The sequence below is a fragment of the Psittacula echo genome, assembly GCF_963264785.1.
Source record: "Psittacula echo genome assembly, chromosome: 3".
NCBI lineage: Eukaryota > Metazoa > Chordata > Aves > Psittaciformes > Psittacidae > Psittacula > Psittacula echo.
Genome location: NC_137736.1, coordinates 29,703,492 through 29,847,670, shown reverse-complemented (window position 1 = coordinate 29,847,670; position 144,179 = coordinate 29,703,492). Strand labels below are relative to the sequence as shown.

Here is a 144,179-nt window from a genome sequence, read left to right as displayed (position 1 = left end):
GGACAGTAAACTTTAGCTAAAGGAGTCATCTTTAAACAGAGCTTGCCAAGTAAAAATGTCAGGGGCTGTTGCCTCTCAAAAGATGATAATCTAAGACAATATAAACCAACTTAAAGAGATTTATATGAATATAGCTATGTATATACTTCCCAGGAAATAATTTGAAAGAAATAACAAATGTGAACACCATCCTACACTTCTTCTCCAATCCCCAGAATTTACTGGTTTTGAGACAATTCTTACTACTGCATTGGGATCCATCCATGCCAAGTTAATAGGAAAAAGAAGAGATTTCATCCTAGAAAGAAAAAAACCTTCAACAAAACATTAAATTTATATGAAGGAATGAAATGGAAAAGTTGTTTTCATATTAATAACTGAGTTGATGAAGGCTGCATGAAGTTCAAAGTATCGATATGACATTAGAGTAGCAACAGCACTAAGAGTCTCCACACTTGTTACCTGTAATTGTAATAAAGTATCATGCTTAGTCTTGAGATGTTTTTCAGGACTTTTTAGTGATTTTACTCTCAACAAACTACATGAATAAAATCCCATGTTTTTAAAATGTTTGTATTTGTTTACTGTGGTTTCTTAATTCTGTAAAATGAATGGTTCTCCAGAACTGATCAGCTGTTGCCCTCTGACTTCCCTGAGTAAAGCACAGAGGTGATGTCCCTTTAGATAGGAAGCTTCCTGCTCTGTGAAGATCCACTTGCTCTAAGGAACACATTAGTTTTCACATCCTCAGTCTGTATTTGAGCACTTTATTTTTTGTCCTGGGTGGATTTATACCAGAAGCCTGGTAGGCAGGAGGGTTATTAGGAGTGCTGAGGGGAAAACTAGCCTGCTGATCAAAATTGTTATTAAGCTGGGTATTAATGCTGGAAGCACAGCTGGGATCCAATAAACAGTAATAGACCTGAGTCTGTTACTCTAAGTGTGTAAAAATGGGCACATCCAGTAAAAATGACACTTAATGTAAGAACAAGCGTCAAGCCTTTGCCTCCAGTGCTCGCTGCTCGATGTGGAGCAGAATGGATATGGGTATGGATATGTGGTAGGAGCAGACAGAGATCAGAAGAGATGATGATTGCCAGAGGCTCTGCTTCACTGAATGCTTCGCACCTCTTTCCTCTGCCTGCGCTTTCAAAGCCTGATTACACAAAGTTAAACGAAAGCCCTTTCGCCTTCTGTAAAAGGGTAAGGATTAAGTGGAAGATTGCTGGTACTGAGTTCATTCATCCTCACTCGCCTCATATGATACACAGCCCTGACTGATGTCTGAACAAATTTTTCTCTAGGGCTGGGGTATTAAAGGCTCTACTGTAAGGCTTCTTTCCTTTATTTTGTGTAAGGAGCTATCCTTTTCACAGGATGGTGCCTTGTTTTGTGATGGTCAGTGAGTATGGGAAAAAGGGAAAAGCAATTAATCCGGAGGATCCTAAATAGGGACGTTTTACATAGGAAACAAGAGGCACTTCTAGGAAGAAATAAATGTGCCATTCCTACCTTGGGTAATGAGATAAAGGTGTGACACAAAGGGAAGGACATGCTACAGAAATCCTGCATGATACTTGGTGCAAGTGTACTGCATCAACATTTAAAAATGATTAGACGCTGATCAGCAGTAAAGATACAATCATTTCCAGTGTTGCACTTCAAACACAGAAATGTCCTAAAAGGAAACTCAGATCAGCAGTAATGAGATTTATTACTCTAGAGGTGAATTTAGGGCACTTTAGGAAAATTGAGAAAGGATGAGCAGAGATGGTCTCAAAAAAAATGTCAGGCAAATGTATGTAAGACTGACACAGTTTTGGTCTTTAAGCCTGTTTTTGATCAGATTTTTTTGTAAGGGATTTTAATGGGAAGGAAAACTATTTGCTTTCTCCTACCACCCCTGTCTCTGAGGGGCCATGAATTTTCCCATGAGCATATGGTCAAAATGCAGTCAAGAATATCTTGCTTTTGCTTAAGCCAACTTCTTAACTCCCACTGAAACCACTGAGTCTTAAGCACTTTCTTCTTTGTTTTCCTCACCAAGACATAACACCCTTCCATTGCATCTTTAATATAAATCCAGCTTTTATTTACATTCCATGTTACTTTCAAGTATACAAACCAAGCCAGCATCTTCCCTGAAGGTCTTTAGTTCCCTGTCTTAGGAGAGCAACTCCAAAGGCTTCAGCAAAGAGAAAGGTAACAGGATTCCCTCCTTCCTACCCTCCCATAACAAACACCTTTCCCCAGACCTAATATGTAAGCTGCTCCCTGTTCTTAGGGAAAAACAAGGAAGGAAAAGATACATGATCAGCAATGAAGCCCAGTGGTCAACATGATGGCACACCTGAGTGGTTTAAAACAGGGTACCAAGGTTCCACCAGGCACTCTGCCCTCAGCTGTGGAAATGGCAGCTGGGCACATGGAGACAGATTGTTCAGGAACCCCTGGCAGCATTTAGCTCAAAACAGGCACATCAATCCCAGGTAAGGCACCCCTGCCAGAGCCGGGACAGCTACAGACACCAGTGGCTCAGTAGCCTGTGCCCAAAGCTCCCAGGAGTGCATCAGCAGTGGTTACCCGTCCCCCATCACTCTTCCTCCATGCCCAGCGAGGCTCTGGCAGGGATCTGCCCCGCGGGAGGCCAGCAGTCGCCCTGGGCTCCTCGAGCAGCCGTTCTCATTGACAGAGGCCCCTCCAGTGCCTCCCAGTTTGTGAGGACAGAGAGCTGGGTCCCAGAGCTGCCTGCAGCAGGAACTGGAGCTGCTTGGGGACCGCAGCAGGGGCAGAAGGGAAACCCCAGGCACAATCAGACGGAGGAAAACTCCAGCTATCTCTGGTTTCTACCAGCCATCTATGTGCGCCCCTGGTCCAGGGGCTGAGCTGGAGGACAGCCGCGCTGCTAGATCTGTGCTGCTGCTGCGAGTCTTCCTCCCTCCCTCCGGCTGTGACGCATGGCCTGGGGCAGGCATGCTACGAATTCACATTCTCCACAGCCTGCGGGGTTTTTGCACGGTGAATGATCCAGCAGCGCTGCTGCCCAAGGTTAGCTGCCTCAAATGGCTCATTAAGCTGGAGAGATGAAATCTGTAACACAGCCAGATCAACACCGGGCAGGGAGAGCTCCTCTCCCTGGAGGAGGTTAGAGGTGGGGGGCAGGTCGTTATCTCGACAGCTTGGTCCCACTCCCGCCGCAGCGCCCGGGCAGGGGCACGAAGGACCCCGCTCCCGCTGTGCCCCAGACTCGCCAAGCCGCCAGGCGGCGCTCGCCTTTCTCGGGGCTGGCAGCGCGCGGGCGGGAGCTGGGCTGCGGGCGCCCCATGTCGGCACGCGCGGGAGAAAGCTGAGAGCCCACAGCGTCCCGAAACAACTGCCGGCAGGAAAGGCAACAGCGCCCCCAGGTGGCTGCCGCCCGCTACTTTACAGCACAGGCAACAGACACAGACACACAGACACAGACACACGGACACACAGACACACACAGACACAGACACAGACACATAAACACAGACACAGACACAGACACACAGACACATAAACACAGACACAGACACAGACACAGACACACAGACACAGACAGACACAGACACACAGACACAGACACACGGACACACAGACACACAGACACAGACACAGACACACAGACACATAAACACAGACACAGACACAGACACAGACACACAGACACAGACAGACACAGACACACAGACACAGACACACAGGCACACAGACACACAGACACAGACGCAGACACACAGACACAGACAGACATACAGACACACAGACACAGACACACGGACACACAGACACACAGACACACACAGACACAGACACATAAACACAGACACAGACACACAGACACAGACACACAGACACAGACACACGGACACACAGACACACAGGCACACACAGACACACAGACACAGACACAGACACACACAGACACACAAACACAGACACACAGACAGACACACGGACACACAGACACACAGACACATAGACACAGGCACACAGACACACAAACTCATACACGCAGACACACAAACAGACACACAGACACACAGAGTCACAAACATGCAGTCTGTCCCTCTGAAAACAGCAGCCTGGCTGCTTTTGGCAAACCAAACTTTCCCATTGCTTTCCCCTGCCCGCTCAGCTTTGCTCTCACATCTGTGTTTTGTTTACATAAAACATAAATCCCTCCTACAGCACTGGAAATCCCTCTTCTGACATTAGTTCCTTAATTTGCTGCTCAGATCTTCCCAATGTCTGCCACTAGCAGGTTTTTCAAACCCCACACATGATTTTAGACTAAATATAAGAAAGAAGTTCTTCACTGTGAGGGGGTGATGCTTTGGCACAGGTTGCCCTGTGAAGCTGTCGCTGCCCCATCCCTGGCAGTGTTCAAGGCCAAGCTGGACAGGGCTTTGGGCAACCTGGTCTAGTGGAAGGTGTCCCTGCCCATGGCAGGTGGCTGGAACTTTACCATCCCTTCCAGTCCAAACCATCCTGTGATGATATGATTCTATGACTAGGCAGCATTTTACAGAGAGGCACAAGCTCCCACTGCCCTCACTTTGAGACAGTGAAACAAAAGCCAGCCTCAAGCTGGAATTTGGCAGCACACTTTCTGCCCTATGTCCCCCTCTTCCCACCTCATGTCCCCCTGTGGATGATTTTCTGGCAAAGAACGGCCATGTACCCAGATCAGCAAGTGCCTGTGTGGAGCTCAACATGGGTTCAGGGTCATCCAAGAGTGAAGGAGGACACGAATAAGGGAGTGAGAAAGCAAGATGAAGGAGATGGAATTTACTGCGTTGCTAAATTGTGGACTGTTGGCAAGCTTTGAAGGTCAGGTTCTCATATCTGTGCTTAACCAATTATATGCTAGTTGTTAAGGGCCTACAGTATATAAGGAGCTGATACTTTGAATTAGATGGCTTTTGTCTGATCACATTGATCTCCGACTGAGTCCATGCCGCGACATCCCCCAACACAGCATGGCACAGTGGCTGTGCAACCTCTCTGCAGCCTGAGGAGGATGGCAGAGATGGGCCTGCAACATGGGAGCTTCTCCTGCCCTGTCGGTGCTTTTAGACAGTGAAGATAAGCTGGCAGTGTGCTTCCCTAGAGAACAAACAGGCTGTGGATTATGAGACGTGGTTTGTTATTTGCTATTTTTATTGCTGTAGAATTGACTCAGAGGCTGCCTGAGGGAGTAGCTGGTGCACCAGAGGAAGAGGAATGAAAAGGAGAAGTTGGTGGGATGGGAAATTCAGCCTGTACCTCAAGCATACACTGGTGGTTTCATGGACCTGCCACAGGTTGCATCTCCCTGAGGAACAGCAGGGCCCAGTCCTTCTCCTCCCATCAGAAATCAGTGGCTCCAGTGACAGGTTCTTGTGATCAAAGGACATGGAGAAATGGCACAATTGGCCTGGCACATCACTGAACACCATCAGCCTTATCTTCTTAATGATCTCCAAGATGCATTCAGGGGGAAATGCATCCATGCTGCATTCAGAGGGAGATGGGAAGAGCTGAGCTTTACTGGGAATCTCCACCCAGACACAAAGCCGTGATCAGTAGAGCCACACGCCAGCCGAAATCTAGGCATAACAACCAAGCACCTGAATGGTGCCACACATGAAATCAGCCAGATGTTTTAGCTGTTAGCAGACGACTGTCTCCACAGCAAAGATTACATCCATAACTGACGGCACAGTTCCTCTAAATATTGTTGGACATGACTAACTCCAGGAAAACAAGAAAGTCATGACATATAGCTCCTAAACCAAATAATATTGCAGTCACTCTGTGTAATGTAAGGCCAGGCCTACATACCCCATATTAGTGCAGCAGAATAACGCCTGCTCATCATGGGTGAGGCCCATGCTGCTCAGGTTTTTCAAACAACATTAAAATAATCTATTTTTTTCTACTGCATGCAATGAGAAAATACAGGTAAGTACAGGATTATGCTCCTCCAAATCACCTGTTGGACTGGATGAAGTCAGTATGAGGTCTTCAAAGCAAGTGCTTTTAACAGGAACAGATTTATTTCTGTTGAGATCCTATTGTGCCATAAAATTGCTTGTACTGTACATAGAGCAGTAGGAGCAGACATGGCTACGCTTGAGAAAAAATACTATGTCAGGTGGGCTCCACATTTTGAGCTAGGCACATTAATTTGGCTTCCTTCTGAGAAGGAACGTAACCAAAGTTACATCCTCTAGAATAATCTGGTGATCAGTATGGCTAGCTTCTTTCCTTGTTTTCTATCAGGTTTCTCAAGCTTTAGATGGAGAGATAATCTCACTTCAGTGTACACAGTTCTTGGCCTGTAGGTTCAGATGAGCACTGGTTGCTGCCAAGTGTGGAAGTGAGGTTCTTTGGTGTTTGTTTAGAAATGCTATCTCTTGGCAACAGGACAAAACATCCAGTTTACTTTATGGATGATACTGAACAGTGACTACCAACCCTAACGGTTAACCCTAGGCAACTCAGAAGCAAGCATCAATTTATCACACTCAATCATCATTCAATTCACATGGTTTTAATACTGCTGTAACATGTATATATGTAACATGTTTATTCTCACTTTATGTCAGCATATGGGATATTATACTATGCCACACTGTGGCATATATACTCTGTTCCATAAAACCTGTCCACTCCTTAGCCCTTTGCCAAACCACTGCTTATTTTTATTCACCTGAGGCTGTAGAATTTCTGATGCATTATAGGGTTTCTCTTCACATTTACAGGAGAACAATGCTCAGGACAAGGGGAAAAAGCACCCCAATATCTAACCTTCGCATTCTTCCTGGAACTCAGAATAATTTCCTGATTCAAGAAACTATATATATATGTGCACATACGCACATACACAAAAGAGCTTAAGACGTGTATCTATTTTCCTTTAAAGACAAATGGCAAAAGGTGTCAATCATCTTATGCAAGTGCTTTTGTGGCTGTCCACTTTACACACAGATGGGAACATGTTACCATTTCCCATGATGACATACTGAGACATGTGGACATAAGCAGGAGCAGTGCTGGACAAAAGCCACTTGGCTTGCTTATGAGTCCATGAAACAGAGCTGAATCCAGGCAAGTCTCATATCCATCCCTCAGCCTGGCTCTGAACTTGTCAGAGATCCTGCAGTGTTGTGAGAGCTGAAATGACAGGGATGGGGCTGCCTAGCATATTGCAGAGTTCGGTCTTCAGGGAAGTAATTTACCAATTAAGAGAAAAAGAAATTTCCAGCTAATGGACTATGGTACTGAGGTAGCAATTCGGCTGAGCAGACAGCTGCCACAGGTAGAAAAGAGGGTACACTCCTACTGCAGTGACCCCACTAGATGCAGTGAGTCAGAGGGAAAAGGCTTAAGGAAGGCTAAAGAGTGGGCTGGATTTCAGCCATCATCTTGGCAAAGTCAAACCAGAAACTTGGCTTAGGAGCACAGGTGACAGAGCTGTTTGTTCTAGAAAAAGGAAGACTCAAAATGACCATTTAAAAATATATTTTTAAAATACGTGGTCCACTGAGAGTGAGAGGAAAACCAACTTACTTTATTTGCAGGTTATATACTCAGGAATGTTTTCTAATGCTAAGTTTGATTAAATACTGAAATGAGTTAAACAGGAAGGCATTGGGATGTTTTTCAGTGAAGATTTTAAAAGATGGTCTGAAGTTGCTTAGGGCATCTTCCAGCTTAGGGAATGGACTATAAAAGGCTTCAGACCTCTTCAAGCTCTGTCTTCCTGGGTTTTGGTGATTAATGCGTCCAGGAGAGTCAGCTAACTCACCCACAGCTAGAGCACAGCATTGTGGGCAGCCTCTGTGAGCAGGAAGCTACAACTGAAACAGTGAACTCTTCACCAGTTGGGGTTTTGTAGTTTTCACATAGTTCAGAGACTCAGTTGGAATAGTGAGACTTTTCCCTCATCTGGCCAGGAAAGGCTTGACAGCAAGGATTATACTTCAGACAGACAGGAAGGAAAAGGAGCTGTCATTTAAACGACAGAGCCCACTGGTTTCCCCTCTACCCTATGTGTGACTTCAGGAGCTCTGCTCCTGGCTCCCTGTTTCTTTCTGGACCCTTCCAGTCAGGGGCTTCTCTCGGTTTGTGCTGCAGCTTGTATATATAGCAGTATGATGTTAGGTGGGCCCAAAAGATGTTACTCCAGTTCATAAATTAATAACTGGTACTAGTAGATGCTGGAGACCCGGCTTGTGCCCACAGGCAGGCTGAGTGCCACAGGATGGCAGCCTTGCACTAAGCAGAACTGCAGACACACTCTCTCCACCTCCCTCTCCTCCTGCTAGATAAGCAGCGGGTAAAAGGGTCTTTTGAGGAAAAGCACGGACTTTGAAAGCTGCCTCCCCTGTGTAGCTACAGCCAGGTACTGAAATCTCACTTCATAGAAATTGTCAGCATGTTCAGCGTAGAGCTGAATCTACCAGTGTTGTCCAAATGCTTGAGTTTGAAAATTAACATTTCTAGAGCTGAAGCTATACAGCAACCTGAGGCAAACACTGTGCTGAGCTCAAAGACTGGGCTGAATAGTCCAATATCAAACAGACCAAACTGGCGGAATGAGCTGGTATGCTCAAGGGCAGGGTTGTCACTCAGAGGGACCTCAGCCCTGCACAAAAGAAAGATGAGCCAGCCTTTAAACCTAACATTTTCTTCTTTATTGCTTGTGCCAGATAATATTTTGCAAGAAAATATTACAGTCTGGTTAAGGAAGATGTGTTATTGGTTTACCTTTTTCTTATGTTTTGGACTATTAAATGACAATACTTGTTTTTGAGGATGTTTAGTCAGAGCTGCTCCGAACCTGCTGGTAACAGCTCCTTGGAGTGGAGGTGCATACAGATGTCAAACCCAGGTTCACTCAGTTTCCACAGCTGGACTACTGAGCCGGCTGCTGAGCCAGCTGCCAGACAGACGCTTTCTTAAATTACTTGACAACACCCAACAGACAAAAAGAAAAACTGAAATTACCAGAAATAAAGACATGTTAGGAAAATATAAAGCTAAGGATGGTTTGGAGCAAAGAGGGGATGATGGTCTTCCCCTAATAGATGCATCCAAGAAGGCTTAAAGTAGAGTTTATCCTGAAACAAACAGACTTTCTGCTTAGTGTATATAAATTCATCACTAACTTATGCATGATACAAGTAAGGCAAAGTATCTCTTATTGTGTAACATTAACAACAGAGAAGTACTCTAGCAAACAGATCCTGTGTGCTTCTCGTGTTTGCCTGATGCACAGCCCATGCATTTCTTACAAAACAGGGTTCCCAAGAGCACCTCTCTTTCAGGAGCTGAACAGGCATCTTAGGAATTCAGGCTTCTGAGTGAACTTCTGATGGGCAGAGAGAGAAATACTGCTCCTTCAGTTCTGAACAGGGGCAAGAGAGCTCTTCCAGGAAAAAGCGCAGTCACAAATCCCAAGTTCACAACCCAGACATCTTGCCTGAAATATTGATAGTACAATCAGTTGGATGCTTTCCTTTATATTTGCATAAGCAATAAGTCTCATAAATGAGTAGGTAGGGCTTCAATCACAGCAGCATTTTAGTGTCTAACTTCCATTGGTTTCAGCGACGATAAAATGCCCAAATCTGAACTGAACCTAAATGACACTAACTCCTGGCTTTGGCCAAATGCCCTTACTGAGGTGACAGAATCAGTAATTCCCAAAGGATCTTGGGCATGTAAAGGCCAGGCACTGTTTCTGATAAAGCAGAAAATATCTTTTCATTTGAATCACAGCAATTCTTACTTTTTAAGATGCTCCTACTGCATTTCCTTATGACTGGCCTGTCCTTACAAACAATCCCCCTGGTTATTCAGGCTTGCTGGTATCAGGCTAGCCACAGATATCGGGGCTTTCAGTAGGTACTCTTCTATGGTAATAGCATTGTAAAACATGTCACAAAGATGTTGTTTCCCATGCTGGGTCATAGAGAAGCATCTAGAGAGTTTAAGTTGTGGTTGAGAGCCGCATTGTGCCTCTGCTAAGTTGTGACTGAAAATTTCGAGTTACTCCTTCCAGTTGGGCAAGCAGCCTTTCCAACTGGACCTGGGGTTTTGCTGTTCTAAACCTACACACAAAGTCCTTGGAAAGTGGGCAGAGCAGAATATGTCCCAAGGGGACGGTCACGGGGCTCCCCAAGGGGAGGGCCAGCGCCGTGCTGGGAGGAGAGCACAGCACGCTAGAGGTCCCAACTCCCTCCCTGTGTGCGAGGCTGGCCACCTCCCTGCGAACACCAGCTCCCTCTGCTTGGATACATCCCAGCTCCCCTCCTAGAGCAAGCAGGGAGGCTGCCAGTCACCTCTATGCATTCTCAGGCGAGCCTTTTGTGTAGGACAGCACACCCGACGGCAAGGGAGCAGAGGTTACAGACAGGTGGGGATCCTGCTGCGATGGCATTCACGATAGGGGTAGACCTTGGACTGCTCTCCCGGTAGTCAGGGGAACGGCATGGGTTGCCAGCCAGAGAAAATATAAAAGAGCAGCAGCGAGTGGGAGAGCCGGCACTGCCGCCTGCCCCGCAGGCTGACCCTGCTCCCAGCCACAGCCGAGCATCCTTGCCTCAGCAAGCTCGGCCAAGCGGGAAGCCGGGCGGTGACAAACCCATCCACTGGCATCCAGAGAAAGAGTAAGTCACTGTCTTTGTTTCAGCTCTAAAAGGAGGGGGTAAATGACAGAGGAACGTTTAATAACTTGTATTATTACGAATATGGCCATTTCCTTTCCAGCACAATAATTTCTTTGCCAGTAACTCTGTCCTAGCAGGTTTTGGGGTTGTTTTTTTTTTTCAGATTTGTTGTTTTGTAATCACGGTGAAATAACAGATTCTGCAAAGTTTGTCTTTCATATGTTGCAACTGTTTATGCGCTGTATCTGTGTGCCTTAGGTAATAATTAATAGCTCTATGAATAATAACCATGAAGAACAGGTGAACGATTTTGTTCCATTTTGCTAATACTTCTTCAGGCACATCTTTAAAGGTGACAGGAGTATTGGCGGGAATTATTCCAGCTGACAGGAGTTGAGTCATTTTATGCAGTTAAACCTGGAGAAGAGCACTGGAATAGGAGGACTGGGGAAAGAGAAGCTAGGACCTGTGCTTAATTATGGCATTTAATTTATCTGTTGTTTAGACCTGTGTTTTATTCTGCCATTTAGTTTAGAAATAAAGCCAGTGATACAGTAAGGACAAAACAAAGGAAATACACCACCTCTATATAGCTCTGGAGTTGCAATGGCAATGACAACATCCACTGCGCAAGTGAGTGAATGTGAGCTGAGATAGCCAGCACCAAGAAGCCCTATTCCAGAGTCTCAGTCTCCAGCTGCTTAGTGACCATTAACATTTCATGACAGCTTTCTATCATGTAGCTTAATCCCCACAGATATTTTTTTCTTACTTTAGGTTTTGAACAATAGAAAATAAAGTGTTAAAATATGCATTTTATATCATTCTCATTCATGAAGTAAGCATTATGGTTTGGGCTTGGCAAATCTTTAATTTAGTCTAATGCTTAACTTGAACTTTTGTCCAGGTCAGGTTAGAAAGAGAAATAGTAACAAAAAGTTGCAGTCCAGCTTTCTTTCCTAAAGTTCACTCAGTGTCAATACCCTTGCTCCAGGGAGTAGCAGGTTTGACAGGAAAATATTAGAATTTTAAAAAGTGGATTTAAAATTAATCTTAGTTCCTTGTGTGTTCAAGTGCTCAGCTTGTGCCACCAAGGGTAACTCCAGTTTTCAGGCAGTGCTGACCACCCATCCTTGGGACACCTGATTTCCCAGAAGGTGTCCCTCTCCAAGGACAGATGAACAAACAGGGATTTGACTGTGCATACCTTAAAATTGCAAGCCTTACTTGCGATGCGCTAGTGCATTCATGAGCATACAAATTCACACTTTATACATGTGTATGCACTTTTTCTTTCTTTAGTACTCGGACTCTAAATCACAGGAAGCACAATCCCCATAAAACTCTAGCTTACATATATTCAGTGCATTCACAGTCAGCACTGGTACTGAAGGAAATTGTATTTGCTAAGGCTTCTGTTTTACAAAAATAAATAAAATGAGCCTAATGTAAGGCAAAAGGCTAGATCATTCAATAAGCAAACAAGAAATTTGTTGGAAAGTACTAATCTATCATTTAGAGTAGAAGTAAAATCTTTTTACTATGAATATATAACTGTGTACCTCAGGGTTTCTCTTTAACACAAAGCCAGGGCATGATTTTGTATTCCTGACACCTTTTGGTACAAGACTCTCTCATAAAGCATCAGGACAAGAGTTCAAGCCACTAGTGGCCCCATTATTTGAAAGCTGCAGAAGGCACTGCAGAGAAATATCAGTCAATAGACTGGAATAGCTGCCTAGTTAAATAGCAGCAGGAAGAAACTGTTTTTCTCTAGTGCCTTCCCTCTGAGAGTCTTAAAGCACTTCATAACCACTGAACAGAAAACTGGGTCTTGTAGTCGTAGGTTGTACTAGCAGGCAGGATGGAGACACACTGCCATAAGGGTACCACTACAAATAAAATTCTGATATTTCATTAGATCAGATTTATACCACTGGTTTCAACCCAGTTACACAGACATAATGACAAATCCTGTCATAGTGCTTGAGTGTGTAAGGCATGTTTGATATGCTGCTGCTTTGTAAAGCTGAGCAGAAGAGTGCTCTCCTCTCAAATTGTAAAGCTGTATACTACTTTCTTTTCACTTGTCACTTACGTAAATGCTTGTCCTGGTGCAATTCAAAGGTGAATATCCAGATCAGTGTGGGTCAGCCTTCCCGGACAGCATGTACTGTGCACGTCTCCAAGCTGGAATAGCTCCAGGCCTGTTCCAGCAAAGCAAATCCTGACACTCATCTTGGTCCCCTGCTCTTTATTAGGAAAAGTGCAGACTGCACATGTGAAGCAGGGCATGAAAATTAAGACCTTACGCATGCATCCTTTCTCCTCTCTCAAGATTTGGAATAATCAGGCTATGACCTGCCAAGGCCGAGCTTCATCCAGCATCAGGAGGGAGGTATAACCACTCCCAATTTTTTGGGAGGACAGGACTTTGCCCTTTCCCTTTCTTTTTCTTCTACTAATCTGCCTCCCTGCAGCTACATGTCACAACCTTCCCCATTGTAACATTTGCCTCTGGTACGGACAGAAGCTTTGCATGGGATAGACAGGCTTGACCATTCTGCAGAGATGTTTTTAGATCAACTCTCTGTCCCAGAGGCTGTGCTCACCTCAGTACCAAAATATCCACACAGGAACATTTTCGAGGTTCTGTGTGTTGTTAAAACTTAACACAACAGAACTGCTTGTTTTGTCTTCCATTTTTATCACTTCTGGGATGGAATTTGTTCTGCTACTCTTAACAGCATCACGACTACAGCACTGGCTGCTCAGCCTAATGATAGCAGCCCAGGCTTTTGCTGCACAAGCAAATGCAAATACAATTTTCAAGTTATTGACAACAAGAAGGGATCACGCTGCAGTCTGGAAGTCTGTAGAACATCAGTTTTTATCACCACATTGTTTTCCTGTATTTATCTGTGGAGTAACTAAATAAATATGGTAATTGTTTAAACAGATATTGAAAACAAAATACCTCTCTCTCTGCCATCAGCTCACTTAGGAAACTTCTAAAACTCCCACAGAGGAAAAAGGTCAAATCCAGGATTTTGTTTCCCTCAAGGCCTGAGCCTCCCCAGGGCTTTCTGGTCAGATACCTCTGCAGGGAAGACTCAGGCTGTGAAGGAACTGACTGCATTTTACCTAACCCTTTACATTTTCCTGTAATCTTGTGTTTTAGTACCCGTTTAGTTCAGTAGATGTTAAAAGCTGTCCTCACCCTTTCTCATGTGCATACCTGCTTGCATACCAGAGACGTTATTTCAGTTTACTCTTTCAAATGCTGAAGAAAGTACCCTTTAAGACCTTCAGTTAGTTACAATGAGAACACAGCACAGATACTCACCGGTAGCCCTGTGCAGTCTTCAAAAGCCCCTTCTTCAACAGGCATTTTACACATTAGACCAATATTAAACATCACCAAAAGAGTACACAGATGAAGGTAAGCCTGGGGCATGCTTTGCTCCTTAGAGTAACAGGAGCTTGTCTGCACTCCTCCCCCTGCCTTCTGGGGTTCCAGAGTGGCAGGTGAGTAACTGTACCTATGTCCTAGCTGACAACTTCACTCTGAAATGCAATCTACTTTTTTACACATCCCTCCCATACCTGCATAGAAAGAGGAAAAGAAAGTGGCAGTCTTCACAGTTCTTCTAAATGCTTTTGGCGTTGCCTAGCCTTTCATGCCGTTTTGATCTAAATTGGGTGGGTTTGGTACTCATTCTGTGTACATTACTCAAGCTGCACAAGATTATATGGATTTAAGCTCCTCTTTGCTTAATACAGCACTTTCACATAGGCACATGTTAACACAAGTGATCAATGACGGGGTTTAATTAGGTTTTTTTCTGAATAGAGAATGGAAGAAAGCACCCTGTGAAGAAATTAATTATATAGGCTTTGGACTTCCATTGAATAGGATTAACTTTCCTTGAGACAGTAGCATTCTCACACAACAGTCAAAGGCTTTTTATTGCTTTTTTGCAATTTTCTTAGTACACAGATCTGTAATTAGGAAAAAAAATAAAAATTAGTGGAAGGATCAAAGCAAATTCAGAAACCTGAAATGGCACTATTACTAAATAAGCTTTGAAAATCTCCTTTAGCTATTGAAACCTGTGAAGAAAAAGGAGCATGGCTGGAATGATGTGCTAGAAAACTTTGGGGATAAAATATAATAAAACAGGGGTTTCAGTGTTGGAAAGAGGATACACATCTAAAACCATGCATGGCTGAAGCAATCAAACTGGAACAATTTTCTGCTGGTTCCTATGTCTAGTGTGATTTCCACATGAAAAATCCCTCACTCAGGAAAGAAACGAACAAATGATTTGCTAGATTGAGATCACACAAAACTGTTTTTTCAGAAGCAGGTTATTCCTACTGGAAGCAAGGAAAATTTACCTAAAATCATTGGGATTTCTGTTTGCTGCTAGGCAGGGCATGTAGCGTCTCTTCTCCCCTTCCCATCACAGAGATCCCAGCTCCAAAGCAGTGGCTGCTTTACCCCTCCCCAGGCCAACATTGCAGGCTAGAAGGATGCCCAAGGCAGCTGATGCGATCTAGCTTTTATCCAGTTTTTGCAGGGAAGGAACAATTCATTACTGAACAACAAATACTGGACTGGATATAAACCACACAAATCAGAAGCCAAAGCAGAAGCAGATTGGGTGGCTCTCCTAGAGAAATGCTGTTCCTCTCTTTCACTTTCTGTCAAGACATGCTTGTAAAGTCATCAAAAAAACTGCCACAGAACCTCAGTTCACTTTTTCTGAATGTTCTGCCCTATTAAACAGCTTCCTGACTTGTTAAGAAAGGCTTCGTACTCCTTCCTCCTCTTCCATTCATCCCATCTCTAGGCTGCACTTGTCTCTCCTCCACTCAGCCCCTTATCACCGTCTTTTCCCCTTCTCTCTAGAGCTGCCTCCTTTGCCCACAGCTACCTCCCCATTCCACCATCAAGGCTGCTGCTGCTGTATCTTCCTCACTCACCTGTATCTGCTGAGTCTGTGCTCTGGGGCTTAGGTACCATGTCCAGGTACTTCTAGAAATGCTTTACTATAGACTTAGATGTTAGAGAGCTGGTAAGCTTTGGTGCTTAGAGATGACCTTTCTTCCCTGTTCTCCAAGTATTCAGCTGAACAGAGCTGGTTATAACAAAAAGTCCTCCAATTTGGGGTGATGCAAGAGCTTCCCCTCAATGTCAACAAAGACTTTTCTAAAGGAATCTACGAGGAAAACCGTTCTGAGGTGTTTTAATGCTGTAACTGGAATCTAGTCACTGGGGAAACAATGTCAGGTGTTTGGAGGAAAACTGCATCAACTATCAGTACTTCCCACGTGGGGGTGGTACTTTACCACTCCTCAGTGAAGCAGGGTGACTGCTTACCCAGGCGTAAGAAAAAGCAGGCATAAGAAAAGACCTCTGGGGCAATACTAGTTTTACTTGCCTCTTGTTTTTTTCCCACTTCTAATTCTAATTAACCCACGGTGGTATTACTTCTGCTGGAGGTCATCTTGCAGCCTGGCAGATTCTTTTACTCGAAAGTTTAAACCAAACTTTCAGCAATAGCACAAGACTCCTATAGTGCATACCACATTTAGGATATAGAGCCATTCTGTGTTTTAATCAAAATGTACTTAGAAGTCAGTTCACTGCAACTAGTTAATGAAGAAGTTCAATAATTTCTGGTATCATTCAAAAAGATACAACTCAGAATCATCAAGCTAGTGCAGCTCAGTTTTGTCCATGCTTTAGCTCATTTCTTCCTTGCAGGCAGCTCCCTCCACCCTCCAAAATTAAAGCCAACCTTTTCCAAGACTTAACCAGTGCAGACAGTGAAGTAATTTGATTAAGAGACACATAATGCTCATTCTTCTGTAGGCAATTAGCAACTTAAGTAAAGGTGCATTGCAGGTGACTTTGACACTTCACGGAGAAACAACATGCAACATATATTTCATTGCTGGCATATCACTCACCAAAGCCACCCAGAAACTAAATACTAAGAACTGAGTTTATAGGAATGTTCCTGCATTGCAGGGAGCAGAAGATAGCAAGTATTTCTGGAGATAACATTTCCTGGAATGCCAGTATTTAGAATTTTGTTTGGATCTTATGGATGAAACCCTAATGCTATCAGCTAAGCTAAACTTCAAAAGGCATTTTCTTTGGCTGGCTGCAAGATAATGGAGAACTGAAGGTTCTCTACTCTTCAGGTGCTGAAAGAAAGAAAAGGAATCATGAGTTAAAACTAATGAGGAAGCATCAAAGTATTTTATTCTAATGTTTTAATGACTATTAATTCTTCACATGTTATGTGGAAAAAGCAGTATCACCCCTTTTGATGCAGGTGGGAGTTTGAAATGAAGAAGTGTTGGGTCTTCAATTAAAATTTCTTTACTTTAGTTCAGACTCATATTGTTAACATAGTCTAGGTTCTTGCAAATATTACCTCCACACCAGATAAATCCAAATAATTTCACTGAGTTGTGTAAGAGTGGTGATATTGCAGATTTCTGATTTATCACAACTGTTAGCCACGGTTAAGGGCTGAGAAAATAAGCACAGTGTGGAGGTTTAGTAATAGGATTTTCATGGTGATGCATGATTAGATGCTTAGACACTGGAGGCCAAATTAATCTAGCAGTAATGATACCAGAACAGCTACAGCTTGGACGTGTCTGACCTTTGAAGTTAAACATTAGCTAAGAGTTGGACTGGTATTTCTGGTATGTTCCACAACATGGATTAAATATTTAAGCATTAAAATGTCTGTATCCTTCATTTAAGAAAACAACGTACCAAATTCAGGAGTACGTACAGAATTAAATCATGTTTGAGTCAGTTTGCTTACATTTACATTACATGGGTCTTGTATAAGAACAGTCATAATCTGCCAGACCAAATATCCGTCTGTTGAGCAGCCACCTCCATGCGCAGCTGTAAGCATGTAGGAGAGATTTTCAATAGGACAAGAAAAAGTGATACTTACTGCTCTAGCTTTCTTTGCCTCCAACTATTTTGAGCACAGGGCCTTCTGTATGTAGGTGTGGTGCCTGTGTACATGATAATTGCAGCGGACTTCTCACTGAGCTTAACCAGTCCTGCCTCGAGTTGGTGAAAACTTTCTGCACCTCCAACATCTTTTGCTAAGGATCTGCAAGTCAAGTGTGACCCTACTGGTTTTATTTGAGATATCTTGCTCTTGTTCTTGGGACGAGCAGTGAAAACCTGATCTTTCCCCATCATCTCCATGTTATTTGTGCTTTTATAGGTCACCACTACATCCTGCCTCAACCAACTCTTGTCCCACCTAAAGCTCTACCTTATGTAATCCCACCTTACTTAAAGACATGCCCTTCAATATTTCATCATTCTTGTTGCTCTTTTCTCCAGTCCTGTGGTATCTTTTCTGAAATGGTGGGATCTGAACTGCAAACAACAGGCAAGTGTCAGCAAACAAGTGATTTATGCACCATCTCTTTTTCTCCCATCATTTTCCTATTACCTCTTGACAACTTAATTACTTTTTGAAGCTGTTAAGCAATGAGATGATGTTTTGCTGTAACTGCCTATCACAAGCTAAAGATCTCATTCCTGGAAAGGATCTGGTGGCAATGTCTGGCCCAGAGTCTACCATTTCTTACATGCAGATTTTTCTTGCATGTGCATGTAGCGTTTCCTTTTCTTCCTTATTCCAAGGATGGCAAAGCTCTGGTCATTTACAAACCATCACAGTTTATACAGATTCACTCACAGGAGACTTCAAAGAAAAAAGGCAGACTAGAGGACTACACCATCTCTGTGTAAGAAATGTGGAAAGTAGGACACAAACTATTCTGCCATGATGCAGTTTTGTGGGGTTTTTTAAATTTATTATAAGTCAAAGGACACTCTCACTTGAATTTTCAACAGCAACTGAGCTTAAAACATTAAGATCTAAATCACATACTTGGTAAACTACCATGCATACAATAGTGCTAATGACTAAGAGAACTTTAGTGTGCTACTAAAGACACTCTCCTTTAATTGTCTCTTAAATGACCATGAAGTTTATAGCAGCAGATTCCATTGTGTAATGATGGAAGATTGAATAACAGACAAAACCAATTTGTTTTTATTCTAAATACTATTATTGTCCTGTTTATCTGGTATGTTTCTCCAAAACTGCAGGTGTATTGCCATGTTTTCTGAGGTAAGGAGATATGCATTCTGGACATGGATCAATTTTTTCACATGCTAAGGACCAAATTCTGCCCAGTGCATGCCCTTACTGCTGCCTTCACTAGGACTTGCCATCTTTGGTAGAAATTTGACGCTAATGTCTCTTGGTGCTTCAAAACAATTACAGTCAAATCAGACAAACCTCCCAACATCTTACAATTTGTATAATTTAACCACTCTTTCTTTCTTTCCCTTTGCCCAGCACATCCCACACTCAGTTTAAAGCACAGCCCTTACTTAGCAATTCAGGTGTAAAACAAAACACTTGTCTTTAGTCTTCTCAGACTGCCTCATTTGGTGAAGTGGAGAACAGGGTCATTTGCCATCTCTACCTGCTGTTGGGAAGCAGACAAAGAGAAAGCAGAAAGGAGAAATGAGCAAGAGGAGTTACATTATACATCTTACATTCACACTGGGCAGGCTTAGGAGGTGCCTGGATAAAGAAGAGGATGTCCAAGCTGCCCTATAAGCAGATGAAACTATTTAGAGCAAAAGAAGAGTGAAGGAAGAATCCCAAACATGAGTCAAAATTCATTTTTCTGAATCAGTGTAGCTATGCTTCCCCTCTAATGCAGGGCAACCTGCAAAACTGCAATATGGTTCTGCACAGATGAGACAGTGAGTGAGTGCGAAAAGCAAAGTAATATTAACTCTTGAGTGGTCGTCAGTATAATAAAGAAATTGTTTTTCTTCAGCAGGTAAAGCCAAGTGGTATAAATCACTGAGTAAAAGGAGACACTTGGCAACTTGGCAAAAGTACTAATGAAGCCAATAGCCTTCTCTGCTCTCTCCTTTTGGCTGGCTCTCCTTTTGGCTAGCTTCCTTGGCATACACATCCCTGGCAGTTTTGTGAGAAGTCAGAAGAACCATACGCTAATTTTCACCAAGGAAAACACAATTCGCAACTGCAGCTGCTCAGTGGATATCCGCGACTGCGACTACTGCCTGGCAAACTTGATGTGCAATTGCAAAACAGTGCTGCCCTCTACCATGGAAAAAACTATCTACAAGAGCCACCTCACCATTTGGTTCACAGACACCTCTGTGCTGGAGATGATCCTCAACTTCACAAGGGTGAGGGATTTGAAGCTGTCCTTCTGTGGCACCACTCCTCTCCCAACAGAATATTTGGCCATTTGGGGACTTCGAAAGCTGCGGGTAAAAAAGGTCAAGGGACTGTTTCCAGAGCAGAGTGTAACCATCTACAGCAGCAGCAACAATGAAAAAGAAAACTCACTTGCAATGCATAACAAAGACAGGCAAATGCTTGCACATATTTCTTTTCTGGATACCTCTCTTTTCAATGGATATTCTTTGCTGAAGTCGTACAGTGTGGAAAATGTCTCTAGTATCATGGAGCACTTTCCCAGCCTGCTGTATTCTGATGTTTCCTCAACCTCAGATAACAAGAGCTATGTTGTAACATTCATTTACTGAGTTATTTAACATATTCAGAAGTCAGAGGCATGTTAGACTGCTAAGAGACTGACAAGACTTCTTTAAGTCTGTCTGGTTTGGCCAGGAGGAGCTGTTAGGGGATGGACAGTTCTGACTGTGATAGCACTACAAGGTGTTTTAAGACAGACTCATCAGACTGATTCAGTAAATGCTTTCTTGAAGAACAAAGAAAATGTGAAATGACTGTTTTAGAAAGCATTGGTACAAATTCTTTTTATATATTGTAAGCTAAGAATTGATATCTACAGACAAGTTTTGTTTTAAGGTTGTGCCTCAGACAGAAAAAGACATATCCATGTACCTTCAGTTGTAAAGGATCCTGAGCCTCCCAGAAAGTCACTGGGGTTAGCTGGCAGCTCAGGAGGTCTCTAGTACAACCCCCTGCCCCAAGGAGGGCCACCTCTGGGATCAGGCTTCTCAGGGGGTTCTGCAGTCAGGTCCCAAAACCCAAGGATGGAGCCTGCACAACCTCATTGGGCAACCTGCTCCACTGCCTGCCTATCCTCTTGGGGAAACTTTTTTCCATGGATGAACCCCAGCCTCCTCTTCTTCAGGCTGAGCAAGCCCAGATCCCTCACACTGTTCTCACCGTCACATGCACCAACCCTGCACTGACCATGTTGGTGCCTCCCCACTGGACTGCCTCAGCTGATCCATATCCTTCTTGAACTGGGAGAGGCAGAACTGCCTGCAGTACTCTGTATGGAGTCTAATGTGCTGGGACAAGGGAAATAATCCCTTCCTTCCACCTACTGGCCATGCCCTGTCAATACAGCCCACTGCTGGCAGGTTCAATGTGTGTGAGGTGGTTACAGGTTACTCAAACTAGGAGTGCAGATGTGTCCTTGCCCTCTGGTACTTGGTCAGAGCTGGGAAGCCCCTGCTGGGGCTGGGTGACACAGCCTCTTGTGAAAGCAGGGACGGGCTATGCAGACACCCTCCAACCTCGGCACCCAGTAAAGGCATGTTTAGAGGATGACCAGGAAGTTGTGTTCTTTGCCAAGCCACAGCACACACCATGGGAAAGCACTGGGCAGGAGGCCACCCAACAGGTGAGACGCCATGCTCACAAAGGTGTTTTTCCCAGGGAAATGCCTGTCCCTTGCACATGGGGTGTGCTGACACTTGCAATTTCCCCAAATGCCAGGAGCTTGACTTCATCTTCTGTGATAATGGCAAGCTCTGCCAATGTTCTCCTCTACAAGAAAGCAGAAAAATCCCATCCAATAACTTGTCTGATAAGGGAGGCGAGGCTTCTGGCAGACATGTAGCAAACAATTTTTAGATGCAGTGCAGGAAACATATGCTGGAACTATTGATATAGCACACAGTCTGCTCCTTGCCCATTTCTGCAGCATTTGCATTCTGTGAGGTATAAATAAGACCAGGAACCATCCATATAGTACAATACAGGCCTTGGAATACTGAGTCCTAACAGTCTGGCATTGCAGCAAAGAATTACATGAAATTGAGATATGTGTACTGAGGGGAATGGCTATCAAGATTTTGAGGAACCAATGAGTTTGCTTCAACAACTTTACAGAGGGACTTCTTTTGTAACTGCAATCAATGTCACAGCAGCTTTGCCAGGAAGCAAAACTTAATCTTCCAGAATACTTAAATACATGCACACCTTCCATTACTGTGAGCTCTCCCACTCAACTCAACCCTCTGGTAACTACTGAAATAATGAGGTCTATTTGCAACTGCAAATTAACATGAGTGTTTGAAGGCTGGGGATTGAACTCAGTTTAACTCAACCAGACAACTATTAAATCAGCTGTTGTAAAGGCCTTGTTTCCTTTGTCAGCACCTGGGCAACAAACTGCAAGCCTTCTCCTCACATCATAAATATTTCTGGTGATACCTCTCACAATGGTGTCATGGGTCACAGAACAGTCAGGAGCACGAGCTGGGCTGACAGCGACTGGTGACAGTGGGGTGGTGGTGTTCTGGGCACGTTACATGCCTGGAATGTAATACAGACATAGGCTAATCATTCATACTGTCTCCCCAGGCATCCCACGCTCCAACTGCCTCCAAGAACACTAACCTTGCCTTCACGAACTGGCTAGTCACTAATCCTGCACAGAGTACTGTTGTAAATAAAAAACAGAGCTGGCACACACAAGTTTATTGATTTCTGAATATTGTCAATGCTCTCATCAAACCTAAACGATCTTCAGCGAATTCACTGAGGCTCTGCTGCCCTCTAGTAAACAATGTGCTGAATAGCACAGTACTTCCACATCGCCCTGATAGCAGCGTCTGGCTACTGCTACTGTTCAAAATTCACATCCGCACTAGTAACTGAGAATGTTTGGAAGAAACCTTGTTGGGAAGAAACCATATGATTAATAATTCCATGGGCTTTTAAACACTGCAAACTACAGTTTCAGTTAGTTTTGCCACTGTAGTGTTGTAAAACTGACACAGAATACCTTTTACTCCTGTGTCCAATTAAGCACTGCAGAGATTTTGCTGGAATCAGGAAAAAATCCTCCTCAATTACATGTGCAGCAGAAAACCACAGCAGCAATGCTGCAGTGATCTTTTCAACTCCCCTGTTCTTCTCCAGCAGATACCAAGAACCTGATTCTCCCAATCTGAATTTCATATGGTTTTGCCATATAAAAGTACTGCATTAGAAGCTTGAAGAATTTCTTCAAGCGATGCATATAAAACGTATCTTAGACTCATAGAATTGTAGAATGGTTTGGGGTGGAAGGACACTTAAAGATCATCTTGTTCCAACCTCCCTGCCATGGTCAGGGACACCTTCCACTAGAGCAGGTTGCTCCAAGCTCCATCTAACCTGGCCTTGAACACTGCCAGGGATGGGGCAGCCATAGCTTCTCTGGGCAACCTGTTTCACAGTCGTTGTGAATTTTATTAGTTCTGCTGGCACAGGTTTCATTTACCTGCATGTGAACTACATACAGTGGTACATTAAGCATCACTCTGCAGAAACAATTCTGTGATTTTGTGAATCTGTTTTAAATCCCAGTGTAAGATACTCACACTCAACACTGTACAGCATTTGATTATATATTTATAGCAGTTAATATTTATATACACAATGGTTTCATTCTCCATGTATGGAAGTTCAACCTGTATGTATTTCCCAGCCTTTAATAATTACTGTATATGCCAATCAGTGGAAACGGAGGGGGAGGGGGATTGTATCAGAAAAAAAAATGGAGATAGGAGTTGTAAATTTACAGTTTCCATTCCTACCAGTAATTCTGGTGTGACTTTGGAAGTCAGAACAGATTGACAACAGCACAAGTGATGTGATTAGATATTAGGAAGAAATTCTTTCCTGTGAGGATGGTGAGGCCACTGGCACAGGTTGCCCAGAGAAGCTGTGGCTGCCCCATCCCTGGCATTGTGCAAGGGCAGGTTGGATGGGGCTTGGAGCAACCTGGTCTAGTGGAAGGTGTCCCTGCCCGTGGCAGGGGGTTGGAACTGGATGAGCTTTAAGCTCCCTTCCAACCCAAACCAGTCTATGATTTGATTCCTATGGAGATCTTGCTGCGCAGCCACAGTGAGAGGCTGCAGGACACCAGCCAAGCCCCCAGCATCTGCTCCTAGGCAGACCTCCAGGCGGATGGCAGGCCTTGGTGGGGGGGGAGTGCTGCAGGTAGTCTGTGCCTCCCGGTATGGTGGGAAGGCTGAAAATAAGGTCCATCCAGCTCCCAGCATTTGTACTTGAGGAGGCCGCCTTTAAAATTTCACCGATTTTCTGGCATCTTCCACCAAGCTTTTTTCTTCTAGACAACACACGGCCACTGAGACCGGTTCGACCGACTTCTGAAGGTGTTCCCAGCCCAGGCGAACCGAACTCCAACAGCCCTACACGTAGAGACGCTACTATTCTCCAGTAGCGACGAATCCACATTGTTTTGCCCGTCCCGGCCAGAAACCACAATCTCCTCAGGAAGAGCAGGGGCCGTCCCGCACAACCCGTGCAAGAGCCTAGGGCCGAGACCCGGCTAAGACGAGCACCCCGCCTGCGGGGATATGGCCAGGGACAGGCGCTGCACGGGTTCTCCGGGTGGCCGCCGCCATCCACAGGCTGGTTGCGGACGAGCGCACACAGGCGGGAACGGGGAGGCCGAGGCTCGGCCTCCCCTTGCCGGGGCAACATCCTCTGCCTTAACCGGGAGGCATCAACCACGATCCCCCCACCTCCGCCATGGCGCAATCCTCGCGGAGCGCCTCCGGCTTGGCGATACTGCCTCGTCACAAGATGGCGACAGCAGCGGCCGCTGGGAAATGAAGGGGGTGGAGTGCCGGGCAGTAAGGCGGGTTGCTCTAGCCAGACTCTCTATGCTCTCTGCTGTGCACACTCTATCCGCCGCCCAGGTGCCTCTCTATGGTCGGGAGGCTGCTTACCGTTGGCAGGCTGGCGGCGGCGGGCAGCGGTCGGCAGGGGGCGCTGTGGCCGCCCTTGCGGTGGCTATCATGCTCGGGGAGCCGGGCCTGGGCCGTGGCGCGGGGTGGCGGGAGCGAGTGGTGTCGGAGCGCTGCGGTGCAGGGGGGCCGGTGTCTGGCGGGATGTTCCGCAAGGCGCGGAGGGTGAACGTGCGGAAACGGAACGAGTCGGAGGACGAGGATGAGGAGCGCGAGGAGGAGCCGTCTCAGGAGCCGGCGCCGGCGGCCGGGGTGGTAGAGGAAGGGGCCGGCGAGGCCTCCATGGCGCTGGCGGCGGGCCCCGGGCTCCTGCCGCTACCCGCCGGCTGCGTGCCCCTCGCCTTGCCCGGCAGCCCCGCGGCCTTCGCGTGTGCCGCGAGCTACGGCGCGGCTCTGGGCTTGGGGCTGAGCCTGGCGGGAGGCGATAGGACAAGCCTGGGGGCTCTGCCGGCGGCCGCCTTCCTGCCCCCCCCGCCGCCGCCACCGCCGCAGCAACAGCAGGGCAACGGGCTGCCGGGGCCCGGGCGTCCCAAGGAGAAGAAGCGGACGCGGGAGAACAAAGAGGTCCCTCGGGCCAGCCTGCTGAGCTTCCAGGATGAGGAGGAGGGTGAGGCGAAACGCTGCTCGCCTTTTGGGGCTGGAAGGGGCCCGGGCAGCCTGCACCGGCGTCCGCCCGGTGCCTGCACCCCTCCCCCCAGGAGAGCGGGCCTCTTGGTTTATGTATTTGTAAGGCAGTGGGGTTGCCCCGTGTGGGGTGGGGGCGATGAGGGGTGCACGAGAGGGGTAGAGCCCTGGAGGACGCGGTGCGGCGAGGCAGGGAGCGCCCCATCGGCGATCGCCTTCGGCCCCGGGCCCGACCCGGCTCCTGCGGGGCCAGCGCGCTCCCAGCACCGGGGTGGTGTCGCTACGGTTTAATTCCGGTTTAGTGGGGCAGACTGTCCCTGCTTCGGTGTTGCCTTTTCATGCCTGTTGCACCCGTATAGCTTGGCCTGGGTTTGTGCAGCAGCACGCACAAGGCCCAGCGCTCGTGCAGCCCTCCCTGCCCGCCGCAGAACCTGCAGTCCTGGTTGGGGCATCCTTCTAGCAGCTTGGTGTCGAGTTTGTTTCCATCTGATATGTTGGTGTTCACAGGCTGGACTGCCTGTTGTCCTAGCAAACTTCATGTGAAGCCACCGGTGTTTTTTTGCGGTTAGTTTGTGGAGCCACCAGCGAGGTTTTATTAGGTTAACCTTCACAAGTGGTGGAAAAAGTGGCTGAGCAGTTTCTGGACCAAAGCTTTTGTAAAAATAACATAATTGTATTTCTACAGTGCTTTAGCTAATAATTCTGCTGGGTTCCAGCAGGTACCATACTCATGAATTGGTCTGTTCACACTCAGTCTGATTATAATAATAGCTATTACATATTGAAAATTATCAAAAAACACTCCTCAAACTCCAGAGTTTGTGGCATCCCAGAAGTTTGAGGTGAATAAAATGAGGAACATATTTTTCTTACACCTTTTGTCAGCAGGAGAGGTAGTATGCATTTTGAAGTTTTTTAGAAGGAATAGTACTGTAATCATTGGGACATTGATTTTAAGACTGGTGGTTTGAAATCTTGACAGAAATACTAGAAACATGGAATTACACTGTAGATCTAAAAACACCCGAACACTTGTGAGTTTCCTACGTTAAACTTTGATATTATTATTATTATTATTACTCCCCTGTGCTATTTAGTTCTTAAACTTACTGCATGCCTTTTGGTAGGTTGTAGTGCTGCAGGCATTTGAACTGGTAGTACAACCAACACACCAGCCATTCCTTTACTTATTATTTGTGTATGTGTGGCTGTGAAAAGACTTGACCCAAAATGTTGTGGCTTCATGTTGTTTTCTTCCAAATGCGTGGTGACAGTGAAGGATCAGCTGGGTTTTTTTTTTAAAAAGGTTACATACAGTTAGATAAAAGCAGGCCATGTGTGTACGCATGTTGTGTAACTTCTGCCTAATGTTCTGTGTCTGTGCTGTGAGTGGGATGAATACACATGAAAATGACCACAAAAAAAATGGGGTAGACATGAGTCCACATGAAAGGATATGGGACTGGTTTTATTGCAACAGTACAAATGTAAGGTCACCTTAAATGATATTGTTAGTGGCATTTACTAAGTTCTAGGTGCAAAATTAACAGATTTAATAGGTAAGTATACTTCTTGGCAGGTCTAAAGTAATGTTTTCCAACTTCTCTTTTAAAGAAACTGAAGAAGTTTTTAAAGTGAAGAAGTCAAGTTACAGCAAAAAGATTGTGAAACAGTTGAAGAAAGAATACAAAGAAGATCTTGAAAAATCAAAAGTTAGAACAGAGGTCAATTCTCCAACAGATGGTAATTGCAAAGCTAACAGTACCTCAGTACCTTTTGTAATAGAAAAGTTTAAGTCCTGTTGACACATATTCCCTGTTTTCAGGATGAATTGTTAGTTTTCTAGAGGATTTAGCATTTAGACTTGAGGCAAGCATTAAGTGTGTTCATTTAAACCTTACAAATGCTATTCTGAAGGTGGTAGATTTCATATGGAAATGAATGTAGAAGGATGAAACTTGTCAGCTACTTATACAGTTGCCAGTAGACTGCAGTACTTTCTGTATTGCAGCTCTGTTTGTCAGATAAATTTCTCTCTATGGAATTAGGAAGGAATTAGTGTAGAAGTGTGTCTGTTGCTTATTTGCCAGGATGTGTCCTTTTAACACATCTCAAAAAGGAAGATTTTGGGGTGAGCAAGGGTGGTGTTCTTTGTTATTGAGTAAATAACAAGTCCTCAACAGCTGCCTGTTTGAGGACTTGGACCTTAGAGTAGGCTTGCTGATTAAGACGACAGGATGAAAATTTTGGAGCAGAAGGATCTTTTAACAATGTACAGTCCTCTAGAGCTCTAAATAGAGCCTGAAATTTAAATTTCATTGTACTTCTGTTGGTTTTTTTTTTTTTTTTGTAAGCTCATTGGTAAAGTGTAATGATTCCTTTTACAGTTTTGGTTGGGTTTTTTTTTTGTGTAGAGTAATAACCTACAACGCTATGAGCATGAGCTGAGGGACATATCATCTAATGATAGCAATGGTATAGCTGAAGCATGTGAGACTTGAGCATGGTCCCGTGCAGAAAATTGTCCGTTTTTAAGTTAGTAAAATTAGTTCTTAATAAAATCCTAAATATTTTTAAAAGGCTTTGTTTGCATTTAAGAAACCCACTGGTTATTTTTTATTGGAATCTTTAAGTTGCCTATGCGGTGGTGTGGGGCATGAGCCAAACCAGAAATTATTTCTGTGGCTAATGTTCAGGTGATCTGTGAAAACCTGTATCTTAATTCTGGCTTCTGTCACAAAGATCCTTCATTTTGCACACAGCTAGTGCATGCTAATTTTCTGTTTGTCTGTCTTGCAGTCTCAGTAGTTGGCTTGGTTATAGTGCAAAGACCTCATGGCTGCTACTGAGTCAGTAGTCTGGATTCTCTAAGCAGATGCAGATTCTCTAAGCAGTCTGAAAACTTAGCTATGTGCACCTGGATTTCTCATGCATCTTTTTACTTAATATTTGTATCTGCTGCCTCTGTCTGCATGTTACCCACCCAATGCTGGGTAATGTTGCACCCAGCCCAAGAGGAAAATGAAAGGGTTCTTTTGAAATGAGTCTGTTCTTGTGGAAAGATTTGGCGTAACACAGGCAACATTTTCTAATTACATGCATAAGAGACTGTGTGAAGGTTGCACGTATGATCTTAATTACTGAGTTCCCTCACTTTTTTTAATACTTGGCAATACAGAGAATGTTTAGTGGTTGATGAGGTGTGTGCTTCGTCGGGTTTTATTTTGAGAGGATGTCAGTCACTTAATCACGGGTTAAAAAGGCATATTTTACTAGATCTAGAACAATGAAATTATCATCTAACATTTTCTTTTGGTTTGTTTTTTTTTTTGTGTGTTTTTTTTTACTTTTGGCTTTTATACCTTAAAAAAAAATCGAAACACTAACTTTTGAGTGATCTTTATAAGAAGAGTAAAACATGGGCTTTGTTGTCTTACCAGTAGAACCACCACTAGAAAAGACAGGACAGATTAAGGATATAGGTCAAGAAGATGGGACTGCAAACAGTGAGCATGGTGAAGAAGAAATGGAAGTTGAAAGTGAGAAGGAAGAAGAAAAACCCAAAGCTGGTGGGGCTTTTTCCAGTGCTCTGTCGTCACTGAATGTTCTCCGCCCAGGTTGGTTTTGTAGTATGTCTAATATGCTAACAAAATCTTTAGCCAGCTTTTACAGCAGACTGATTTGTGAGATTACAAAATACTTTCCAGCAGTATATCAAGCATCTGGAAATTCAGGAAACTGCTGTTTTCCAAACCTGTTCAACTTTACAAGCCGTATTAAGAGAAAATGTTTTACTACAGAATGTTTCATCTTAATGTCAAATGCAGCAATTTGTCTCAGTGATGACAAACTCTAAGAAAATCTAGATTGGAAGAGGTGACTTACCATGAATTTTAACTGCTGTCAATTAGAATTCTGTCTTTAATTCGAGTGTATTGGTTACAGGTCTGCAAGGTATCTCATGAGGTTCTAGGTCGGGCATTGAGGCCAAAGAAATCAGTCTGAGAAAGTATTTTTGAAACTGATTTACAAACTGTTAGCTTGCTCGTGGTAGCCTGCTCTCCACAGCCTTGGCCATGTTTCAAGAGAAAAAGGATTTTCTAGTTGACTACTAAATAATTTTTCCTTTTAGAGGTAATTGCAAAGTAGTGCCATGTGTACGTTATTGCATCTCTAAAGATAATGCTTGCTTGAATAGAGTATCTTGTGTTCAAGTATAAAGAGAACCTGAAATTTAACTGGTTTTGCATGCCTAATCAAAGTAGTGGTAAAAATTGTTTCAAAAAATTGATTTTGGGGGACTTTTTTATATGATATATGTAAGTTGGATTAATTTTGTGCTAGAGATTTCAAATATTTTTTTATTAGGTCTGCTTTCCTTGTTTTCCCTCAGTTGTACTATCTCTCGTATTAGCTTTGTCCAGTTTGGTGTTCTCTTAATCTCTGAGCTGTCATCATCTGCTGAAATGGCCAATGGTTTTTGTTCATGCAAAATAAAAGCAGTCAGGAGCGGTATCAAGGCAGGAGGTGACCCAGTCAAGAACCTAATTTTCTTCCTCCCTTTGCGATAGTCGATAGTTTCCCGTAGGATGTTCCCGTAGGAACATCCAGCTCCTGCTGTTACGGCATGTGAGCTGCTGGAAGCAGAGCTGGACTTTTTGGGTATATCCCAGCTTTGAGGGTTTCTGTTCAGAAAGTTTGCATATGCAGCTTATAAGTTGCTTGCAAATGTTCCTGTGAGTATGGATTTTTGTTCTTGTCACATTGTTTACCATTTGTAAAGTTGATTTGGTAGAGTGGCAGAGATGAATAATAAGAAGCTTTTGTTGCAGTGGTTGTTTAATGGTGCAAACATCTATCTCTAGGAGAAATTCCAGATGCTGCTTTTATTCATGCCGCTAGGAAAAAGCGTCAAATGGCTCGTGAACTTGGAGACTTTACCCCCGTTGACAGTGAACCAGGTAAAGGCCGCCTTGTTCGAGAAGATGAAAATGATGCCAGTGATGATGAAGATGATGACGAGAAGAGGAGGATAGTTTTTACAGTGAAGGAAAAATCCCAAAGGCAAAAGATTGCTGAGGAAATAGGTAAAACCTTTTAAGAAGGACAGCTGATAAACATTCACACTGTTTCACTGCAAGTGCTCCCATTCAACATTTTTGAACAGCATGTTTTTCAAATGGGCATAAATCTGGAGTTATATTCTGTTTCTAAGGAAAAGTACTGCATAATGGAATCTTAAGTATAAAATTTCGAGCACAAACTGCTCCTGTGCTTACAAGCACACGACTCTTCTGAACCTGATAGAAACTTAGACTAAGAATCAGTATTGTTCCTGTACTTTGTTTTTTAGAAAGTATATAGTTGGAAAAGAAAAACCTAAGTTCTTTGGTGTAGCATTCTTCTTGCTGACAAGCAGGTAAAATAACTCTGGAAAAGAAGAATTAGTGAGATACATAGGATTTTAACGTTAGAGGATTTTACCAGCAGTTAGTTGCAAATTTACCCATTGGATTTTTTAAGTGGAACCTCTGTGACATTAATTCACAGGCTAGTGTCCTTAATTCCTCGTGAAGAGGAAAGGAGGATGCACTGGGATGTTCCCACTGAAGCATGGTCTCTCAAGGTTTTGAACTCATGGGCCTTACTGTTGCCTTCTGGTTTTTGTTACCTGTCTGTTTTACTCGTATTAAGGTATTGAAGGAAGTGATGATGAAGCGCTGGTGGCAGGGGAGCAAGATGAAGAACTCAGTAGATGGGAACAAGAACAGATACGGAAAGGCATCAACATACCTCAGGCACGTATTCAGTTGTGAACTGGTTTTGGTTTGTTTCTGCATATGTTGGCTAAATCCATTATAAGCTTGAGCAACTTACAGAAGGCTGTTTCATCTGAGAAGTTCATATGTAACTTCTGATATTCTTTAAGGATAACCGAGAGGTCAGATTTAAGTACCCAGTGGTATCAATTTCATTAGTCTCTCTGTTCTGGGTAGATACTGATTGTGGTGCTGTTAACAGGCATTTATTTGCAGCCTAAATCAGGGCTAGAATAATGCCTCCTTGAAGAGACCTCTGCTCTTGTTTATCATTGGGTTCATGAGTCTGTGTAAACAGCATGTGTTTCTTTGTTTCTGTATCCTGCATTGCAGCATAGAGTTGGAATTAGTAGCAGGTTGCACCATATATTGCCTGCACACTCATAGTGAAGTTGCCACTCAGTATAAGAGGATAGTTGTCTTTTAAAACAAACAACACAAAACCTACCACCCCACATTTCAGCAAAATCACAATGAAAACACTGAACCTATGTCATTCTGTTAAATAGCCATAGCAAAGTATAGTCCCAAACACTTGGTTATTCTTGGAGTTATAGGCTGGTTAAAATTGTCATTTCATATGATGATACTAAGATACTTAAATGTGTCCATTTAAGAAGGTGTATCTGAGTGAATTCGTTTCTATTGGAAGTTCTACACTTAAATCTACTTGATAATTAAATTTTGTAGATGTACCTGCCTACATTTCTTGCTTTATAACTTATGTGTAATAGGAAGTTTCTCTTTTCTTAAAAATCTAATAGAGTACAATTGTATTTTCTCTTTCATTAGGTTCAACCAAGTCAGCCTGCTGAAGTGAATAATCTGTACTACCAGAACACTTACCAGACACTGTCTTATGGTTCATCCTATGGCGTTCCATACACTTACACTGCGTATGGATCATCGGAAACCAAGTCTCAAAAAACAGATAATACAGTTCCTTTCAAAACTCCCAGTAATGAGATGACTCCTGTTACTATTGATTTGGTAAAGAAACAGCTTAAAGACAGGTAGGACAGACCATCTTTTTAGACAAAGACTTGTCCCCTAGCTTTCTGTTCCTCGGGTGTCTTTTAGTCTCGGTGAGCAAACACAGAGTTTCATCGCTGGAAAAGTACTGACTGGCACATCCATTAAAAAAAAAAAAAGGCAAACAAAAAAAGCTCAAAGTGAAGATGACATTGATATTTTGTTCGAAAAATCTCCTTGGATTGCTTCTATGGAAGTGAAGCTTTAAATATGAGGCCATTGATCTTGTTGAAGACAGGTCTGAGTTGCATCTTCTGGACACTGCACAGGCTTATAGTCAAGAATGGAAAGGCCAGTGAGGTGTTTAGCTTGTCAAGTTGTATTCCTTTAAACTGTGAATCAGTATTTCCCCTTCAGGAGACAGTTTAAGTTTTAGTGTATACAGGGGTTTTCTTTTTGGTTTAAACACTCTAATCTGCTTGTCAGGTACGCAAAAGGTCCTACTGAGTGAACAACCCAGTTGCAGTGAGAAATCATTTATAATCAACAACTTGCACTTTACATGTCTTCAAAATTGGTTTGTATGCCTCTTGTAGCGTTACAGCCTTTGACAGTGCATCAAGTTAGTAGAGGAATAAGTCTGTTTTGTGTAAGCAATAGTTCTCCCACCACCACCGCCCCAAACCTTCCTTCCCAGTTGTACTTTTGGGCCAGCCTTGTACTATTCTACCCACTCCTGTAAAAAGCTATGGTAGTGGGCAGTGCAAGGCACTCAGCATAGTCTAGCAGATTAATTTGAACTATTAGCCTTGCTGTTTATTTAGACAGGAGAGAAAGCGACAAATGGAAGTTAGGGAATATGTCTTTGCAGTATTTCCCATATATAGGCTTGGCACTTGCACTGTCTGTTTAATATCTCAATGGTCTGAAATAATACAGACTTTTGGATGTAAATTTGCTATTTATCCGTTGCCCTTCAGGTTGGACTCTATGAAAGAATTGCACAAAGCTAATCGGCAGCAATATGAGAAACACCAGCAAAGCCGAGAGGACTCTACCAAGGCAATTGAAAGATTAGAAGGGTCTTCTGGGGGTATTGGTGAACAGTATAAGTTTTTGCAAGAAATGCGAGGGTATGTCCAAGACTTGCTTGAGTGTTTCAGTGAAAAGGTAAGGATGAAAAAACATTCATCTTCTTTCAAAAAAAAAAAAAAAAAAAAAAAAAAAAAAGGGATTCTTAGTACATGCCAAACACCATCTCCTTCTGTTTGCGAAAAATGTCCCTGAGAACATGTTCTTCTAAAGGTTTGGTTATTTGAGGGTTGAAAAGTTTTCATCATGCCAAACTGGTTATCAGGAACCAGTCTTTCACAGTGTAAGAGGTTGCTGACTTTAGATTGCATAAAACAAGTTTTAGATTATACGTCATTAGAATTTTGGTAGATATTGCGGCATTTCAGCTTTACTCAAGATGCTGTTTTTTACTTGTGTTGGATATCAGGTTAACAAAAGTAAGGGCCGAATTGCAACATTGTTACTGTGTTCATAAAAGCATTCCAGAAACTAGCAAAGACTTGTATTTTGTGTGTTATTATTAAACTTCCTCCTGCCAGGCAGTTTCATATATTTGGTATTGCTCTTGTGTCTGAAGGAGAGAAGTTTTAAAACTAGTGTAGCTGTCTGAAGACACTCAAACTTAAAAATACACTCCTTTCATGCAGCATGATACTTTTGTATGTCTAACTTGAAAGCTTGGTCTTCCTTTCTTATGTTATTCATTATGTTTTAATTAGCTTTTGTAAGTATAACAAGAGCTCCTGAAAATGTGTGTATATACATACTTATATGTGCTTTTTGTTTATATATGTATACACATATATGTGTATATATATATTCCACACAGGGGCTGTAAAGTTCAGGTAGCACTACCTAGGCTATTCATTGTCTTCTGACTTGAATACAAAAGCATTGTGTCTTCTTAATATATTATCTCTCATAATTACTTGAGTAGTGGAAGCTGTTGCTTCTCTAGCTTGTTAGGTGTAGAAGAAGAATATAAAAGCATTCTGATTGCTGATTGGCTAGAGAGGAATTGTCCAGCATTACTGGTATTGGGAGAGTCCCATCTTCAGTCCTGTAAACTGAAGAATAGCTGCGTCATGAACCAAATCCAGGAAGAGTAGACCAGTTAATTCAGCCAGCTTCTTGGTTAGTTAAAATAGATATTGTTCACTGAAGAAGCAGTATTCCTGTGTCTGTGTTGGCATTATCTATTGAAGGGTAGTAAAGGTACTTTCCTTTTCAGGTGTGTCAGTGTTGGTTGCCCAGATGCCTGAATTCTTTCTTAAAGATACTTTTTTCTATTCTTTTCTGAGATAAATTTGTATTTCAGAAGACAAGTTAAACACCTGCATCTCTATTTAGCATTTGCTTTCTGAAGACCTCTTGTTAAATCTCTTTTGGAGTAACTATAAGCCACGTCTGGAAGTTTTCTTTGATAGTCCATGCCATTTTGTTCAGATCTTTTCTTGAAGACACCATTCTGAGTATAAACCAAGCCTTTTAGTCTTTCAGATTTCGTATAAAGTGGGATGACTTACTGCTAAGTAATAGTGTAACAATTTCAGTTCAGTTTAAAGAAATGTGACTGACTTACCTAGCTATACTAGTAAATAAATAAATTCCAGCCATTTTATAGCAAATTAACTGCTGATAATTTAATAAACAGGCTTGTTGTTTTCTTACAATATGCCTTTCCGGGTAGTTGGTCTTTTAAGGATTCTACACCCATACACTTTCCTCACCCTTCCCACCTTCTCCATACCCCATTTGCCATGACAGTCCATTGAACTTTTAAGGCGTGTTTTTTGTTATATGATGCTTCTTAGGGGCAATCACAGTGTTTTGCTGTTTTCAGTTGGAGGCTGCTGCACTACCTGTATGTACAATGAGTCACAAAATTAGGAGCATTTCATTTATTGTGATGTCCTACATATTCCTCAGTTCTTTGGCCAGATAAGCTGGTTTAGAATTTGGTGCTTTCAGCAGGACAGAAGTACTATCAAATTGAAAACCAGTAGCTCACAGGATACTGCAGGGTTTTGTAAAAAGGAGGCAGAGGGAGGGGATAGAGTAGTAAAATTAGTATCAGGTTTTATTTAAATGAAATAATGAAGTGCAGCAGGACAGTAAATTCTTCAATTATAGAAGTAAATTACCTTCAGCTTTTTTGTATAACCTGTGGCCCTGACTACATATTTAAAGTATGTATGTTTATAATTCATAATGTATGTAGTTGTAATATACATAAGTATATAAAATGTGTATCCATGTGTGTAATAACACTGTGTGTGTGTGTGTATGTGTGTGTACATGCGCACATATATGAACACATCCCTAAATATGCATAGAACTAGGTCCCTCCCTATCCTTTCAAATGTGATGCTTTTTGATGCTTTCTCTTGATTTTATTGGGATGGTTATTAGACAAATTCACATTGGTGCTGATCTGAATGAGAAAATGGTTTGCTGAAGAAGTACTAATGGGTTCACAATATACATGTCCACTCTGAAAGAGTCCATTCCCCTAGAGTTTTCTTGTATGTCTAATTAGTTCTGGAGAACCAAAACCATCGTTATAAATTAGACTTTCTTCCCCCTACCCATCTTATTTCTGCACTTATTCAGCATTCTCTGCACCTGTTCAGCATTCTCAACCCTTCATGACCCCCAGCCAAGCAAAACCACATTGTTTTACTGTTTTGAAGAGAATCTGAATGTTAGAAACACTTTGTTCACTGGTAAAGTGCAGCAGAGAGTATAATGAGGCAGCTATTATGCAGATTTTAGAAACAAGCAATAGAAATGTCAAATCTTTTATGATTTTTTTCCCCTCCAGTAAATGATAAAAGCCAGTGGAGCAGGAGCTGCTTGCATGAGTTCCTTCACAAGTAATTACTGTCAAAATTACACTTTCTGAGAAGGCTAGAAAGTGATAACAGTGTCTTTACCTTTTGAATGTAGGAATATGCAAGGGATACAGAAAGATAAAACTGTTCTGAGCGTGTCTTTGACAGCACAGTTAGATGAACAATAATTTTACCTGCAAAAGCAGATTATCAAAACACACTATATGTCAGAGAGGGGAGACTGTAGGTTGAAATTATGCTTGATGTCTAAACATTCAGAGAGGTTTCCACTTTTCCTCTTAATGCTGTTTACAGTGAAAGTGAAATAAAAAGAACCCAAACCACTGAATTTAAGGTATTGACTAAATAAAACAATAAATGACAGCTGTAGATTTATAGGAGTCAGTGAATTATCAGTTATTCATCAACCACAGTATTGATTATAGAAGAATAACAGCTTCTAAGTCTCTTGTGTTTTAAATAGGAAGTGTTTCGAGTTGATTTATGTATCTGAATACGTAGCTGGGCTTTTTAATCCTGAGGCAATTACAGAAAAAACTCCTAAGGATGCTGTGAAAATTTCATTTAATTTGTCAATGTTAGAATTCCTTGTACACTCGTAAGAGAAGAATCTATAGTTTTTGTGGTAAACTGTGGTGAAACTAGTTGTTTGGGGTTTTTTAATATTTCTGTTTTCAGAATTGTCTTAAATACCAAATACACACTTCCCGTGCTGGGATATTGTGACTTCCAATTGCTCTCTACTCTATTTTCTCCAAAAGGTGTGTGTAGTTTGGGTTGGTGCACAGTTGCTTTTATTTTAATTCCTGTAGGCCAGTTTATACCACAGAGCACTAATACTTCATCCTTTTGATATCTCCTCTGATGCATGTGTCATTTGCAGATAGCTGAAATGACCCTGTAGCTCTGATCTCATAATCTTACATTTTACTGGAGGAGTTTCTTCAATAGCTGCTGAGTCACGTTCTAAATTACCTCAGGAAACAATTTCTGATATTTATCTTTTGTTTTGCAAAAAACCCCACCTTAATTCTGGCTGGTAGGCAGCAATGAAGTATTTGAGCTAAAAAGCTGTAAGACTGTGGACTAAAGCGTATGTCTCGGAGGTAAGGACTTAAGTGTTCATACCAAAAGGAGATGACTTTCCAAATAAAGAGATTGTGAAAAGTTCTCTTTTGCATTTGAATATTTATAATAATCTAATTCTCATGTGTCCCGGGAAATTAATTTTTGCAAAAGTGTGCAGTGAATCTGACATATTTAATGTCAGGAGATTTCCAGATGTTACAACATCATCTATTTTTGTTATAGTTGCTCCTGAAGTTTAGTCCACTTGGCAGGGAAGACAAAGGCAAAGTGTCAGGTCTGGTCTGACTTTAAGTCTGTTATCACTCAAAGGTTATACTTAATGCATAACTCACACGAATTGTACAATTTTAATGATTCTACTGATTTGAATTTACCTGTTAGGATAACATGCTTACGCAGCGGTTTATTGCATTTCAATGATAGTATTTCAGCATAAGCTAATAGGAGTTATAGCAAAACAAAAGCTGCTGGCTTCAGGAGGTTAGATTCATGTTGGTTTTGGTTTTTTTTACTGTATACAGTCAGGTTATTTTCTCATTAAAGCGCAGAATACTACAGCATTCTTGTTTAAAGGTAGAGAAGAAACAGAGGTCTGAGAGTTGTAAGCACCATAATACAGTATGTAACATGCTTGGTAGAGAAGACAGAGGTGCTTGAAGTAACATTTCAACTCTTTAAAATGGTTGTCTTACTGTGTAGACTCACTCAGTCAACAGAAGTTACTTTGAGAATGCTATTGCTATGGTTGAAAGCTGTCAACATTAAATGCATGCTTTTTCGTCAGGTTGAACTATTTACTGGTCCAAATGATACCAGTGGGTAAAAGGAAACAGTTTGTGCTGCTAGAAGTACAGTGACAGCATTATGCTTTGGAATAGTACGGTACCCCAGAAACTAAGCACCTGAAGAACTTGATATTACGTAGTGTGTTGTATTTTTACAGGTGCCTCTGATTAACGAACTTGAGTCTGCAATGCACCAGCTGTACAAACAGCGAGCTTCCCGCCTTGTCCAAAGACGACAAGATGATATTAAAGATGAATCTTCGGAGTTTTCAAGCCATTCAAGTCAGTCCATCTTGAAGGTTTTTATTATTCATTAAACAACCTTGTTTACTTAGTATGGCTTAATTTAAATGTAAATGTTTAAAGTATGACTGTCTTAATGTTTATCCTTACTCTTGACATGGGTAGAAGCAAGTTTAGATAAAAGTTCTCTAATCTGTTTTGTTCTAAACTCAAAGCCACTCGTAACTCTGACTTCACCTCTCCTTCTACTCCTAACTGGATTTTCTCTTTCCTAGCACTGTAAATGTATGCATGGTGGCAGTGGTAGTAGTGGTAGCATGTGACTCCTGATTTTCCTCTTTTGTCAGGACTTCTTTTTTCTCATAACCTCATCTATAAATTTCCTGTAACACTTACAGTTAACTCTGTACAAAGCCATGAAGCACTGGGCTAGAGCTGATTTCTGTCTAATGCTCTATTTGTAGGCAGCAGAAGTATTTAATTTCAGACACTTAACTGGTAAAACTAAAGAACTGGAAGAAACTGGTGCTGTTATTAAAAATCAGATTAGTACAAAATGACCCTGCAATTTAAGATTAGTCAGTTAAAATACCTTCTTATTCTGAGTGTGTGAACGGGGAATTCTCAATGAGGAGTTTTCTGATGGTGGTTGCTCTTCAGTAAGTGAAACTATGAAAGTATAAATGTTAACTTGGATGGAAATACACATTCTTTGTAGGAGGGTTTATTCAGCATGTTACCTGATGGGTAAATATCATATTAATGGTAGTCATCTTTCTGCTCTGGAGAGCTTTCTGGTTTTAGAAATGGTTTTCTTGTCTGTCCTATTGCTGACATAATATCCTATAATAAAAGCCACTTCCTATTCTGTCACATTGTGCCCAGAGATGAAATTTTGATAATACCATTAGCTAGAACTTACTAAGGATGATAAAGTGCTAAGGCATCAGAGCTGGTCATCCCTTTACAGAGTGGTTAGCATACATGTTCCCTTTAGGACTTTATTTGCAGCCGTAGGCATCACATGTAAGCCTTGCAGTTTCACTACGAAAATGCTGTTGTAAAAATTAGAAACCTAATGTACTAGAAACATGTTTCCTAAAGGAAGCTTGGAATGGATTATTTTGGACTGGAATTTAATTATGGGGTGGAAATAGTTGTCATTGTCAAGGCTGGGTTTTAAAGAGAGATTTCATTTAGTATCTGTGAGTTGAGAGTGAATTTCACTGTGTCTAGGAATAGTTCAGTTCTGTCTCTGAAATTACCACAGAAACTAGGAATTGATGCCAGAAATTGATTTGGTGCATGTGCAGACATAGGCAATCTGCTTTGCTTCATGCAGTGTCAGAACACTAAAGGGCTAGAAGTGAATTTAAGTGTGTCTGTCAACTTTTGCTTTATTTCTCTGTAAAGACAAGCAGCTGAGCTTGGAATAACATTTTAAAAATTGGACAACTGATGGCTTCGTCAGTATGTTAAGGCTGTTAGTAGTTCCGGTATGGATTTGAAATAATTACTTAGATTATTGTTAATGTTTTTAATGACGGATTTGTAAATAGTTTTAGTTAGAACATTAAATTTGCTGCTCTGAAGTTTGGGTAGGCTTTTGTTTAAATCTTGATGTTTGTTTTGTAGTGAGTGGGCTTGAGCACTGGCTAGCATTCAGCCCACTTCTAAAATTTACCTGAAAAGGATGAACTGGAAATACTTTTGTGTCTGGCTGCTGGTTGACGATCAGCTTCATTGGTTAGTGGTGGTGTTTTCTATAATCAGGAATGCCTATAATGCAGCTTAGAGGAGGGAAGATTGTTTGTTTTCCTGTAGCTTTTGGTGTATTTAAAACTTCAGGCAGTCTAAAGCAAAACCGCAATGAATAGAACTCTCAAATATCATATATTCCTGCTCTGGTGACTCTTTTCTGCCTTTTTGTTCATTTTCTTTTCAAAAGATACATAGTGAGCATGTTTATGTAAGGAGCACCTTTTGTTGTGGAACTTTCAATTTAAGCAATTTCTTTTAAATGTTGACTTTTATATCGCTGGGCAGTGTTGTGAGAGGGACAAGAATGAGGTATGGTGAAAACTGTTTGATGTTTAAGTGGAGATTTTTCCAAACCCCACTACTTCCTCTTGTAACCTCTATACTTGTGAATTCAGGCTTCTGGGTGCATCTTTTTGTAAAACTTCAACTTTCTACTTCAAATTACTCTTAAAGTAGGTAAAAGGCTCTTATGAAACTGCCTGCAACACATTTATATAATCAGAGATAAGCATTTTAATTTTCATCCATCTAATTTTACAGATAAAGCACTGATGGCACCAAATCTTGAATCTTTTGGACGAGACAGAGTGATCTATCAAGAACAAGTAAAGCGTCGAACTGCAGAAAGAGAGGCCAGAAGGTAAAGTACTGAGATTTCTTATCTGTTAGGAGTCTTTGCTTGCTTGCAGAATACAGTTGTCCTATGTCATTTGCTAATGTAAGTAGCAACGTTTGCTCCTTTCCTGCAAAGGGAAAAAAACACTTAAGCTGGGCAGGGATTTTCTAACCTATCCCAGCTTACCATGCAAGTATACAAAACAAGGCTCCATCACTTGATACTGATATAAAATCACTAAAAGAGCACATAGTAGACCCATTCCGTATCTATCTGGTCTCTGCTGGTTTCTCTTCCTTCCATTGTTTGAGGCAGCAACATAGATGTGGTAATGTAGTGAAAGTGGAGGGGGTTTTAGCCTGGGTTTCCTTGCATTGAAAGCTATGACAAGCTTAGGTGGATCTGTACATTCCATGGGGGTAAAAAAAAAGCCAGTAATAACTGGTTTATGTTGCTGATCTTTTTCAGAGCTCGTCGTAGACAAGCAAGAGAGCAAACTGGGAAGATGGCAGATCACCTTGAAGGCCTTTCCAGTGATGATGAAGAAACTTCGACAGATATTACAAACTTCAACATGGAGCGAGGTTAGAAAAGCTACTGAAACTTTATGTAACAAAAGACAGAAAAAAAATGGCAAAAAAAAGAAGAACTGATCCAAATGCAGCCCTGTCCATATATTTCACCGTATTTTGGAGAAGGTTTAGGAACTGTTCCTTGCTGGATCATCAATGTGACCAAAACAGTCTTTTTTCACCAGGCTGTTGTGCAGCTTGCAGCTAACAAAGTACCCCATCCTTATCGAGATTCTCTTTAACTAAAATATTCTTTTTCTGGCAAGCAGTAAGATTTTGTACCTTCAAGTGGATACTGGCTTCCTTCTAATTTGTAGCATGGTTTATCATTCTTCAAACCTCTGCTTGTTTTACATGTGAAATTCTGAAAACCTCAGTGCTTTAGAAACCTTTTTTTATCTTTTACAGCAGCAGTTAAAATACTATTCCAGTGGTTGCTGTGAAACCAGTAGTGAAGAAAGTGGAGCATCACTATAGTAATCCCATTCTCTTCTTATTTTGAACCTTAGTACAATTACAATTCTGATTAAAGAGAATTTAATCAGAAGAAATGTGGAGAAGGGGAGCAGTAAGGATCACACATAAAGAATTGCTTATGTTGTGTATGAGGGAGGATTAAACAGTTTTACAATCTTCAGCTAGGAGAACAATGTTGACTTTTCACAGTATGAGAGCTAGGGGGCATGAAATGCATTGGTAGGATTGGTTTAAAGTAAACAAGTCACTTCCCACAGAGAGTGTAATAAAAATGCCGAAGTCATTGCTGTAGGAGGCTGTGGAGATCCAAAGTGTGAAAAGATTAAAAAAGCAATTAAATGAACTGTCTAACAGTTGGATCCTTCAGAAGTGCAAACAGTTTCCACACCTTTAGTTGCTGGCTGAGTTACCAAAACTGGGGGTGCAGGGAGAGCTCTTTGATAAACAAAGCAACTGTTCAGGGTTGTTAGGTGCTATAATTAAGTTTGCTAAGTTAAATGATCTAGATTAAAAATTCAGCATGGCTGAATCCTGTTTGCAGGTTGGCACTTTTATGTGTACTAAAGCCTCTTGTAGGAGTTTCATCAGTTTCTGAGTAAGCATAGTATTTCTAAAGATTGTTTATTTTTAATCATTTGTAGCTCTCATGTTAGTCCAGAATGAGCAGTGAGCTATATGGAATAGAGGGATGCACTCTGTGCCTGCTAACTTGATTTGTAGCATCTCTTCTTGATTCCAGTGTGAAAAATGTGTTTATATGACATAATCTTATGGTTCCCTCAGGCCTGTCTCTACTCTCTATGTGTACTAGTTACATTAGTTGTGTACAGGTTACTAGTATAACTAAACATTTAAAACTGGCTGCAGCAAAAATGACTGATGAAAATGAAGCTAACCCTGGGAAGTGGAAAAGATGAAGGGAAAGTAATATATGGAGAAAATGTTTTGGATTGCATAGAATACTGGTATTGTAAATATAAAACAACATAAGGAAGGTGCTAAAAGATTGTTATAGTTGCCCAGTGCTAACAGCCATGTTATGTTCAGCAGTTTAGTTTGGTGTCTACCAGTGCTCTCTCAGTCTGACGTGCTGATTCAGTTAGCTTATCTGAGTTGCCCTCCTGTACTTGCACTTGGATGCACAAAGTCACAGCATAATTTGGGTTGGAAGGGACCTGGAGGTCAGCTGTTCCAAACTCCCATGCAGAGCGAGGCCAGCTTGGAAGTTAGATCAGCACTTGAATACAGCCCAGTACACACTGATTGTATGAAACGCTTAAAAGCGAGACCTGTGATAAAACAGTATATCAGAGACTAATAATGTGCTCATGTTTTTACTACTTTGTATACCTGAGGCAGAAGTAACAGAACTTTTAAACATGATGGGTTTTGTTTTTGTTTATAGGAGTTCGCTTATGCCAGTGAGCATCAAAGTCCCTCTTGAAAGAGGTATTACAGGGAATAGGTGATCATCTTCTTACTGTTTTTCTCTCCCACCAGATCGTATATTGAAAGAATCCAGCAAAGTTTTCGAAGATGTTTTGGAAAGCTTTTACTCAATTGATTGCATTAAGTCACAGTTTGAAGCTTGGCGCTCAAAGTACTTTGCTTCTTACAAGGACGCTTACATTGGCCTCTGTTTACCAAAGCTGTTTAACCCTTTAATCAGACTTCAGCTGCTTATCTGGACTCCTTTGGAGGTAAGGTCTTCTGCAAGCAACTTCTACCCATACAATTGTTCTTTCACACTTCTGCAGAGCAAAGTAAATTACACCTTTGATGTGTGCTTCTCATAAATGCATGTTCTAGACAGAACATTTTCTTCACTTCTCAGGAATCAGGCTGGCCTGTGTTTCTTAAGGAATTAGTGTCATTGCTTCAGAAGTAGGGGAGCCAAAGCACATGAAGTAATTTGCCCGCCCTTGAGCCAGGTTAAGAGACTGTTTGGTCTTGAGGCACTATTTCTTTTTTTGTTTAATTTCCACTGCAGATGAGTATCTGACATGTAAACAAAAAGGACCAGGTTTGAGTTGTGCTCACTTGCTGCTTGCCCTGCCTGCTTAGCATACCTTCTAAAGTGTTCCAAAGTAGCTTTGTTCTGTTTTGTGAGTGTATCATACTTGTGCATATACTACTCTTACTTTTCTTTTTTTCTTTAATATGTTGACTGCAGATATCTATTTAGAAATCCAACCTCAGTTCTTTTTTCACTAGGGCAAGTGTCGAGATTTTGAGACTATGTTGTGGTTTGAATCATTGCTGTTTTATGGCTGTGAAGAACAGGAACAAGTGAAAGATGATGCTGATATTTCACTATTGCCTACCATTGTAGAGAGAGTTGTTCTTCCTAAATTAACAGGTATAGTCTTGGAAAGAAAACGGGGAGAAATGGGGGGGGGTGGAAGCTGATGTTTGTGCTTTTGGGTCTTACTCTTTTGTAAATTATTGCCTGGCTGTTGTTGGTACTTGTATTTGAGCATTTGCGAAGAGGAGTAATTCTTTAATCTCTTACAGTGATTTCTGAAAATATATGGGATCCTTTCTCTACAACACAAACGTCCAGAATGGTAGCAATTGTACAGAAGCTAGTAGATGGATATCCTTCAGTGGTGAACGCAGAAAACAAAAATACACAAGTAAGTTGTTTTTTTCTTAAGTATCTTGCATAAGTTAAGAAATTTGGATATATTCTTTCTACACTGTATTGGAGAACACAGCATGCTTAGTGAGGAGCAAGAAAGACTTTTGCAATTATTTAATGCTCTGCAGCCTTGTCATGGAGAGTCAAGTGGTGATAAATTAGGAGGAGGAACTTGGGGAGGTCTCCCCAAAATAGATTCTAGAGATAAAAAGAGATATCAAATGTACTAAGACTTGTTGATCTGTAGTTTTGGTTTTAGGGCCATCTACAAATAGTCAGGCTTTTCTCTTTTAAAAAATCTTTGTAACCTTTTCAAATGTATTGCTTTGAAATTTGATTGCTTTACTTACCTTCTGTGAATGCAAGAATTGATGTCATGAGTTCAGGTGCCATAGCTGATGCAGTGTATGCATTGCTTTTAGAATAGTGTAGGTAGGCCAAAGTGCATGTGTATGGAGAAGTTAGAAGATTAAAAATTACAAAAGCCTTGACTTCCCAGAGGCTGTATGATCAGGCTTAACTATAAAGTAGTTCCATTGCCTTCAGTTTTTATTGAAAGTGTCAAATTTCAAAATTGCCTCTGTTAATTACTACAGGTTTCTCTAAGATTTTCTATATATAATGTGCTTAAGTATGTATACTTTCTACTGTTAGAGTCATAAATTTTCTTTGTTGCTTTGAAAATCAGTTTAAGTGGTTAACTACTAAGCAGTGCATTGGACACTTTAAAAAATGAAATTATCTGTTTCAGATGCTTTTAAAGGCATTGTTGCTAAGAATGAGGAGAACACTAGATGATGATGTATTCATGCCCTTATATCCAAAAAAGTAAGTTTGCTTTCAACTATGGTGTTAGACCTTTATTTGCAAGTTGGTGTCTTCTGTCCATAGTTAACAGGGGTTTTTTCCCCAGTATGGTTCACTGGCTGGATACAGGAGATATTTCGTTATCATACTGTGAGGATTTAGCAAAGACGAACAGGATGGAAGGGAATATTTACAGAGATGAACTGTGTGTGGGTAGGAGGAAGCCAGCAAACTCCAGACAGAGGTGATCTTGGTTATTCATTAAAGAAATCTCTTACTTTCCAGCATCTTAGAAAACAAGAACTCTGGTCCATATTTGTTTTTCCAACGTCAGTTTTGGTCCTCTGTTAAGGTAAGTCAGTAAATACATCTGGTAAATCTTTCATCTAGACAGTGTAGCAATGAAATCCCCTTCAAATCTGTGGAAAATGGTAGATGGAAATTGCTTTAACTACATTTGAAAGAACTCTAAATTAGAGTTCTTAGTCTTTGATAATGCACTGTGCCCTCTTCAAAAGGTTGCCAGTGAAAGTGCCATCATTTTAACTTGTATGTTGTGGGTTTATTTAGCATACTCAACCTATATTTTTTTTAATGTCATTGGGCTTAATGTCATTGTCAGAATAAAATATGTCGCTTTTATTTCACTTACGTTGGAACGAGAGAGCGTGGTTTGGATTGGGGTTTTTTTACATATAGTCTGAGAATCTCCATGAAAATAACTTGGCTCCTTTTCAAAAGCTCACTGCTATTTGTAAAGTATAAGAGCATTTGTAATCTTGAGTTTAATTGAAACACTGAAGAGTGAGAAAGAAAAAGTCTCTGTGTGTGGAACATGCAATACAGAGTTTGCAAAGGTCTGTAAGAATCTGTGACTGTTGTACTTTATTTCCAGTAAAAGGCTGTGAAGAAAATTAACTCCCAACTACACAGGAAAGTAAAGTATGAGTCATAGAATCACAGAATAGTTTGGGTTGGAAGGGACCTCTAAAGATCATCTAGTTCCAACCCCCATGCTGGGGCAGAGACCCATAGTGATTGAGCTGCTGATCTCCGTGATCATGCAAACAGAAATCTTATCTGGAATTTTCTATTAAAATTGCAGCAGTGAGGGAGACTGTATTCCTAATAAGCTTCCAGTCACTTCATTTACTTAAAATATTTGGCACTGAATTCTTACACTTTGAAATAAAAGTCAACTTCATAAATGCTGCTTAGAAAAAAAATGTGCAAGGTTCATTTATTAAAATGCTGTTGTTAAAACAGACTGCTTGTTTAGGGCTCGTGTGTCTTTTAAGGGTGAGATTGTCTGCCTCTGGCAGTATCTATGGGAGCCAGGGCGCTTAAAACAGTGGTAACAGCACAAATACTTCTACTTTAGGGAAGCATTAAAAATACAGCTGTCTTGCACTAGCAAATCAGTTACAGGATCAACGATGAGCAGAAATAGAAGCTGGAGGCAAGTGCTTATTTACCATTTCCTGATGATGTGCCTCAGCTCTACACTCCTGGCTGGGCTCATTTGTATGAGGATAGCAGCAATTCTTCACAGGCCACATGCCAGTGGGGAATAACAGCTGTACCAGCTGGCTTAGCCAGCATCGCTGGTGACACTTTGTGTCACTTGTGCCTTGGAAGTAAGGGTATGATGGGGCTTTTTGTTGAGAAGGTGGCTCTGAATTTGCCCCCATATGGCATATGCTAGGCATCACTTGGCTTGCCATCGATGCCAGGTTTTAAGAACAAGATGGCTTAAAACTTTAATCTTTATTTTACGATTTCTTGTGCAAAACATGAGCAAAGTTGAGATGGTGGTGGTGGTTGTATGAGAATTCACAACACTCTAGGCTGGTACTTTATGGATTCTGAATAGTTTTGAAGCTAAAAGAAGGCACATTTCCACTGTGAAGAACCCACATTACCTTAGCCATGCTGTTGCATTTGAAAAAGCTCTAGAGTGTTTGATCAACATTTCAGTATATTTGTAAATACTTATTTTCCCTGTGTTGTATTTTCAGTTATTAGGAAACTTTCTCCAGTGGTATGGAATCCTTTCAAACAAAACTCTTCAGGAACTGTCAATAGATGGTCTGCTAAATCGATATATACTAATGGCTTTTCAAAACTCTGAATATGGAGAGGACAGCATTAAGAAAGCTCAAAGTGTAAGTAAAATCAAACGGTGTTTAAAATGACTTGTAATTCATATTTCAACTGAAGGAAAAATGTAGTTAAAACTTTAGGTTACCTATGAAGTCTTGGCTTTCACATTCCAAAGTTGAAATGTTAGTGAAAAATAGAAATTTTTTTTTTTTTTAATACACAAAAGAAAGAACTTTCTCTGCCTCATACTTGTAGATAGTTCAGGTATAGCATCCATTGCAGTGTTTTACTGCTTGAATTTGGGGTTTTTGGATCTTTTTGGTAGGTTTCTCAGTGTTTCACTCAGGCCTTGTCACTGCAGTGTTACCTGGCAGGCTTCAGAAATAATGTTAGATGGCTTTTAAAGTTCTGTTACATTGTGTTTAATGTTCTTTTTCCTGTTATGTCTAGGTAATTGCCTGCTTTCCTAAACAGTGGTTCACTAATCTAAAAGGAGACAAAACTATTTCTCAGCTAGAAAACTTCTGTAGATACCTTGTTCATCTGGCTGATACAATTTATAGAAACAGTATTGGTTGTTCTGACGTGGAGAAAAGAAATGCGAGGTAACTTTCTTTGAGTTAATGCAGTTGCAATTCTTGTGCTTTGTGTTATTTTGCTGACGCACTCAAACATGGGCAAATATCTTTATAGTGGGTAAATATCTTTATAGTGCTGCATGTCTTTTGAAACTTCTTTGAATTCAAACCTAAGAATCGTTATGGTATCGGAGATAGGGAGATTTTAAGGTGTAAAACTACAGCTGCTGGAATCTTGAAACATCCATAGTATGTTTTGACTGTTGCTTAGTGTCACTGATTCTGGCAAATTTTGTAGCTACTGGTTTTGGGTTGTTCCACCTTGTGAGCCCGTTGCCAATTCCTGCATAATGGCTTCTAAATTACGAAGTGTGCTTTTGTATACAGTACAAAAGTTCTGACTTTATTTACGCAGCCAGCTGGATGAACCTGTTTTCACCTGCATCTAAGGGTCATTTTACTGATACCTGATAACCAGCATAATTAAAAGTTTGGATTAGATCCATAAATGTTTCTGCTGGCCAAGTAACCTGAAATGCTATGGGTGTATTGTTCTGCACTCAAACTTAAAAAGCAAGTTATTGCAGTGATATGCAGGACTATGACAAGACTGGAAAGTTGTTTATTCCTGTGCTGTGGCAGGGAAAGCAGAGGTTTCAAGGCCAGTAGTTTTGTTGTTCCAGCAAACCTGAAACTTGGAAAGACAAACCCCCTTGCTACCTGCATTAATCATTCTTGATAGTTGAACTTGCTTGAGCCATTGTTGAATTACTCTTCAATTATTGAGGCTCTCCAGGGGATTAGATCTTTTTCGCTTTTTGATCTTACGCGCAGCACTGAATCATAGAGACGGAAATTCCCCTTAAACCGTAGCAGGGAAATCTTGGTTAAGAGGGTTGGGTTGTTCTTTTTTCTGGTGTCAATTTTTTTTCCAGTTGCGATGTTGGTTATTAGACACTTTTCAGAGCCACTTTTGGCTGTGGCATATGAATCATCCCGTTTTCAGAGAACACTGAGCTTTGTGCCACGCTGGGTTGTTTTTTATCTGCTCTCAGGTTATGCCTCAGAACTTTTGTGTCCAAAGTACTACAGTAGTATCACATACCAATTTAATTTTCCCCATTATTCAAATTCTAAAACGACTTGCTACTTCTTCATTTCTAAAACCAAAATCCCCTGCCTAGCATGATACTGGAATTGAAATGAAGGAGTTGAGAGAGAATCCAGTGGAGATTAAAACTTCCGCTTTTTTGTTAGACTGTTCCTAAATTTGAAAGAGCTTTCTTTACCAGCTGGAATGATAACTTGGTAAAACTTCTGCATTGGAAGGGAAACATCCAATTAATAATTTTTTTTCTAGTGAATTCTACTATAATTTCTGTCTTATGTCCTCCTACTTTTTTCCTGGCATTTAACAAATCTATTGCCATTGCTCCATTAAGCAGAGGAAATAAGTCTGCAGCAGGAATACTACTTTCTATAAGTGAAGAATGTCTTACATTTTTATAAATCCTAGTAGTACAGTTGTTTGAACTACAAAGGCATTCATTTCTGCCAAGAGGGAAATGTATCTTATCCAATGTTTGGAAAACACAGGTAGCTTTTTCACAGATCAGGTAAATTAATTTTTACGATTGATTTACTTCTGTTGTTTTTACTGAGACCAGTCTAAATTTCATGTACACCCTCAAAGCAAGGTACCAAAATTGTTCTCGACAGCTGAAGAAGTACAGTCCTCCTGACAGTTAGTTCACTCTTAAGCTTCCTAGATTGACCTGAATTGTAATGCAACCCTTTTAAGACATGCATTAAAGCATACTTGCTGCGTTGATTTTGTTTTCTTTTTTGGCTGAAGCATTTATCAAGGGAGCTGTGACTCACTGCACAGTACCGCAAGTAATCCAAGACTTTCTCTTAAGATGATACTGCACCTCATATTAAACCATATTGTATGATTAATTCCTACTCCCAAAATACATTTTCCAATCTCAGTGCAAAGCTGATACCCAGCTGATTTTATCAGACTAAGCAAGTGGGGCAGAGGATGATGTGAAGTTATCTGAAACTGATTTGCTGTATGGATTCATAATGTAGTCTTCTGCTGAAATATTACTACTTGTACATGATTGTTCCATTCCTGTACTGATTTCTCCTTCCCCTTTTTTAGGGAGCACATAAAGCAGATCATAAAGCTTCTAGCAAGTATCCGAGCACTGGATCATGCTGTGACAGTTGCAAATGATCACAACATAAAAGAGTTAAAGATTTTAATAGAAGGAAAATAGACTTTTCTGACAACTCATTTTGAGCTTTAAAACCATTCCTGATGTGTAATTTATGTACATATGTAAAGTTTCTTAAACTGTAAAGTATTGATCTTTGTTTTAATACAAAGTGCATTCTTATATACAGCATCCTTCAAAAAAAATAAAAAAAAATTACTTCTTTGAAAACAAAAATGGAATCCCAAGATTGTCATCTTTCCAGAAATCAAATTTTTCCTTAAAGTTTCTCAAAATCTTGCTTACAAAAATACTTTGTACCCATGATTAGTAGTCATCTGCTCTTGGTAATTGTTCCATGGTTAACTGGAATGTGTATATTATATTATGTGTAATACAATGTATGCATATATTTATACCACCACATTGCTTTCACACTGGATATAGAGATCTTGTACTGTTGGAATAAGCTTTTCATTTGCTCAAAATTACTTATTTTGACAATAAAGTGATCATATTATTGGTCAAAAGGGCTGGCAAAACATTCCAATATGTGAAAATCATTTGAACTAAATAGTAGAGACACTTTCAGATGGAACTTGACCTTTAAAAAGCAGCTGTGCTGCACTCAAATTGGAATAGCCAAAAAATCATTCGCATTCAGACTTTGGAACAGGTAAGAGTGTTCTTGGAACCAAAAACAAGGAAGGAAATCCCAATCACAGCTTAATTATTTTTTACTAGAGGCATACAAAGAGATTGTTGTATTATACTTGTGATTATTGCAGAAGTATATATGACAGCACTTCCTAAGCCTCATTTTTCATTTTTTAGGAATATTAGTTTACCCATGAACTCTGGCCACTTGTTTCTTGTGCAAGTTGGTTAAATTCACATTTTTTGTCTTTTGGGTTTTGGGGATTGGGTTTTTTGGAGTGGAGGGTGTTTGTTTGGGGGGGTTTGGTTGGTTTTTGTAGCTTCATACATGGAACCTGGGTTTTTTTCTAATCAGTATGGCTAAAGATACCAAGCAAAATGAAGGTGAAGAAAATTTTATATCCCATGATTTGAAATATTTATAGTAAATAATCTAATGCTACGCTTCCCACCAAATACCACCTAAGAATAGACTTAAAAAAAAAAAAAAAAAAGGCATTTAATTTGAATGTAAATTAAAAAGAAAACACTTTTAAAATCTCATGATTTATATCGAACATTGTTGGGATCCAAGGCATGGGAATAACTGTAATAGCCTTGGATTAAGAGCTATTTCCAGGTGTGCCCTACTCTTTCAGGGAACTGTAGCAATAAATTGGCATACTGAATAACATAAGAAATCATCGTATTTCAAACTCATGTGGTATAAATGTGTATATTAATGTACAATCTGTAACATGCAGACTTCATTTTGACACTGAGCAATTGTTTTTCTGAACTGTTGGGATTGATGGAGTACATTCAGAAATACGTGCTTTCAAAAAATTGTTTCAATAAACTCATCTGTCAAGGAGCTGTTGCAGTGCAACTTGGTAAGCTTTATTCCTTTGGGAAGGTGAGAAAGGAAATTATATGTGCACTGGCTGACTTCATTTCAGTATGTCAGAGAGAAAAATTGTCCTTGGTGGGGTTTTGGAGTGAACAAAAGCAACCCTAACCGGTCTATAACTGGCTTTGGACTGGAAATCATGTTTATTCACTCTGGGATGTTTATTCACGCTGGGAAGAAAGCTTGTAACAAGTATTTTTTTCACTCTTTCTCTGACTGTTGTCCAGGTTTGAACCATCTGCCATCATCTCAAACTTTGCTTTTCTTCTAATAGTATATAGAATCATAGAACAGTTAAGTTAGGGTTGGAAAGGACCTTAAGATCATCAAGTTCTAGCCCCCCTGCCATGGGCAGGAACACCTCACACTAAACCATGTCACCCAAGGCTCTGTCCAACCCAGCCTTGAACACCGCCAGGGATGGAGCATTCACAACTTCCTTGGGCAGCCCACTCCAGTGCCTCACCACCCTCACAGTAAAGAATTTCCTCCTTATATCCAATCTAAACTTCCCCTGTTTTAAGTTTTAACCCATTACCCCTTGTCCTGTCACTACAGTCCCTAATGAAGAGTCCCTTCCCAACATCCTTTATAGGCCCCCTTCAGATGCTGGAAGGCTGCTATGAGGTCTCCACGCAGCCTTCTCTTCTCCAGGCTGAACAGCCCCAACTTTCTCAGCCTGTCTTCATATGGGAGGTGCTCCAGTCCCCTGATCATCCTCATGGCCCTCCTCTGGACTTGCTCCAACAGCTTCATGTCCTTTTTATGTTGAGGACACCAGAACTGCACACAATACTCCAAGTGAGGTCTCATGAGAGCAGAGTAGAGGGGCAGGATCACCACCTTCGACCTGCTGGTCACGCTCCTTTTGATGCAGATAACTAACCATAAGACGTAGGTGCAGGTTTTTGACTGCATTTGCCATTTCAGTAAATGTGCACACTACTAATGGGGGTCCAGACTAGCAGAGCAGCAAAACTATATATTTATTATTAAAAATACAGGTATTTTGCTCCACTTTGGATTGTGACTAGGACTGCAGGGGAGGGAATGAAGAGTGTATTTTCCTTGTAACCTCCTTACAAATTATAGCTACAGAGAATCTTTTTTCAAGATAGCCTGTAGTCATTTTCCTAATTAACTGCTGCTGAAGACCGGTTATTCATATTACACTGAGTCTGTCCTCTCTCTTCTACAATGACACTGCATGGCTCTGGTGTCTAAGCTTCTCATGCTTGAGGCATGAGCACCTTCCTATGCCCAAATAATGTCACATTTGGAGAACAGCAACATGAAGAAAGTTGCAGCAAAGTATACTTGTGGGTGATAAGTAATCTAATGTATCATTTTGGGCCATGCAGTGCCTTTCCCATGTATAAATAGTTAAAAATGTGCAGGCACATAAAGGTGTTATGTAAATAATGTTACCCAATTTTATTTATAAACAAAGTAACCACTTTCACTTATATCACTTCACGTGTATCTCACTTATTGATGAAAATTAAATGCTAGTAGCAAATTGGTCATGCTTTGGGTAATGTTCTTTAAACATGTGACATAGCTGCTTGATTGAGGCGTAATCTGAGGACAACTGCTTTAATGTTATTCTTCCAGTTTGCAACGTGTATCTCACTGTTCACTATCAAAATTAACAAATGATTATAACATGTTAAGAGACCAATGCCCTAGATGATGATGAAACCCCATGTGAGAAGGTACTAACACATTAAGTGACATGGCAATCTTATTTCTGCTCAGAACTCTTCAGGGACTCTTGAGAAAGTCTAATAACCCCTTTAGTAGTTAGCATTGCTTCAGAAAAGGGAAGATGTAAAACAAAGTTGCATACAAAACTGCCAGTCATTGACATTTTTATGTACAGGATAATTATTGCAGAATTATTACAGCTAATTATTACAATTATTTTATCATAGAGTTATGTATTACTACACTTATTACAGAATTACCTTTTCCCTAAAGGTTGCTAGAAGCAATGGGAAAACCTTGTCCTTTACTATAAAGGAAAAAAAAATGAAATCTGAAATGTGAAATGGAGAAGTTGGAGGGAAAATTGTGCAGATTCAGGGAGATGCATGATTCCTCTTTCTCCTCCTTTCGCATACATCTTGTTTTTGCAAAAGTTTGCTAATCAGTGGTTCTGCTTTCAGTTCTCTCCAATTAACTCTTCAAAAAAGGCCTTTTTTTTTTTTTTTGAAAGAACCCTAAATATATATCCACTGATGGAGGAGATATGCACCTGCAGTTTTGCCGCAGTGTATACAGCGTTGGTACCATAACTTGGTGAAGTTTGTTTTAACAGGCTGACCTGTCCTCTTACGTATGGTGGTTCTTAAAAGCAGTACCCCTGTCACCTTAGTTTTATTAGTTACCTAGTGAAAATTAAATGTCCTATGATTAGTGCTCCACAAGGAAACACCACCATCTGTGACCCATCCAGTCAGCTTTACTTGTGAAGGCAGAAGCAAAGCATTCCTGCAGGAGTTAGCAGTGGCATGTATAAAAAAAAGAACTCTGAGGAGGCTTCAAAAATGGTTGCTGCAAGGAAGGAGCATGGATGTGGTTTTTTGAGGAACTTGCACACAACCAGCTCTGATGGATCAGAGTTAAGTGGTTTTGTCCCGCGTGTGGTACTCCATACATAAAACTTTGGTGGCCTTACAATTGTTAGTTGAATTAGTCTGTCTGCACTGTGAAATAATATAGGATGGTTTGTCCAAGAGTACTTGATTTCTGTACGGAAGTAAAACTCTTGCCCTAAATATGCAGAAATAAATGAATGCGGATAAAATAACTGCATGCAGACCAACCTTATAAATAAGGGTCTGCAATTTAAAGCTGTGCTCCAAATGATGACTTAAGTGTGTGGTTTTGTTTAAATACATGAACTGCCCCACTGACTCCACTTACGTTACTTTCATGCTTTATGTGCATAGTTACATCTTTCCACAGAGCAGAGACCTGGAGCAAAGCACAGATCTCCAAGAGCACAGCACAAATCTCCAAGATTTGGTGTAGTATTTTTCTTACATGCTTAAGTGCAAATTTTATGCCCTAGATTTCATGCAAGTTCCTGAGTACTGTCTGTTTACTGTCTTAAGACTTTTGTGATACCTAGCTAACAGAAAACATTCAGCAGGATGTTTTAAACAGACTCTGCTCAGAAGCCCAGTGGAATAGGCTGCAGTCAGATGCCCCCCCAGATACTCTCTCACTCCCCTCCTCAACAGCACAGTGTGAGAAAAGAGTTTGAAAAAGCCCATGGATCAAAATAAAGATCACTTAACAATTAACATCATGGGAAACAGACTTGACTTAGGGAATTAACTTATTGGAAATAAAAATAGATCTGGGTGTCGGGAAACAATTAACACATCTTTCCTTCCCACCCCTTTATCCCAGGCTAAACTTGACTCTTTCATTCCCAACTTCTCTACCTCTTCCCTGCTTCCTGAGGTCCAGTTACAGAAGTATGTCTCAACATTTCCATATATTTAAGATTGGTGAGATTCTGAAATTCAGTTGGCAGTTGTTTTTATTACACAAAATTGAAGAAAAAATAAGCTTTGTTTGTAATTTGCTGTTATGCAGTGTATTACATTGGCCATTTATTAGAATCAAATATTCTCATTTTCCACTACCTTCTAAACAGCAGCATTTTCTGAAGTTAATAATAGCTTTCTCAAAGCTCCCACTATTTGATAGCAATACATTTTTCACATTCTCAGCTGATGTAAACTGATACTGGTGAATGAAGACTTGGACATGAGCCTGCAATGCGTGCTTGCAGCCCAGATAGCCTGTTGTATCTGGGGGCTGTGTAACAAGAACCATGGCCAGGAGGTGGAGGGAGGTGATTCTCCCTGTCTGATTCACTCCACTCCACGACACCTCATCTGGAGTACTGTGTTCAGCTCTGGGGTCCCCACAGAGAGGACACAGTCTAGAGGAGGGCTTCTCATTTGGGAAGGCTGGATCATCTCTCCTGTGAAGAAAGGCTGAGAAGCTGGACTTGTTCAGCCTGGAGAAGGCTCTAGGGAGAACTTATAGCAGTCTTCCAGTACCTTAAGGGGGCCTACATGGAATCTGGAGAGGGACTTTTTACAAGGGCAGGTAGGGACAGGATAAGGGGGAATGGCTTTAAACTGAAAGAGGGTAGATTAAAATTAGACATTAAGAAGAAATTCTTTATTGTGAGTGGTGGTAAGACACTGGCACAGGTTGGCCAGAGAAGCTGTTGCTGCCTCATCCCTGGCAGTGTTCAAGGTCAGGTTGGATGTGGCTTTGAGCCACCTGGTCCAACCCCCATGGCAGGGGATTGGAATTAGATAAGCTTTCAGGTCCCTTCCAACCCAAACAATTCTGTGATTCCATTATTATATTTTCAATTGATGCACTTCTCTGACATTTTGAAAGTCACTAGCAAAATAATGGAGTAGTCCATTTTCAACTCCATAATAATGATTAGCTACCAGAAAAAAAAAAATATTACTTGGAGGCAAAATATATTTCATAATAAAACAGTCACACGCCACCTTAATCTATTTTATCTGCTGAAAAAAAATGTGAATAAACTTACACATCATTTGTTTTTCACTACAAGTGTGTATCATAATTTTAGCCTTGGGTGTGTCTTGTAAAACCACCTTTAAATTGCTGTCCCTGCTAGTGATCTTTAAGCATCGATAAAAGCAGGACACACTTGCTTTGCTTCCACAGCATCCATGTTGTCATTCTTTTATTTTTACATTCTCAAGAGTAAAGTTTCATGAGTTTCTTTTTGATGCTGTGCTAAAGGTAGTTCATTTACATGTGAGCATCTACCATGAGCAAGTAAGAAACAGCATAAGCTGTAAAAAACTGTTAGTAATTATCCATTCTAGTAATTTCAAACCCCATGAAACTTAAATAGTGTTTTTAAGTATCATACATTTATTATCTATAGAACATTTTCACTAGAGTCATCATAATGCATGCAGGAAACTGGCCAGTTAAACTCTATAAAGATCACTTACACTGTATTTTACCTCACAAAGATTTGCTCTGTGTTCTCTCCCATCAGTGTATTCCCTTCAGTTGGTACTTAGCCTATGGTAGATAGGTGGGATAAGACCATATTTAAATATCAAAAGATTATGTATCCAATCTACTGTTTCTTTAGAATAGACCAGAGCCATTCAGGGAATATATATCAAATATAACTTTTTGTGCTTCAATATGAATTTTATAAGAAACAGAAAAGGTCTTCTTGTTTTTAATTTTTACACTCGGCAATGGGAATTGATCTCAGAGGAGAATGTAGCAGAAAGAAATGCTACAATCTGAAATGAAAAGCAGCCCAGCTCTTGCCTCAGGAGGTAGCTATACTTCTCACACTTGCCCTCATGCATATTTTTTAGTTCCAATTACAGTCTCAGTGAAGAGAGTCTCTCCACAGTATTTCAGATTTTGTTCTTTCTACTTCAGCCCTCCACTCCAGCTGCCACCCTGGCCCCAGCACTATCTGAAGTGAAGCAAGAGCCACTTCTCCCTTGACTTTAACATGTAGCTCTCAAATCTGCCTTCCGTTGTCTCCTCAGCAGCCTGTAATGTATCACCAACACAAAGTAGTAAAGCTCCTGCGAAACTGTACTCTCCTCCTCCACTTGCAGCCTGCACAGGCTGAATGGAAATTTCCAAACAAACGCTGACGGTCCGCCCCTAAAACTTTGGAAGCCCGTTAAGCAGAGGCAGGCGTTAGCGACGACTCAGTGCTCCCACATAACCCGAGGCACTCGGCGACCACCTGCACACACGGGTTCTATTCCCACTGCACATTCTGCCCAGTGAGGGCTTCAGTTCGCATTACTCCTTGTGAGCCCAACCCCAAGTTTGCTGTCCCTGCTGCACCTGTAATAAATACACAACGGGGACTGTTCTAACAGAGCCTGACCGAGCATCTGTAGCACATTTGGCAACTCTGAAGCTGTTACCCCGGCACTGCCATGACACTGCGCAAAAGCACAGGTTCTCCCGAGGGTTCTTTTCCTACCCTTCCGTGAAGGGTCAGGGTTTCCCACGCTGAACTCCACCCTGACAGCAGGGATTACCCAAGGCTCAATGCTCCGGTTCAACGTGCCCCTCACAGGACCTACACGAGGAATGCCGCTCCCGGGAACCCGGGTCTGCCAAAGCCCGAGCCAGGCCGAGGCCGCTGCTCCAGCGGGCCAGCGTCCCCCTCACAGCAACCGCTTAATGACCGCCCTCGCGCCCCACCTCATACCCGACTCGCGCCCCTTGCCCCATCTCCCCCCAACCTCCGGCGCCGCCGTCTCCGCACGCCCTCTACCGACTTCCGGTGGCGGGAGGCGCAATGCGGAAGGGACGGCGGGTCCGGAGCGGAAGTGAGTGCTCGCCGGCTCCCGCGGCACGGAGCGGAGCGGGAGGCTGTCGGCGGCAGGTGGCGCGGCCGGTGAGGGAGGCGTTGGTATCGCTGCGGCTGAGAGGGGGTGAGGGGAGGCTGAGGAGCGGTGGGGTGGCGGGCGCGCGGCGGCGCCTGTCAGCGTACGGTGGCAGCGGCCCGGCTGTCGCCGTTGCGGGGCTCGGGCCGTGGGGGCGCCGCTGGCGCCAGACAAGATGGAGGAGGCTCTGTTAGCGTCGTCGTGGGTGCTGGCGGCACCAGGATGCTGCTCCCGGCGGTGCGCGCCTGCCCTGGGCGGCAGGTGGTAGTGGGGCGGGGATCTGCTGGCCCGGTGCCGGCTGCGGCGCTGCCCCTCAGCAGGGCGGTGAGAGACTCGCGGCTGTGTGGTGGCCCCTTTCGTCCTGCCCAGCAAGGGAGGGGGGTTTCGAGTGAAGAGCCGGTCCGGCGGTGCTACCCCCTCACGGTGGTGCTGCGCCTGCAAGGGGCTGCGCTGGAGGGCGGGGGCCAGCGTGTCTGGGACCGGCGGCGTAAGGTCCGCGTCCGCCCTGGAGGTTACAGACTGAGCTGAAAGGAAGGGAGAGGGCAGAAACCCCTGCTCTGGCTTTTCAAGAAGAATCTTCTCTCGCTGTATGTTTCCTAAGCTTAAACTCTTAAAATTTGGCTACTCACAGGTTTGTTTATAGTTCCTTATTGCTTGGGGTTTTTTAAATTGTTTTAAAGGAAGATCTTACCTCTGGGGCTTACAGGCAGTTTCACTAGCACAGCACTGCAATGTTTCAGTCATCAACCACTGCAGGGGAGGGTTTAAATCCAAACAAAAACCTGGTTTCCTGGTTTCATTTTTAAAAAGAATGCCAAAATAGGTTAACGGTTTTGTATGATATTTTAAAATGTCTTAACAGCTTTAGTGTCGAAGGTATACTGTCCTTTTCTACAAGGTCAGAATCAGTAAAGTAGATCTGAAAATTGAAGCCTGCTCGGGCTTCTGGTCCTTGGCATTTGGCATTAGTTTATGATTAAGATATTTGCCACTCTTACGTATTTGTAGTGGCCAGCAAACATTATTTTCATTCTTTTTTTCTTTTTTTTTTTTTTTTCCCTAAGAAGAAATCCTGTTTAGTAAGTGCTGTGAAATAAGTTCTCATTGTCTCTGAAGCTTTTAAATAAATCCTTGATTTTGAAAGATGTTTCTCTGGGTAATTGTTATTTTGAAACATTGCTGTGGTGTCTTTAGATAGTCCCCATGTTTGTTTTGGAACATGAAATAAAATAAGTCTCATGAGGTAGAAAGAGCCAGCAGGTTTTTTTTTTTGCAGTTGTAGTTGTTTGCTTGTTTTTGTTAAACATACAAAATCTCTAGGAAAGGATGCAAGTCAGACCTGCTTTGCAGAAGGTATCTGGAAGTACAGGAAGGTTTCACTAACATCATCTTGTGTTGGACAGGACTGCCTCTGGTAAAGGCAAAATGGCTTTCAGTAAAGGATACCGCATCTATCACAAGCTGGATCCACTTCCATTCAGTGTGATAGTGGAAGCCAGAAACAGAGAAGAATGTCTCATGTTTGAATCTGGAGCTGTGGCTGTCCTCTGTAAGTTGATATATTTTGATAACTACCATGTAAAAAAGTTGGCAGACTTGACATTGTGTAAGCTGTTTATTTATGGAATATAAAGAAGCAACTATTCTATTTTCTTATTTGCTTGTGGAGACGCTTCTGATTTAAATAAGGGGAAAAATAAAAAAGACATTTTCATATCTCCATCTGTTAAGAGAAAATTTTACACTTTTAATTTCATTCCATCATGCATGTATATTTTCATGTACACTAAATTTTCTTCTAATTGCTTCCAACAGCATCTGCTTATTTCTTTGGTTCTGAACAACCTTTTCTGTTTTAATACCTGGTAACTCATTGAAAAGCTAATTCTGTGTGTTGTATTTCATAATAAAAAATTCTCTATTCTTAAATGGTATATCTTAATTTGGGGGTTTTTTTGGTCTGATTTTGTATCATGATTTTTGATGGTTTTTTTTGTTTTTTAGTTTTATTTTTTCCCTGTATTTTTAACCTATCTGGAGACTGTATTGATTTGTCTTGTAATAAAATGAGTAATATTTGGAGCAAGGTGTCTTGCATTGCAAAGTTATTTTTACATGTTTTCAGTTATAAATGCATTAAATGTTTCCCTTAAATCCTTTTTGCCCCCTTCCTCACCTTTTTTTTTCTAAGTCATAATTAGAGGACACTAAAATGAGAAGTGCAGAAGAGATCATGGAGCCTATAGATAGGGTTTAAAAATGTAATTTGATTTATATTCTTCAGAAAGTCTGAACACCTGGTTTCACAGGGTTAATGAGCTTGGTTTTGACTCTTTTATAGGAAGCTTTCATACTGTAGAAGTATTTCCTTTTTTTTTTTTTTTCTAAGGTCAATAGCTTTTTGATTAATTCATTCTGGTACCTGTTTGTGGTTTTCTGGCTTAGCTATTCTGGGCACCCGATCAGAAAATGAGATATTTGATTCACTGCATGGAGTCTGAGGGGGGCTCAAACCCCTACCTTTCAAGAGGATACTCTCTCTGGCTTTGAGACTGTAGAGTAGGCTGAATGGGGAGTGTGTTATCTGACAAGACTCAGAGTTAGAAATGTGATTTCTAAAGAAAAGTGGGACTTGAGATATGTTTCCTTTCTTCAGCATTTGCAATTAACTCTTCTCTGTGTGAGTCTTCTCCTTGACAGTGGCATGGTCTCTGTGGCACCTGTCTGTCCCTGTGTAAGGTACTTCATGGTGGGCCACAGAATCATTTGTACTGAACAGGCTGTATGAACAAGTGCTGTCTAGCATGCAGCTTAATCTGTATCTTTAATGTGTGATTAGAGCAATCTGCCATTAACTGCTAGAGGCCTAGCAGTGGAGCATGCCAGCCTGGTTGACATAGCTGCAATTCAGTGATCATCCTATTCAAAAACAATGAGTGCTTTTCTCGTGGTTTTTTAGATTATTTTTTTTCTGATACAGTTTCTTCTTTCTACATATGTAAGTAATCTCATCGATTTTGCCATCAGTATTTAAAAGGCATTATGTGGTGTGGATTGGGTTTGGCGTAACTGCCCCGTCATAAAGCTAGTGAACAGGTTTAGTGAAATCCATAAAATGGGGAAAAATGCTTTGAAGATTTGGGGAAAACTTTATTTTAGCATGTATTTAGTAAGTGCTGAACACATTGAAGCTACTTCAGGAGCAATGCATTAAAAACAATTCACTCCTGAAAGTTACGCTCAAAAAGGACAGTAGGTCACTATTTCTGCTGTGATACACTGCAAGCACCTGGATAAACTCTGAAAATTAAAAAGCGTATCAAAGTTCTTGCCCTCTTCTATGCCTCATGTTGTTACCAAACAGAGGAAGGAGACCCAAAACAAAGTTTGAAAGCCTCTCTCCTCTTTGGTTCTGTTCTTAATAATAGCATGTTAGTCTGTAAAGGGTTCTCCTTGGTATTCTAATTAGTAGGTTACAATATAGTAAACATTCATAGTTAGCTAGAAGTAGGTCCTCCAAATATTGTTTTCAGTAAGCTTAACCAGTAAACTGCTTACTCCTTTTCTGTCTGGTAAATGCGTGTATTTTCCCAACGCATATTTAGCTGTGGCATTTTGCTTTGATTCCCTCTTTGCACCTAAATTCAGTAGATACTGAAACGTGATTTTTTTGTTAATGGTTGAAAGATCACAATCATACCCTTGAACTGGCAGCAGAAAAAGCACTAGAGTCCCATAGCTCGGAATTATTTTTCCTCTTTTTCTGCTTGCTGTTTGCTTCTCCTGTTCTTTTTACATGGTTAAAGGATTGCAGTTATGAGTGCTTGGGGAAGATTTGTGAAGTGCTACTCCATCTCTGTAATCGTGCCACAGAAAACAATCAGAAGATTCTAGTCTGTAGTCTTACAAAATTCTGGATATTGGTACAAATATAAGCTGAAGTTAATGCAAGTCTAACCCTAGGGGAAGATTTCCCAGATATTTGTAAAATTTGAGTGAATAGATAGAAAAATGGTCAGATCAAATATATATAAATTTAAATCCAGAACAGTGTCACTTTAAACTGTTAAAAACTCATATTTTTTGCTAATGCTTTGTAGACTACAAAAATTGACAATACTGATCTCAAACTGTTGACATTTTTCAAAATATTTTCATCAATACTGAAGGTAAAATAAGATGTTCAGCCTTATTACCCTATCAGAGTTCTTACCTTGTGTAATATAGGCAGAACTTAGTGAAATATACTTACCATTAAAAGTGATTCATGTGGCTCAGTTCTGAGCGCCTTAGTGATCTGCATCTTCTGGAGTATCCGTGTGTAGAAATTTGGATTTGAAAGGAGCTAAAAGAAAGGAATGAAAGCTTACTGATCCTTTAAATGTCATCTTGGAGGAAGTACATCTGTCGTTTTGCTGAGTGAAGGATAACTGTATTAACCTTCATCCCCTTTACATGCAATGAAGCATTGCAGGATGATTCAGAGGATTTAGTTAGGCCTCTGTATGAAATGCTATACAGCTCAAATGTTGTGTGATTTTCAGTGCATGTTGTGCATGTACTGAGTCTGTTATTCAACTTAACAGAATAAGATGGAAGAAAGGAAGAGTGTCAGAGGGATAATTCACAGAGGTGGTGGTTGTATAATCACTCGGCCTTAATGTGGAAGCAGCCCAAGCCATGCTCCTGCTTTAAGTTTTCTATGTGCTGCTTGTAATGTGGATTAGCTAATGCTAGTGTGACCAAACCATCTGAAAAATACTTTGCTTGCCTTTATACATTTGATACCTCTTCTGTTGACTCAGTTCTAGTATTGGATTAGCCCAAGATACTGAAGTCTGAGAGGATCTTGCCAGCTTGCCTCTCAAGGCCTTCTAAGAGCACTTAGTTTTAAATGTCATCAGCTTTACTGCAGATTTGTATAGAATGTAGTGGGAGGATGGCATACATGTATTTTTTCTTATTTGACATACAAAATAAACAGTATATTTATTCTTTGGAATAGGACTCCTTAATGAGATACCTATAAAGGTTTAATTGACTGAACAGGAGGTGATGTCTTTCCTTTTTCCTCTCTGGTGAGTCATAACGAAACAAGTGGGAAGCTATCTTTACTCCTGTCGCATGCGATGAGTAAAGGAGAATGTTCTGTCATCTGAGAAAATACTGAGCCCTGAGTGGAGAGAGCAGGAGCTTCGTGCACATCCTTTGACCTGAGTCTTATGGTAACGCTGAGAGGAGGGCAGATGTGAACAAGAAGAGGCACTATGCTCACCCTGAGCTTTCTGTAGAGCTAGATAAATAGCTGTAATAATAATCTGTGTGCAGCAGGCATCCTGGTTTTCATATTCATTCTTAGCAATGCTACTCCACTACCCATCCACTTTCCACTTCTTTTTAAAAAGAAAATCCTTCCACATTGCACTCTTGAAGGGGGGAAGCAGATATGCTATTACCTATCTACAGGAGCAGATGGCATATAATAATTCTGCAAATCATTTTAAGTTGATATGGTGCTTGATGAAACTTAGATACCTGAAGAAAAACATACTAACAGATACATTTGATGAGCATGTGCTATATGTACATTATTAAGGAGAGATATATATATATATATACACACACTATATTCTGTATTCTCACAAATGGAGTGTTTTTTTCTTTGGTGTTTGCTGTCACCAGTAATAAGCTGCGCCTGTGTGATTCTGCCCACACTCCTGATAATGTTTATGCAGAGTTTTGAGTAGATCCACATCCCCTTAACTAGGGAAGGAGAGTATTTCCAAATAATTCACTACATTCTGCTTTTCATGATGGTATTTTATATCAGAAGCTTAATATAAATATTGTCCTGTTTTATATATATATATAAGGGTGCAATAATAAGAATTAAAAATTCTTCAATAAACAATTTATCCTCTGGAAAGAGTGTCTCTATGTTAGACAAGAAAGATCAAATATGGGCTGAGGTTGAAATAGTTTTTGAGTGTATTTTGGTGTAGTACTGTATTAATCTGAAGCCAATTTGAAGGGACTGCAGTGCAAAAGTAGACAGCAATTTCACCTTCTTGTCTTTATTACTGTTTTTACTTAAATGTCATCTTCTGGACTATGCCTTCCTATTAAATAGTATCTTAAAACACTTAAGCTGCAGGGAAGCAACAGCTATGGTGGGTGCCAAGGGCAGCTGTGCTGGTGAACGAGGCTGTAACTGTCTTTCTGTCAGCAGGTGTTTTTTCTAGGATTCTGTTAGAATTCACTGTACTTTCAAATCTACTGGAAAGACGTTCTGCTCGTTGCTTTCCAGGCATTTCCAACAAAATCACAGTTTAACAAAGACCGTGTATGCTAGCCTAGAACACACTGAAATGTACAAGAAGTACAGTAAGAATCTTCCTAGAAGGTTGGTGGAGGCAGTAACTCGTGCCTGGGAGGACTGTGACCTCTTTGAATGACGTGATGGATCTGCGAGAATTTGATTCACAGTTCTGGAAATACTAAGAAGAAGTTATGACAGAATCTGAAGGCTTTTTTCATCTTAAAGTAGACTAGCTTTACAGAAAGAGTGAAGACTATTTTGTATGTTTACCACACCCCTTTGCATGATTTTAACATGGGATTTCACTGACAACAAATAATTCTTTTTTATGGATGTTCCTTTTCCAATTCAGTGATTTTTCATTTCTGTGGTAGCAGACATGATTGTAAAACTCTTAGGTTTGCCCTGCTGGACATCCAATGGATGATAGGTCTTGCTAATTAAATGCCTGTTAAGACACTTAGTTTGCATATTTTTGGAGTTCTCAGATGTAACTTAGGAAAAAAAAATTAGCATTTCTACATTTAAGTAATTTGGTAGCATTTTGCATGCTAACATGTAGTTAAATTGAAATTGTCATTTTGTACAGGCGAAAATTGCAGTAGTTGGCTTTCATGTGAAATAAATGTATTTTAATCAAAACATTTGGTATTAGAAGAAAATCTTTGGAGATTATTTGTGCTATAAAGTTTTATTTTCAGTGGAGAACATGTGATTGAGTCGGCCCAAATCAGATGGAAAGGAGTGCTTGTAGGCTGTTACATAGGTCAGCTTTGTTTTCACACTTTTATTTCTCAGTTTGGATTTTTCCCCCTTGTCAGTGGTGTTAGTTGAAACGACACATTTTGTGAAGTAAATTTGCATAGTATTGAAGAATAGAGTTAAAGCAACCAAGCCTTTTATTTGCTCATCTATTACAATTATTTATTTATTTTTTTTAACTTGCTGTTCCAAAAAATGATGATTTTGTTTGTTTTCTGGTATATAGTATTTAAATATAATTGCTAACATTTAGACATGCCTGGGGTTTTTTTCATTGCTGGGTAGAGATGATTTGTTATTTGGGGGTTCCTCCTTGTAGTCTTAAGTATACGTGTTGATTATGGTAACATATAAATGTCTTTGTGAAGTGAATAACGGTGAAAAGTGAATGTGAAGTGAAAATGAGTTTCCAAAGGAACTGCACATAATTTCAGGAGTGTGTCTTTGTTCCCAGCTCAGTGTCCCATGTTCTAGCTGGGAATTGTAGCCACTAACTTCTGATGTCTTGTTGTAGCAGCTTGTGATCCCACCAAGAAGAGACCATAACTGTAGAAAGTCTGAATGATAACCCTTAATATGATCTTAACTTTGTAATATGGAATTAAGCAGAATACCTGTTGAACTAAGTTGTCCTGAAGACAAGATTTTCATGGGGGTTCCATTTGCGTAACAGTAAGAGGGCTGACATAATCACTTTAAAATCATTGAATCATTCACCTTTCTTAAATAAGTTAGTGATTGATAAGGGGTGATTATTACAGATGCACACTTGTGATTTAACTTGGAGCAAGAGATGTTAATGTTGAAAGATACTATGACTGACGTATTAATTTTTAATAAATATTGACTTTAAATTATTTTATTCTTTTTCTCTTGACACTGCATATGAAGCCTGGTGGCTTTTTACAAGAATGTATTACAAATGGACCTGAAAACCATATTAAAAGTTTTGTGATTTTTTTTTTTTTTTAATATGTATGCGCTAAATAGCAATCACAAAATGACAGAGTTCTCAGTTGTTGGAGAGGTAGGGAGGGGAGTCAGCAGAACTGCTACATTGACTTCCTGAGAGCAGACTTTGGCCTGTTTAGGAGACTGGTTGACAAGTCCCTTGGGAGGCAGTCCTGAAGGGCAAAGGAGTCCAGAAAATCTGGACATTCTTCAAGGAGGAAATCTTAAAGATGCAGGAGCAGGCTGTCCCCATGTGCAAAAAGGCAAGCTGGCAGGGAAGAAGACTGGACTGGCTGAACAGAGAGCTTTGGCTGGAACTCAGGAAAAAAAGGAGAGTTATGACCTTTAGAAGAAGGGGCAGGCAACTCAGGAGGAGTACAAGGATGTCATGAGTTTATACAAGGAGAAAATTGGAAGAGCCAAAGCCCAATTAGAACTTAATCTGGCTAATGCTGTAAAAGACAATAAAAAATGTTTCTATAAATGCATCAGCAACAAAAGGAGGGTAAAGGAGAACCTTTATTGGATGTGGGAGTAAATATAGTGGCAAAGGATGAGGAAAAGGCTGAGGTACTTAATGTCTTCTTTGCCTTAGTCTTCAATAGTAGGACCACTTGTTCTCCAGGTTCCCAGCCCCCTGAGCAGGAAGACAGGGATGGGAAGCAGAAGGAAGCCCCCATAATTCAAGAAGAAATGGTCAGCAACCAGTTACACCAGTTAGACACACACAAGTCTATGAGGCTGGATGTGATCCACCCAAGGTTACTAAGGGAGCTGGCGGAAGTGCTCACTGAGCCACTTTCCATCATTTATCAGCACTCCTGGCTAACTGGGAAGGGTCCGGTTAACTGGAAGTTAGCAAATATGATGGCCAGGGATGGGAGAACTACAGGCCTGTCAGTCTGACCTCAGTGCTGGGGAATGTTTTGGAGCATATCATCCATAGCATGTACAGGACAACCAGGGGATCAGGCCTAGTCAGCATGGGTTAATGAAAGGCAGGTACCGCTTGACTAACCTTATCTCCTTGTCAGACAAGGTGATCCACTTAGTGGATGAGGGAAAAGGTGTGGATGTTTTCTACCTAGACTTTAGTAAAGCCTTTGACACTGTTTCCTACAGCATTCTTCTGGAGAAACTGGCTGCTCATAGCTTGGACAGGCATACACTTCACTGGGTAAAAAACTGGCTGGATTGATGGGCAGTGGCCAATGGTATGAGGTTCAACAGGGCTCAGTGCTGGGTCCTGCACCTGGGTCGCAACAACCCCATGCAATGCTACAGGCTTTGGTAAGAGTGGCTGGAAAGCTGCTCAGTGGAAAAGGACCTAGGGCTGGTGATTGACAGCTGCTGAACACAAGCCAGCTTGTGTCCAGGCAGCCAAGAAGGCCAACAGTAGCCTGGCCTGTTTCAGAAATAGCGTAGACAGAAGGGCTAGGGCAGTGATTGTCCGCCTGCATTTGGCACTGCTTAGGCTGCACTTTGAATCCTGTGTTCGCTCTTGGCCCCTCATGGCAAGAAAGATGTGGAGGTGCTGGAGCGTGTCCAGAGAAGGACAACGAAGCTGGTGAAGGGTCTGGAGATTAGGTCTTACGAGGAGCTGCTGAGGGAACTGGGATTGTTTAGTCTGAGAGAAAGAGTCTCAGGGAAATCTTATAGTTCTCTACATCTACCTGAAAGGAGGTTGTAGTGAAGTGGGTGTTAGTCTCTTCTCCCAGGTAACAAGTGATAGGACAAGAGGTAACGGGCTCAAGTTATATCAGGGGAGGTTTACATTGGATATTAGAAAAAATGTGTTCACTGAAAGGGTTATCAAACACTGGAACAGGCTGCTCAGGGAAGTGGTTGAGTCACAATCCCTGGAGGTGTTTAAAAGTTATGTAGATGAGGTGCTTAGAGACATATGAAGCTATAGAAGAAATACTGCCTTGTAATGTTTTATGTCCATCTTTATACACAGACATATGTATGCTAGCATTGTCTACTGTTTCGTGCTCCTTTACAGTATAATTTAAAATCTGTTAAGTCCAGTGTTATGGATGAAAGTTGTCATTCCAGTTGTTAATTTCTGTCTTTAGAAGTTGCATGTCTTAATTTGTTCTTCTTAGTGAGTAACATTATTTTATATTTTTTTCAGACAACTTTAATTATGTTTGCTTACTTCCAGCTATTTAAAGATACAGTAAATAGAAAAGTCAATTTCTCAAGGCGAATTAAGGTCCATTAATTTGCGGGACAGGAGTATTTTGTTTTCTGAGTGCATATTTGTATTAGTTGCAATTCTTTTCAAGATGTGGAGCTCATAAATCAAAGTCAAAAGGGTTCTCATGGCTGCAGACCAACCTGCCATTTTGGGAAGAGGTGTTCTCATTCATTAACAATGTTGGAGAGGAAATGCTTTCGGAAATGCTCTTGAAGATGCTCTCTCCTTCTGCTGGGATTACCTTAGCCTTCCACAGGAAGTTTAACTTCTAAGTTTTAACTTAGAAAGTTAAAGTGGTTTAACTTCTAAGCTGCAGTTCACCCAGTTGGTAATTTCAGCTGTTCATAGAGGAAACTGAAAGTTGACTTTGCATTCACTGAATGTAAGATACTGTAATGATGGGGTCCCTTCAGTGGCTCTTGTATATCCAGCTGTATCTGATGGCTTTGCATGCTGAATGAAGTGAGAGCATAGGTCTTCAAGAAGCTTACTGCTTGGGTGAAGAAGAGTTAAATATGATACTAATAGGAAGAATTTGGATAGTTCCAAAGCATTTACGTTGTCACTTATACTGTTTGGTACAGAGTGATATGAAAACCTGGAAATTTAATTTTGGTATCTTCAGAAACGGGAAATGCCATGTTCATTGGCAGGCAGTAACAGATTACACTCTGGCTTGTGTGTTTGGTTTTTTTTCTTTTAGCATCCATTGCTCACCAGATCCCATAATTCTTTCATCTTGTGCCTAGACTTGAGTTCTGCAGAGGCAGTAGCTGAAACATGGAGGTAGGTGAGGATAGGCCAGGGCTGGACAGATGAAGTGAACCTTCTGAGGTGTGCACTGTTTGCTGTTTTCCCATGTGAACAAAAGATAGGAAAAGTGCAGGCAGTACAAGATGGAAACACACACTCAACCATGGAAAAGCTTTGCTCAGAGTTCACTGTATATTAGATCTAATGTAACTGAAAAACATGGTATGAAATGCTTTTGGTTGGTGCTTGGATGCTTTGTTAAGAAAATAATAATTCACTAACCACAGTAAGTTTTCAAATTTCCATTTTTTAAAGTTTGTTTTTTCAACCCTTTGCTGCTTATTAGCGGTAGCCTTTTTTGTTGATCTGAATTTGCAAAGTCCATATTACTTCATTTACTTCAGGCATTTACTTATTAAGGGATTTACTTATAATGGGCGTTCTGTGCAATGGAAAAAGAGAATAAATCCATAGAAGACAGAAAAAAACATTCTTCTGAAATGTCATTAAATGCTAGCAGGCACCTTTAAGAAAAATCCTGCAAAAGGTTTGAAACTAAGCCTCAATCTTTCATTAATAATTTTAAATGAAAGAAGGCTGTAACAGTTCTCTGGTTACCAAAAGTTGAGTTTATAGGAGTAGGTTGACATCATTAAATGCTTGCTGGAAGAATGGATTCCAGGTTTTGAAGCTTAGAAGTTGCTTTTTCCAGCCTGATGGTGATCTGGTTAAGAAAAACATGGTTTGGTGATGCTAACAAAATCAGTGTCTGTAAACAATATGCTTAGATTGGCTGTGGATCTCAACACTTATTATGGGGACTTTGGAAATAATCATGCTGCTATAATTCTCTTACCTTTAGAATCTGGTTTAAGGGAATACAGTGTATCAGTGCAAATAGTTAAGCTTTTAAAATGCATTTATAACATTGAATGAGCTTAGGTTTCGGGCTGAGGTTAGCTAGTTGTTTTTTCTATATTGGAGCTTCTTATCCACTTTAATAATGGAGCTGGTGGACAGTTGAACAGAAGGGATAGGCTTGTGCACAGGCAGAGCTATGCTAAGCTGAGGGAATACTCATTAAAAAAATTCACAGCAGCAGTTCTAAAGAAAATACAGCCAATGTGAAAGAGAGCACAATACAATACCAGGGCAATAGGTGTTTTGATTTATGCTTTTCTTTATGTGAAATTCTGATTTTTTTATTGTCAAAGTGAAAATTAATTATTGGGTAATTTCTGAGGAGGGAGAAGGTGCTGATCCTTGGTGATTCAGAAATCTTGATCCCTGTGGATCCAGTGGCACAGCTGGAATTGTTGGTCTTTGCACTTAAATTGCAGGCTCAGTCATGAGCAAAAATCTCAGGACAGGTGTGATCTGCAGCGTCTCCATCACCTGGCTCTACAGTCAAGTTTGTGGGTCTGTTTTTTTGAGTGCTGATTAAAATCCCAAAGTGTATGTTAACTCCCAGGTGAATAATGGTAGATATACTTCAGTTTCTTCTAAAATACTACTTTCCCCCCCCCAAAAAAAAAAAAGTCTATTAAAATTGTGTTTTCCTAATCTAAGACATGGCTTTTAAATACCATTATCTTGTGGACCTACGAAAGATTTTATTTGCTTGGAATATATTTAGCACTAGTTAAAATGTGCTTGTGATAATCCTGTTTACTTTATCTGGAAATAATACTGCCACATCACAGTTTTATTCTTAGAGATTTATTTTTTCATGGGGAAAAAAAAAAAAAAAAGCATTTTGCAATGTTCTAATTTTAACTAATTAAGGGAGAGCATACCCACGAAACTCATTTGCCTGTGTTTTAAATGCTTTTTTATATTAAGAGATGATGATGTTAAAAATGCCAGTGTTCTCCTTTAATATCACTTGGAGTTTTTGCAAGTCCTATTTTTGTTGCCTAAAAACACAGCATGATCATAATTTGTCATAAAATCGAATACTCATTTTCCATTATAAAATGACATATGCTCATACATTTTGATTTCTTTCCAGAAGTTTCACATAAATGCTACTTTTGTAATTTCAGATTTTCAGTTTAGAGTGTACTTATTCTCCCTATCATAGTGTATGGTCTTCTGTAAGATCTTAAATTTTCTCTCCGTAGCTTCTGCAGAAAAAGACACAATCAAGAATACCTATTCCAAAGTAATGGATGCATATGGGCTTTTGGGTGTATTAAGATTAAATCTTGGTGAGTAAAATACGTAAAGCCTTATTTTTTCATTTGGGAAAGAGAATTGTGCTGCTCCTGTAAAACTGCACAGCACAGGATGCTCACAACAGGAACTGGGCTCTTTGTTGCTTTTTATTTTCTGTCTTCATCAAGTAACTTGCAAGTTTGGAGCACTCCCAGATATGAGGGAGTGGACAAAAATAACTTCCGTTTTCACAATCCCTGTTGTTTGCAGCACAGTTTCTCCTGTTTGCATTTTCTTCTGTAGAACTTGAAAATGAATTCTTGATGTTGGTTCTTTTTGTACTTTTTTTAGGCAAACTAGGGGCCAGGATGTGTACATTTAAGCATATGAATGCATTGAATATGTCACTCTCCGCTAAGATTCATTCTGTTATATGTGCCTTTTCTTGTTTTACAGGAGACACGTTGTTACATTATCTGGTTCTAGTAACAGGATGCATGTCTGTGGGAAAGATTCAAGACTCGGAAGTTTTTCGAGTTACTTCCACTGAGTTTGTATCGTTACGAATTGATTCAACAGACGAGGATCGTATTTCAGAAGTGCGCAAAGTTTTAAACTCGGGCAACTTTTATTTTGCATGGTCTGCAACTGGGGTCAGTTTAGATCTTAGTCTCAATGCTCACCGCAGCATGCAGGAGCACACCACTGACAATAGGTTCTTCTGGTGAGTTCAAAGTGCATTTTATCAGACACTGTGTAGAATAATGCATGCCTGTGCAGACTAATCTGTGGCAAGTTTTTAGTGGTGTCCTTATCAGCTCCTAAATGTACACCTTTGTCATGAAAATGTTGATGAGATAGAATAGCACAATTTTATCTCTAAGGACATAAGTATATTATTAATGATATAACATTTCCATGGCTACTTGGAGTTTCTTAATTGGAAGACACTGTTTTTCACTGCTTATGATATTATACTTTGATATGAACAGTTGTCATGATGTTGTGTTTCAGCTTTGGTGTCTTAATTCTTCAGTAAGTATGTCAATTTTTTTTAAATCAGTAAGGTAATAGAGCTTTAAAGAAAATTTTCATCCTTTGAACATTCTGGATTCTAAAAAGGTGTGGTGTTTATATATAGTTTTCAAGTATGTTTCCAACATACGAAAGGGCTTTTAAGGTGTTATTGTACAGATAATTGTCGTAATGCTGTTTTTGTTTAAACAGAGTGGGTAGGCTATGCTACAGTGCACATTGCTTGGCTGCTGAATTCAGGACCTATTTACTGGTATTTTTTAATAAAGTATAGGTTTTCACACAGAGAATTCTTGGTAAAAGGAATTCTGCTGTTTCTGCCAATAAGCATTTTAAATAATGCCAGTAATACACACTGTCGTGGAAGAAATTCTGCTCCCGTATTTTCAGATGTGGTTAGAAATGGTGTATGTGTCCATGAACCTTGAAAAGGTCCTGAAGGTTTGGCAGTGTGCTGTTAGAACAGGTGAAAAGCTATGTCTCTCTTCCTCTCCTGTCCAATATATAGGATGCCAAACCAGCTCTGCCATGTGTGCCAGTGCTACTGTACACTTTGCCATTATTAGGATCAGATTGCTCTATAAGACAAAATATGTGTATTAAGACAGAAAACAAGCTCTCATCTTCAGAAACACATCTACTTTGATGTAGGTTTACAGGAGTTACAGGAGCCTAGCTGTAACTAGCTGTCTGTCTCTGCATCTGGAAAAAGACTGGGCTCTCCATTGATAAGTCAATGTTTGAAGGCTTGAGAAGTGATGGTGCCTGTTGGCTCTGTCCAAATAAGCTTGTCTGATTTTGGCCCCTGTCATAAGACTTCTGAAGTTACCTGACTCTTTTTTTTCAGTAAGAATCAGTCCTCGGAGGAGGTAGATTGAATGTCACAGATTCCAAGAATAGGAATGTAAACATTAAAGTCAATAACAGAAAGTATTCTGCTTATGCACTTGTAAGCTTTCTTGGGCTTTTCCTATTCAAAAGTTCCAGTCTCAGATTGCTTTCTCAGTGTCCTGTTGTAATACTTTCTGTAGAGTGAATGCATACTTGGTTCACAGGATTTGAATCTTCATTAATAATTGAACTGAGGTGTTTTATAAGTTTATTTTGGTTTTTTTTATTGGAAGTTAGAATGAAAGGGCTAAAATTAAAGTGAATAGCTTCAACCTTTCAATCAAGTATGTTGTTTTCTGGGCAGTTTCCAAAGAAGATCAAAAGCCAAGCCCCACTAGAGTGGGACTCTGTCTCTCACAAACCCCAAACTTTAGTCTTAGATACTTACTACAGTGTTGATTGGTACTCCTTAATGCACAGGCATATGCAAGTTGTGGATCTTTCTTTCATTTGCGTTGCAGTTGGTATTAGAGAACAGTATATGTAATATATAATGTACCAACACTTAACCCTGAAATTTGTATTTACAGAAATTTGAAAATCAGTTGGCTGTCAGTGTATTCCGGGAAGCTTGTCTGAGCAAATAATGCCTTATGGTGACTTGTAGTAGAAATGATCAGTGTATGTTGACAAAACTTTTTTTCTAGCTTTATTTTGTGACTATGTGAAATTGAATGGTACTTTACCCATCACAAAAATGTAACCCTGTAAATGGAATTCTGGCTTGCTTTTTGCCAGAGTCTGTAATCTTTGGCTTCTCAAAATGAGGCCGAGTGGAGAAATACAAACAAGTTTGGAGTGTTGTTTTTTGCTGGGTGAAGAGCAGAGGCTATAAGGGCTATTTTTTTAAGGGCCATTATTTTATTTTAATTAAAATTCATGGCTTCACCCCATATTCTTATTGTGCAAACATTTCAGCTGTTCTCTTGTAAACTTTGCTGTTTCAGGTATGCTTAAATAAGAGTTATAAAACTATAACGTGCATATTTTTGTTACTTCTAGTAGTGGGTGTAAAATATAAGAACTTAGTAGCTGGCTTAACAATTTGAGCTGTATTTTATTTCCTTTCAGTTAGGTTTTTTTTTTTTCCTGATAGGAACCAGTCACTGCATTTACATCTGAAGCACTATGGTGTGAACTGTGATGACTGGTTGTTACGTCTCATGTGTGGAGGAGTGGAGATAAGGACAATTTATGCGGCTCACAAGCAGGCAAAGGCTTGTCTCATTTCACGACTGAGCTGTGAGCGGGCTGGCACTAGATTTAACGTTCGGGGAACAAACGATGATGGACACGTTGCTAACTTTGTTGAAACAGAGCAGGTATGTTACACTACAGTGCACATTGCTTGGCTGATGAACTCAAGATAAGCATGTCTGTGGATAGTTTTGTTGCCCTAAATCAACAGATCACAAGTCAAGTCTGTGATTGACAGATATTTGAATAGTTCCTTTGCTGCTAAATAAAGAGTCTAAGTAGGTTACATAATTTGATGATCTTGATTTTCAGTGTAGCTTAGGGTAAGGGCATGCACGGATCTGAGTTTCAATAGCTTAAGAAGCTGTTATCCATCAGCTGAACTGTTGGCAGGTGGCTGTATTTCCTTTCAGCCTTCTAGGCTGTAGGTGAGCATGTACTTCTTTGGGCCTGAGCTAGTAATAAAGTAAAAATCCTTAGAAACAAGCAAAAGAGATTTTTGGCAAATGCATAGTACCCTGTGGTTCAGGAAAAATAAAAGCATTCCTAGGGTTACTTAACACAGCTCCTGCGAAAGGTAGTTCTTAAAGCCTGTAATTCTGCTGCATTTGATTGAATATCTTTGCCCTTATTATTAAAAAATTCAAGAAGCTATTAAATCATGCTTTGCTGGCCTTTCTTTGCTTACTTCTTATGATAATCTAGTTGTGAAGATGTTCCTGCAACTCCGTGCATGTGAGTAGGTAGTAGGTATCTTTGGTTGACTCACTGACACTTTGCTAAGTTTTGGTGACTTCAGTAGGATTTTATGCAGGAAAGGCTCTGCTTGTACACATCCAGTTTCAGTAGTTAGGACAGAGTGGTGTACAGTTTCTCCATCCAAGTTTTTTTGCTAGGCTAATTTCATTGGATGACTGGCATGTCATTACACTTAAACATACAGCAAACTTTAGTAGACCATTGTATTTTGGATTCTGATGCACAAAATCTGTGCAGGTGCTCTTAGTAGGTGGTATTGTTACTTTCTGTGCACTGAGTGTACATTATAACTGCTCCTACAGGAAGGTCTTAACAAGGTTTTTTAAAACAAGTTACTCTTAGCACTGAATTCATTCAGGCCCCAATAACAAAAGTGTGTTATGTTTTCTTAGATGTTGTGAATCGTGATTTTGCAGGGGTGTGTGAGACTGCCAGAACTTCTTTTATGAATTGTTCAGAGTGTAGAGAGAGAGGAGTCTTGGGAACATGATTAATATTTTAGCTTGTAGTGTGGAATATGTAATCATAGAATCATAGAATAGTTAGGGTTGGAAAGGACCTTAAGATCATCTAGTTCCAACCCCCCTGCCATGGGCAGGGACACCCCACACTAAACCATGTCACCCAAATGTATTTTATTTACCCTATGTTTAGCTAAGGCTAATAAACCTAAACCCTTACACTCTGTAATACCTATTAACACTAATGTTTGGGTGGTTTTTTTTTCCTCAACAGGTGATATTTTTGGATGACTCTGTGTCATCTTTCATACAGATTCGAGGATCCGTTCCATTATTTTGGGAGCAGCCAGGTCTGCAGGTAAGCAGGAGATAAATTCAGTCATACAGATAATTCTTATTAATGTCTTTTTAAACATCTTACATTTAGGCTCTTCTGCACGGTTACCTGTGAGGATGTGGTCATCCTTCGGGAGCAAGTTGGTGTTATTGTTTAATTCACCATGCTGGCTGCTCTTAAGTGTCTGAATGCTGTTTTGCATAAGATTTGAATGACCACTGTTTTTTAGATGTTTGCTCTTTGAAATTCTGAGTTTTTCTGTTTTAATTTAAATTGCTATTTTAAAATAGGTTATCTAAGGGCATCCAACAAGACTGTCTTCTTCTGAATTGCTGTTGAGGCTATGTCTTCTCAGAAAGGCAATATGGATCAAGTTTTTCTAATATAATTTCATTCCAGTTTTTAGAAAAAAGAAGAGGATTTTAAGAAAAGCATAAAAAAAAGAGTGCACACCATAGCATGAAGAATAAATTTTGGAGATTTCATTTAGAAAGTGAAATGAATTTTTAGGCCATATTTAGCATCAAAATAGGTCTTTGAAGAACAATTCATCAAATGCATAAAGACAAATAATTAAATGCAATCTTCATGTCGTAGGTGGGATCCCATCGTGTCAGAATGTCAAGGGGTTTTGAGGCGAATGCACCAGCTTTTGACAGGTGAAAGAATGTCTTAGATTTTTGTTAATGCACTACAAACCTCTGATAAGTGATGCATCAGAGGGATGGGATATGTTATTCCAAATGGGAGGGTCTGTCTATACAAATGTGTGATTCAGCAAAGCAGCGAAGTGCTTGGGCAATTTTTTCAAACTTCTACAGGACTGTTTGTGCCTTTGAGTGCTTTGTTGAAAACTTTGAAGGAAATTTAAAATAGTGAAATACTTTGTTAAATTAAAAAAAAAAAAAAAAACAAAAAACAAACAAAACCAACCAAAATCAAACCAAAATTGTAGCATGCTTGCATTGAATAATCTGTATTTGTCAGCCACTGTATAAAAGTAAAATCTATATTTTGATTTTATTCCTGCCATGACACTTCGGCTTCATAGCCTTATGGTTCTAACTAAATGTATGTTGTTAAATTGGTGCTATTTATCCTAATTGAATAGCAGTCAGCAGTTATAGTGCTATTACTGAGTTTTATTGATTTGTTTGGACATGACATAACAAAGGGCTTGCAGCAGTACGAGAGTACCCAGTACATTTTTGTAACATCTCAGCTGGTGTTGCAGGTGCTTCTGTTAATTTTGTGCATGCCAGATGAGTGTGGAATTTTTCTTCTGTTAACAGGCATTTCCAAACTCTTAAAAATTTATATGGCAAGCAAATTATTGTAAATTTACTTGGGGCAAAAGAAGGGGAGCACATGCTCAGCAAAGCTTTTCAGGTGAGTATGACAATTCTCTCACTGTGCTCTCACTTGGAATTTGCCTGTTTGTGATGAAGCTTTTATATAGCCTTAAAAAAATGAAGCAGATATGCTGTGCTCTGCCACTTGTGATTAAAATTGTATTATCATAAAAACAGTGCTTAAGATACAGAAAGTGTTTGATTATGTTCGGATTAGTTACTTTACTGAATAATTCTAGCAGCAACAAAGACAGTGTTGAGGGATTTTAAGTTATTTTCATATTTCATGCTTAATAGTGGTTTATTTTAAAAATAAATCCTTTTTGCACTATAAAATTGGTGAATAAATAAATGATACTCTGTGGTATTTAATACTGTGATTTTTATTTTAAAAATCTTTCCTTTGTAATTCCTCCTGGATATATTCCTTAATATTTAAAAAAAATAAAATTAATTTAATCAATTTAAACATAAAAGCTGGTTCATGATTAAACAGGAATGTTTATTCAGAAGATGTTAACTGTAAGTGGCCATTTTCACGAATTCCCACTAGTTAGGTTAAAAATAACTGTCACATTGAGCTGACAATTTGAGAAGTTCTATCTGAAGCCAGGGAACACTAGCCATCTGTTATTTCCCTTTCCATTTTTCCCTCTCCCTTTGTATTATAATGGTTGAATGTCTTATGCGATTCACTTGTATCTTCCCTGTATCCAGCAATCCTGGTAGGAGACATTAGTGCTCCCAGATGCGTATCAGTGCAGATCATAGCTTTGCCAACAAAGATTGTGTGAGCACTTCAGGATTTTCTCAAGTCACCCTTCACAACAACCTAAATAATCAGACTTTTTTTTTAAGTAGTAGTTTATAGGGAGTTTACTCAGTCCCTGTTGCTGACAGGTGTGTCTGAATTGGTAACTGTTCATGAAAAGGATTTCCACTGAAACAACTCATTGCAAATCAAAGCATTTTAACAGTAGAAGAGCCTGTAGACTGTCTTGGTGACCTCTAGTATAGTGAGGAAAAAATTGACTTTGTGACAAGAAAGAGAAAGACACAGGGAAATATTCATCAGTTCTGAGTGATTTGTTGAACAATAGAGATAAAAATGATTTCATTTTACCTTAAAGAAAGCATGTAATAAAGAAGATAGCTAAGAAAACAGCTTTAAAAATATTTGTAGCCTCTTACTTAGCTTATACTGCTATATGTTCAGATATTGGTATATTTATATAATTTTCCTCTCTTTTTACAATGTCAGAGCCATTTGAAAGCGTCTGAGCATTCAGCTGATATCAAAATGGTGAACTTCGACTATCATCAAATGGTTAAAGGTGGAAAGGCAGAAAAACTGCACAGTGTGCTTAAACCTCAAGTCCAGAAATTCTTAGAGTGTGGATTTTTTTATTTTGATGGAAAGGAAGTTAAAAGGTTTGTGTGTGTGACTTCTGTAAATTTCTTCAAATTAAATGATGTTTCTGAGATGTTTTTCACCCATTGGCAAGAAGATAAGAGAAAAAAATGTTACTTGTTGTTGTATTTTTATTGTATCCAAGATGGTGCTTATCGACTGAAATATGAGTCACTTAAAATTTTGTGTCATTCTGAATATGCTCTAAAAATTTTAATGGAAAATATCTCTGAGACATTGAGGGGGGCATGACTTAATTTCAGGCCATTGACCTGGTAATTGAAAATGGGCACTCATCCTTTTTCTTGAGTGCACCCGTATGGGCTTTACGAATGCATGGTTTTCCATGTTCCTGTATAATGTTATTCGTATTTTCCTCAGTGATGAAGCATACTGTTTTCTGTTTATTGTAAATGCTGATGTTCAGTGCAGTCTGTGTGTGCACGTAGGTCCCCCATTTGAGAGATTAAGTTCCCCACAAAGTATGAATGGGATCCATGTTTTCTGCCCTGTTCCGTATTTCCTGCTCCTGCTGTACTTGTTCTTCTGTCCCCATTTCCACACCCCTCTTCCTAGAGCAAAGGCTGTACTTATCTCAGCAACAGCAGGGAAGCAGGGTTAGAAATAGACAACATTCCTGCTTTTCTTCCTTCCACACCTTTCCTCCTTTTAATTAATACCGGAGCAAACTGTGGGGCGAGGTTCTCCATGGGAAAGAGAATTGTTGAATGAGGGGATTGTGCTATGAGCAGTGGGGTTTCATCATTTCTAGTGCATTAGGAGAAGAGGGTTCCAGTGCCACTCTGTGCTCTAACCTGGCTGTGGGATTAAATCACCCTGGGGCAGGTTATACTAGTCCTGAGTAAAATTAGATTTGGTGAGAAGGTGCTTAGGTTCCCCCTCCACCTCAAAACGTCACTGACCATTCTCCAAAAAGCTTTAAAAGTAGTGTGATATTTTGTGTTGGGGGAACACCATGGGTCTTGATGGAGATGCAGACAATATTGTCACCCATCAAAGAGACTGACAACAGAATGAAAGCAAAATAGGCTGTGGCTTGTGATGGCTTGAAGTATTGTGTCTTTTATTAGATACAGTGACAAATTTTATAAGTTCATGGACCATCTACTTTTGAGGATGTCAGGGATTTTTTTCTAACACAGGTAGCAAGTTGCTTCACATTTCATATCACATACAAAGATAGTAATGAAAAAATAATCTTGGAGAAAGTTCTTCAAAACTTTTTACAATTTATAGTTAGATCTACAAGTAAGTGTGATGAAGCCTTTCTGACTTAACTGGGCAAAGTGTGTAGTGGGAATGATAAAAGTAAGGAATGAGTGTCTGTCACTGGAAGAGCCATCAGAATTTTGTACTCATTGCTTGGCAAGAACGTGGATGTTGCTTGGTGTGATCCTTCTGAGAGCTTCATAGCACAAATTAATGGGCTTCTCAAAGAAAGGGGAGCAGATCAGCATGTGTGAGGACCTCAAGCATCTGCTAAGCTAAGGGAAAGGGGCTTATTTTTTATTTTTATTTAGGGAGGAAAGAGAAGGTAATGAGGGGTTGAAATTGGCTTTAGTTTTATCACAAAGTCTTGTTACTTTTAGTTCAGTTAAACAAATCCAAAACTGTCCTAACTTTTTAATTTTTTTCCCCTTTTTATTTCTTTTTTGTTTTAACTAAAAGTTACTATTTCCCTGAGATTCCTGGGAAGTGTGTTTGTTAGGATTGTTTGAAAAGAAAACTTAATCCTGTGTAACACTTTAACCAAGCAAGCAGGGAGAATTGAGAAAAAGTGAAGAAGAAAGACTCATGTTATTTGCAAAAAATAAATCAGATTTTTATAGTGAACACTGCTGCAAAATTTACTGTTATTATTGGAAATAATCCTCTATTGCTGATGCATTTATAAACATACTTGCGATGACAGTAACATTGCCCTGACAATACCCTGATTTACTGTTCTGGTTCAGATCTTGATGTCCCTGTCTTTGTTGATGGTATGTGTGTTAAATGAGTTATTTCAGTTGTTTTCTCTCTCTGTCTCTCATTGTTCTTGGCACAGATCTCAAAGCGGTACTGTCAGAACAAACTGCTTGGACTGTCTGGATAGAACAAACAGCGTACAAGCTTTCTTTGGCTTGGAGGTAGGAGAAACAGTTCCAGATACACAAGTCCTCCAGATGATTCTGTGGCAATTAGGCTGTAAAAGTAGTGTTACCTTCCCTGTGAAAGATGAATTGGAATAGGTGGCAGTTTGATTTATAGCATGATGCTTTTCTTGTTCTGGGACAACCAGGTCTTAGTAGTTACAGAAGCAGTAGTTGTGTAGTAGTTGTAATTAAATGTTAAATGATAGTAATGCAGCAGTATGAAAAATCTTAATTCTTTTTTAGGTGTCAGTTTTCTATGTCTGTTAAGGTTCAGGCTTGCCATTTTAGAGGAGGTATTGTAGTCCTTCACAAAAACACTTGCATTCACAGCTACTCTATTAGATTAAGTTCTTTCAGGATATAGGATTACTGTTCTTAGCATCTGCAGTGCTATGTGTTCATATTTTCAGAGCACTGGGCTCTGAATTTTTCGTGGTACGGTACCATGGTTGAGACTTTGGGCACACTCAAATTGAGTAGTTGGAAATTAACTGTGGGATTCAGTTCTCCTGCAGGGTTGTGCATCAGCATATTGGCTTGTTGTTCGAACAAAGATTCTAGCCTGAAGGCTTATACAATAGAGCTTGAACACATGAACCTGATAGGAATTGATGGAGTAAAATAGCATTGATTGGTCTAAAAGAGCAGCTCTGAATTAAAATGCTCTTTTTCTAGCATCTGTAGGAGGAATTTTCTATGAGAACGGCAAAATTCATTAGCTGTAGAACAAACATTTCTGATTCTGGAATATGTAGTGCTTTGCTACTGTGTTTACAAAGTTAACACTGATGCCAGTTCATTGGTGTTTTAGTCAAACAGAATGCTGAACTGTTTACTCTCATGCAAGTACTCCGGAATTTTTTTTCTTAACATTCGACATCAGTACATACTGTAGCGGTTACAGTACAGTTTGAGAGATCTGCTGCTTTTTTCTCCATTGTTTCAACTCTGCATGTGTCATAGGGGGCCACACCTTTTAATTACAAAAATTAAGGAAAATCATTCTTCTTACTTAGTTCACTGTGAAAAGAGTAGCAACATGCTTAGAAAATCTCACAGCATTATATTGTGTTATGTAGTTTGTACTTCTGTCCATCTTCTATTAATTTGCCATGGGAGAAACAAATGATTACCTAAAGTCTTTCCTGGTCCTAAATCTGTTTGCTGGAGTTACAATAGTTTACTGTAGATAGAAATGCAAGCTTGAATCAAGGAATGAAAAACATTGCCTCTTGTATTTTGCTGATAATACAGTAGTTTTGTATGACATAAGAATGAACCTTTATACAGTTTTAATACATATAGTACTAATTAAGCAAACTTAGCTTTGCAGCTCTATTTTTTTCCTTTCTCATCCTTTCTCATCCTTTTAAGAACTGGATTAAGTATTATCTTTTCTTCTTTTTTTTTAGACCAGGTGAGAGCTGAAATTATGATTTCAGCTAATATGTGAGAGCTAGAAGTCTAAAACTAATGAAGAAGAAGAAAACAGTAAATCCTCATGAGCTGCTTAATTTTACAATTATTTAAATTGGATATTTAAATTCTTGCTTTTTTAACATGATCAATACTTAATATAACAAGTACTGAGATCTGGATAACCACTTAAAATTACAGTATCAAGCACCTAATTTCTGAAGCTTCTTGTTTATTTATACTTAATTTTATCTGCAAGTTCCCTTTTGTAACTTCTGTTAATTTCTGACCAACCTTCAGAATTTTGCCTTTGTGTCATTATATGTTCATCATTTTAGACGACTCCTTGCTGTTGGACACCTCAAGGTTTTAAAGATTTTTAAAGCTCTTGAAAATAGCATTTTATTTAGTTTTAATTTTTTGTATTTATTTTTAGTATTATGGTGGTAGCCACAAACACAAGAAACTTGCTTGACTTTTTTTAATTAATCATGATTTCATAAACCAGGATTTCACACAAGGTACAATGTCCCATTGTACATCCATGGGCATAGCGTGACTTTTAAGTAATGTATCTAAATGCAAAATAATCATAGAATCATGCATTTTCTGTGTACTATATGTGTACAATTTAAATGCATTTTATGTAGACTGTGCATTGTGGAAAATTAATTCAAATATATTGACTGGTAAGGATAAAGGATTGCAGTGTGTTATGCATGAAAACAGAGTGAATGAGACGCCATTCCTGTTTCACTGATCACATGCTCTTTTGCTGCTGCAGAGGTAATAGAGGTCAGTGTGTTTGGTATTACGCTTTTTTGGGAAAAAAATTAATTGCTCTAACTCTAAATTGTGTAAGTAGAAAGACTTGGGAACCAAAAATTGATTACCTTGTAACTACTGAATTTTTAAATTAAAATACTTACAAATCAACTACGTAATTCTTTTCCTACATTCGTGCCTATCTTTAAAAGAAAATTAAATGCTGGAGGCTAAAGTTACATGTATGGTGTACCCTTTCAAACATGGCATGCTGTCAGTTTACTCAGAATGATACTTATAAACCGAAGATTTTTTTGTGCACATATGCTGAAAAAACGATGGATCTTTTAATAAATGCATTTAAACATTTTTCTTTTGCAAATGTTGTCTTCAACTGTTGCAGATGCTAACAAAACAGCTGGAGGTGTTGGGATTAGCTGAGAAGCCTCAGTTGGTTACTCGTTTTCAGGAAGTTTTCCGATCCATGTGGTCTGTGAATGGTGATTCTGTCAGTAAAATTTATGCTGGAACTGGAGCCCTTGAAGGGAAAGCTAAGGTAATGTACATTTAATAGAAACTTCAGCAGTATTCCTTATGGGTTTTTACAGATTTTGTAATTAATATAGCAATTATGAGGTTTTCTTTTTTTAAATGTGCCTTTGTTGTAATCCTAAAAAACCCCAACCAACTAAACAACAACAAAAAAATAACATAAAGAGGTCGGTTATGTTGATAACCAGATCTTGTTTCAGTACATCCTTTCTCAATCATGCCCATGCCTCCCAGATAACAGCGTTGTTGCAGGAAAGGATGAGGCTCAAAGCTTTCATTTCTTTAGATCATAGTTCAGAAAAATGTATATTCAAGTCAGCTTTAGTTTCTTTGAATATTTTCATTTTTCTCTCTGTACCTCTGCCTCCTAATGTTTCAGTTTCATTCACTGTGTCACTGTATTTCCTGGACATTGTTGTTCATACTTTTTAGTGTTCATTAACAGTGTTAAAATTACTCAGTTGCAGCCGGGTTTTTTGTTTGCATGTTCCTCCAGCTGTTTCTTTTTAGTTTTGCAATCAGTGAAAAAAAACCCTAAATTCTGTTTGTGCCTTGCTTTCTAATGCTGTGGTAACAATTCCATACTACATGACAGTGTAATGCTCTGTTTCTCTTCAACTTATTTGGGCTTTTTTGATGCCCGAGTTGTTCACATTTTCTAATTATTTTCTTTTTCTTCTAACAATGTTGGTTTTTTTGTTTCCATAAATCTCTCTCTTATTAGGTGATACATGTCAAGACAAATGTTGAACCATAGTAATTATTGCCCTTAGTTCCTTCAAGAATTTCTTTTCATACTGTTCCTTTATTCAAGAATGGGCTGCTTCTCATTCTGTATTGTATACTGTGTACTCATAGCTGACTGTTTTGTTTTTCCATCACTTGTTCATTCAAACCATATCAGGGTCCTTCTTTGCACATGTACAAGGCATTGCAGTAAGCTACATAAAAAGAAGTAAAATAGAATTGTTGTTTATTCTACCCTTAATGGATGCATACAAGACTTTTTCGTTTGGGAATTGCTTTTATTTTAGTGTAGAGTGGAATTTGGTTAAAGGTGTTTAGTTTTATTTTCTTACAAAAATGTCTCCCAGACTGTCAGGAAAACTACAGTAGGTATTTTATGGGGTATCTCCCCTTCTCCTGACTTTCTCATTCAACCTTACTTGTTTCTTTTCCTAAATTAATAATTTTCTGACATTCATTTGGCCATTTAAATTTTTTACTTTGTAAAATGCATTTACTGTATTTATGCCTCCATTTTAATGTCTGAAACACAGAGTACATTTACTCTGCTGTCTTTGTAATAACACAGGATCCCTGCTCTGGTACAACTGTTAATGAGTATTACATCTCACAAATAAGGCACAGTGTCTCTGATGGAAGTCCATCTATTCAAAGAGGGTCTTTACTACTTGCAAAACCATACAATATTTGCCATTATTTCAGTAAAACCTGACCAGGTCACTACTGAGTATCTTCTTGAGTACTCTGAAAATATATAACAACAGATAGTTTTTCTAAGTTGTTAGTTGTATTCTCATTTCTCAAATGAAAAGTTTGATGGTTGAAGTTCTTTTCTTGCTCTTCAGTCTGATTCTTTGAAGTCCAAGAGTCCTTAGAAGTAAAAAACCCCAGAAATTTAGGATAGGAGAAAAAAAATATTTTAACCTTAAATGTGTTGATATGCATTTCTATACTGAAAAACAGTCCCTTTTAAAGTATTATAATACTTGTAACATCTAACTCCTTACCTACTCTTTTTTTTTTTTTGCTTTCTCTGGGTTCGTTTCAATTAATTGCTGATATGTGAATGGTGAGTGTGGTTTTTTTGATCGTGCCATAAGTTATAGATTGTCTGACAGAAAGGGAGCACCATCCTATTAAAATGCTATTGCAACAGTATGCTCCCTAACACCTCATCCACATTGTCTTCCAAAAATCATGGTGTAAATTCACTACTACTTACCCCTGACAAAAGAGTAGTTTCTGTCTTGTTGCCTAGTGCTATTAATAGAACTAAATGATGGGTTCGTTTTGTAGTTTTCTTAAGCTTTTGTCTTTTTTTTTTTTAATGCATTTAAGAGACCTTCATGAACAATGCAAGCTGTAAACTTGAAGGGGTTTTTTTTATACCATGCAGCATCCCTGATGGATTACAGTTTATGTTTCATATACATGCAATAGCATGTGTTTAAATAACACCTCACAGGCAAAATACACTTGCATTCATAAAATGCAATGACCCGTGTAATCAAGAATACGTCTTTGTGCCTGTCATTGTCTGTGCTGTGTACACAGGTTAATACTGCTGGGTTTTGAATCGAGTGTGAGACTGCTTGACATGTTGATTGCATTATCCTCCAGGTGTCTGACCCGCAGGGAATATCTGTAGTAGTAGTGCATCTGTTGGAGATTCTTATTTAGCTCAGGTAGTTGAACGCTTCCTTTGGAGCACTCACTGTTCATGGCACTTGTGTGCAGTCTGTGCAACGACAGTGTCTTCGTATATATGTAAGCTATAGATTAGTGTATATGTTGCTTCTGGGATACTGCATGAGACTTGCATGATTTTTAAAAAGTTAAGGGGTCTTAATAAGTTGAAGCTATCTCTTTTTTTTTTAAACATCGATATTTCAGAATGTGAGTTCTGAACTAATATGTTCATATGTATATACATACATACATATATATTCATGTATCATCACATTTAGACTCAAGTGCTTGTTCATCTCTCACTATTTCGGGAAAAGCCCAAAATCCCGTATCATGGTCTATATATGGCACTATATCAATTTGATTTTTGAAGACCAAGGGTTTAGGGGGAAAAATGTTATTCCCCTCCCTGCAGTGTTTTGTTTACTTCAGATAATTCAAACTGGAATAATCTGGTTGTTAGATATGCCTTGAAGGTATTACTGTATGGTTTAGCATTTGGATGGGGAAAGAAAAAGCACAATGTAGTACAGTAGGCTCAGAAGACTTTAACATGTAAATAAGGAAATTGCCTTATTATAAAATCATTAATGCAGTTTACAAATATGTTACTGAATATTGCCGATGTTATTGTGAGCGGTGTCCAATATAAAATATCTTATACGTGTTCCTTCCTAACAGGCTGGAAAGCTGAAGGATGGTGCTCGTTCTGTGACCAGAACGATTCAAAATAACTTTTTTGATAGCTCCAAGCAGGAGGCCATTGATGTTTTGTTATTGGGAAATACCCTAAATAGTGATTTAGCAGATAAAGCACGGGCTCTCTTAACCACCAGCAGTTTACGCGGTATGTGTCTTTCAGGATTTTAATCTGTCTGATAACTATTTGGTGTAAGAAAGCTATATGGAGTCTGTTTTCAAAGCAATATTGGAAAGTGTAAATGCTATTTTATGTTCTGTTGGCTTACTAAAAGATGAAAGTTACCTCTGCTTTACTAATATTACCAAACTAACATGCTGCAGTAATTTCTTTACTGTTTATATTTTGATGATGTCTGGTGGTGTTACGGGTAAATATTTGTGGAGTGTATTTGTCAGAACTTTACTGTAGATGCACGATAGATATATTCTGTTCAGTTCTTCAAATCCATTTATAGCAAATGTTAATTGTGGCAGTTACATGCTGAATTTGGGAAAGAAAATCCTAATTTATTAAAATATTATGGGGGGTTTATTGTTTGCTAGATGTCTTCCTTAATTTGATCCGTCATGTCAGTGAAGAAGTTCTCATCATGGTATTAAACTAGATAGAGCGTATTTATTTTTTTCTCAAGCTTATCTTCATTGTGGTTTCTAAGATACTGAGGAACAAAAAGGGGTTTGGGGAATGAAAGAAACTTAAGATAACAGGAGCTATAAGAAAATTCCTGATGAATGGTTTTCCATCACAAAATGGGGCTTTTGTGTGAGAACGGGTGAACCATAAAAGCTTGTCAGTCTGTGTGTGAATTTCCACATCAAAATCAGAAAGATTTCAATAAGAAAGTCTGCTCAGACAGAGTAGCCATGTGGCACTTGGGGCTCTGGTGTCAGGAAGATGGTTCACCTCATCAGAACAGGGAGCTGAACCACAGCATCCTGTAGTCTACACAGTCCCCAGGACTACAGTCATGTTCCATCCTTCTGCAGGTGTAATGGGCAGGGAAATAGAGGGTTGTGTTTAGAATACTCTTATGGGATAGTAAAAAATAGATGAGCTAGTTCTTGGGAAAAGAAGGAACTTAAATTTGAGTCTTCTTTTTAAGATGCCAGGTGAGAGTGTCCTGAATCGTGGCTTATTGCCAATTTTAGGGATTAATAACATTCTTACGTTTTCTTCCCCCCCCCCCCCCCCCCCTTTATTCTGGGCACTTTTCAACCTAGAATGAGAAAAATGTGTCAAAGCTTCAGTGTAAATCTGTGGCACAAGAAAAAAATTCTTGCCCATTTTAACTCTTCAGATTGTGGGTATTTTTATATTTTCGATGTGAAACCTGAAAGATTCCTTTCTTCTCATTCCTTTACCACAAGTTTTTGTGTTATTGTAACTTTTCCTATATCTGAATGTGTTAAATTAGCCTTACCTCAAAATTAGTTGAAAGTCATTTTCATTTCTTCTCATTTTCTCTGTGAATGCAAGCTATCTTTTCATTATTTGCAGCTTCTGTCAGCTGAGGAACATTAATCCCTTTTCACTGAACATACTGTCTTTGCATTGTCTGCTGGGTGGTGAATTAACTAGAGAAATACTTTATCATATGTAAATCCATTATTAATAAAGCAAGAAAAGACAATTTGTTAATACTGTTGTACAACTTTTTAGATTTTGCAGCATAAAAGATGTGCTTTAACTGATGCAAATGGTTATGTGTAATAAATTGTATATTACAGCATGTCTCTCACATGTTACTAGAAAAATTTAAAAAACAATTACTTACTTGACTAATTTTTTTCTTGTTTCCTTCTTACTGCATCCATAGTTTCAGAGCAATCATTACAATCAGGTATAGTAAACTAAGTTGTAAATATCTGAGCAGCTATTGTTCTTCTTGTGCCTATTTACATAATACTTGGTTGTGGGCTCAATTTTCCTGGTAGTGTTTGGATCTGGCACTCCTGTGCCCTCAAATCCCTTACTCCAAGAAAAGTTCTTTAATACAAAGAAAGTGAAAATGTATGAAAATAAGAGATGAAAAATATTAGAAAAAGAGGCAACCAATTCTTTGGGGTTTATTTTTAAAAATGGTTTATTCTAGCTGTAGAGGAATTTGCTTTTTTATCTGATTTGGGAGCTCGTGTATTTTTGTGTTGTCTACATGTTTTGTTTAGAGTAAGAGCTAAAAATTCTTCAGTGCAATTTGTAACATCTTATTTGCCATTAAAAGGTTCTACCAGCTTGTGTTCTTGCATGAGACAGAATTGGTTTTGTAGTATCTCCCAGCCAAGGTTAGAATTGCACTGGAATGATCTGAAATAGTATGCTGACACTTGTGTTCTGTGGAGCAAAAGTACCGTCAAAACCATTGAGATAACAGTTACCTCTGCACATGACACAAAGTGAGAGTATAAGAGCATCTATTTGGGTAAAACTCTTGGTGAAGAGAAGGCCTGAAGTGGCAAGTTTATAGTTAACTTCTGATTTTCTACTTTGAGAATGTAGGGATGAGCCAGTTAGAGGAAAATAGCATGAAAGATCTCTTCAGTTTAAGAAGCTGCTGAAAGCTCTTAGTTATTGTCATTGTAAGTTAGCAACATAAGCAGCATAACGCATTCAGACTTAATTTTCAAAATTTTAAAATTCTTACTGGAAATGCTCCTTTTTGTTGTAACTTAAGCTCTTTACATGAAGCTGCTTTATTTGGGAAGATACGACATATGCATATTCCATGTTGTTTTTAAGGGAGAGCTGCAAGTACTTGTCAGGTGTGCAACACGTCATTGTCTCTTTGTTCCCAGAAATTATTATTTAAAATATTATATTCCTAATGCTCGAATGTTCAGAGTTTATGTTGAGAAAATTTAAACATCCATGTCTGAGCTATATTGCCTTAATAGGGTTCATTGTGCTGCCTCTTGGAAGTAGGTTCATTGAAACCAGATCCGATGCTTAGTTTCTGGGTGGCAGGGAAAAAAAGTATGTTCTTAATACCTGGGAAGATAAAGGGAGAGAAGGAGGAAAATAAACAAGGAAGCTGTTAAAAATTGTTCAGACCAGTCTCCCATTTTAAGAGAATAGCAAAGTTTTGCAGAGTATCCCCTGAACCTGTGTGCTTGAGTAGTAGCTGCTGGCCCTGGGTACTGAAGAGGATCCTTGGAAGAAACCGTGAGGATTTGTCATTGGCTAGATTGTTGTTCAAATACATCTCAAATGTTTAAAGCTTCTCCCCCTCACATACCTCCCGTTAGAAAACCACTTCAAACAATCTGTATTTTTGAGCTTTAAATGTTTTTTTTTCCCTTTACAGCTTTGCATTTTCTATCAGCAATTTACTGTATCTACTTAACTCTTACTGGGTACTTAAATAATGAAATCTGAGCCACAGCACCCGAAATTAACTGATTTGTTGGCACTTTGTCAGTTTTAAAAGCCATTTGTTGGAAAAAACAGTCACATTGTCATTTATGGTGTTACCATCTAGACTGTATCAGCCTAGCTTATAACTCACAAAGAGTCATACATGTCAACATTTTTTTCAGTTCCTGATCTGACATTTCACTGTGAGTTCCATCTGGATACAAATTGCATATCTTGAAATATACCTACAGTAATTTGGATGTTGTAGTGAAATTGCATAGAATATCCCACCAAGAATTTAAAATCAATATTCCCTTTGCAGAACTGATTTCCAAATGTCTGCCTTTCTAGTATGAGAAATAGTATTTTTTCTGCAAAAAAACAGAAAATATAATTGATTGGATTTTAAACATTGTAAAGTGAGATACGATTTTGTTGACAAGATAAATAGCTAGGAATGTGTAGGAAAATAATGTATGTGGGAGGCTCAGGAGCTCTGAAAAACAGTGGGCTTACTCAGTATTTTGGAAAACATGAAAATTTGGGGTTTTTTTATTATTCTGATTTAGAAAAAGAGTCATTCTACAATTCAGAAAGCTTGTTAGTTTAAAGGTATGAATTACATGCTTGTAATAAGCATATTGTCAGTTCACTTCTGAAATCAGATCCTTATCTTGGAAAGACTTTTCACATTAGGAGTTCATGATAATGGCACAAATAGGCAATTACTCTATTTTGCAGCTTTTCTTTAAAGCTGTTTGGTAGCAAATACGAATTATTTGGAGTAACTGTTTAAAATTAAGCTGAAAATTGCTAATTTTGCAAAAGAAAAAGGATTTGGAGAGAATAAAAGACCAAACTCTGCTTTTCAAATTGCTCAGAGTACTGTGAAGGCTAATCTGTGCAGATCTTCACAGTGTCTGTGATGCTATTTTGATTCCTCAGATTCAGGTAATCCTTTGGATGATTTAGGTACTTGTGCATATTGTGGGTACATTTCTTGAATTGATTTCTCTTCAGCGGTCACCTTCTTGATCCGCAGAGGTTTTTCTGGCATTTGGTAGACTTCCTGAGTGTCACCTGCTGTGAGACAGGAGTAGACTCAGTATTTGGCTCTTACCTGAAGTGTTTAAGTATTCTGTTAGATCCTTGCTGTTTTGTTGACTTACCTGGGTTTTACCTGGGTTACAGTAAGGAAAGCATGATCCCAAGCATGATTTGCTTCTAGTACCCCAAGGAGACACCAGTGAGTTCATTGGCTTTTATATGTGATTAGCCCATATATGGATATATGGTTTGTTCAGCAGTGAAAGAGTTCACAAACAACAAATATATAATTTTATTTTATTGTTTTCCATTTGTTTCAAAACCATGAGAGCTGGAGAATCCCTGATTTTTATTTTAATTAGGTAGCCAAGATTCTGTAGCAAATTTGAAAGTGGTAAGCTTAAAAGAATAACTAAAAAGACAACAACAACTCACTAATCATCCTGTTGTGATGATTTGGGTGAAAATACTGTGCCCAGTAGCTGATCAATTTGCAAGACAGCGCACAGTGAGTGGAAGAATTTCATCTAATATTGTTTATGTGATTCTCACAGGGTCTCATAACTGTGAGATTATTCAAAATAGGTGAATTGATATCACTTAGGTAAAGTACAATGCAAACAACACTGTTTACACCTGGTGCAATTTCTTTTCCACTGAGATAAAAAAAAAAGCATAATTAAAAAAATATTCAGACCTGTTTGTTTGCATTAGAAAATATAGCTGTATGACTGTATTATGCAGCTGATTCACGAAGGGACTTTTAAAATCTCTGTAACTCTAGTGTCTGACCATTGAATAATCTTGTTTATTTGTTTCTCACAATGCCCTTTACAGATGGGTCATTACACTCTCTCCCATCTGGCAGATAGAAACAAGGCACAGAGGAAGGCTGGTGTGACAGGGAAATGAGTTTAATTGTTTTGAATCCTAGCCTACTTTCCTCACTAAAGCAGAATTCTAGGAATTCAACTGACCTAAAAATAATTCAGATTTGTGGCTTATATGATAAAACAATGTGCCTTACCTATTTTAGTAAATGTAGTATATCAGTAATTTTTACACTTCTAGAAGTGAGCATATCTGTCAGTTGGTTTTGCAATGGAGATTGAATTTCATGAATGTACTCTGTGAAAATGAGGTAGATACCTGTGTTGGCATGTATGAAAAATAGTGGTTTCCATAGAGAATCATACATAGGGTGAAAGAATGACAGATATTTATAAAACATAGAAATTATGTTTCTTTTATGTATAATTTATATATATATGTTACTTTGAGCAAATTACTGCTGACTTTCAATCAGTCAGTATCCTACCCAGACAAGTAGTATGTCTGCAAATGTACTTCCCCTTGTGAAAAGTTGCATTCATCTTGCTTTCACAGTTTAACTTCCTATATGTCTGTGCATGGATTTGTTGCCATTTTTTAAAGGAAAAGATCTCATTGCCAGGTTTCCTGGAGAAACATTCTATATAAAAATAATGTCTTTTCAAATGTTTTTGCAGCATCTGTAAAAGTGCTGAAGAGTATGTGTGAAAACTTTTATAAGTATGCAAAACCGAAAAAAATTAGAGTCTGTGTCGGGACGTGGAATGTCAATGGGGGGAAGCAGTTTCGAAGTATTGCCTTTAGAAATCAGACCCTCACTGACTGGCTTCTAGATGCACCAAAGTTAGCTGGAATTCATGAATTCCAAGGTAAGATTTGTGTTCTGACAATTTTTTCTTGAAAACTCTTGATCTTCATAATTAGATCATAAACATTAAAACAGATGTATATTGTCTTGGTTCTTAATTGTAAATTACAATTAGATTTTTTTAATATTTAAATGCAGATCGCAAAAGCAAGCCAGTAGACATATTTGCCATTGGATTTGAAGAAATGGTGGAGTTAAATGCAGGAAACATTGTGAATGCCAGGTTGGTATACAATCTGTACAGTACTGTTTAGTTGATAATCACATTTTTTGAGCAAAATGTTGTTTATTTTGTTGTTCTGTTTTGTAATGGTTGGGGTTAGTCTGGGTTAATTTTTGACTGTGTTCCAGTTCTCTCTGCCAGTTTCTGTCCCAGGATTGCAGACTTCATCTCAGCTTCCCTAGCAAAGCTGTGATCACTTAGATCATGTCTAATGTAATCTCAAGGATCCAAATAGTCAGTACTTGGCCATATTTTGAATTGACCTTCAGCAGCCCCTCAACTTTTTCCTTCATTTAATACTTTGAAGGAATTTACCTCTGAGGTTGTAGCATTCTGCGTTGTCTGTGCCTTCCTATTACTTGGAACAGCAAGTCCTGTGAAATTCTTTCCAAAACCATGTATTGTTGTTATGCCTTTATATAGTGTATTGCATCAAATTTTGGTCTGTATAAAGCAAGGCTTCCTTCTACACTGTCAGGTTTTGTTGTCATTCCATGAATTGCATGTATATCAATGAGTCTGGATTTCTCTAATCTAGTAAAGGAAATTATGAAAAAATATTTTTACCAGTGGTGAAGTCTTGATGTGTAGTCCTATTCACTTTGTCTGTTGTTTTTGTCTGCCCATTTTGCATGTTTTCTGGTGTTTATCTAGCTGTAACACGTTGGAAAAAGCATCTAAAGCCTGTAACACAGGCTTTTGTCTTGAGGACAAAGTGGCAATTTTGTCATCCCCTAATTTCACACTGTGTCTGGTTAACGCTGTCTCCAGGTCTGATATTTTTCATTTATTTCCAATACTAGCTTTGAAAACCATAGTCTGTTAGGTCTCTAAGGAAGTTTCTTCTTGATCAAAGATGTGGACATCTTGTTTTCCAATATTAACTTAGCTCTAGGCTAGGAAGTAACTCCCTATAAAAATTCTTAGGTTTTGCTCCTCTAGTCTAGCCTCAGAAACAGAGGAAAGATAGCCCTGGCTCCTAACGTTGTCTGTGGTGTTGAGAAAAGTGAGGCAGCATTTTATGAGGCTGAATTTGAAATGATGATGTCATGACAGCTTGTATCTCTGCTAGGAGGCATTTGAGCACCATTCACAGCTTGGCTTTGCCTTGCTACCTCAGGGTTTAGTTTAGGTTGTTTTATGAAGGTTATTCAATTAGCTCAACAGTTTAGATACCTGCTCACTTGATTTATTTTAAAACTGGCATTTTTCATCTCACTTCTAGCACAACCAATCAAAAGCTCTGGGCTGCTGAGCTGCAGAAGACTATATCAAGAGATTACAAGTATGTGCTGCTGGCTTCTGAGCAGTTGGTGGGCGTCTGCCTTTTTGTGTTCATCAGGCCCCAGCATGCGCCTTTTATCAGGTCAGTGAGCACACAGCTGTGCCCAAATTGGGTCACCTTCAGTTTGCTCTCTATTGCCAGCTAACGTACAAGTGTAGTAAGAAGTGTATGAGTTGTTCCATCTTCTGGGGAACTAGTTGTTTAAATTCTTTTATCGTGCTTAAATTACTTTATTCTTTTAGTTTTTAAATGCCTCATCAGTTGCCAAGAGAGCTTGAAAAACTGAAGAGTTAAATTGTTACGTCCTCAATAGCTGTTGGCATTTTGTTAGAATAGCCCAGTGGCCTTAATGCTGAAAGAACAATGTGAAAAGGTTCTCTTACCAACATAATGTCATACTCAGACATACTTAAAGCTGTTAACTTCTGTGCCATTGTATTTGGAGGTTTAATAGTTGTTTAACTCTTTTAGGGATGTTGCTGTTGACACTGTAAAGACTGGCATGGGAGGAGCCACTGGTAATAAAGGTGCAGTAGCAATTCGGATGTTGTTTCATACATCCAGTCTTTGCTTTGTCTGCAGTCATTTTGCTGCAGGGCAATCACAAGTTAAGGAGAGAAATGAAGACTTCGTAGAAATAGCTCGCAAGCTCAGTTTTCCAATGGTAAGCAACAGTGTTCAAATTCCATAATGAATAAGAAGTTAAACCCTTTGAGCTCCAGCAGTTTCATCCAAAAGCTCTATTTATTTTTACCCCTTCTCAGATTCCTGTGGAAATCAAATTTCCTTGGGTTAGAGGCCTCAGAGATAACTGGGTTCCCACAAGTTTTATTGAAATAGAGGACTACAGAAAGAATATACCTTTCCAGTGTAATGACTAATAGAGATGATGAAGCATGAATTCAGTGGCTAGCATTAGGCATCAAGGATTTAGCATAGGAGAAAGACCTGATAGATTCCTGACATGCAGTATAACTTTTGTAAGCACTGGAGTTAATCAACTATGAGAAAAAAATACATGGAAAACAGCACTATTTTCAGTACACATTCCAGTACACTCATTTCAACTTCTTTTTCACTCATTTTTGTCAAGTTGGATGGTGCAGTTCTGTACCATATTCTCATAAACGATTATCAAACACCAAGTAAAAGTAAATTGATACTTTCATCAGTGCAACAAAATTCTTTCTTGAGACTTAAAACTCTCTTAAATTTTGTAGTCAATCTGTCCTTTGTTACTTTTGATGGCACTGTGCAGGATTCTCGCATCTTATTTTACAGGGGTTTTTTTAATGTCTAAATTTGTCCCCATGGTCATGTTTCAGTTTTTCTTGAAAGTACTGTATTATTGTGGTCCCCAGAAACAGTTTCCTAAATGCTGCCATTTTAATCTGCCAGTTTATCTGCTTAGATTTACTTAAGAGCAATGCAAAAATCAAAACAAAGAAGTAAAATTTCTCGCTTTAAGCCTTAGGCTTTGTCTGAAGTAACAGAGCCCTTCTGTCTCTCCCTAGCCATAAAAATTATATGTAACTGAAAAGTCTTCAAATAATCTCAAGGTTTCAAACAGTCAGTACTGTTTTGCAGTTTGTCGGGATACTATGTCACAAGATCCCAGGGTAGTATTTTGTTCTCCTTTGTAACCTATTTGTGACATACATAGCAGTTGCCATCTGACAGCAGACTTATAAAACGGGAGTAGAAAGATGAAGAGTTTTAGAATCCAGTTCACACGACTCATGTTTCTTTAGAAATGCAAACTACATAAAAGATGTTGCTGCTTCTTTCATATTCTGTATGTGTGAATACCATACACTTGGCTATGTTGTTCTACCATATGAAACAGTAAATACTATTGTGTATTTCAGTTGTCCTCATCAGCTTGAAATGATGCATTACGTTTTACAGTTAAAAATTGAATTTCTGCATCTCTTGGATGTTTTTAACTTCATTGTGTGCTTCTGTTTGACAGGGAAGGATGCTCTTTTCTCATGATTATATCTTTTGGTGTGGTGACTTTAATTATCGAATTGATATTCCAAATGAGGAGGTTAAGGACCTAATACGACAACAGAACTGGGACTCCCTTATTGCAGGAGACCAGCTTATCAATCAGAAAAATTCTGGACAGGTATCTTAAACATATTACTTAAAAATGCTTTATTTTTCTTTTTGCATTTAGCAGTTTTCTGTGGTGCTTCTGTAAACCTGTATCCTCAGTGTTTTGCTTATCACTTTTTTCCAGGTAGTGGTATGGAAGGGTGTGACATAGCAACATTTAATAACTTATTCATAGTAACTGACCTGAAGAGCCAGTGACACCAAAAAAGGAAACTCTATCATCTATTAGAACTTTATTTTGGAGTTTACTAATTATATATATACATTAAGCAGGTGCAACTGTTAAAAATATGTATCTATAGAAGTTCTTTTGGTAATGTTGCCAGTTACTTTAAATTGCTGCAATAATAGGTCTAATGCTGCCACTGTGTCATTTTCTTGGACAAAGGCATAGTCCAAATTGTAGACCTTTTTACTTACTTTGTTACTCCAAAAAAATAAAGTAGCAAAGTCTGAAGAAACCTTCAGATTTTTAATTTTTAGGGTTTCTTGGGAGGCAGCACGTAGCAACTAACAGAATATTTGTAATTAATTAAATTTTGTGTGCAAATGTGTGTTATTTCTTTCCATCTTTATGTGGGAATGCTGTAGATGGTAAAATGACAGATAATCCTCTATTGCCTCTGTTGTTAGTTTTGTGTACTTGCCAACACTTTGATCATAAGTAGTGTTTTTTCTGAATTAGAGTTCTCTTCCATTTGTGCTGGTGTCTTGCGCACCAGAACAGGAGGGAAAACACTTGATAAGTTTCAATTTATTTTTTTTAAAGCCCAGTTCCTACATAAAATGAGATGTACATTCAAGTGGGCAGACAGCATGATTGTTTGTTAATGTCACCAAAACAAGAGATGTATAGAGGATTTGGGGACACTTAGAGCAGTTATAAAGCTGGAAGGAACTATGGAAACTACCTGAATATGAAAAAGACTCAAAATAATCTCCTGACGGGGGAGAAAATGGGGGTAGTATTGCACTGTTGGGTAATACTCCATTTTTGAAAGTGACTGACTGGGCAGCAGCAAGTATCAGCTGGCTACCAAGGGTAGCTCTGTGATTGCATGTGGTTGTTATCTGGTGTATCTGCTGTTCAGGAAAGGCATTTATATAGCTACTTTCTTCATAAAAGTAGGTTAAGAAACAATTATTGGAGGCAGAGAAATTAATTGTCTAAGAAGTTGTTGATCTTCTGACACAGATTTTTAAATTGGCTGGATTTCAATTTATATTTCCAATAAGAAAAGCAGGCTACCCTGTCATCTGATGCAGACCTAAGTTAGATTTCTATTTTTCAGATCTCTGATGTTAAGTGAAACTCCCCATAAAAGTTTAAACTTAAGACTGGAGCTGGTTGAGATAACTAAAGAGTATTAGATTATGTCTAGTTTAGACACTTAAGGAGGGAGCAGATCTCCTGGCCTTCTAGGGTCTTGTATCAGCTGACTCTGTTTATGTTGCAAAGTACCTAACGGATTTTTTGATTCATTTCAGTTGACACTGTATCTCTAAATACCATACGTCCTCTTGGCAGATAATATCTCCTTTTATTCTGTTTTCCTATTTGCTTGAGAAAAAATGGTGAAACCCTCTGTCTCTAATACTTCATATCAAATATATTAGGGACTCTTTCTGTCTCCCACCCCTTACCTTCTATTTATTGCTGTCTTGTGTCAATTTGGGGAAATGTTTTGCATGTTTAGATAGATACATGGAATATAAACCTTAATTCCCAACTTTTGCTGGCACATGAGCAACTAACCAGCTAATTAAAGTGTTGTGGACGGCATCTGTGTTCTGGATGACCCCAAGTTCTGAATGACGTTAGAGGAACTGTAGGTTGCTCATGAGCCTGGGTTTAAAGATATAAATGTTGGCATACTTCTGTTTAATGATGATCTGTCTGGGTCAGGGTCACTATTTAGTCTTAGTGGCAAATATAGGATGTTTTCAGCAGATAAAATTTGGAGAAGGATTCATATTATCAAATAACTACTTTTTTTTTTTTTTTTAGATGTATACAGGTTTTCACTGTTAGAAAAGAGAATTCTCATTAGTTTCAAGCAGTTTCCCATCTGTTTCTGTCTTCTGGCATGACGCATAACTGCCTTGTTTCTTACAGATTTTTAGGGGATTTTTGGAAGGCAAAATAAATTTTGCTCCCACATACAAATATGATCTGTTTTCTGATGACTATGACACCAGTGAAAAATGTCGCACACCAGCATGGACAGATCGTATTCTCTGGAGAAGAAGAAAATGGCCTTTTGACCGATCAGGTTTGAGTGCTTCCTTAAGTTGTTTAAAATATTCTTTTCACTGGCTTGTAGAATCCAATTAGTGACATTCACAGTGCTAGTGATTCTGCACTTCTATCCCTGACTTTGTATGAGACAGAAAGCTTATAATAGCATCTACAGTAAACACAGTGATGCTGAACAAGAGGCTCAAGAATCAGGTGCCAGTTACTGATATTTCAGTACTTCAAAAGGAACTTCTGTTTTTATCTGTAGAACACTTGGTTTTGGTTTACTTTCTTTTTTCTCTATTTACAAATAATTTATTTTTTAAAGCATATTCTTGCAATCATGGTGGTTTTCCCCTTTTGTTTTCATTAATGCTGGCTGTAGCTGAAGACCTGGATCTTCTGAATGCTAGTTTTCACAGTGACAGTAACGTCCCTTATACATGGAATCCTGGTACTTTGTTGCACTACGGAAGAGCAGAGCTGAAAACATCTGATCATAGGTTTCAGTTTTATCTTATACATTACTTCCTAATAATTGAAAATTTGATATTCATATTACCTATTTTGTTGTTCAGATACTCTGCTTACAGATCTTTCTTTTGTATTTCAAAGGCCTGTGGTTGCATTGATTGACATTGACATATTTGAAATTGAAGCAGAAGAGAGACAAAAGGTTTATAAGGAAGTGATTGCAATGCAAGGACCACCTGATGGTACTGTAATGGTCTCCATCAAAAGTTCTTCAGCAGAAGAAAACTATTTTGATGACAACTTAATTGATGAACTTCTTCAAAAATTTGCAGGCTATGGTGAAGTTATACTTATAAGGTTAGAAAGACTTTTTACATGTATCTTCATTTCTCTTCATTGTTTCCACCTATTTCTTGAATAAAGTTACTTTCTTAGTGGTCATTTCAGTTACAATCTGCTCTGCTTAATTTTTAACATTTAGATTTCAACTTTCATGTCTTTACAGATAAAAATAAGTTGTACATACCTCTATGTGTCTCAGTTTTCAGACTTAATTTTTCCTGATACTCTCTATTTTTGAGATAGAGTGTCCTACTGACTTTGTATTCTAAAATTAGGTTAGTAATTTTAAAAGACCTGAAGATGAGAAGATCCCTGTGAATGCTGAGCGTTCACTAAACTGTTAATTGAACTTCAAGTGTTGTGGTATTTTGTTGGGGTTTGGGGGGTTGTTTTGGTTAGAATTGGGTTTTGTGGGGTGGGGTTTTTTGGTTGATTGGTTAGGGGTTTTTTTTCAGAAGACTAGGAGCATAGTTCCAAGTCCATAGTGTGATGACATATGGAACAAGTAGTACAAATATCTAACCTGTAGCCACACAACTGCTATTGAATGTGTAACTGTAGTCATATCATTTTTAAGAGGACAGTGCTTTCACTCTGTGTTATTTACCTGGTTCTCTGTTTCACTTGTTGTTGCAAGGATACATTCAATTAAAGCTTATTAGCCAATTATATTTTAATGAACTTAATAAATAATTATTCTTCATGAAATGAACCACTGAAAAACCTTTAAGATAAGAGACTTGAAAAGTTAGTAAATAGGATAAGGTATTTTAATTATTGTTTCCAATGGGCTTTGCAGATTTGTGGAAGACAAGATGTGGGTAACATTTTTGGAAGGAAGCTCTGCTTTGAATGTTATGAATTTGAATGGCACCGAGGTAATGCAAAAATTACTGAACTTTCTTACAGGAAGAGAAAATCCAACTTTTTAAAGACTTCTTGGTTGGGGCCGGGGTTTTTAATTTGTCCATTTATTTTTAAGAATAAAGTTTTTCATGTTCCTTACTAGACTGTTGCATCCAATTTTATTTTGGAGTTTTTTTTTGTTTGGTTGGTTTACTCTTGGTATTCATGTAGCTTTGTTAATGTAGTGTATAAGCAAGTCTGTTTTTCTTTATGAAGAGTAGTGTCTCTGTCGGAATAAAGAAACCTGAAGTTTTCCTATTAAAAAGGAAAATCTTATGAGACAAGTTGTTAGTTTTTCTTTAGAAAAATATTAAATAGCTATAATTAACAGTTTAAACTGCATAAATGTGCTTAATTACCAAAATGAAGTGAAAAGCATAATTACTTCTGTGATGTGTCAGTGTTACTTTTTAGTGCCAGAAATTCTTATTACCTTATTTGTGACATTTTCAGTGTTTTTTTCAGTGTTTTTTCATTTTTCAGTGTTTCAGGTTTTTTTCTTTTTAGATCTAGAATGCTGAATTTTAACAATTTCTGGTTTGTGCATACCTTTTTTGTCAATTCAGCTACTAGGAAGGATTATAAACATAAGTTTGAAAAATCCAGATTGGATCAGAACTTTGGAAGATGAAATGAATCTAGAGAAGATTAATATTGGGCTACCTTCATCAACAAGCTCCACTTTGCTTTGTGAAGATGCTGAGGTTACTGCTGACTATGATATGGAAGGTGTGTTGAAATAAAACACTTGTCATTTTGAAATGTTTACAGTACTAAATAATGTGGTTAATTTAATGCATATATAAATACTTTAACAAGTTTATACCAATCTTAAATAGATAAACTAGAAATCCTGTTATTGCCAGTAATATCTTGACAACTTGTTGAGCAGTGTTAGTTTGCACTTGTATTTTAAGGTTTTACTAATTTGCTGACAGTCTCTTCATTCTTCTCAATTTATCCTGTGACCTACCCTCTCAGGGTTACTTCTTTCAGGGAACTTTTACTGTTCATGAAGATACCCTATAAGCAGGATATACAACACTTCAGAGTGCAAAGCAATTATAATTTTTTTTTGCTAATGTGCATAATACGTTAATAGGACACTGAGTATTTACCACCCCCAAGCAGACAACAGGTAAGCCTTTGACAGGCAGGCAAATATGAGTGGGGCAAGGAAACCTTCAATCTCTGTTGCTCTTGGAATGGGCTGATCTTTGGCATTGATGAGTTTCATTTCGCTGGTTTTTGTCAGTTTTGTTTTTTCACTGGAGGGTTTTTATATCTTTTCATGTCATACTTCTTTAGCATAATGTCCTGGTTTAACAGTAGCAGTCATTTTTTTCTCCTTCTTAGTAGCTGGTGCAGTGCTGTGTTTTGACTTTCGGCCTGGGGATAATACTGATAAAACCGATGTTTTCAGTTGCTGGTCAGAAGGTTTATCCTGACCAAGGACTTTGTGAGTCTCATGCTCTGCCAGGGAGGAGGAGAAGCCGGGAGGAAGCAGGGACAGGAAACCTGACCCAAACTAGCCAAAGAGGTATTCCATACTACAGCACGTCATGCCCAGATGTAGAATTGAGAGTCCCCGGAAGGGCTGGATCACTGCGGGGTGGGGGTGAGGTACCGGTTGGTGAGCGGTTGTATTCTCTTCCTTGTTATTTTCTTTATCATTATTATTATTGGTGGTAGCAGTAGTGGTTTGTGTTATACCTTAGTTACTAAACTGTTCTCATCTCAACCCGTGGGAGTTGCATTCTTTCAATTCTCCTCCCTGTCCCTCCAGGAGTGGAGGGAAGAAAGGTGGGGGGGGAAATAGACTGCGTGGTTCTGATTTACAGCCTGGGCTTAAGCCACGACACATAATCCTCAAGTTGCTGAATATCACTATTGCAGCAATTGTGCCTCTGCATTTTTGCTTTTCTTTACTTGCATGTTTCTTATCTATGGACTTTGTCACATCTTATTTTTTAATCTGTTAATTAATTTTTAGGAAAGGTCTGATTCACTCTCTACATTAAAAAATACTCTTCTTATATCGTTGGCAAATGAAACAGCTATTTTTTGAACAGCAGCAAAGCCACACACACACACCTTACCTTCTGACACTTCCTGTGTGTATTGCATTTCCATATGTATTTTACAAGGTTGTTTTTTGTAACGACTTGAACAGATGTAGTTTATAGATGTAGTCATTGTGTCTATATTGATTTATTCTGACTAGTTCATTTGCTTTGAATTTTTATCCAAGCTCCTTAAGGGTAAACATCATGTTGCAAAAGTTTCAAGAAAACAGATGGTGGCTATATATACTGAAAAGATTAGACTAAAAGGGTTTTTTATATAGGTGTTCCAGAAAGGGGTGTATGTTTTGGTAAGGGTACAGGTATGGGAAACCTGTATGAAAAGTTGGAATTGGTCATAGTCTCGATGTCATAAGATGCTTCATCTGTTTTCCAATGCAGGTAGAAAACAGGACTTTGACAGTTTAGACACTTCTGTGGTTGGTTGATTTTATTAATCTGTGTGAAATAGCATGATTTTCTTCAAATGTGATGTCTCGAATCCCACAAGACTCTTGGATCAAGAGCTAGTATCTAATTGGCAGCCTGATTACTCTGTTACTGCTGTGCAGTGCAAAGTTGAAGATGGAACTGCTGTAGAACATTGCGTTGTTCATGAACCTTGGAAGAGAGGATTACTATGGTCCTGTTGGAGTGTGATGGGATAATTGTCTATTTTAGGCATTTTGAATATCAACATGAAAATATTCTAAATTGACAGTTTATTTTTCACAGGCATGTCAATGTTGAACCTTTTTTTTTTAAACTTCAGTCCACCTTTTCAAAAAGAAGGTGTTACAAATAGAAGATACCTTAAAATCCCCTGCGCAGCCTTCTGAAGTATAAGTGAAGCTTGCCATCTATTGCAAACCAGGGAAATAATTTTTGCAAAGATCTTTTTTGTAAAGCTGATTGTTTGGTTAAGCAATGTTATGGTTGCCACTCTATTATAATTACCAATAATGTATTTCTATAATGCATATTGTGCATTTGGAGTATTTTCAACCAGTTTGAATATATATGCATTCTTCATATATAATTTTACGATGTAAGAATCATGCTTTGGTTGTTGAGCTAATTCCTTGGAACTTGAAGGTTTTTTGTAGAAAATCCCATGCCTGGAATAAGTTTATAATTTTTCCACTTTTTAAAACAAAAACCTATTGTTCCCTTTATTTTACATGCTTTTTCTTCTTTGGGATGTTATTTAGGAGACATTGATGACTACAGTGCAGAAGTAGAAGAAATCCTTCCTCAGCATCTACAGCCTACTTCAAGCTCTGGTCTTGGAACCTCCCCAAGTTCTTCACCACGTTCCAGTCCCTGTCAATCCCCTACGCTGTCAGATGGACCTGCACTCCCAGTGAGACCAAGCCGAGCACCGGCAAAAACTCCTGGACCACCTGTTTCCACACACAGTGTGTATTACATAGCTCAACTGCCTCTATTGCTACTATACAATCTGGCAGCTGTCTGTCCCAGTGGTAGAATACTATCTTACAGATTATTTTTAATAGAGTTTTTAGATTAATGTAAAAGGCTATTCTTGTCATGATCTAGCATTTTCTGCATAAGTGGCTGTGGGCGAATCACCTCATCCTTTGTCTCGGTTCTCCTAATGAGCAGTAGAAGAGCTTTGTTTCCTGTGTCCATGGGTCTGCACTGCTGCAAGCTACCCCACTTGCTCTAGTTCTTTAGCATTTCATCATGAAAGAGATAGCTCAAAAAGTCACATGGTTAATAGGCTTTCTAATTTGATTAGTTTTAAACCTCTGCTGAAAAATTCTGTTGTAGTGTATCGGTATCATCTTACTTCACTTCAGTCATCCTCTTCAAATACAGCCCATTTCAGTTAATGCTCCTATCAGCCGTAATAATGTAAATTGTAATATGTAGATTTGTAAATAGGCTGTATAATATGAAAGCTACTGTTTAAACACAACTTTATTTCAGTGACAAAGGTGATATTTAAAATTAGTGTTTGGAATGGCTTCTAGAGTAGTTTATTTCAATGTAATTTGGGCTACCTTCACACAGACTGCTAAAATGCCTTCAGAATTCCCCTTGTAACAATTTTTTCTAGAGCACTTAGTTCAAAATTTGGAACTCTTCAATTTCTAAGAATGTTCAGGATTCTATGAAAAGCATATGCTGATTAAAGCATATGAGACAATAATCTTGCCTTAGGGAACCTGCTTCTTTTCTCCATTGGCTTATTCGTTTTGTTTTCCCTCTCTCAAAAACTTCTGTATCATTGTTTCCAGGGCTGATAACTGACTGTCCTCTCTGCAAAAATAAGTTGCTATTAGAACAGCTTTACTGTGATTAGAATGTACAAGTAATTAATGTTTGCATTGTTTTCTGTCATCTTGTTCAGCTGAATTTCAGGTTGGCACTCAGCAGAAAGAGCCTTCTCAGAGCCTGGAGCCTAAGCGTCCTCCTCCACCTCGCCCCGTTGCTCCTCCTGCGCGCCCCACTCCACCACAGAGGCCACCTCCACCGTCAGGTAATGCAGTAATGTGCATCAGGTGGTCAGGAATATTTTGTGTCAAGTTTGTGAGGTGAATTTTGAAGTCCACACCCAAACTATATATTACATTTTGGTTTGGGGCTCAATGGAACATATCATTTTTTCACCAAAATGTTGAGTTGGTACATTTAATAGTAATAACTGTATGGAAAATAACAGCATTTTCCAGTACCATTTAAATACTGTTGTCTTTGCTTAGTGAATAAGTTTAAAAAAAACTATAAACTTATTTTCACAATTTAAAAGTGCGGCCTTCCTACAGCAGTGTTTACTCAACATTTTTATGTCTATAGCATCTTCATTTTTAAAAGACAAATAGTCTTGTGCATTCGTGGATTATATTCCTTTAATTTGGGCATCAGTATGTATGCATTTTATCATGTCCAAGTTTTTAATGTAGAGTTCATCTGGATCATCTGAAAATGTAAACAGTTGAGCACTAAGAGAAACTGGATGTTCAGAAGCATATGGGCAACATAATTAATAACTAACTGACCCTTGTCATTTTAACTTTCTCATTCTTTTTCTTCCCTCTTACTGTACTGATATTTTTCATTATTGCTGCATTCATTTCTTAAATACTGTAAGGCGGTAGGAGTCCTGCACCTGCTAGAAAAGAATTTGGAGGTAATGATTTTAATTGTTTTCGAATATGACTACGTAGCAAAACTACTATGGTGGTCTGTTATGCCAGTACTTAATATGATGATGTCCAAAGGTCTAAAAATGGGTAATACTTGAATGTCAGTGTAATCACTTTCTCAGGGTTTGTATCCCCCTCTGAATTACATTTGACTTTTTAGTGAAACAGTATTTCTCCAGAAGTTGCTGTATTATAGTCAGAGAGATTAAAGTTGCCACAGGTACTTATTACTTGGTCCTGGTCAAAATATACCATGCTGACTTTTCTGTGGAAGCAGAAACCTGTGTTTATTTGTGAAAAGGCTAGCTTTTTTCCTCAGTCTACAACAAGGAGCATTGCAAAACTGATTGTGATTGTAGCTACTTGCAGTGGTTATCCATTAATTAATTGTTCAAGTTGAAACTACTGCTGATGGGTAGTTTATTTTTTGTTTCCAAGTCCGATATGTGCTCCTAAGTCCTTCCTAGAGACATGAAACGTCCTCCATAGTTTTTGGAACTAGCCTCTACTTCAGAAACACAAACTTAGCAAAGGAATTTATTTGGTTACTTTGAAGGCATTTGAGAGCTACACATCTGTACTGCCGTAATTCCTTCCCTCTTGATAATGCTGAGGACCTTATCAACCCTTCTGGCTAGTTTTGGTTTTTTTGAGCTTGTCTGCTTTTGCATGTAATAACAAGTTACACATTCTCAGAAGTGCTGCTTCTTGAAACTAATTTTTGTCCTTCTTTGTCCACGCTTTGTAACAGAGCTGTTCTGCTTGGACTTAAATCAGCTCATTAATACATGGGATAGAGTGAGAACAGTGAGTGGCTCTGAAATACTTTCTTAATGGCTCTTCAGTTACTACCACTTAGTTGGTAGGAAAGAGGAGTTTTTGAGAAAATAATTCATAAGCTTTGAGCAGTCTCAGAAAATAAGCAAAACTATTTTATGTAGTATAAATATCCACTGACTTAGTCTGATCTCTGGCAGAGATGTGCATGGCTCTTAGATGCACTTGAGGGAAGGAGATCATTATGCCAAAAGGAGATCATTATGCCAAATTCATTAAAATGCTTAAGTTTAAAAAAATGGCCAATTTATACATAATGTGTTACCTATGTGAGATTTATTTCCTCGTTCTACTTCAGCCTTATGTGGTTTTATCTGCACGGATACAATCCTGTTTGCCTAGTTTGTCCCAATTTTGCAAAAACTAGCGCTTTTTTACCCTTTTTCCCAACATAGCTTCCCATAAAGAACTGTAACTTGCATAAAACTTGCATTTTTTGCAGTCTTTTAAAAGAGATTGTGATGACCTGAAGTTCATCCCACTTTTTCTGTCCTCCTCATTTTCCACTCATGGTGTACATTTGTAAGGCATAATGCTTTGCTTTTCCGCAGTACCTGAGCTCAGCTCAGAGCAAGCTAGCGCAGGACTGGAAGCAGTATAAATGTCATAGTGTGATACCACGCTTGGGGAAATGACATCTGTTTCTTTTACCTAGAAGGCTTCTAAAGCACTGTGAAAATGTCCCTGAGTACTGTATATCAGACTTTGTTTTTAGACTTCTGTAGCACATGCAAAGTGACACTGATCGTGTCTTTAAAATGTCATGCATTTCAAATGTTACGGGGTTTTTTTTGCTCATGTGTTCTAACCTTTTTTTTTTTGAGTTCTGCACTGCCTTCAATGCCCATAACATTTCTTCTGAGGGCTCAGTATGCTTTGGAGATAGGAGCAGGATTTGGGCATCTGAGGTTTAGGGGGTTTTGTAGAGTTTGGTCATATTTTACATCAGAAGTAACTCAGAATTCAAGGGAACAAGGCTATATGCTTGTTGCAGGGTGTTGCAAAGTGTAGACTTACTGCCTGCTAATGCCAGAGACTTCCACTGAGGATTTTATAAGCTCTCATTGTTTATAGTTAAAAATAAAATGTTGCACTCTGTTTACGCAAGATTTTTTTTTTAAGACATTACAGAGTAATTATAAAGGCTGCTGGTTATCAATTACTTAAAGTTAAAAAGAATATTTGCTTTGTTGTGTTTTTTCCTTTAATAATATTAGTCAGACTTTTCCTGATTAATGCAGGAAAGGCTTATAGTTCTCTCTTATCATTGGTTTAAACTGTTAAAATAGGGTGAAGATTGGGTTAAGATTGAGAGAATGCCCAATATTTTCAGTATATGCAACAATATGGGTAAAATGCACTACATTTTCAATGTGATTATCCTCCAAATAAATAAGCTTAGAAAAAACAGTACTCAAGTTGACATTAAAAGAAATGCAAGTATGTTAAGCTATGAAAGTACGTGCACCCAAACAGCAAGTACTTATTAGTGTACACTGACAATTATAGTCACTCATTAAACTTAGTCTTGCAGGAACCATTCAACATCATTATTTTTCCCCTGTAGTTTTTTTTTTTTGTTTTTCAGAGCATTGTTTAGGTGCATTGGGATATGTCAGTCATTTTGAAAAAGCTTTTTCTTCCTTCTTTCTACTTCTTTTAAATATGGGGAACTACCTTCTTTTGTTGCTGAAGAAGGAATGTTCAGTAATGGCGGAAACAAGTAGCCTAAAGACAGTAAATGCATTGTTCAAATATAGGCAAATAGCCTAGATTTCATATATATGCACACACAGATATACACACACTTGTGTACGTATGTGCACATTTTACTTTAAGAGAAGTTGGGGTTGCTTTATTTTCCATAAAGCTAAAGTGTAAATGTAACCTTTGCAAAACGTAGAGTTCTGTCTAAAGATGTCAAGGCAGGAATAACAGGTTGTTTCTATGTAAATCCAATCACTTCCCTTAAATACTGTTTAAAACAAATATGTGATATCTTTACTTACAAAATACTGTTTCAAACTGCAATAGAGATTTTAAGCCATATACAGAGTAGAGTAACAGTTTAACATGATACCCAAAAATGTGTTTCACATTCAGATATAGATTTTTCACGGTCCTTAAGATTAAAATCTTCCTATAATGCCAATTATGATAGCATTATCACAGCACCACAATTTTACTTTCTCACCATTAAAGAATACTATTAGCAAGTAAAATTTGAGGTATTTGACCTTTATGCCCTTTCTCTCCCATATAGTGAATATTTTTAAATTTGCAAAAGCTTTCAAAATCCTCATGCATGAAAGTCTTTCTATGTATGTATGGTGTGCCAGCATAGAGACATGTCTGTGGTCAAAGAGGTTCCCTACTGCCTTTTGCCTGAAAGGAGTTTACTTTATAAATCATCTTGCGTAAACCGAGATTTGCTTGACAAGAGCATCCTGAAAATACCTATTATAAGTATGGGTTGAGTTGAGCTTTGGAAGGGGAAGTGCAAATCTGTGAAATGAACAGGCTCATTCCCTGCTCTTGGAGAGGTTTTATTGTGTCCCTTTCCATTAATACTCTGAGATGAACAGTTAGCTTTATGTCTCTGTAACCACAGAGGGTTCAGAGGAGTGTCCTGTACTCTGTTGGGCTGCTCTCCACCTCCCTTTATTTTCTTCCAGGTAGCAGGTAGGCTTCTCATAGCTTATGGGTTACCACTTTCTTTTGTCTCCTGGGGTTCCTCTGGATTGCATGGGAGCTAGAACCTGAAAGCAATTAAGTGTTCTCAGGCAGCATTCTCCTCCTGTGCCCCTGCCTTAAAAATGCTCTCTGTTCATCCCTCCTCAGTGCTGCTTCTCTTGCAGAGAAGTTCACTATCAGAAACTTTTGCAAGGTATATCTAATGTTAATTGGCAGAGCCTGAAACTCACCCAGAATATATAGCATATGCTAGTATTTAACATCTTTGAACCAGATGTTCAGCAAAACCCGAGATATGACGTATCTGGAGATAATCACATACCAGCCTCATGCAGCCTTCACACCTCCACCCATATCTGACAAAATTCACAGCACTCTTTCCAGATCATAGAGAGCTCCTGAGCAGATACCACACATTGGCACATGATGAGAAAGCATGAGGCTGTGTCATCGCTAAGGCAAAAGTTGTTTTTAAGGTAGGCTTCTTGAACACTGGCTCCCTTTCCTTTCTCTGTACTTGAGCCGCTCCAGAGTTGCCAGATATTACTGGTACTTTTTCCTATGTGCATGCCTTAAGGATTTCTCCTTACATACGGTCTAGTGTTACGTATGTCCTGCCATGTTTTTACCATACAATTTTAAGGATACAGTATATGCTTGATCATACTGCAAAACCAAAACAATTCAGCATGGTTATGCATGATTGAAAATCTTCTTTCTCTCAGTCTGAACTGTAACATCTACTGTGCACCATTTGACACAGCTTTCCCAAGTGCAGAGTGCTACTTGGACAAAACTTCATGATACAGTTCTGTAGGATACATTTATATAGAGTGGAAAACGTTTCTTCCATAAAATTGCTTATACACACGTAGTCTTGGCAGAAACATACTACACAGTATTTCTCCTAAAATACAGGAAGCAGACTTAATGTTACAGGTTGTAACTGATGTACCTGTTTATTTTCACACGTTTGAATATAGGTATGTGCTCTGCTTTCACAGAGTTTCAAGACTGACGTTAAGACCATTCTGAATTTATAAGTTTGTGGAGAGTGGATACTGAAGAAATGAAATTACCTTCCGCTGTAATGTAAAATTGAAATAATAGCATGTTTCTAAACATGATTGTTGTTCATATCAGTCTGGTTTCCCCATGCTGCTACAAACAGTTATCTCCTACAAGTAACTATAATTTAGCTAGGCATTTTTTTAATTGTGTAAAGCTGTCTTGTGGCAGTGTCTTTCTGGTTTTACTTTCTCAATCTACTGCTTTTCTTATGCAATATACAGCTTCTCTTCTTTCTCTGAAAAGGTCTTGGAGCTCCTCCCAGTCCTGGGGTAGCTAGGAGAGAAGTAGAAGGTAACAATTTTTGTATTCTAGAAATGGATTTCTAATGTAATACCTGAGTAATATTATTGCCCTTGTGATACTAAAGGTGGTTTCATGAAGATATTTATTGTGTAGGCTCTTTCTTCTTTTCTTTAACATGGTTTTCAGACAGCCAGGTTGCTTCCTGGTTTTCAGTGATGATATGAATAGTTATAGAAGGCAGCCTTAATTTATGAAAAAATGAGGTGAAAATTTAGACTGAGCTAATCAAGAAGAATGCTTTCAATTCTAGCTCTCAGATTAAGCTGTAGCTGACTGATTGCTAGAGTACATACTGTACTTGTAACAAAATCAGGAACCTAGGAAGCCTGATTTATATGTTCACATATTTTGGGGAGAGAAACTTACCTGTAAGTAATTTAGCTTATAATTTAATATTTTGTCTCTTCCTAAAGAGCATAGTGTAGGTATTCTGATTCTGAGACCTAAACTATGTGATATACATATACGAGAAGCACTTCTCTTGCATTATTCTAGTTAGATTTTGTGTGTAGAGTGCTGAATAGGGTTCTGTTCAAGCCGTGCCAGCAGAGTCATGTTTTGGAGTTTCTTCTTATCCCCTCAGGAACGTATCCCTTTAGCAAATACAGGTATAGCAATAAAGTCCTAATACGGTCACAGTCAAGATGTTCTCCTATATACTACAGTTACTTTTGGCTATATTGCTGGTTCATTTTTCTGAATTGGCAGAATTGCTAATGCATAGCTTAGTTCAGGTTGGAAAGGACTTCTGGTGGTTATCTAGTCCAATCTCCTGCTCAAAGTAGGGTAAACTGGTGCCGGATTGCTCAGGGTACAAGTTTCTTTACTGAGAACTGTACCCAGAAACCCATTCTAACCAGCTGTAAGAAAGCAGGGTTGTCTGAAAACTGGAAGCTGATTTCATAAACTAAGAGTCTTATGTACCACAGAGTATTCCTTCCAGTTATTGTAACTGACATGGTGATTTTACCTTCCTGGGAAATAGGCAACAGAGACACAAGCCAGAACCCTAAACCTCTTTGCCTGTTAGAAACTGTGCACTTGTCTGAGGTAAAGGTAATTTTTTCATATCTTGCACTTCACAACTTGAATGTTGCATACAAGGTCGTCATTAGCGTCAGCATGTAAATGGTGAGGTTGGTGCTGTAATACATTTATCCCATAAACAAAGAGAGGAGGTTCAGGAACTTTGGTATAGACTATGTAGGTAGCTGACCCAAGTATAATTACTGATGTACTCTTCTGATTGCATGATTTTTTGAATCAGCATGTTACGTAAGTTCTTTTTGTTTTAAAGACTGCTGTCAGAATTTTGTCAGAATATACTACAAAAGGAAACAACTTCTAGCACGACTGACAACACAGGGTACCTGTACAAGTGGGCATCTTTAGCTTGCAACACATAGGAGGTGACTTGACTTAATTTGTGATTAGAAGAGTCAAATTACTTCACATGTGCAATAGGAGAAGAGTGTGCTAGAGTAACAGCTTAGCTGATGGAGAGACTTAAATATGTAACAACTTTCAAAAACATTAATAATATCTTTTTGCTTCCATCTCCATTAGTGATAATGTACCATTGTTGTTTAATACCCATTTCTCACTCATCTAACAAAGATAATCTAATTTTTTTTTTCCATGCTTCAAAGCACAAAAAAGTCCTGGAACACAAAGAAAAGATAACTTAGGTAACACAGACACATGCTTTGTACTAATTATAATATAGAAATAAGTTGATTTTGAAATATATTCTAAGTCAGTGATCTCTAAATCTGTTCCAGTTCGTAATCAGCCTCCACCTTCACCTGGAATTTCAAGCACAGGAGCTGCTGGATATGGTACAACCAGACCGGTAGGTATTCTGTCTTAAAAAAATTTCTCCCCCAAGTTTCTACAGTTTATTATGGTGGCAGTGGGGTTTTGTAAGTCGTAACAGATGTAAGAAAACTGCAAAATTGACTAGTCATTTTACAGCTTATAGGAGTTAACTCCCTCAGCAGTTCTTTTCTGCTAACTAAAAATACCCTAGAATATATATAATGGACATGACTTTATTGTTTTGCACTCTATGCGGTCACATCATAGTCTTCCAAATAATACCACATTTTATGTCCACTTTCAAATAACAGTAGAGTCAAAAGTTATTCTTTGTATTATATGTTCCTGTTGACTAAGTTGCTGATTTCGTATGATAAAGTATTTTATTGTCTGCTGAAATGTATATCCTGATGGCAGTTAATTGCTTGCAGGCAGTTAATGTATTATATAGGCAGTTAATGTATTATATTGCAGATTAGTTGATGTGTAATGGAATTTCGTACCTTGTTTTAAAAATTATTTTTTATAAAGGCCTTAATGTAAAAAGTAGCAAAAGTTGGCTCTTTCTTAATTAGGGGAGGAGAGACAGAAGCAGAGTTCAAGAGTTTAAGTTAAATCCATAGAAATTTGTGTTATCAAAGGTTTTAATGTCCTTTTCCACATTCTAAATGAGCAAGAAACAAAAGAACAATGCGAGCTGGGCAGGGATATCATAGATCTTGTAGAGCTTGAAAGAGTTGTACCTTACTGGTATTGCCATTTTTATTGTACTCTCGTACAAGTATTGAAACCGCTGAAAACTACTGTTGAAAGCCACTTTTTGCTGATTAGTTTTCCTCAGAGACTGATTCTCACAGTGAACATTTGCACATTTTTCTTATTTTCACAGGCATGTAAAATGCCCTCTTTTTAACTTTTTCTCCAGTGTTTTTTTGGGCGGTAGTTCATTTCAAGGATTTCAGGACCAGGGACAGTAGCCATGGCCACTGCGTGGTCCTGAGGATTGTTTGGGCTTCCTTTCTGCTTCTTTTTCGTTCCTTTCTGATGTCTTTTTATTTTTAAAATATATATACATTTTAGTATTTAATCCTGTGATCCTTCTGCCTACTTTCAAAACATTCAAAGAAATGACAAATTGCATCTTGTCAATAAAAGGGAAGACAGAAATTTCAGAGGTTAGGTGGTTTAAAGCATTTAGAAAGTTGTTACATGGACTGAACCAAGCACAATGAATCAGATGTTATACAGTGTCTTCGAAGAAGAGTACATAAACTAGTAAAAGTAAGGTCAAGGATGATACTTTTTTTTTATGGAGAAGTTTCATTGCTTGTTTTTTAAATCACGTTTGTGTAGAGATTTGTGCAATAGGGTTTGCTGTAAACATACTTCTAGAACTTCCACTGTTGCTTGGATTTTATTAGAATACATCAAGTACCCAAAACTTGTGAGGAAACAAATCTTACAAACTATCTTGTTTCATGTTTTTGATTTTTTTCCTGCATTCTAGCATTTTTATTAATGCTTTTCATTCAGCTTTCAAGTGTGGTGTTTGTAATCCATGTGGCTTCAGATGTAATCTGGAAGAGGTTCCTATTTCTCTTTAAATACTGATGTAGACCTTTTAATTCTGTTTTATGGGAGCAATTCTGTTCCCAGCCGAGTAGCTTCTATTCCAACAAGTTTTGGAAGACTACAGCCTTCAGATGAGGCAGAATGTATGTTTCATTAATACTGTTTGCTGGGGAAAAGAAGTAACTGCCTTGCAGTCAGAGAAGAGAACTAACCATGGTCTTTTATCTTAGACTTTCTTATAAGACTTTATATATAAGACTTTATAATATAAGACTTTCTTATCTTAGCCTTTCACTGTATAAAATTGACAAAGCTGCTCCTCGCGAATAGCAGGCTATAATGATAGCCTAAAAGGTAGATGGTGTCTGCAGTCTGCATTGACAGTGGGTTATCAATGTGTCCTTAGGTGATCTCCAAATAAAGTAGTTGCTGCTGTTGTTTTTATTGCTTACAACAATTCACAGAGTTAGGTAAAACTAACTTACTAATACTGTCAAAATAATAAGTGTCTCTAACATTGTGCACAGGTAAATATTTATGTAAAGTTGAAGACTGTTGTAAAAATCGTTTGCTTTGAATTAACCCTCATAGTGTTTTGAGAATACATTCTTTGCTTTTATATGTGCATAAAAAATTAATTAAGCAACTGTTATCAAAAAATCTATTTTTCACAGAATCCTAATTATCCTGAATCATTTAGCAGTAGATGAATACAGATTCAAAGTAGAACTAAAATACTTTCTTTTTACCAATTATTATGTCAGACTATTCCACCTCGAGCTGGAGTTATTAGTGCACCACAAAGCCATGCCCGTCCCTCTGGGGGAAGACCAGCACCTGAAACTCAGACCAAACCAGCTGAACCACCAAGGAGTAAGTTTACCTTAGAAGTTAACTATGAAGGTCACTATTCAGTTAAGAGGTACTGTCTCTGGTTTGAATGCTTTGTTTACAACAGATGTCTTCTTTCTTCACGATAAATTAAGATTCTCAAATATAGTGAGAAGTTTGACAGTTTCTGTTAATCATCCAGGAGGATTGTAAACCCTTATTAGATAACAGGCAGCAGTCAGGTGAGATCTAGACCCGTAGATTTCATGCTATCATGAGAAACTTTGATCACATTGCTGTGTTTTGTCTGAGCACACTGGTGTGTCCTGTCATGTGTGTTGATTACTGAACCATTCTCTGCACTTGATCTGTAATCATAATATTTGGAATAGTGTTTATGTTTGACTCTCAAAGTGACTTCCAAAAATTGAATGTTTTTTTTTTAAATTGTATTAATATCAAAATATGCATTATGACTTCCAAAATACTTTTAAATACAGCTGAAGTACATTTAAGGATGATATGGCTTCTGGTTCTCTGTTTTGTGTCTATAGTAATAATTTTGAATAGTATGGTAATAATTTTCAGTGCTGAGCTTTTGATGACTTCTAATCTAGTTGCCATGAATACCTGCTGTTCTTGCAGCCCCTTCTTCTGCAGTTCTGTCCGGTTCTTCCACATGTTCTCATTCATGCCATTCTAAAGATTGCTATTACAATTCTTTACAATAAAAACCACTGCAAATATACCTGCAGGCTCACCATTGCTTCCTGAACCACTAAAGCCTCAGGCTGCTGGACCTGCTCAGCCCACGACCACTCAGACACCTCCTGTGCTAAAAATGCAGGAGCCTCTGATACCTGTGTCGTCACATCCACCTCAGACAAGTGCCCCACAAAGTCTGGAACCTCCACAACCACCTCCTCGTAGCCGATCATCTCAAAGTTTGCCTTCTGAATCTGCTCCTTCACAGCAGCAAGTACGTAAACAAACCCTTGTATATATGTTTTGTCATTATGTAAATTAATGGCAAGGAATGCTGTAGATTTGTGAGAAGAAACTCCTAAAGCAAGCAAACAAACAAAAATAAAGGTCAAGAGATTGGATTCAAAGATCATCAGGCTCAAGTAGCATATTACTTAATTGCTTATTGTCCATGAATTACTATAATATTAATACTAAACATCTAACTTAAGATTTCTTACAACTTGTGGATGTCTTGTTCTTAAAATTATATTGTCATTTGACAGCTTTGCATGGGAAAGAATTCAGTATGAGAAATGTAATTTTATAATGACACATGCATGACAAACGACATAGTAACTAGCTAATACAGGTTTTCATTATAAAGTAAGCTTTATAGATTGCATGATGTGGTGCTTTATGTTGATAATTCACTGCAAGAAGATGGTACTGATAGGTACTTAATAGAAATACATTTCTCCGCATTTCCCAGTGTCAATTAAAATACAGAAACATATCAAGATAATATGAAAATTGAACACAGCAACATTAATATTCTGTTCTGTGAGACCATTTAGAGTGTTATAAAAAAAAAAATACAACAAAAGAAAACAAGAAACTACTGCTTAAAAAATACAGAAGTAGGTTTTCAGTGTTGTTTATATATACATAAGTCTAAAGTTCTTCACTAAAGACCAGTGCTGTTAGCTTTCACAGTGTCAGGTGCTAGGTCAGATAATATGCTTCTTGAATAAAAGCACAAATTTATTGAAGCTGATTGATTTGTGCCCACCTCTGACCATAAGTAGATTTGTGGCTTTGTTTTCAGGTGTTCGGTGGTTTGTTTTATTTATTTTAAAAAGCTGCTCAGCTGTGGATATTTATAACTGCATAGGCTCGAACCAGTATTTTAGATTTTACTTTATATCTGAAGCCCACTTTCACTGAAGAAGTTAGCTAATGCCTATTTTGTACAGCCAAATTCATTCCTCAGTGAGTTGATTTTGAATTCTAGTTGAAAAATCTTTAAAATCTCTCCCTTTATGCTGAATCTCTCTCTGCCTGTTAACTTTTTTTTCATTTTGGAAACCTAGGCCAAAAAACAGAGGATATTTTTTAATATACAGGTAAAATATTAGGACTTTCTGTAGTTTGTTGGAAAGTATGAAGTGTTGCCAGTAGTGAATATATGTGGATGCATACAGTATTTGAGAACATGACAATTTTGTGAATAGAAACAGATTGCATTGTGTCACTTTTGAAAGCCGCCCATCTTCTAAATATAGTTTTACCATTAATCATTTTGTGAAAGGAGTGCAAGCAGTTGTTTCAAAACTACTATGAGAATTAAATTTGTGTCTCCACACAGCAATCAAAAGTAGGCTTAAGAACACTGTAAATGGCTGTTTGAGCTGTGTAATGCTATGGCTATGTTGTTAACAATATCCAAAGCAGATAGTTTAAGAGTAGCGCAGGCAGCTGTAATTTTCTCCACAATCAGATTTCTTTGATTAATACCAGCTGTGCAATGACAAGGAAAGCCCACTTTGAGCTTCATTGTCTCTCGTGTGTGTTTTGGGGGTTTTTTCCTTCTCTTTTCCTTTTCTTTTTCTTATGGATTTTATTTATTGTAAATTAAGGAGATTTTGGGTTTTTATTCAATTAGAAGTATTACTTTTTTTTTTTTCCAGCTTCAGTTGAAAAACTATTACTATAGATGAGTGATTATACCAACACAGTTTCCAGAATGAGGGCTACAATGCTTTTCATGTTAATAGATGGTTAGAATTAGAAAACCAATAGTCAGAAAATAGTACAATCAGCTGCACAATGAATGTCTGTGTGGGAATAATATCAGATTTGGCTTGAGCTAGGTTTTTTTGATTCTTAATGGTAGAGCTTGTAAGTCTTATAATAGTATACAACAGAGATTAAAAATCTAGTATAGTGTGTAATACGTATTTTTGGTTTGTATTCATATCTCAAAAAATGGCTTTGTGAAAACTTAAAAGTATTTTTAACATGGGGTTGCTTTGTTACTTGAATTTTCTTCCTAATATTCTTTCCTTTAATGTCTGTTTCTCTTTCACAAGCAGGAGCAACCATCAGGGTAACAGGTATCTGACTATTTACCAATCTTGTATGTGGTCTCTCCATCTATTCAAGCAGAAAAGATGTATGAATCTTGTTTTCATACATCTGTGGTCTCATCCATGTAAAAAATCACCTGTCCACATTAATGAATTGACTGTCATACCATAGTTTGCTTTTTCCTTTCATAATGCAATTCAAATTGATACTGTTAACTGTATTTATTAGTAGCATAGCAAATATTTTGCTTCATCTTTTATGAAACAACTGGAACCTCACGTATGTTGCTTAGCCACTGCCGAATCTCCTGGTCTCGGTCTATTTGGAAAAAAATGAGCAGGTTTTGGAGTTAATATTTCTCTCTAATACAAATAAATCCTGATGCAATTGCACTGCCAAAGTCTTTTCAAAATAAAACCCATATTTCACATATCTCAAAGAACAAAGAGCTTACTATTACCCAAAGTAAAATATACTGTCTACTACAGTTTTAAAAGTATTTGGTTTCAGAATTATTCAGAATTCTACAATTTTTTTACTTACAATAAAGAACAATTGGGATTCATAGTTTCTTTGTGATCTTGTACTTTTTGATCACATGGTTAATGAACACAGGGTTTAACCAGCTGATGCCAAGCTGCATTTGATTTATATTATTTCTACAGTTTTTCACACTTCCCCCCTCAGTTACTTGATGCCTTTGTTTTAACATTACTTTCTGAAATGCTTCCTATATATATATGAAAATCCCAATATTGAACTACTGTATTTATGGTTTGGTAACATTAGGCCTCACCTATTTTAGAAACTCTCCGATGTAGTACCAAGGAATGCATGTAACCAATGTTGTTGTTTCAAAAGAACCACCACCAGAGTAAATGCATTTTTGCCAGCATACTTCTTTTCTCTTGCCAGCCAATTCAAGCTGTAATTGCAATTTTTTAAAGGAAATTGCTATGCTGGATATATTGGGGAAAACATACAATATTCTTATTATTCCTGAGAGTCTCTAAAGCCTGTAGACTGATTTTGCATAGCTTCCTAGGCAGAGGATATGTGGAGACATACTTCAAACTGTTCACAATAAATGCAGTCAAAAAAAGATGTTTAAAGATTGAGGTTAGGCTATAATAATATTGTATTTTAGTGATAATTTTAGCTAGCATCCTAGTTCAACAAAACATTAGTTAACAGAATTTTTATGCTAAATATCCAAACTATTTGGGTATATTAAGGTGATATGTTAAAATGACAAGTTTGTGAAATTTGACTTCTCAGAAGCTGTGTTAACTTAAGCCTAATTCTTTGCATTCATTAAATAAGAGGGAGCTCCAAACTCTGTTCTGTCAGTGTGATGACTTGAGCAAAGGTAGATAGTGTACCATTTTGGACAGTTGTTACAAGGTATTAAAGTTGCATTGTTGTTTGAATACATTTATAAAAATGAGAATATTTTGTTTTAAAATATGAACAGTTTTGTGGAGAAAACTGTCTTCTCCATTTGGTATTATTCTAAACAATGATAACTTGCCATTTTAAAATAATATAAACTGATGATTGTACCTTGATATGTAAAGAAGCACTGGAGATGCCTACAGAGGCGTATGTCTACATAGAAATGTTTGAAGTGCATATACTAATAACACTAATTTTTCCTTTCATTGTGATGCTTAAATATTGCTTGTAACATCAGTGTTATAAACTCACAAACAATGAAACCTAGAGCTTTTTATTTCATATTTGTGCTGGGTTATCATTTGTTTAGAATACAATATAATTTCCTAAGTTTCTTAAACATTTTGTTATAAAATGTCCACTGGTGCTTTTGGCTAGGATTCTGACCTGCATGAAGTAGATTCCAGCTGCATCAACCAATAAGGGGGAAAAAATCTGTTTAACAACTAGTAAGCTTTTCTTCAGAGAAGGAGTTAAGAGTTATTGTTCTCCAGAAAAGAAGCAATTATACTACAAGTGCATTGTGCAAGTTACAACCAAATTGCATTGAAGTTTCAGTTAAAGCCCAGGAGCTTCTTTTCTTCTCATAGAAGAGTGAGAAATAGGGAGTTAGTAATAATCTCAAGATAGACAGCCACATGGTTATTAAGTACCTTGTTTTCTTTCCAGATTAAAACAAATGGAGCATACGGCCCTAAACTTGAAACACAGTTAAACAGTGACCCTTTTGAAGATTTGTCGTTTAAGCTGCTTGTGTCAAAGATGCAGACATCTGTCCGAAAATCACCTGTTCCAACTTTGAACCAGAGGGAGTTGATACAGTTGCCTTCAGCGACACAAAGAAATGCTGATATTTTGAATACTTTAAATTGCATGCCAGCGATGCCTCCTATTCCAACCTTTAACACATCACAGGAACATAAGCGCAGCTCTCCAAATCCATTTATTACTGGACTGAACTGCACAAACCCATTCACTGAAAGAACTCCTAATGCTGGAAACCCCTTTAGAACAGATACACAAGAGTCTGAAATAACTTCACATTTACTAGAAGGACTTGCCACTTGCAATCCCTTCTCTTCTCTAAATCCTCTCAGTTGTAATACTGGCAAGCCTGTATTTTCTGTGGATGCATCTGAAAACACTTTTTACTTGCCAGGTAAATCTGTCATGGTAAAAAATGTACAGCCAAAAGGATGGGTAACATTTGATGATGATGATGATAATTTCAACGTAAAGCTAAAGCCATCTAAAAGTGTTCCAGATATTAAGCAAATCAGTTCCAGGAAGTCAGATGGATCTCCAGATTTGCTGGGCACTGAACAAAATACTTTTCTTGCTTCAGACTTTAACTTTGATAATGACTGGAATAGAAGTTTGACTGATTGCTTCTATACAATGCCAGCAAGAAGACCACCTGCACCTCCCATACCATCAAGAGTAACCAGCAACAGATCCCCTGCAGATCCTTTCACTTTCTTGGCACCTAAGGTGTCACCAACACAAGATTTTACGGAAAGATAGATGTTTGAATATATAAGAGGTTATATTTGTTGCTACATTTATCCAGTAGAATAATTGGGCATTTGAGATTATTCTGTGTGCAATAATTATGTCAAATGCACTGAAACGTAACTCTGCTCGTAAACAGCCACTATTGTTTTGTGTATAAATTTTGAATATGTATATATGGTAGAGCACAAAAAATTGTCTGAAATGTATTAAAATCTCAATGTAATAGTGTTTGAATAGACAGAGAAAAGAGGGATGAGCTACTAATCTCATTAAAATATAGCAATCTTGAAAATGGTTTTTGCTTAGGGAGCCCTCCCATTTGTGTTCCTCTTTGTGGAATTTCTAGGAAAGAGGCTCCTTGCTGGTAGCCTTCCCATTCCCTTTTTACTGTTTTGTTAATTGATATTTATAAATCGATATTTACCAAAGAGCTGCCAAAGTTTATTGAGATTTGAATGTTGACAAGTATTGTTTAGAAGTTGTTTAATTTATAACAGAGGCTGTGGATATTTGTAAGGCATATATTTGAATGTGAGGCACAACAAAAGTAGTTTAATTTCAAACAAAACTTTGCTTATTAATATATTCAATATTTTAATTTTCTGTGTCAGTATATTTTAGCTGTTAAATCTTACTGTGACATACACTCACTAGCATTACTTCAGAATAACTGTTCCATATCATCCACTTACTATTATTTTAAAGATGCTTCCCCCCCCTCCCCCCCCCACCCCCACCCCATATTGGAAACAACTGATACAAGAGGTTTTCCCTCAACCTCTGAGAAGAAAATTCTCCATGGGTTTTGAGAAACAAAGCAGTCTTTATCAGTTGGGACAACATATTGGAGTTGGCTTGTCCCACTCTGCTCTTCTGCACATTAGATGGGTCCTATAGAAAGCTCTGAGGAAAGGAATCAGCAGCCATGTTATAACAGCAGACGAGATGGTCATCTTGTCTGATGGGGTTCTCCGCTCAGCATCCTCCCTGTCCGCAAGACTGACTGCTGTATTTGTAAAATCGTACTTTCAAAGAAAACAAGGAGAACAGTAATTATCTGAACAATATCATTCCATCACTTCTGCAGTTAAAACTGAATGAGTGACTTCCTCACTCAGTGACAGGGACCATTGTCAGTGTGGTGGTGCTTTGAGGCTAGTGAAGGCTTAGTCACCATTCTACATGCTATGCTATAAAAACATAACTCTTTGTGCTTTTATGATTTTCTAAAGCTCAAATGAGATTACATAAAATATGGCATGTTGTTATCCTGAGGCAATTTAAAGTAACCGATTTCCTTAGCTCCATTTACGTATGCTATAAAAACCCTGCAGTTCTCCTTGCAGTTCGTAGTGTCTTAGGACAGAACTTGTATACGCAGCTGCCTACTTTTATCCAAAGCTGAACATGTCACGCTGTTGTCATCTCTTGGGGGGACTGCAAATATATCCCTATATGCCTTGGCTTAATTGCGAACAAACTGTACTGGTTCTGCGAAACCAGGGACTGAAACACAACATACTAGCGTTATATTTATAGTAGCAAAACACACAGTGTCAGTACTTTTTTAAATGCTGTCAAAAGGTTATTTATAAAATAATCCACTCTTCCTTTAAACAGTGTATGGTTGGCCATGAGCTGCAGTTGGGTAAAGGATAGTGAGTTTTCTATTGCGCTTTGTATCCATTCAGGCCATTAAACAGCACTTGTACATTTTACACAGCAGTGGTATTATACTCCTTGAGTGCTTCAGTACGTGAATTCCCTTGTTTTAAACTGTTGCTATAAACATCTGTGTCATTGGTGTTTTGGTATATTCTTACATTATTTCAAAACAATTTTTGGGGAAACTTTTGCTAGTGGGAGTTAATGTGATAAATATGTTCTTCGTTGAGTATTTAATTACAGTGATTACAAACTACTGGCTAAACTGTACCTGGTATACGGCACCTCTACACTTTGCAGGATTACGGAGACTGACAGCGACGTACTGCAAACATCACCAGAAATCTCCAGAAATATAGTGTGTGTATATATATAGCTAACCACTGTAACGTGTATTAACGACAATAATTACTAGCAGGAGTTCTGAAGATACTGAGAATTAAAATTAGAGACGTTCCACACGTTTCCATGGGTTCTGTGTTCCCTGGGGTGAATCACTGTGCAGTGTAACGGCTTCTCGCCTGTGGCACGCAGCAAGCACAGCTCGCCCTATCCCGGAGCTGCTGCGTTGCAGCGCAGCACCGACCGCATATACCTGCCCCTGTGGGATTAGCTTCCGCTCTCTCTGTGCCGGAGACGCTCCTCGACCGCGGCTCCCCGTGCTCCCAGTTGGCGCTGGGACGGTGGCGCGGGCCCTTTAAGCGGCTCTGCTGACGGCAGCGGGAGGGCCGGAAGCGGAAGAGCCGGCAGGCAGGGCTTGGCGCCCGGTGGGCGTTACGGTTGCCCGCGGCTCCGGTGGGCTCTTGGGCTGGTGCGAGAGGGAGGGGGGAATGAAGGGGGAGAGAGAGAGAGAAAAAAAGAGAAAGAAAGAAAAGAAAGGAGAGAGGGAGGGGGAAGAGGGAGAGAAGAAGGACTGGAAGAAGGGAGGCGGCTGGGGAGCGCAGGGGGCGGCCTTTCCCACCGCTCTGCCCGCCGACCGCCGGTATCCAAGGACGCGGATCCGTTGCTGCGGTGGGCGTGGCTGCGACGGCCTCTAACGGTGCTCTCTTCCTCTCTCTTTGCAGGCCTGGAGTGGTCTCAGTTCCGCCATGGTGCGGCTGCACGTGAAGCGCGGCGACGAGAGCCAGTTCCTGCTTCATGTGTCCGGTAGCGCCCGCCTCGCCGACCTGGCGCCGCTCGTCGCCCGCATTTACAATGGCAGGTTGAAGGTGCAGCGGCTCTGCTCAGGTACCGGCACGCAGGCCTCCGCCCACCGGCAACCGATTTCCTCTCTCTCCCGACCCCCACCCCTCACACGCAGAGGTGGGCTCGCTGCCCTCGGCTCGGACGCTGCTCGGTCTGCGGGTGTTGATTCCCCGCTGGCTGCCGGGCAGGGGGCGACCTCGCAGAAGTTAAGTGCTTTGCGAAGTTAAGAAATGCCTATGAAATCCCAGTTTAGCAGCAGATAAACCATCTTCCCCTGAATTTATGAGAATGCAGACAACCAACCAGAAACGCTAAGCTATGTGTAAATTGCCACCTTCTTCTAGCAGCGTGGTTTAGACCTAGCCAGCAGCCAAGTACCATACAGTGGCTCGTTCACCTCCCCTTCACGCTTTCCCCCCCTCCAGGCGGGATGGGAAGGAAAATCAAAAGAATGTAAACCCCACGGGTTGACATAGGAACAGTCCAGTAACTAAGGTACAGTATAATAATGATAACAGAAAAGAATATAAAGCTACAAGGGGAAAGGGAAAAAAAAATCAATAAACCCAAGTGATGCTCAATACAATTGCTCACCACCTGCCAACCGATACCTGGCCCAACCCAAGCAGCAATCTGGGCCTTCCAGGTAACTCCCCCATTTTATATACTGGGCATGACGTGCTGTGGTATAGAATACCCCTTTGGCTAGTTCGGGTCAGGTGTCCTGTCTGCTTCCTCCTCACTTCCCGTGCCTCTCCTCACTGGCAGAGCATGAGAGACTGAAAAGTCCTCATGGACTGAGCATTACCTAGCAACAGCTAAAACCTAAGTGTGTTACCAGCACTGTTCTCAGACTAAATCCAAAACACAGCACTGCACCAGCTACTAGGAAGAAAATTAATGTTATCCTAGCTGAAACCAGGACACCTATTTTAGTAGTCCTCATGGACAAACCTATACGTAGCCCACTCACATATTTTCTCAACTGAAAAGAAATTAATTACTGTATAACAATAAAATGTTTTTCCCATTTTGAAAAAATTTGCTTTCCCAAAAGTACTTAGAAAAAGCTGTCAGCTAAAGCTGATTAAGGGAATGCCAAAGAGAAAAAGTTTATGGCCAGCAAATATCACGTAGATTTGTATACCTGCACTGTCATTTGCTATGTTGTTTCATATATGTGTGAAATGTGAATGTAATTGCTGCATATATGTCTATGTATATGTATTTATATACCTTACTCTTTATTCCATATACTTAGCTCTTTAAAAACTGAAGGCTAGGAGTAAGGTTTGCCTGCAAGTGCATAATGTGAAAAGCTTTTGTAAGTGGTATGTCTCAATAACACAGATTTTTTTAAATCTTGTTCTCTGAATGCTTTAAAGAGATGGAGGAGCTGGCAGAGCATGGTGTTTACTTACCTTATAATATGCAAGGACTGACAGATGAGCAAATTGAAGAACTGAAGTTAAAGGATGAGTGGGCAGAAAAGTGTGTACCAAGTGGTGGAAGTGTCTTTAAGAAGGATGAAATTGGGCGAAGAAATGGACACGGTAAATCAAATGTAAATGTTTCTTTTCCTATAAACACAGATAAGCTATAACATAGTGAGGAACATGAAAACTGCAATTTGGGATCTTTCTCATTTACCTCACTGTCCTGGAAGAATTAAAAACTGAGTAGGTACTAAGTATAGATTTGGTTTCAGGCCAGCATATTAGCCAGCTCATGTTCATTTGCTAATTATAAAAATCATCCTAGAAATAAACTATATTAAAGGCAGTTGTAGATTTTTTAAGTGCCAGCTATTTCAAGAGCCTGTTTCCACAATAGATTAGCTAAACTATCAGTTACTTACATAAGTCTTCTGTCTTGGGTTAGGACCTGGTCTAATGTTGATTTAAAAGCAGTGTATCTCTTTAGCACATATGCTGTCTAATTTTGTGACTGTAGTACTTGGAAGCAAACTTCAAGGGTAAAGAGTTATCAGAAGCAACTTTGACTGTTTCATAGAATCATAGAATAGTCAGGGTTGGAAAGGACCTTAAGATCATCTAGTTCCAATCCCCCTGCCGTGGGCAGGGACACCCCACACTAAACCATGCCACCCAAGGCCTCATCCAACCTGGCCTTGAACACTGCCAGGGATGGAGCATTCACAACCTCCCTGGGCAACCCATTCCAGTGCCTCACCACCCTCACAGTAAAGAATTTCTTCCTTATATCCAATCTAAACTTCCCCTGTTTAAGTTTGAACCCGTTACCCCTTGTCCTGTCACTACAGTCCCTAATGAATAGTCCATCCCCAGCATCCTTGTAGGCCCCCTTCAGATACTGGAAGGCTGCTATGAGGTCTCCATGCAGCCTTCTCTTCTCCAGGCTGAGCAGCCCCAACTTTCTCAGCCTGTCTTCATACAGGAGGTGCTCCAGTCCCCTGATCATCCTCGTGGCCCTCCTCTGGACTTGTTCCAACAGTTCCATGTCCTTTTTATGTTGAGGACACCAGAACTGCACACAATACTCCAAGTGAGGTCTCACGAGAGCAGAGCAGAGGGGCAGAATCACCTCCTTCGACCTGCTGGTCACGCTCCTTTTGATGCAGCCCAGGATACATTTGGCTTTCTGGGCTGCGAGCGCACACTGAAGCCGGCTCATGTTCATTTTTTCATCGATCAACACCCCCAAGTCCTTCTCTGCAGGGCTGCTCTGAATCTCTTCTCTGCCCAACCTGTAGCTGTGCCTGGGATTGCTCCGACCCAGATGTAGGACCTTGCACTTGGCATGGTTAACTTGTTTAATTTATTAATAGTAAATGTAGAGGTTCTGAGATACATTGGCAGGTTGTTTTTGTAATTTTGTGATGTCTGTCCCTGTATTCCAGACACCACAATGGCCCTTGTCAGTCAGCAGCCCTTCAGTTTACTCCAAATATCTTATTTGGGGGGCAGTAGTTTTTCTATCACAGCACAGTGCCCAACTGTATTTAAGCCTTTGCTGAACTTAAGAGTTTATTTTATAGCTAGACGTTTTCCCTCCTAACCGTGTTCTCAGAAATAGCTGAGTATCTTGTACATAGGCATGCAGACAAAGCATGGTTGTTAGCAGTTTCAGACCTTACAGTGAAAATTTGTATCAGCTTTAATGTAAGGACAGTAGCACTTTCACTTGTAGTTGTACTCTGTCATTTATTTGTTAGTGGAAGGACAACTTTGTAATATGAACAAAGGTATAATGTTGAACAGTGTGTAAATGTGGACCAAACTAAATACCATCAAATGATGCATTTAAGTGTTCAGCTGTGAATGGTATGATTTAATTGGATTTTTTTTGTATTTGAGGAGAGGCTTTTAATAATTAAAATAAGTAACTATGATATGAAATGCACATTGTATTTGCAAAACTGCATTTTACATTGGGTTGAAATTTTAATTGGAAAAAATTGGAAAAAAATCAGAAAACTCCAAGCTGTTGTCCTCAGTTAAAGCACATTGGCCAGTACAGCGCACAATATTTGTAAGTACATCATGGAAAAGAGATTCTTGGTTTTGGTTGTGTGGAGTATGAGATTATAGGCTTCCTACTTGGTACTTTTGTCCCAACTGAAGTTCCAAATACCAGCCAGGTTTATTTGTGAAAAAGTAAGTTTGGCTCTCCCATGAGAAATACTGTTTTAAATTAGTAAGAAATACAGCAATAAACTATCAAAGTGTTAAGTAGACTGCAACTTAGTAGTATCTCTCTTGCTTTGAGATTTAACAATAGTTCATTTGCTTAGAATAGAGCAAACCTGGACAGGCCATTTACTTGGTTTCTTTATACTAAGTGTGGTCTATTAAATATGTGTCTCTTATTTTTAGCTCCAAATGAAAAAATGCAGCAAGTTATAAAGAGGACAATAGAGGAAGCCAAGGCATTAATCTCTAGGGTAAGTTTCCTGAAGTAACATGTGGTATGTGGGACTTTCTTAATGGGTGCTATGTATTTGGGCAGCTTAACTAAAAAGAGACTTTCTTCAGTGCAAGAGCTGATAATTTTTGAGTAATAATATGTAGTGATGTGAATAGTGTAATAAAAACTGACATTTCTGTTAATGATTTTCTTAATGGCTTTTGGCAAGCTGGTTCAACAAGTTAAGGAATGCTATATTAAACTCCAAGTGAATGCTGGCAGCCAAGACCACATTGGATGATTAAATTGCATTTAATTTTATCCACACAGTCTTAATTTGCTATTGACGCATTCTGTAGGCGAATGCTTGTCGTGTTTTCTGGTGAAAAATTAACTTCATTCTGTGATGTTCCTGGAATAAAATACCTTTTGTTTGTTAACATAGTCTTTTGAGTTTTATATATAATTAATTGAAAAATGTGTTCTAATCTCTTAGATTAGGCCTTGATTTTGCAAGCACTTGGAATCCTGCTCAGTCCCAACGAGTTTGTGTATTTAAAGATAAGCATGAGGGTATGCCCTGATGGGACTGTGGTCTCAATTATTCAACTTCACTTTACCAAATCTGTAGGTGCTCCGTATTGTGTCTCAGCTTTCGGAAGACTTTGAAACACAATTGAATAATATTTATTATCAGATTTCTTTTCTTGTCAACATCTGCAGGTAATTTTCTCCTCTCTGCCCTTACAGTTCTGGGAGTTGATATGTGTAGAACTTTAAAACAGTTTTAAAGCAGTTACGCAAATAGATAATGTTACTGATTTTTTAGTTTTGCCTCTGTACTTAAATTGGCCTTCTTGACTGTTTTGTTAGCAGTGTCAGGTCAGTCATTTAGAGTGAACAGCTCAGTGTTTTCAAAGGCCTTGTGGAGGCAAGCAGAAGAGTGCCTGACAGCACTTCCAGTGAGCTGAGTTGCAGCAGACCTTTCCTGAATTAAGGCAGGATTTCAGCCAAATTGTTCTGAGTCTCAGCAAAAATACAAAATATACGAAATGAGAGATGTTTTAGATTAAAGCTTCTGGACTATAAAGATTTTCTCCAGATGGAATTTTTTTTTTTTCTGTTGCATTGCATCTCATTGGCTCTATTTCTAAAAACAGGGAGGAAATGAATATGTTGTTTTACTACTTGAGTCAAAAATATCTGCAGGTCTGGTCTCCTGTTTGCAAATCTACCCGGGTTTAAATTCCAACTATATACTATGTTGTCATTTACAATAAAAAGTTGCAAAATTCCCACGCTGCATGTTGACTTACTCCTGAAATTATTACTTCTACCATTCACTGGTGAATGAAGCTGAGGATCGGAGAAGCGGTTTGTTAGATTCATCACTTTATAATAATGTAAATTAAGTACTTGCCAGTTAACTAGTTTAAGAATGTCCACAAGGAGGCAATGTTCTCTTACTCTTTCATAAAACTTGTTACTTAAAATATTGACACTGTTAAATCCATAAGTAAAAACTTTATTTCTTCTCTTCCAGCTGCATCTTGTTTTTCCTCTATCTGTTGCAGTAGGGTTTGGAGTGATCTCAAGTACTTGATCTTGCAGATCTCTGCATAAGCTGTGCAATATGCCAAGCTTTACTCTTCTGCTCACATGTGCTCTATTTTTATTCCTCAAGTTTTAGGCCCCCTCTGTAGCCTTCAGTTGAATTCGAGTGTTTTGAATCACATTCATGAATCACAAGTACTTGGAACAAAAGACTCCCCATCCAGTTTCTGTGGTCAATATGCATACTTGTTTGAATGCCTGTATCCCACAGGCATTACTAAATGCTTCCTGCACAATTTAGTGAAGATATCTTTTTTTTGTTTTTTTTCTTCCCCCATCCCCTTCAGTGTAAGCAAACTGTATAGAGGGAGCAAAAGTGATGTATTCAGAAGTCAATATTCAAACAAGGAAATTAGCACTCGTAGTATCTTTGTGCAGCAGTTAGCTTTGCTCAAATATCCCACTGTTGAACCTTCGAACTGACTACAAAGCAGAGTCTTTCTGCATGTTTTTTTTAAATTACCAATGATCCTTGCCTGTGTTTCAGAAACAAGTTCAGGCCAATGTGTGTGTTAATATGGAGATGGTGAAAGATGCATTGGACCAGCTCCGAGGGGCTGTGATGATTGTGTATCCAATGGGATTGCCTCCACATGATCCAATTAGGATGGAGTTGGAAGATAAAGAAGACTTGTCAGGAACTCATGTATGCAGTAATGTATTTGTATTATATGTAGTGACTGGCTTAAATATGCTATTTAATATGCTATTAAAACATATTAAACTGTTCTCCATTATAATCAGTGAAGATTATTTGCACTTGCATGACAAATTTTGTTTTATATTTTTGTCTGATATCTTTATGTAAAAGCCCAGCAATAGCTTAACTAGAAATAAGATGAATTAAGTTTATTTCAAATGTTACACACAAAATCCAAGTAAGTCTAGGACTTATTTTAATTAGCTTGTCATTTCTTTCTAATGGCAGTATTGAGAATTTATTGACCAAAGTGCTTATGTTAAATCAAGATCTATGGGAATATGAAGGATAATGCTGTAGTTTAGTATGAGGAGAAGGATGCAGCAGACATATAGGGTAAAATTACAGTGGCCTTTCTGTTAGGAATTCCAAAAAGATTTTTCCAGAAAATTTTTATAGTTTTGAAAACAAACAAACAAACAAAACAAAAAACAAACAAAAAACCCCCAACCCGAAACAAAACAAAAAAAAATACCCACAAAAAACCCCCAAAACACCACCCCAGCACTTCACCTTGTTTGTTTATTTGTCACAGGCTGGACTTGAGGTTATAGAAGAATCAGAAGCACAATTATGGTGGGCAGGAAAGGAGTTGAACGAAACAAAGTTGCTGTCTGATTATATAGGTAAAAATGAGAAAACAACCATCATTGTCAAGATACAGAAAGTGAGTATCGCTGAGAGATTTCTTTACAAGTTACTCACCTTTGGCTGTCGTTCTCTGTAAAGAGAATTGTCCATAGGTGTATAAAATGGATTGTTAGTTTCAACTTGAGTATCTTAAAACTGTACATCTATTTTAAGGCTTTAATTTATTATGTTCCAAGTTTTTCTTTAGTAGTTCCTTTGCCTGTCAGTTAAATACTGTAGTTGTTATTTGTTGCTCCATAGCACTGTTCTAAAGTACAGCAAAGAGGTATTTAAAAATAGATGAAATACAATAGAAGAGTTTAAAAAACCTCAGCTGGCTCTCAGTTCCATGTCAGTGCAGAACACTGAACAGATGCAGTCATTCAGTCTGCCCAGTTTTTCTAATTATACTTGTGATTTTTTTCTTTCTTGCTACATTCTGGCCTTTAAAAAAGTTTGAATGTTTTGTGCATATGTGGTGTAGATAGGTCTTATCTCTGTTTCAGTCTGTTCTGTGTCCGATAGACAGTGTCTGTAACTCAGTAATTCCCTGCCTGTGAAGTCCTGAGTTTTGTGATGTCCTGAGTTTCTTGATGGCAGGTCAAAAGTGTCTCAGTTGCCTTGGAAATGTGGACATGATCTTCCAAAGTGTTTAGTGAGAACTCACTGGGTGCTAGAAGGAAGAAAATGCTGCTGGGCGTGTACCACCCAGTTGTGCTATTCAAGCTTCCAGCTGAACTTTTTTAAAAACAAATTAGTCTTCCCAGTTGTCAGATGTGGTGACGTAGATGAGGCCTTCTGCATTAATTATGAACTGGTCTGAGTCATAGAATCACAGAATGGTTTGGGTTGGAAGGGACCTTAAGGCTCATCCAGTTCCAGCCCCCCTGCCATGGACAGGAACAGCTTCCACTAGATCATGTTGCTCAAAGCCCTGTTCAGCCTGGCTCTGAACATTTCCGGGGATGGAGCAGCCACAACTTCTCTGGGCAACCTGTTCCAGTGTCTCACCATCCTCATAGTAAAGAATTTCTTCCTAATATCTAATCTAAATCTACCCTTTGTCAGTTTAAAACCATTTCCCCTGGTCCTATCCCTACGTGCCTTTGTAAAAAGTCCCTCTCCGGATTTCTTGTAGGCATCCTTTAGGTATGGAAGGCTGCTGTAAGGTCTCCAGTCTCCCCAGTGTCTTCCCTTCATCCTCTGGAGTAATGAGCAAAAAAGGAGACAAAGTTCTGCTGCTGACCCTCTGTTTATATGCCTGATGCTTCAGCAAAAACTAGTCATTAGGTCTATACCGGTGTCTCATGCAGTGGTCATGTTCTTGTAGTATCAAAATTAGTACCAAGCTACTGGGACTGTTCATTGTTTTTTTGGACAAAATTATTTTATACTAACTGTGCAGTTGTTTTCATCACTGGTGAGAATATCATACTCAAAGCAAGAGTGTTTGGTGTTTCCATTCATTTTCAGAGCTTTGTCAGAAGGTGCTCGCTGTGTGTATGTATCTCTATATACGTAAAGTCACATTCAGAGGGTGCTTTTGCAGATGTCGAATGTCTGGGAGAGCTTACTCATAGCTAAGAATTATTTTGGAGCTGCATTTCACTTCCATGTTAGCGAGAGCTTCTCTGCCCAGAGAAGGCATTAATGTTTATGGCAAATCTTACTATCTGCAGGTGTCTGTAATAGAATTCCTCAAAGTCAACTGATTTATGTGTTTAGAAGACCAGAATTGCTTTCTCTTTCCCATCAGAGTCACTGAAAACAGTGTGACAACTTAAAGCCATTGAAGTGTAGGCTCCCAGGAAAGTTGTCTTACTGTTTAATTAGATTATTTTAGTAACTCTTCAGAGAATGCAAAGTAGCATGAGGGTTTCCTCTCTGACAAGGCATGCTGGCATCGTTGAGTCAGAGAGCTAAAATAAACCACCTCAGACCTCCTTTTTTTTGTTCCAGAGAGGATTCACCATCTCAATTCAAACAATTCTGTTTGCTGTTGTTGACAGTAGCTGTCATCAGCTATTTTCTGCTGTGCGCATCATTTCTTCCATGAGGACACTTGCCTGGAAAAAAAAAAATCTTTTATTTGTAGTAACAAATAAAATGTCTTTTACTTGTCGTGTTTTGTAACTGCCTTCCTTCCCTGCTTTAATAAGTCATATGCCATCTTGAATCTGTATTAGTAGGGGAGCTAAAGATGGATGGGCCCATCCTGAACCATCTAGAACAACCTTAAACCAAAGAGATTTATTACTTCTTTTAGAGCGGAAGTTTAAGTAAAATAGACTCAAATCTTGTTTGCAGGCTCCACTGATGTCCACAAAATTGACAGCATGATTCAGGTGCTGAGATGAAAAAATTATTCTAAATTATTCTCACTTGAATGCAGCATAAGTTTCTCAACATTTATTTTCCTAAGGGACCTTACTAGATTTGAGAAATCCTTTTGTCTGAAGAAATGTCTTGCTGTCTGTCCATGGCAGCTTCTCTTTTGTACTGCAATTGCCATCATAAATAAAATTTACGATTTTCCTTTCAGAAAGGACAAGGAGCTCCAGGGCGTGAACCTCTGATTAGTCATGAAGAGCAAAAACAGATGATGCTGTACTACTACAGAAAGCAGGAGGAGCTGAAGGTAACAATGTCTTTTTAGTGCATGTGAGCTGTGCTGTTGTGGGCACTAACCACAGGTGATCTTCATTACTGCTGGTTCTGTTTACAGAAACTAGAAGAGGATGATGATGACTCATTTCTAAATGCAGAGTGGGCAGACAACCATGCTTTGAAAAGGCAATTTCATGGTGTAAAGGACATCAAGTGGGGTCCAAGATGAAGCTCTGCAGACACCTTTTTGCCTCTTTAAGCTGTTTGGTTGATACACTTGTTTGCAATTAGGAGTTATGTTGTGTGTGGTGGATTCTTCTGGTAAAAGCTGAAAGTGTCACTTTCAGAGCAGGTGCCTGTTTCACCGGTAGGTTTTCAATAGACATTTACATTTCTGTGTAACTGTAGCAGTCCTTGTCTCTGGAAAGAATGGAATCAATCCTGTTGAAGTTTGCTATTTTATTAGAAACTTGGAATTTGAATACTGAAATGTTAAGCTGTTTAATAGATAATATATCTAATAAATAAGCAATAGAATGTTTGGTATCATTTTAAGTGGTCTTTATACTTTATTCCTGATTCTTGTGTTTCTTTTAGATGGTGTGGTCTGTAGAAGGTAACTTATTTTATAAGAAATCAGTTTACCAGGCTAGTCCAGGGAAAGTCAGTGACTTTTATGTGCTTGTTTGCATTTCAATAGCTAATTCCAAACTGTCTCTTTTAAATGAGTTGACCTCTTAACAACTGTTTAAAGAAAATATTTTTATATAAACACAAATAACACAAAAATCCTTGGAGAATGCTTCATTTTCATTCCTTTGGTTCAGTTTCCATTGACTTTGGAAGCCAGCCGGTTGATCTGATTCAGTGTAACAAGCTATTAGCCCCAGTGCTTCCACAGAAGATTGACAGAAATTTGTTTACAAAAGTGTCATTTGCAAGTAGGTTAGATACAATTGGATACAATAAAAGCCAAATTTTACAGGGCTTGATCTCTACTGTTGAAGTACTTCTAAGATGATGACTGGATTAAAAGTGTTCAGTTTCTAACAAATCAGCATTTTAAAACTCAGAAATCATGAAATTTATTGGAGAGTGTTATGCTTGATGTTTAGTATCAAGACCAGGCTGGATGGGGCTTTGAGCAGCCTCTCTAGTGGAAGTTGTCCCTGCCCATGGCAGGGGGGTTGGAACTGGATGAGTTTTAAGGTCCCTTCCAACACAGACCATTCTATGATGATTCTATGATCCTGTTACCACTTCTAAAATGTATCATCAGTCAGTTCTGGGTTCAAGACTAATACTAGTAAACTTGAAGCAAATGTGCCTGGTTTTGAAGGGAGGGTTCTGATTCGGGATACCATATGACTAGTAGATAATAAAATCTGTAGAATTATCTATGTAGATAATTAATGTATAGAAACAAGTTGCTCAAGTTTTACATGTTTAGACTTCTGTGTCCTCAAATGAGATGCTTTTCTGTGGAGGTAGATGTGCACCCTCCTCAGGTCACTGAGCAGTGGAAAGCCAGGGCACACTGAAAATTCTGAGTGTTTTAAAAATGAGGTGAACTGATGTGGGCACTTGCAGCCAACAACTAAAATGATGTGTTCCTTCACACCCCAGAGCAGCTGTACCAGGGTAGAGGGAAGCTGAGAACATCCACCTTTTCTCTTCTGCAGCATGGAAGGTAAGCCAGCTAAGGATGCTGGTTTTGCAGTTTGCTATAGACTTCAGGATACCAAGTTACCCCTGCATGCATCTGCTTCTTTTCTAGCTGAACCAAACCTAGATCATGTTCACGAACTATGTCAGTCTGTAACAGGCAGTTGCTCACCAGCACCTTAAGTCAAAGTGCAGCAAGATGGAAGTAAATTCTATGGTTGTTGACTGTTCCATAAAGACACCTGGCTGTGACTCTCCAGATTCACAAACCTCAGTACTTGCAGCTTAAATCTTTCTGCTTGTTTGAGTCATTGTAAAATAGCATAGTGTTTTGCTAGTTGGTTTTTGGTAATGAAAAAAATATCATTTGAAGTATTAGTGTGGTTGAAAGAAACACTGATTAAGTTGAACTAAAGTGTTTGCTGCACTCACAGCTGGCAGATTGAACAGAGAAAAGAGAGTTAATGCTGTTCAGAACTATTAATGATGTTTTTAATTCAGCCACTGATCCTTTTAGGGAAGTTTGGTGTCTGACAGTCTTTGCTGAATATCAACTTTACAGTAACATGGTTTTTTTTACAAAAAAAACCCCCAAATCAATATATGGATTTTTCTAAGTTGCAAGACTTGACATATTTTATATTTAAAAACTACTTGGAATTATTTCTATGTGGCAAGAAAACAGGGTGTGTTTTACCAGAACGCTTTATTCTAGCACTTCATCAGATGAAAGTCATTGTCCTGTACAGCTCTTTGGAGATTCTGAACTACTCCAATAGCTCCTCCCTGAAATTTCTTCTTATCTGTTTGACAAGCTGCTGAGGACCACCAGCCCTGCCTGTGCATTTTGTCCTGCCGACCTGGGAGGGAGATATGCAGAAGACAGACTGTCCATAAGCTACCTGACGTGGAGATCTGCTCAAGGATCAGGGATTGCAACATGACCTTTCCTGGCAGTGCTCAGTTATTGGCATTTTTGCACCTTGGAACAGTTTCTTAGCAGGAGTGCTTATGTGGCTGCTCCTTGTCATTTGAAAGTAGCTTTTTTTAGTTACTTTTCATAACTGCATTGAGCTCAGTGGCCTTGGCAGGAAGCTTCCCAGATGTTTTGGATCAGTTATAATGACTGCTTGAAAATATCCAACTGAATCCTTCTCACAAATAGAGCTTTCATCTTAGATTAGTATTATTCTGAGGAGTTTGTTCTGTGGGCTCCCAGTCCTGTAAATAACTGATGTCATCATTGGCTTTTGGCCATTTGATTTAATGTCCTCGACACCAGGAAAATATTCAACAGCAGAGGAGGCAAAATGAAAATAACATAAGCAGTGAGGTATCTGTACTCCCCAGATCTCCCTTGTTAAAACCCACTGCACATCCATGACTACAAGTCACCGGTTTTCCATGGCAAAACGCTAAAGCATTGCTAGCACCTTCCTCCCAGCAGAGTTCTCTCTGCAACAGGCAAGTGTGGCAAAGGAGCACAAGTGGTTTTATTGTCTTTCTTAGGCTTGTGAGAGTTATTGTTTCAGTGAAAGAGAGACTTCTAAATTACCACTATACAGGGGATTCTGAGGAGGGTATCTGAACGGGACTTTGATTATGGTGCTTATAATATTGTCATTTTCTCTCTAAAAGTGAGGGGCAAGCAGGCCTAGGAAATAATTCAGGCAGAAGGAACTCCATTTTATTTTGCATACCTTTGACTGCTGTATTTGGCCCTGTTTTCTTCTTTAGCTGAGAAAACTGGCCATAGGATCAATGATCTTCTGAGTTCTGACAGCATCTGTGGATCTGCTGAATTCATTTACTATGGCTGAAATTGAATGAACTTGCTGGAAAAAGATGAAGGAGTTCAGGAACAAAGCGAAGCCTGTAGATACTTAAACATCTAAAGAATCTGAGAATTATGAGATAGGAACACCACACGTAGGTTTGCAAATTAGTGAAAGTGGTTTATCTTTCTTCTAGACTGTTTATTTCTGGAAGTTTGATAGTAGATGGGCCCTTCCAGAGGGAAAATCCATTCTCTATCAGAGGATACACACAGCAGAACACTGCTAAGATGTTTGTTCTGTGGCCGTATCACCATTATGATTAATGGAGGTTTGTATTATGTGTTGTGAGAGTTGCTAATGCCATTACAGTTGTTAATGTGCTGTTGAGGTTTCCTTGGACAGGAGTGTGAAAGGAAGCAAAGCACAGGCACTTGGCTCTGTATAGTGGCCCCAGCACTGCTTCTCCTCAGGAGGTCGGCTATGCTTCTCTGGGGGTGTGGGGTGGGTGCTGCTCTGCCCAGGGATGCTGCTGCCACTCCAGGACTGCCCTGTGCCCCATCAGTGGGTTCTCCTGACTTCACAAATGTATTGTCCTGTATTATTTCACTGCATGAGAGTCATGGGCAAAAGCCACTGGGGAACTGGAATTTGGCTGTTGTACTGAAAAGTCTTAGAGCAGGGTGAGTCTAATACACACAGTGTGTTTTAAGATACTCCAGTGACATTTCCCTCTCTGTTCCCAACTCCTCTGCCCACAAACCATTGTGCCCTATTGTGGGTTTTACGAATGACATGAGGGTATGGCTGTCTGCATGCTGCAGGATGGGGTGTCTGTGGTGGGCTGCTCTTGTGCAGAGGTTGACCGTGGCAGAGCAGTGAGTACCTTTTCCCCCATGCATTGTTCGAGGTGGGGGCCCGGTGAGCACAGGGAGCTGGAACTGCTGCTTTCAGCAGCACTGACCTGCTGGGGTGTAGCTCGTGTTCTTGCTGAGCACTGACAACCATGGGAGTCTGCAAAGGTCCCGTGTGTTTCTGGGGAGTTGTACACAGCTGGGCCAGCACTCACCTCACAGCTGGATGCCAGTGATCCTCTACAGTGATTACTCTGCAACAGGGATTGCTTATGGAGAGTCACTAATGCACAGCCCCCCCACTGGAAGTGTATTTCTCAGGTGCCCTGTGCATTTGAAGGCACATTTCCAGCATCTGATGTCTGCCAAGGATGTCACTAGAGTAATTTGTAACATCAAGCTGGGATTTGCATCTTCCTCTACAAGAAGCTACAAGCCCTACTGAAAGCAAAGGACACCCAGCAGCACTGACAGGAAGGTCTCCTTACCAGCAGATGGTGTTGGAGGAAGATGCAACGAAGTGCATCCGCCTGCCTGGCTGTCATCGGTGTGCGCATCAGGAGTCACCAGGAGCACGAGCTTGCACCTTTCCTCTGGCTGTTCCTGTCCTCACCTGCATTCTCCATATGCTGGCTGATGGGGTAGCAGTGGCCCAGGGCACCCATGGGCTGCTCCCTTCATGTGTGCTGGAGGCACTTCTGTGCCTCACCCACACCCACCCGCCCGCCTGTGTCAATGGCTGTGAATGTCTCCGTCCCGTGCTCCGGTGAGTACGGGCTGTACAGTAGCTACAGTGGGGTTCTATTGGGAATGAGGAAGTTTATAGCAAACATAGGAAATATGGCACTTCCTCAAGGAAAAATAAATTGTAATTATTGTTTACCCCAAGGGTTGTGTTTATGAGAATGGTTCTCAGCGAAGGCTGAGTAATACAGCCAAGTACTTACAATGTTGCAGTTAAGAATTGGTGTGTGGGGATTTTTTTGTCCTGATAATCAGCACCCAGCCACCACCCATGGTACAATGTGAAGGTCTGGGAGCACCACTGCTAGAGTGGTGAGATAGCTCCTCTGCTTTGCTTCTCACCCGAGTGACAGCTCCTGCAGTTCAAGGATTCAATAGTCCCCAGTGCTGTTGTGAGTTTGCAGCTCTGTTTCTTCCTGCCTCTCCCTCCTCCAGCAATGCCCTGCAGCCTCATTCAGAAAGGACATTTCACCTCTTGCCTGATGAGGGAGTTTTTTGGAAACCCTGTTTTAAGCTTTTCCTGCAAATAGATCAGCAGAGTGGTGGAGTTGCAATGCAACCAAAGCCTGAGAGCGGAGCTGTTGCAGTTCCAACGGCTGGGTCCAGGTGTGGTTAGAGCTGGTCACAGGCTCATAAAACATTTTAGGTTGGGAGGACCCCTTGAGGGGCTGCTGGTCCCACCACACACTTAGGGCAGGGCCTGGTTCGGACCTAGATACAGCCTCAGGAGCCTAATTTTTCGAAAGAAAAACAACAGGCAGCTCTGTTGGGACTGGGCTTGCCAAGGTTTGCTATGGATTTTTATCTCCCAGCTGGTTGACTCTTGCATGAAGAAGGTGTGAGCTCTGGCTGATGCTTTCAAGCTCATGGTACCCAGGAGAAGAGCATCTGTGCATTACCATCATGTCTTCAGGTCTTGAAAATACATGGTCTTGAAAATGCAATGATCTGAAAAAAGAGCCTGAGGAGTTGTATAGGGCTGGGTCAGCACTCTCCCTGTGGCTGGCACTCTGGTGATCCTCTACAGCTGTAATTACTCTGTAATGGGGATTGTTAATGGACAGTCACTAATTCACGGCCTCAGGCTGGATGTGTATTTCTCAGGGGCCCTGTGCATCTGAAGGCACGTTTCCAGCATCTGATGCCTGCCCAGGCTGTAACCAGGATGTCACCAGAGCCGTTTGGAACATCAAGCTGGGATTTGTCTCTCCATGAGAAGCCTCAAGTCCTGTCATTTTCCACAGTGCTGGAAAAGGATTATTTTTTTACTACAGCACTGGGCCAACTACATGTTGGGGCTGGTTTTTTTACTTTCTTCCATAAGTAAGAGCATGAGAAAACAGATAGGTCCCTAATGCTGCAGGAGGCTGCTGAAGACTTGGTTTGCCAGGGGTATCTCAGAGCTCCCAGATCATCGGTGACCCCTGTGGGGCAGTTGCCCAGGGGTCTATTGGTGTGGCAGAGGAAGAGCCCCACTTTCTCTTCATGTCTAGAAGTGACAGCAGCGGAGCAGGGAGCACCCTCAGCACCACTGAAACTGAGGGGTGAGGCGCACCAGCAGTTGGGTGTTTTGGGCATAGGCCCGGGCAGTATGATGTGCTGGTGTAGCTGGTGCTGGGCTCTGCAGGCTGCAGACATGGTGGGGCTGAGCCATGCTCCCTGGCAGGGTTTTTGTGTTGCTTTCATGCTCCAGAGCTGGAATTCAGATCCCAAACCCACACCTCCTCTGAGGACTACACGTACTATGGTACTACAGGCTCAGTGGTGCTTTGCAGGGCTCATCCCAAAGCTGATTGGAATCAGTGAAGCAATTCCCATTGCTTCACACTGTCTGGGTGGGCTTTGGGAGCCCAAGAAAACCTACCACAGACAGGGTCAAAGGCAACATGAAATCCTGTGCCTTGGGCCATGCCTCAGTCATGCACCTTGCAGAAGAGGCCGTTTGTGGTCATTTATACTTCAGCTTTCCAAGCGCGCAGATGAAGTCAGCTGGATGGTTTCCACACCTGGTTTCGCTCCTTGCTCACACACATGCTTTCACTTTCCCAGTTTTTGCTTCCCCAGGTTGCTCCAGGCTCTGCCCTTGCCCCTAGCCCTACCTGCACCTCCCTTCCCCACCACCCCAGGCACCAGCGTGCCACTGAGCAGATCACAGGCACCTCCTCCGAAATCACCGGGATGACGCTGAGGATGTTTGGCCATGGTGTCACACAAGTGTTAGGGCCACACCTCAGTGGCTGCTGATAAAAGCTGTGGGTTTCGGGAGGATTTAGTTACTGCTTCCTGATTCCTGGTGGTAAACTCCGGGTTATTTTGAAAGCAGGACTGGGGAGTTAAAACAGCCACACCAGCACTGCACGTTGCCTTCCAGCAAGTTTAGGTGCTAATGCTTAGTCGTATCATCTTCAAACACATCATTCCCCCATGCACGTAGCATGAACCTAATAATTATGGCAAAACAACCTGCAAGCTCCCCTCTGCAATGTTTTCTTCTTAGGCTGCTCTTTGGGGCAGTTGCAGGGATTTTACTGCTGAAACTCCATTCTGCTGCCTATGCCAAATGCCCTTCCATAGCATTGCTGCTGCCCTGGGGCACCTTCCTCTATCATATTTCTGCTCATAGCCTGAAATGAAGTAAATACCGGCTATGGCATTTCTGCTTCTTGTTTTTTCGGTTTACACATCCCCCTAATAACCAGCCAAATCCAGCTGCTTCTTACCATTGCTCCTGTTCCTGTAAAGCAGATGTGCCATTGAAAGGAGCCTGGCTCACTGTACCCACTGTTTTTCTTTAATGGCCATATGCTGTGTTTTCCCATAAAATCCTAATTTGTGGGGGCTCGGGTCAGGTAAATACGATCCCCATTAGTTTTCTGGTTTCTGTGCTGGATGCTATTTCTGCGGAGGGTGTCATTCCAGACAGATCAAAATAATTCAGTGCCTGTTTCTTGGGGTTTTCCTTCCTTGTTTTCACTCTATGTTTCAGACTGCTGTGAACACTTGGGAATGAGGTGAAACACTAATTGATGGCTTTTCCCAGTTACATTTGGCAACTCTGTGCAGAAACAAGAAGCAGCAACCCAAGTTCAGACTAAAAACAACTCAGACAAGGGAACAGTTCCTGAGTGAAGCTTGACCTCCCGGTCTGGAGCAAAAGCTGCTTTCCCTGCGCTGCGAGTCACTGCTGGTGCTGAGGTGTAAGACAGGGCTTTGTCACCGTGTTTGAGGGTACCTTTAAACAGATGTGCATTATTGAGCACTTCATTCTTTTCTCAAGACATGTTCCCAGAGGCTATGAAATGCTCCATGTTGTGAAGCCAGCTCTACTCTGGCATCTGCAGAAATCTCACTGCCTACTTGCAGCCTGCGGCAGCAGGTGGGGAGGCAAATCAGGAGGGAATCAGGTCTGTGAAGTCATTTACAGGCAACCATCACAGGTAACAGAGAAACGAATTGTTCAGCATTTCAAGTCAAAGGATTTATTTTTTTTTTTTCCTCCAGGATTGTAAAAGTAGATGAGAGAATGAGGACTTGGGAAAAGTTGAGTATTTTGCAGTTTTGCTCCAAGGAAGGGACTAACATCCAACTTGCAGACTGGTTTGGGCTGATCTGCTGCCACTTTGATTGCTTCATCACCAGGAATGAATGAACACCCCTGTTTTCTGCTTGGAACCCCTAAGTGGAGCTATCGGATGAAATACATGCACGGATGAAGAGAACAAAACAACAGGGAAAGGACTGGTGGTGCCCAGGGCCAGGACCAGAGGCAATGGGCAAAAACTGAAACACAGGAAATTCCCTCTGAATATTAGGAAATGCGTTTTCACTGTGAGGGCGACCGAGCACTGGCACAGGCTGCACAGAGAGGTTGTGGAATCTCCATCCCTGGAGATACTTGAAAGCTGTTTGGACACGGTCCTGGGCAACCTGCCTTAGGTGGCCCTGCTTGACAGGGATGGTGGACCAAATGCCCTCCAGAGCTGCCTTCTGACCTCAACCCTTCTGTGATACTGTGGCCACCCCTAGGACATGCTGATTTTACCTAGGCTTGTGCAAAGTGAAAGGCTGGTAGATAGACTAAATCCCAGCTTCTGTTAACTATGTCAGCTTCAGGATGAAAACCCCACAGAAGCATACATATTCAGAATGAGGAAAGAAAATACACAGATTTTAGTGAGTACGAACATTAACTGCTGGACAGATAACTTCCAAAAAAGATCAGTTGGCCTGTGGGCCCTGGGCTCTTCAGGAGGGAGTTTCACTGGGGCTCAGTGTTTTGAGGAGATAGCTGAAGCAGGGCCCTGAGCTGGGGAAGGGGCAGCCCCAGGAGCCCCTGCCCTCAGCCTGGCTCACCATGTGTTGGAGCCCAGCCTGCTCTCTGCAATCATTGGTGGCCTCTTCTGAGGGCCAGCAGGAGGAAGAAGATAATTTTTGAATCATATGGTCTGTCAGCAGGGGAATTGTTGGGATGCAGATCAGTCCCCTTGCCTTGTGACTGGGAAATGGGTGGCACATGCCCCCATGAGTCAGGAGGAAGAAGTCAGCTCCTGACCAGAGCTGTCCCACACCTACTCGCAAGGGCAGCAAAAGGAAAACCTGCCTTCCTCCACGCTCAGGACAAAGGCATGGAGACTTTCCAGATCCAAACCTATTCATCAATATTGTGCAGTAGCAGAGGCTATGATGACCTCCCATTGGAAGAGGGAAGAGTCAAGTCCCAGCAGGCATGCAGCCAGACTCCCAGGCTGTGCCGTGTGTTCCATGCAGTTCTCAGTGCCACAGGTGACCTTGGCTCTCTGTCCATCTCCTCAGCCGCTCTTCCTTCCGCTGATAGGATGCTAATTGCTGCTAAGATTTTTCCAGTTGAGCACAGGATTGTGCCTTACTCATCCGAGCAAGCCCCTTCCTCCCTTTTAAGTTTTCCCATGCTTAATGTGACTTTGTATCGGTAGGAAATGACAAGTCATGTCACATTTTTCATCCCAAGTGTTTCATACTACTTCACTCTACCTAAACGCACAGCATCCGAGCGGGAAAGCACAATGAACTCATGAAGTATTACCAATAGGAAGTGACATTTTTCCTCCTTTTGTTCAGTCAATTCCCTGTGGACTGCAGCTAAAATATTGGAGACATTTTATTTAAAGACAGGAAGGTTGTGTTTTCAGCTTCAGTACATTTCTGGTTTAATTTTCAGTCTGACTGAAACCAAACCTGACTTGGCTGAACAGTTTCAAAGTGAAGATTATGATCTTATAAAAAACTACCTGAGAACAGAACCTTCAACCAAGTGCTGGCTCTAAACCACACTTTAATATCAGGAAAACTAACACAGCACTTCACTTAGGAAGTGAATGTTCTTAGTATGTGTCAGCTCCAAGAGTCTTTTATGAAAACAGCCATTTTTAAGCTTGTGCTTCACAAATTTGCCAGCACAGGAAGCAGCAGAATCACATCTTGGGCAGCATCTTCTGATGTTTGAATGGTGCCTTTTCCTTAAGAGGAGGGCACTGAACATCTTGAATGCAGATGGATTTTTGCCCTTATGGCCATTCTTCAGGGGAGCTTTTCTTCCTAGGGTTAGCCCTATCTGCTGGCCATGTGCTTTAAGAAAGAAGGGGACTTGGAGAGTATTGTGAAATCTCTCTATGCCAAAGTGTGCCCGACTCCAGGTGCTGTTGTATTACAGTCAAGAGTGCTGCTACTAAGGAAACTAATTCTCAAACCATGACAATTTTTACTGAAATATTGTGATCTTTGTTTTTAGTTTCCAGCCCAGAGAGGCTGAGAGGCTTCTTTCGCATCCCTCTTCTAAGTAACTGCACCAACTGGACTCAAGTGAGCAGAACTTAAACCTCCTGTAACAACGCTCACTGTTAGCAGTGGAATGGGTCTTATTAGGAAAAGGCAGGGTTAAGGAAACAGCAGAAAAGCTTCAAGAACCTGTGTTTAATTTTACTTTGTCTTGTCCATGCTATTAATAATACTCATGTTTCTCATCAATAGAGCACATTCTCGTTTAATTTATGAGCTGCAGCACCCTAACTGGTTACAAGTGCCGTATCCTAAGGCAGAAGGTGTTTCTCCGTCTTATGCTGCTTAGATATTTTTTTCTCCTTTTTTAATATTCCTTAACCTGCA

At 39.5% G+C, this 144,179-nt stretch overlaps 4 protein-coding genes across 14 annotated transcripts; all 4 read left to right on the top strand.

The window, feature by feature from the left end:
• Positions 1-19,668: 19,668 nt before the first annotated feature.
• Positions 19,669-20,357, top strand: EPCIP (exosomal polycystin 1 interacting protein; the record flags this gene model as incomplete). The annotated part of the gene is made up of 1 exon (XM_080613188.1): positions 19,669-20,357. One exon carries the CDS (start codon positions 19,669-19,671, stop codon positions 20,341-20,343), a length of 675 nt encoding a protein of 224 aa, XP_080469314.1. The 3' UTR covers positions 20,344-20,357.
• A 4,487-nt stretch (positions 20,358-24,844) lies between these two features.
• Positions 24,845-51,520, top strand: PAXBP1 (PAX3 and PAX7 binding protein 1). 4 transcript variants are annotated; one of them, XM_080612063.1, is made up of 18 exons: positions 24,845-25,387; positions 27,019-27,147; positions 28,848-29,021; positions 30,270-30,491; positions 31,099-31,202; positions 32,016-32,236; positions 33,176-33,365; positions 38,157-38,280; positions 40,543-40,642; positions 41,087-41,202; positions 43,168-43,367; positions 43,882-44,026; positions 44,182-44,303; positions 45,060-45,136; positions 45,401-45,467; positions 47,134-47,280; positions 47,669-47,823; positions 49,964-51,520. In XM_080612063.1, exons 1-18 carry the CDS (start codon positions 24,925-24,927, stop codon positions 50,079-50,081), a joined length of 2,874 nt encoding a protein of 957 aa, XP_080468189.1. In that variant the 5' UTR covers positions 24,845-24,924; the 3' UTR covers positions 50,082-51,520. The 4 variants fall into 4 exon arrangements, with proteins under 4 accessions (XP_080468189.1, XP_080468190.1, XP_080468188.1 ...); XM_080612064.1 differs by having other exon boundaries at positions 28,845-29,021; positions 30,270-30,365; XM_080612062.1 differs by having other exon boundaries at positions 28,845-29,021.
• A 6,428-nt stretch (positions 51,521-57,948) lies between these two features.
• On the top strand, positions 57,949-120,734 carry SYNJ1 (synaptojanin 1). Of its 4 annotated transcripts, none has more exons than XM_080612157.1 (29): positions 57,949-58,033; positions 59,426-59,571; positions 71,134-71,220; positions 71,624-71,891; positions 74,190-74,415; positions 75,785-75,868; positions 76,445-76,506; positions 77,140-77,236; positions 78,461-78,630; positions 80,679-80,760; positions 83,351-83,503; positions 86,617-86,782; positions 92,545-92,736; positions 92,874-92,958; positions 94,184-94,324; positions 94,715-94,907; positions 96,216-96,374; positions 98,481-98,637; positions 98,989-99,106; positions 99,219-99,434; positions 100,219-100,297; positions 100,892-101,054; positions 103,600-103,806; positions 104,766-104,894; positions 110,407-110,454; positions 112,248-112,318; positions 114,621-114,729; positions 115,443-115,666; positions 119,866-120,734. In XM_080612157.1, exons 2-29 carry the CDS (start codon positions 59,448-59,450, stop codon positions 120,718-120,720), a joined length of 4,665 nt encoding a protein of 1,554 aa, XP_080468283.1. In that variant the 5' UTR covers positions 57,949-58,033; positions 59,426-59,447; the 3' UTR covers positions 120,721-120,734. The 4 variants fall into 4 exon arrangements, with proteins under 4 accessions (XP_080468283.1, XP_080468285.1, XP_080468284.1 ...); XM_080612158.1 differs by having other exon boundaries at positions 57,960-58,070; XM_080612159.1 differs by lacking the exon at positions 110,407-110,454.
• Positions 120,735-122,626: 1,892 nt separating this feature from the next.
• LOC308218285 (cilia- and flagella-associated protein 298-like) lies at positions 122,627-136,361 on the top strand. 5 transcript variants are annotated; one of them, XR_013956355.1, is made up of 10 exons: positions 123,102-123,171; positions 123,441-123,603; positions 124,947-125,114; positions 127,419-127,486; positions 129,551-129,709; positions 130,299-130,430; positions 132,936-133,031; positions 133,119-133,367; positions 134,627-134,690; positions 135,481-136,361. XR_013956355.1 is itself a non-coding variant. In XM_080612164.1 (8 exons), the coding sequence occupies exons 2-8, from the start codon at positions 123,465-123,467 to the stop codon at positions 133,227-133,229; spliced, it is 873 nt and encodes a 290-aa protein (XP_080468290.1). In that variant the 5' UTR covers positions 122,627-122,736; positions 123,441-123,464; the 3' UTR covers positions 133,230-133,557. The 5 variants fall into 5 exon arrangements, 4 of the variants coding, with proteins under 4 accessions (XP_080468290.1, XP_080468287.1, XP_080468288.1 ...); XM_080612164.1 differs by lacking the exons at positions 123,102-123,171; positions 134,627-134,690; positions 135,481-136,361 and adding an exon at positions 122,627-122,736 and having other exon boundaries at positions 133,119-133,557; XM_080612161.1 differs by lacking the exons at positions 134,627-134,690; positions 135,481-136,361 and having other exon boundaries at positions 133,119-133,556.
• The last annotated feature ends 7,818 nt before the right edge of the window (positions 136,362-144,179 follow it).

Bases quoted from the DNA above. Each gene is read 5' to 3' on its own strand.
- SYNJ1 (XM_080612157.1), top strand. From the start codon at position 59,448: ATGGCTTTCAGTAAAGGATACCGCATCTATCACAAGCTGGATCCACTT. The intron at 71,892-74,189 runs GTGAGTTCAAAG...TTTTCCTGATAG, and splicing joins ACTGACAATAGGTTCTTCTG to GAACCAGTCACTGCATTTAC. The intron at 76,507-77,139 runs GTGAAAGAATGT...TTCTGTTAACAG, and splicing joins AATGCACCAGCTTTTGACAG to GCATTTCCAAACTCTTAAAA.
- PAXBP1 (XM_080612062.1), top strand. From the start codon at position 24,925: ATGTTCCGCAAGGCGCGGAGGGTGAACGTGCGGAAACGGAACGAGTCG. The intron at 32,237-33,175 runs GTAGGACAGACC...GTTGCCCTTCAG, and splicing joins AAGAAACAGCTTAAAGACAG to GTTGGACTCTATGAAAGAAT. The intron at 33,366-38,156 runs GTAAGGATGAAA...GTATTTTTACAG, and splicing joins TTGAGTGTTTCAGTGAAAAG to GTGCCTCTGATTAACGAACT.
- LOC308218285 (XM_080612164.1), top strand. From the start codon at position 123,465: ATGGTGCGGCTGCACGTGAAGCGCGGCGACGAGAGCCAGTTCCTGCTT. The intron at 125,115-127,418 runs GTAAATCAAATG...TCTTATTTTTAG, and splicing joins TGGGCGAAGAAATGGACACG to CTCCAAATGAAAAAATGCAG. The intron at 130,431-132,935 runs GTGAGTATCGCT...TTTTCCTTTCAG, and splicing joins TCATTGTCAAGATACAGAAA to AAAGGACAAGGAGCTCCAGG.